This window comes from Sinohyriopsis cumingii, chromosome 1, assembly GCF_028554795.1.
Source record: "Sinohyriopsis cumingii isolate HCF-2022 chromosome 1, ASM2855479v2, whole genome shotgun sequence".
NCBI classification, from domain to species: Eukaryota; Metazoa; Mollusca; class Bivalvia; order Unionida; family Unionidae; genus Sinohyriopsis; species Sinohyriopsis cumingii.
In genome coordinates this window covers 112,979,042-113,123,220 of record NC_142961.1, presented here as the reverse complement: position 1 = coordinate 113,123,220, position 144,179 = coordinate 112,979,042, and the positions used below count along the sequence as shown (strand labels likewise).

Below are 144,179 nucleotides of genomic sequence, written 5' to 3'. Positions count from 1 at the left end.
CACAATAAACTAATCATCAGTACAACAGTTTAATGTACTACATGATAAAGGATATTGACTATATAATATAGAATATATATGTTAGATATTCAGAGTATATTTCATAGGCGTTACGCCAGATTAAATGTCTTGATACGATTCTCACTTGAATCGTACCAGATATGATTAGATTATATCTGGACCGATTTTGTCACATAGCTGAATAAGACATATTTTATTTTATGTGATACTTTTAATACAATATTATTCAAGAATTTGGTTGTGAAATTTATCTTACTTTGCGATCATTATCCCCAGTACGATATTTGGTATGAAACAAGATCGTCAAAAAATAAAAAACAAATACTCGATACTTGCCAGTCTGTGTAGCGCACGACTATTATAATAATAAGTATTTAAATTTAACAACCTTACGTAAATACATATATGCATTTGTTTTCAAGAAATGAATACCACGGACTGTTGATTCGAATGATGCTTACTTTTAATGATGGTCCTTTGTTCATTTACTCAACAGATTATCTCATTGTTTGATGGATGATATTGTTTTCGTTTGAGAATTGCTAAGTCTCCATGATTATTAATGAAACTGAAACGATCTCGCTTGCATCTTGTCATAACCATACATGCATTTGTATCACACAATTAATCCATTTTCAGTGGGAAAAGATTTCGTTCTTACTTCTGATGTCTTTGGAAACCATTGTTCCTAAATTATTGGGTGGAGAATAGTTTCACATTAGGAAAAATTGACAATTTCGGCTTGCAAAAATATATCCCTATGTACACTTTCGAGATACTGTCCAAATATGACAATTACCTCACTAATTGGTTTGGTATTTTGTGAGCACATGAGTGAGTAATCAGGCAATTGCTGAATTGCTGCCACCCGAGTCGTTTGATGAAAAGATGACATGCTGCAGTTCAGAGATTTAAGCTGTTCGCACTACAGCTGTTCGCGGCTGCAGTTATCATCAGATCATTTGTGGCTAGCCGATACTGATTCAGGTTGAACAATCTTTGAGAGTCTTTGAATTGTTTAACTTGACCTTCAGCTTGCTGTTGAAGAACTTCTTTGGAAGTTATTTGTCTGACGCTCTGGTACAGTGGTCTACCCATATCAGCTGTTTTATTAAGCGAGTATGGATGTTTGGATTGTCCGCGTGAGAACTTCGGTGTTTGGAATCTTGTCCGCCGTGCATCTTACGTTAACCAGTTTCCTCACGCAGCCATTGTAAAAATATAAACTCCATCCTGTGTACGACTTAAGTCATCCGGACCATACCCACTGACACAGTAAATGGTTGGGGCCGATGGAAGATCATCATAAAATCATGCTTGAGCGGGAACGGGTCTAATTTGTAGAAAACATTTCTAAATTGAAAATAAAAGTGGGTCATCAATGATTAACAAATGAATAAATACAGATGAATTTTAAAAATATGTGTTTGAATTGGAAATCACAGCGGTGACATTGACTAACTTTGATTTACATTTATCTCAGAAAGGAAAAGTGAATGAGATTGGTTTCGTTTCAAAAGATTTATCCTGAACCTGTTGCAAAGGTTTTTATATTAATAGTTGTTTTTTAAAAAATATATTTTGTTATGGATGAATTGGAATTGAAATATTGCTGCTAGATGCATCAGCCCCAGAGTTACCATTTCATATTGAATCATTATCATCTTATTATTGACAGGCAAGCAGCCACAGAACTGTAAAGAACTTCTCTCTTCAGGACATAATATTACAGGACTTTACACCATATATCCCGCTGATGATTCGAATGGCGTGAGTGTTCGATGCGATATGGAGACAGACGGAGGGGGTTGGACAGTATTCCAACGCAGAGTGGACGGGTCAGTTGATTTCTATCGTACGTGGGCTGATTACAAATCTGGCTTTGGGAATGCAAACACAGAGTACTGGCTTGGTCTTGATAATATACATAAACTGACTTCCCAAGGAAACGTGAAACTTCGTGTTGACCTTATTACCCCACAACCTCCAGAACGATCCGCGTATGCCGAGTACTCTTCTTTCCAAGTTGGTGACGAAAATAGTTGCTATATACTCACCATTACTGGATACTCTGGAGATGCTGGAGACTCAATGTATTATCAAAATGGCATGAAGTTTACAACCAAGGACAAGGACAATGATCTTAGGGAAGGATCTAATTGTGCTATTGAATTCTTTGGCGGCTGGTGGTATAACGACTGTCACTCGAGTAACTTAAATGGCATGTATGGGTCTGTAACGTATGGGGGAGGACTTAATTGGGCTGGACTTTCCGGACTTGGTGTTTCCATGATTTTCGTGGAAATGAAGCTAAAGTAGATTTAAGTGAACACAAATAAACTGTTGTTGTTGTTGTTGTTGTTGTTGGGTTTAACGTCATTTTTCAGCACAAGATAGGCTTTACATGGCGGCCAGTATTGACGGAAGGAAGAACCAGGGAAAACCCCAGAAAGAACCACCGACCCACGAGAAGCTACTGGCAAGCTTTCTCATATACCTGTATTGGCCGAACCCGAGACTCGAACCCACGCAGACAGAGATGAGATGGGAAAGATCCGTAACGGTGACTACTCGCCCACTCGGGGCCCCCAAATAACCTGTATTAGAGCCAGCAGTTACACACACACACACACACACACACATATATATATATATATATATATATATATATATATATATATATATATATATATATTAAATCGTGGATTGGGTATATCTTGATAACGAATAACTGTTGTGACATTTCCTCACTAACCTTATGTATCGCGAGAGGTAATAGGCATTTTAAATTTAATTTTAAATGGAAAAAATGTCAGGATATTAATAATATAATTTTCATAGGACGCTGAATGAATTTCACCTCGTGGCAAAAGTCTGAGGACTTTTTAAGAATCAACACTCATCCCTTAGACCATGATGGTCCTGAATGATATTCAAGTACAACGCAATGAATTGAGTGCTGCCTTCACATTTGTCGACCGCAAAAACGTTATCAGTGAGCTCAGTGTACCATTTTCGGCTGACCAGTTATATGTCAGTATTCCATTCAGCGCGCTGCACATTCAAATAACTTACTGGTACAATCATACCCTCATAATATACTAGGGAGAGGAAATTTTCTCTAATTTTCTCGGCACAGTGTAATCAATAATATGTTGCAAGTGTGAAAACTAATCAACCAAATAACTTTTTCCTTAATGTAAGATTTTGATTTTGTACATTAATGTACGAACAAATAGTATCACGTAGAATTTGAATTATATACTTATTTACTGTGTTCATCATTTTGTTTTCTTTTATATCTATCATAGGCATATGCCTTTGGCAAAGTGCACGATAGTGTATTGGACTAGTTCAACTCTCGTTCTGCATTGCGTTTTATACAAGTTTTATTTTAAGCACTTAATCACTTTCTGATAAAAGTGATCTCTCGAGATCATGTATATCAGCAATTAATCGTAACATGTTTCATTAGAAAACTAAACAAAAATATTTTTAAGAGCAATATCATGCAAATCTCAGCATAGTAAAAGAAATATCACACAAATAGCAGCATAACGCAAGAAGGATATGTTTGAAATGGCTGGAACAGTTGTAGTAAGGTATATTTGATACATTTTAAATTATATACAAATATCCACCACAATACTATTATGGAATTAAATAGTTAACACCGACGTTTATACATTGTTATAGAGTATCTAGGTTTAAAGGGGAGCTGACTTTTTAGAGTAGCAATCGTTGCTGCGTCAACTATTTTCGATCACAAGAAAGAGATGTTAATGCAATTTCCAGAAATATGCACGTTCAACTATCTACACAATTTTAGACAGTATTTAAAATGAAAAATGGATCAATATAGATTTTACAAATTTATAGGAAATTTATCAAAACATGCTGTTTCTATTTTTAAATCTCGGACTGAAGATATGAACAAAACCTACAACACAGGTATTTGACTAAAGAACGTACATTTATTACATTCATATTCGAGCCTACTGTTAGCCATTTTGGCAGGTTTCCTCTTAAGGAACACGAGTCTGTGATGCGTATTGTTTTGTTTCGAAAACGACAAAGATTAATCGATATACCAAATATTAGCTTTCTTGTGATTTGTTCGTCCGTGTACATGTTTGACCGTAATCAGATGTTACTGACTGATACTATTTTATATTAATAATCATGCTATCACTAGTGAGGTTTAAGGCCTCTCGCTATCTTGGTATTCGAAAGCATGACGTACAAGATTTTTGAAGGCAGATAGCAAAATAAAACCTAATCTAACTAGTCATCTGTATTTGCACTGTCAACACAGAAAGTAACAGTTTGTAAGTCATTTATAATATCGATAATCAGAAAAGGTACTGTCTATGCAGAATGGTTTCAAGATTTAAATAGAAGAGCATCTAAGTATGCAATTGTAGAATGCCCACTCATACGACTCACCATAAATAATGTTTGTTGTTGTTGTGGGTTGTAACGCCATTTTTCAGCACACGATAGGCTATACATGACGGCCAGTATTAATGGTGGAGACGCTGATTGGGACGTTGACTGCATCGCCGAATGGGTCATCGACTGGGTCGTCCTTCTGTGTTGCCAACTGTGAGACGACTGAGTCCCCAGGTTTATCGACCGGATCGCTGACTGGGTCGCTGAATGGGTTGTCAACTGGCTCTTTGACTGTGTCGTCCTTTTGGTCACATTACCATGCAATAAAACAATACGTCACTCGTCTTAAGCGATTTCATTTCCTAGACTTATTTTCTTATCACGTTCGCTTCGATTTGACCTCAGCAGATCTTCACACAGTTACGAAATTAGACGTGTTTTTTCATTTTCTCATCGCTAGGCGATTTTAAGAAAAATATTTTTAGAAAATATAACTAACGCATGAACAAGTTATTATGGGTGATCCAATAGAAACTGTTGCAACCGTATTGCAAAACACATTTCGTTATGTTTGGAGTGATAACTTTACATCCACGTTTTAAATGAAAAAGGATTTTTAGTCGCCTACGTCTTCAGTTCGCTCTTGTGGTATTTTACAATTGTTGATTTTTCCTATGGATGGATTTTCATAGTGGAATGCATGTTTCATTGAAACTTTCTTAAGGAAAATGTAATATACAAATGTAAATGTTGTGATATTTAAAGGTAGAAGTAACATTCTCTGTTCCCGTTTTAAGAAACACCTCCAAATATGGGATTAGTATTCACTATAATTACGTGAACTGTTCCGTTTGTCATGTATTTGTTATCCAAAACTTACACCCCTAAAAATTTTAGACGATTTTATTCTTCCATAAATAAATCTTTGGATGATATGTAATCTTGAGTTCACTTTAGTTTGTGCATTTCAGGTATCTTAGCTCTTTCCTATTTTTTCCTTTAAAATACAGTCCTTAATCCACATCATAATCAGCTTCTTGTTGCACAGACAGTGAAATATAGACTTCACGAGCTTTGCCAATAAGCACACTAATAATCCAAATGTTCTTTTGGCCATTTCAAATATCCTACAACTCTATCAAAATGAGGAAAATATTCTGCAATAGGAGTATTAACCTAATACTTCTGGTAACCGATCTTGTGTGGAAAGCATGTGTGTTTTCTACTTGCCAGGTCTAATTCTCTTAATATGAATTGCAATTCCCTTTCTTCCTTTTCTCATTCTCTCTGCATCAGCATTTCCTTCTCTGACTTTTCTTGTTCTCACTGCATCTGTATTTCCTTCTCTGACTTTTCTTGTTCTCACTGCATCTGTATTTCCTCTCTTCATTATTTTCTTTGCATTTGCATTAGCATGTCTTCTACTTATACGGCATTGAAACGACGGAAAGTTTTGACTACATAAAAATTTTCCGTGCTCCCCAGGCGCGAAATATAAACGTTGGCCTTGAGTGGGTACCACAAGATGTGTTAAGGAAACGAAGCTGCCAGTTTTACATCATCGAATAAAATTCTCTCTCTCTCTTTTATAGGACCTATCATGGTAAAACTAACAGTCAAACAGACCAACACAGACCCACACTCAACATACACACTAGTAATCGAATGTCAGCACTTTCAGATGTTCGAGATAGTAACTGTCCAATGTTTGTACTTTCGTTTATTTAAGGCAACTGTTACGTTTTAAAGCAGTATAAAAAAATCTATAACCAAGGCCAATAACCTTGTATTAACAAGTTTTATCCATTTTGTAAACAAACTAAAAAGTCATCATACAACCCCACGGTTTTCATTTTTTTATAACAAAGATATGGCTTTCCAGTATTTTAAATTAAGAAAAGAAGCATAGGCCACAAATTGATCATTTATCATTTTCATTTTATTTTAAAAGGCAGCATATGACACCCCACAATTTGTTAAAGTTTCAAAATCCCTAGGACACATATGACCTACCACAATTCAAATCTTTTTTCAATTTATAATCTCCACCATTTTTCATTTTGGAAAGGTCATAAGCCACTAACTTGCCTTCCGTGATTTTTATTACATTTGCTACTAGGACACATATGACCCTCCTATGTTTTTAATTTTTCAAAAAGAGTACAAACCACTAATAATGATTATATGAAACTTCCTATATTACAAGTGACCGCTCCGGTGGCCTAGTAGTTAGAGCGTATGCCTCGGATGCGGGAGATCGTGGATTCGATCCCCGGTCGAGTCATACCAAAGACTTACAAAAATGGTGCTAACAGCGGCCTCGCTTGGCGCTCAGCATTAAGAGGTTAGTGTTAGGACTGGTCGGCCTGGTGTCAGGATAATGTGACTGGGTGGGGACATCATGCTAAATGTCTGCGGCATGATGCCCCAGTGCTAGACATCACTATAAACTGTCACACTGCAGAGATCGTAGCGATATGACTGAAAAATTGTTAAAGCGACGTTAAAAATCCAAAACCAAATGACACACTATGTTACAAGTCACATAGCTCATGTACACGCTCTAAGTCACTTTTGCAGCAACAGGTGTCATTTTGGAGAATGTCATTACACATACTTTTAAAAAGCGTTTATTCACCTCATTTCGAGTCGTGTAACTCAAAATTCCATTGAAGATTACTGTATAAATTCTTCTAAAAATGCTTAACGGCAAATTCAGTGATAACGTACTTCAACATTTTGATGCACAGTCAAGCAAGCGGGGTAATCTGGTTTAAACCGGTTTTGTCACGCCCTATGCTGTAAGAGAGAAAGCACTTGCGAATGGGAAGAAGTTGTACTGCAAACATAAACTGAGACTCGTTTATAAACACAGCCTGGGAAAACACAGAAAGAAAAAAAAAGGCAAACAAGTCCAATGAATTGGACGTAATTATTCTTTTAATTCAATTTTCACATAACACTTTTATTTCCCACACAAATATGGTACTTCTTACATATAATAGACGGTAGAAATACGGCTGTAAATTCAGATTTATTTTAGGTAAGTTTTATATTGTGCTAAATTATCATTTTGTAGATTGTAAAAGTTAAGAATTTTTTTTATTGTATATTACTCCTCTATATTGACGTCAAGTTGGTTACTTATTCCTTATTCCCGATTCAATAAGGAATAAGTAACCAGTTACCGATTGAATAAGGAATAAGTAACCAGTTACTTATTCCCGATTCAACTATTTATAAATACATTTGATTACTGATTCCTTATTCACATCCAGCTGGGTATTCATTGTTCTTTTTGTAGTTCCATAACTAATTGGTTATAACTTCTTGAAGATTAAAAGCCTTTCAGGCATGCATTGGTGTTATTCTAACCCAGTTAGAGAAATAAGAGTGTTCTTTGGTGCCAGCTATATATAGCTGACTAGAGACAAATCACGGACTATGTGGAGGAGGAAGGATACTACGACTGAGGATAAGTCTGTCCGCCGTTGTAGCTTCTTTGACCAGTACAAAAGGAATCAATAATCATGTATAGCGGATTTGACCTACATCATAACAGGCTGTGGCGGGGCTCCAAGAGGGACAGATCATATCTGATTCTTTAACAAGACCCCTCAGGACTCCTCCACATCCAACTCAAGCAAAAATATGGTTGAATACAAAATTTCAATTTATCATCTTATATGAAGAATCTAGAAGAGGGATCAAAACAGGAGATCATCATGATCCCCAAAAGGGGCCTGCAGAGAACCCTCTGCTATAATAAATGGAAAAACATTTTCCTGTAATTTAATTTAATTTCAAATTTCTAATTACAAATAAGGGCGGGATGCCATATGAGAGATCATATAAGTGACACCCGAAAGGGACTCATAACTGCTCCCCCTCACTTATATTTTAAATACATAAACACAAATTATTTAATTTTATACCATTGTGACTTGAAGATTTATATATAAATAAAGACGAGGCATGGGATAGAAAATCATACGAGAAATGATATCCGAAAGGGAATTTATCCGTTACCCTCTTCCCTATAATTAAATACAATAAAATTGAATATAACCAAAAATAATGAAAATTTTCATTAAGATACTATTAATTCAACCTTAAAATTATAACTTGATAATGAGATATCACAGTTTAATAGAATTTTCAAATTTGGAAAGTAATTAAAATAGATGAACAATGAATGTGACAGAGAGTTCATCTCAGACGTTTATTAAAGTTTCTGATGATGGAATCTCTGCCACAGTTGTATAACCATCTTATTCCAAATTCAACTCACTAAAACGTTTTCATATAAATGAAGAAGCCTGATGTAATACCAGCGACGTCCAGACGGACTCAGACGGACTTTTTACATCTGGACATAGATTCGAGAACCAGTTATTCCATTACAGAGAATCCCGCTGTTTGTTGGCAGAAAACGCTCGAGTCAACTCTAAATTGATCTGTCGCGCCATGAGGCAATTTTGCCCACGGGTCATCCCATGAAGATGGGTCCGAAGCAAAATTTTCCAAGTGGTATGCAATGAAATCCGTTCTTGAGGAAAATACTACACAATTGAATTAATTTAACATACTAAGACCTATCACATGTATATACGTTATACGAATGTAAACAAATTGACTCTAGTGAAGTAGGAATCTAATGAATATGTAATACTACATAACGTATACATAACGTTTAGCAGTACAAAGTACTACGGTACATCAATCAAAACTTAATACATCTCAACTCCCTGTTTGACAAACGGGGAAGGGAGAATTACCCCGAATTAAGATATACGCACTAAAATGTGCCAATGTCTGAACTATAAAAAAAACAACTCTCCCTTTAAAAAAATCTAATAATATACAGTATGCTATGGCATACCATAAAAACCCCTACACCACATACAAATATACAAACATATATACACACTTATTATTCTTATATACTTACTTAAGAAAAGACTGGAACCATTTGATATAGATAAGCCAATATAAAAATACATACGTGGAAAAAAAAAGGGGAGAAAGGAGAAAAAATAATAAAATAATAATAAATGGGACTAAATGACTCTGGCAAAGTCAACTAAATAAAAAACATAATAAAAGAAAAAAAAAGGGGGAGGAAATTGGCCCATGACATTAACATGTCACTGGGGCAATAGTACGACCCTAAATCGGAAGTCCAACTTATGGAACTCGGACCTCTAAAAGTCCTAATGGAGGTCGGAAAGTACATAAGCTTTCGGCTACATGGGATTTAAAAAAACTTACAAATATGATGATAAAAAAGAAATTAACCCTGCAAAATTTATAATTAACATTATTGTTTTATTGTTTTATACAATGAACATATACAGATGTATTATGGGAGGACAGGGTCAACCCACACTAAATGCACTTTTAGATATAATCAGGGTGTCACTTCTAAGTTCTAACCAGCTCTATGTGCTGGGATGGGGCTAAGATGTGTCAGCAATAGGATATTGATAGGTATACATAAGTACTAATTTGAAATAGGATTAATTAGTTGTGTTAGATGTTGGGGTCGCGTCCTGTTTTGCATGGCGCTAAATATTAGTATTTGTGTTCGAAAGCTTACTAATGGCTCAAGTAAACGTGAAACTACAAAAAACCATACAAGTGTGAAATTGGAGATTTCTCTTATGTGGTCATAATGTGCTTAGAGACGAATTATTTAAAGTATCTACGGGATTAGGAAGCCCTCAGCTGACATCGAATGTTATCTTGAAGTCCTTGGAACTGGGTAAACAAGCATACGGGTAGGTGTATGAAACACGCTCTGTGTGAGGCAAATCTAATGATACTTAGTGCGAATTAAACCCGTACCTAAACGATTTCGATTGCAACTTCTGGTGAACAGTTTCTATTCAGGAATCTGTTCCAACATAAGCCAAAGTCATTGAAAGAATTTGTTTAACCGATTTCCAGAAATTGGACCTACGTAAAGGGGGTGGGTGGGTACAGCATAGGGGTCGTCCATTAATTATGTCAACAAAATAGGGGGGAGGGGTTTTGAAGAAGTTTGACAATTGTTGACATGGGGGAGGGGGGAATTCAAGATAAAGTGACGTCAACAATGTTATTTTTTTTACAAAAAATCAGCCACTATGCCCATTATAACAATTGAGGAACATTTGGGAAGATGATAGACGCTAGAATATAAACTCTCGATTTTTTCATGAATTCAAAGTGTTATAGTCAATTTGAAATCTGTTAAACAAGTAAAAGAAATGTATTAAAATTTATTTGTAGACCTTTTAATTTCCATAATTCTATTTTTAACATATTTTTTTGCATAAAAGCCAGCCGTATAAAATATTGTTAGTTTGGGGGGGGGTAAAATTTTATTAGGGGGGTCACTGAAAGTTTGACAGTTGTTGACAAGGGGGGGAGGGGGGTAAAAAATTGCCTAAAAATTGTTGACATAATTAATGGACGTCCCCATATGCGGCAAGCATATAATATCTTAATTATACAAGTGGACCAATACGTCTCCTCTTTAAAGAGTTTTGACATGGACTTTTCACTGACATTTTGTCCAGCCACGAAATAAGATCTGATGAATCTAATCGAGAGGAATCAGCAAAAAAAAAGGGGACAACCTATGGGCACCGGGTATGAAAAAGACGCACAATCTGGATCGATTGAAAAGATTGTTATTATTGAATCCCTAACTAGAATATATTGATTTCAACGCCTCTCTGAGAATATCTAGTTAGGGATCTCTTCCAACTGTATGAAAAGTTTAAAGAAAATTCGTCGACCCGATTTCTTGGAATCCGGAGATGAATATATGATGTTTGTAACAAAGTCCATTAACAGATTACCTCTTCAGTCCATATCTGGTTCCTACAGTACACCAATAAAACGACATTGACATTTATTATTGTACAATAGATTCTAAACACACACACACACACACACACACACATATATATATATATATATATATATATATATATATATATATATATATATATATATATATATATATGACTCCCAAAAGCATTTTTGACTGTGTTTGTCTAATGCAAACTGAAAACGTAAGAGGGTCTTTACGGATACCAGACGTTATTAAAACCGTTATAATCTTAGAACCGATTGCAGCCAAACTTTGCGATACTTGAACCCTTACTCGGAGAACTTTGATTTCAACCCCTGTTTGACAGTCGGTAAAGAGTAACCAATCCCAACAGTAGGAAACCTTAGAAGAAAATTAGTCGAGACGATTTCAACGAATTCGTGGTTAAATAAAAGAGATAAAGGACAACACATACGATCAGAATATTATACCTTACGCATATAGTTGGGCGGGCCTCTACGTCTCCTCTTTAGAGAGTTCTGACAATGGACCTTTCTTGATATTTTATCTCTGTGCGAGTCCACCCACGAAGGAAGTCCTGACGAATATCGTCGATAGGAAACAACGATGGGTACCAGGTATAAAAACACTAAAATATTCATAGATAGTATCAAACATTTGCGCTAACTGAACCTCTACTAATAAAATTTTGATTACAACGCCTCTTGGATATTATGTAAATAACAGAAAGAAAAAGTGGAAGAAAACACGTCGAGCCAATTTCGATAAATTCTCGGCTAGATAAAGTTAGTCGAGCACAACACATGACGTAAACCTTTTTATTACGCTTACATTTGAGCTAATACGTCTCCTTCAGATACAGTTTTTACACAGACCTATCCTTGATAATGTAATAAATTGAGCATCAGCAATTTGCTCTAAATGTTAAGGATTTCATAGATTTAAGTGATCACATAGCTGATTTTGGGAAGTCGTTGTCCTCAGCCCGACTACTTAGCCAATTGCTAGGGCATAACATCACAGACTGCAGTGTTGATGAGATTCCAGGATGGATGGTTATATTTCAAAGTGAGTGCAGGCCAGAGTACCATAAGTGTCCTGGAGATGAGTAGTCCCTATTAAAACCTAACCATATCTAACGATTATGTGAGTATATGTACAGTATTCGTGATGGATGACATGCAAATTGTGCAATAGAGTAATTCAGAGGGGACTGTTCCATTGTCTGGAGACGTCTTGTGCTGATGTTAAAATGGTAGACATGGCGGAATGTTATAGGTGAAATGTGGGGTAAAAGATTAATTTGACAGGCATGAGGAGTCGCAGGTAAAATAGTTCCCTCTCTAGGTGATTGAGTTGTATATTTTCAGTGCGTGAAATACTATCGATACTTTGCGGAAATGGAATCAGTAGAAACAGTGCAGCTGTGAAGTTTCCGCGAAAACAGCAAAATAAGGGGCGCCATAGGGGGTACCAGGTATGAAAAACAAGCAAATGTTAACAAACGGTATCAATAGTTTGTACTCATGGGAACCTTACTTAGAGAATTTTGATTTCAATGCCGCTTACACTGTTTTGAAATAAGGCCCTTTTCTAACAGCAGAAAAAATTTAAAGAAAATTCGTTGAGCCGATTTCGAGAAACTCGCGACTAAATAAAGTAAGTCGAGCAGATCACATGCCGTAAGATAATATACATGTGGGTCATTAGTCCCCTCTTTATAATGATGCATTGAATCTCTTCAGAAGGATTATAAGAACATCAGCTGCCTGTACAAGAACCGTCCTTCTGATGTGGGTGGTTTTTGTTCCACACCTTTGGCAGTAACTTTTAAAATATTTATGAAACATAGATTAAAGTCAATTATACCAAAGTAACTATAATTGCAAATAGGCGATGTGCAGCAATAAACCATTGTAAACGAAAGAACATATATAACGTAGTTTATCTTCCATGTAACCGAGTCCTTCCTAACAAAAGAGTTAAAATATCTGCATATGTTGGTTGTCTGTATTTCAGTCATAGCTGGTGCTTTACGTTGGCTAATTCAGTCAATATACAAGTTATCACAAAGCCCCTTCCCATATAATCGATTAAAAGCTACATATATAGAAGCATATAACGAGTTTGGTTTCATACAGTTATATGTAAGCATACTTGATGTATACAACATCAGTAGACACAATAAATGAGAGAGAATTTTATAAATGGATGAAGTCCTAAATTAGGCAATCAACGACTCGTGGAAACTATTGTACAAGAGTACATATGTAAAAACGAATAGGCATAAGATCGTCATGTCATTGCTTAAATGGGTGGATAAATCAAATGTTTAGTACTCCCTATTTATATTAGGTTTATAGGCCTTTAAGTATATTAACTGATTGAAGTAAAGTAAGAGAATATGAAAATTAGTAGCCAAATTAGACGATCTATATACCGACTTAATAGCAGCCATTGCTATATAAAGTTGATAAAATAATTTGACAAATTTCCTCATTTATATGTATAGGGATTTTGCAGATAAATCTGTAATAGTATGCATTTTGCAAACATTCATCATAAATCAAAAACAGTCTCTAGAATTGTTAGAGTACAAATCATAATATCAAACAATACAATTGGTTCTACAGGTTCCTTAACTGAACGAATAAATAGGCAGCGAAGTGCATTGCCTTAGCTTCAAGTTTACCTCTGAATATAAGCATATTCTTTCACCTATAATTCAATCAACGAGTGTTACCAGAAGAGAAGAAACGAATGTCTAGTTTGTTAACTCTAACAAAAGTTACAGAAGAAGTATTCTAGGTTTAAGATTATACGTCTTTGTCGCATCAACCATCGGTGTTAAAAGTCAACAAAACCACTTGACATATGCAGAGTTGGGTTCACATCGACAGTACACGATGCGTAATTCCACAGAGCAGCAGACGTATATTTGTATTGCACCTACTCCAAACATTGACACAGTGAGCTTTCGTCAAAAGACTTGTATCTAAGTATTCCTGTATTTACGAAATTGATGTAGGAAAGAAGGAAGAGATGCGGCCATTTAACTATTTCATCAAAGGAATGAACGCAGTTAAGATCAAACCAAAGGAGGATAATATAACTATTTTTTCCTTTTCTTCTTTTCCGTACTTTTTTCATAGGAGCATTAACTACGAATTAGTTGTAAACAATTTCATACTGTATCAGGGGAAGGGGTGAGAGCTCATACAAGAATCGAAAGAATACGGACGAAAGGTGCAACTTTATAATACTTACACAGATTCGCTGCCAGAGAGTACTTCCTCTTTAAAAAAATTCGTCCAAACACTTTTGAACTGTTGGCTCATATAACTTCATCTCTACCATGAACATATATGCCTTCTCTTCTGACAATTTTCTGTTCTGGATAAAGAAAAATATATCTTATGACAAATGTATAATTTTAATTGATTTTTATCATAATAATAAAAGCATTCTCCAATAATGTGTGAAAACGATACATGATGATACTATTGCTGTGTAAGTGCATATATTATAGGATCCGAATCATATCCTAATTCTCTTTTCTCATATTAGAGTTTTTAAAATGTGAAAACTTGCACAATGCGCAACATAACAAAGACAACGCCATCGCAGTTCCTCAGATTAAAGATATCTTTAAAATGTCTTTGTGTGATTATCTTCTTTACAGTGCAATCACAAAAGTGACTTCTTAAATTTATCTTATGAATTTCTAAAATACAGATTCTCTCCGTATAAAGTATATGGACTTTTAAGAACAATACAGCTAAATCTTAAATTCAAAATTAACTACGAAATACAGCGCACATGGTAAAATCTTTAAGTATGGGAACAGATATAGACTCGACAGTGATAAACCACCTTAAGTAAGTCATGTAGGAAGCGAACATGCTTAGAACTACAAATAAAGTAATACAAAACATCTGTAATATATCAAGGACTTGCAGTATCTAATAAGTTATTAAATGCGATGTATTATTAACATTTATATGTATCGTCACAAGTATATCATATCAATCTTGGAAACTATGCGTATTTGAAGGGGCCATTAGCTGAACATGTCGTAATTATGGGCCTAAGGGAAAAAGAACGTACTATAACTTTGTTGGTTATTTGCCTTATATAATTAAGTGATATTGCTATCACCAGCATTAGATATGCTAGTCACAGCTCTCTATTTCAAGAAATCGTCTTTAGCAGAAAATTACTAAATTGCAGTACAAACTTACCCTATGCTGATGAAGGTTATTACGTAGCAATCTGATTCTGAACCGCAAATTATAAATCGACCGTGAAAGCTATATATAATTTGAAAGGTTTAGTACTTCTCCGCAGGTTATGCATTCATGTTCATAGTATAAAGTAGATGGCTCAAAGGATTTAACGTCGTGCATCCTGGCTAATAGATCTTATTGCTCGCCAACTTCAATATCTCGATACTCTGGCACAGCTTGTATTACATCCTATAAAAGAACAAGAATGGTATTGAAACAATCATATTATTTTCATTATTTTACTTTTTCACACATGCTTTAAGACTTATTTTAAAGTTACAGCATACGATGTGACGTATTTCTATGGAATTTCGTGAATATAATTTCGAAATTCCTATGAAACGTTGTTTATATACATACCAATATGTCGTCCACTGAATGTACGATTTTTTCATCAGTTTCCGTAAGAAGAAGATGCATTTTCTCCTGTAAAATATCCAGAACTGGATCTGTTATCCCTGCGTCTAAAACTGGATAGTAAATAACGAAATATATACGTAAAATTAAAACAATAACAAGAGCAATAATAATAATAATAATAATAATAATAATATCCTATCATAAATCAGATTGTAATCATCATTGAGACATGTTTATGTGCCAAATGTTTTACAATTTCACAGAGAATATACACCTCATAATTGTAACAAATTAAAACTATTGAAAATAATAATGATAATAACGATGATGATGAGCATCATCATCATCATCTCTGATGATGACTTTTTAGACTTTCATCGTCAGGCCGTTCAGCAGTATGTTAACCGCATACAGTTTAGCGGAGATGTCAAAAAAGGGCTTCACACTACAATTGTACACCAAATTATGTTGGGTTTTAAAATAACAATATTTAATGTTTTAAATTATAACTTTTGTTTCAAAGCGGATCATGTCTTTATTAACAAATACGGAGAATGCTAACATTCCAGATAGTTAACTAGCGTGTTGATATGAAGCAGAACACAAACCTTTGTTAAAATAAACTGTTATGCTAACGTAACAGTATTTGTACCAGAATGAAAATAAATCCACGTAGACATAATCAAGCACAGAATAACGACGAAGATAAAAGTCGTTTCAGACATTAAGAATGTAAAGATGTAAGGATTGTAAAGATCTAATAGTATTTCCTTACAATGAAGAATATTATGCAGACCCATGTGCGTGTGTGAGGTGAGTATACGTATGTTTTAATGTATGAAGGCACCGATAAAAAAAAATTAATTGTAAAACGGGTGTCACGCTTTATTGTTGAGAACAAACGCACAAAATCTTCGCAAGCAACGTTTCGACATTCAGCGAGTCCATCAGGAAGTATGGTTATAGGTGTAAAAATGGTCTGATTATGAAAATTATTAAGTACAAAAGGTGAAAATCTAGCAGAATAATTTTCAGGGTGAAAAATAGAGCATATTTGTGGTACCAACAGCCATGGATGATTACCCTAACGGTCTGCATTAATGATATTAATATATAGTCTCTTATGAATTATTTGGCATTGGAATTCTTTTAAAAATGGCTGCTATGGTCCACCACATGGAAACAGGAAGATGAAGTGGGGGGGGGGGGTCAGTAACGACGAGCATGGCTTCGGACGTACTTACATAAGTAGACAAAGAGTCAGAATTAATATACCATGAAAAGAAACATAAAATATATTTAGGATTATATAGTTGCAAGTGTAACATTGCCAAATAATCTTGAACAATTTACATATTACAAGAATAAGAATGTATGTCAGTTTAAATCGGAGAGAATACAAATCTTTAACTAAATTTGATACCTACAAAGTACCGTTAACAGTCGAAACATTTTTGTACAAGCTTGATATGCTGTTACTATAACCAGCATAATCAGTATATGCATGTAAATAATAATTCAGTGACAAAACCTGATACTTACTGAAGGTGGTGATTGTACTGGTTGTTGAATGAAGTAATCCTTCACAATTTTTCATTGCTTGTATCAGGGAATTGAGCCAACAATTGTTGTGTTTATTTTCCAGTCCATGTCCAGGCTGATCAGCCTTGCCTGATCTAACGATTACAGAATTTTGTAGGAAGTTCTCTTTCGTTTCTGATAAAGCCGGGTGGAAGGTTGTAATTCCACTATTCTTTATCATGTTTTCACCTTGTCGCATGACATCAGACGGTTGCTTGGTCTTCTTTACATCTTTGGCATTTCCTTTCTTTGGAGTTGGAATCTTCTTGGGAGGCGAGAAATACATCGGTGTAGTCTCTGAAGTCTTTGCTTCCCTTCTCCACTGTTCCTTTGACACGTCAATATCGTCTTGTTTAACTGTGGGTGTTTCTATCTCAATTTCCTTGACTCTTCTTTGACGCATTGTTGATTTCATGCTATACTCGTATTCCCTGTATCTTCCGATTATGTTTAAATGCAACATCCTGATAAACCTTCCAGCACGCTGTCGGAGTTTCTTCTTTAAGATGTCGTGTTTCACAATCCGGAACCAATATTCTACGAAGCAATTTGTGTCTCTGGTACGGTCTTCTGATGAAGTTTTTGCTTCAAAAGTAAACCACTCCAAAGTGGATAGATATGTAAGTAAGATTCAATTCTACCAAGTGCTTTAACATTGTGGTATGGATTCCTTCGGCATGTTGTTCCAGTACACTTTTTCGTCATTTCGTTGCTTTGCGACCTAATGACTTCAAAGTATTTATGGAAAGGTGATGTAGCCCCTATTGTCGCGCTTGTCTCAATTTCAACGTTAGTTTCTAATTCTGGTGCATGTATACTCGAAACCTCATCCGCATGTGGAAGTAATGCTATTCTTCTCTGAATTTTCTCAACGGACTCCTGTACATTGTTGGTCACAAACTCTGAACCCAGAACTATACATATGGAAGAATATAAGTCGGCGGCTTGACTTAAAGTATAAGAGTTTTGCAGCAATGCAAAGGAAAAAGTGCAGTACTCGGCCAGTCCTTTGTCAGTTGTCACTTTTGAGAGTCTGTCGCGCATTTGTTTGATCAGATGAGCCGAACATAAGTGCACCTTTGTGAATTTAGCTAGCGAAATCGATTTACTTGCCATTTCCCAGGCTCTTTTCAAATAACGTGTTATGTTTTCTTGATTGCAAATCAAAAGAACGGCATTAATCATAGCCCACGAATAATCCAGTTCAATACGGGAAGGCTGCACAACCGTCCATGTCCTATATAAAGTGAGCAATGCCTGCTTAACTCTAGCAAGAAGGAGAGAAATCATGGTTGTCGTGTGCTCGTTTGTTATCATCTCTGCAATCGGGATAGGGGGCTCCTTTGATTTGTGGCCCTTTAAAACCGCAGCATAATAAAATATTTCCTTAGTTGAATCTTTTAATTTGCGAACAACAGAGCCAGTAGCATCAATGTACAACACACCCTCGTCGGTCTTCACCTTATTACGAAGAAGCTGCAGCTGTTTCTCTGTGAACAGTTTAACTGTAAAAGGTGAAAGGGAAAGGAATTGAACATAACCGCGTACATGCGAACTTTCTTTGTCACAATCTTCCAGTACATTTTTCGTTAAAACCAAATCTTTCCAGTCATCATCGTTCAAGTTGTGTTCCTTGTTTCTCTCATATTGCAGATTTCGTAGCACTTGCTTAGTAGAAGCGTCGGTACGATTTCCAGCATCGAATGCAGTTTTGTCCATTCTTCCTAATATCTCATAATGCAACTTAGATGCACCAGACCTTTCTATCTCTTGTTTATACTCTTCTCGTTTTTTACCACCTAAATGCCGCCGCCTTTCTTCAAATTCTTTGTGTCTCACTTCACCTTTTCTTGTCACTTTGATATGTACACCATTCTTGGATACATGTTTTGGCTTCTTCTGTATCTCAAAAATGAATTGAGCACAGTTTTCAAACTGGCAGTTGGCTTTCCCATAGAAATAACGAGCATTTTACTTGCGAGTTCCTTTTTTCTTCACTCTGTTATATGTGAACCTAAGAACACAAGATGGAACCTTTTCCGACACCTTCTGAGTTAAAATGTCTGTCTAATTTCCTCGTAATTTCCTTTGACTTTCGTTTTTATTTGGTTTAATTTGTGTCCACTCGTCTTTTGATAAGCATACTTCAAAAGATTCTGGCGATTCTATTTTGCGGTATGGTTCGTAAATATTTTCTTCCTTCTCCATCATTTCTTTTTCATCAGAGCTACTCCTGTCGTTCTCAACGTTTGCACTTTTACTCAAGCACTTAGATTCTTCTGTGATATCCTGTGAACATGAGACGTCGAAATTCTCAACCGGTATATTGTCTGAACTATCATTTAAAAGGCTCACCTCATCTACATCCTTACATGTGTCACGGTCTTGTACAAATCCTTGTACTACGTAAGCATTTGAGCTAAATAATTCATCTCCTTTAGAAGAGCTTTTGCAATCGTCTGCATCGGAATCGTCAAATTTCCTTTTCTCAGCCAGGGCCGCTTCCTTGTCAGTGATGCTGTGAGTTTCTAAAGTATTGCAAAGACCATGATACAATTTGATATAATCTTTCCCAGTCTTTTCTTCTAGTACTAGCTCTGCACTACTTGTGCGGTCTAAATGTCGTCTTTCATCATTAGTAAAAATATATCCATCTGACGCAAATTTATCCATCTGCATATCATCGGATGTATTATTTGTAAACCCATCCTTGGCATTGTCTTCCACAAAGGATTGTAACACGTCATCTCCTGATCTAACTGCAGCATATATTGCATGCGAAATTTTGCGATGATCTGAATCTGCTGCATATAACGAATCTTCCAAGTTATCTTTCCTGGCCATGACGCCTTGATTGTCATAGGTGCCCGCCATATTTGAATGACTGTGCTCACGATCATACTGTATGGAGTCATTTTGTCTTATTTTGGAAGTTATTTCAAACGGAGAAATAAATCTGAATCTCTTCCGGTACAAACATTGTTTTTTATTCTTTAATGGTAAAATATACTCATCCGAATTGTATCTTCTTGATCTCTGTCGTTTTCGACTGTCTCTCACAAGTGGCTGTCCATCCTGAATAGGTCTGAATACATTTCCAAGCAACTTGCGAGAAACCAGAATTACCTTCCTTCTGTTGACTGCAGAGCTGCCTGTACCAATGTGTTCGCACAAACGTCCGGCTAATGACTCCGTGTTTTTGTACGATCCATCGAGATCGCATAGTCGTTGTACATGAAGGTGATGCAAGCCCTTCTTTAAGAGATTTATACTGATCTTTGATTTTATCCTCATCGCAACTTTTGGGTTGTACAAATCTTCAAAATCTATTAGTTGGTCACCATGAATACCTAATACAAAAATATACACACATATTGATAAATCATGTCATGTGGAAAATTTGTGGTGTTCCCATTTTGAACTATTGTCGTTGATTAATTGCTAGTGCCGACTAAAGTGAAGAAATCAATATAGGACACCTACTATATGATTTGATCAAACTGATCTCCTTAGATTGGGAACATTTATTCTCTTTTGCACGTTACTGTCTATATTAATATAGAGTCCCAAGCAAACATGCATATACCAAAGACTTACAAAAATGATACTAACCTCAGCCTCGCTAGGCGCTCAGCATTAAGAGGTTAGTGTTAGGACTTGTCGGCCTGGTGTCAGGATGATGTGACTGGGTGGGACATCATGATAAGTGTCTACGGCATGATGCGCCAGTGCTAGACATAACTATAAAACTGCCACACTGTAGACATCGTAGCGATATGACTGCAAACTTTTTAAAGCTACGGTAAAAATCCTAATCACACACACACACACACACACAGAGACAAACATGCATACACACAGATCTATAAATATGTTGCCCTATACCTAAGATCCATTTTCAGCGTGAAGGTGTTTGTGATGAGTGGTGGACCTAGACGCTATTTTGTTTTTGGTTTCCTAGTATATCTTAGAAGACGGGACACAAAGTTACTATTCTCCTCATAGGTTGCTAAAGGAAATGTGGTGTATGGGGGACGGCTTTTGGGATGCATGCCTAGTATGTTTCAACTTATTGAGTAATCACTTAGAGTATTTTGGTCGGCGATTCGAGTTGCTTGATAAGCACTACGAGTGGTGTTCTCTTAGCTCTTTTATTGGTTTCATAAGCTAATGGAGAGTTTTGGCAAGATCTTCAAGTCATTAGGTAACAATTTCTGCGACTTTGATAAGCGTTTTTAAGTAATCGCTTAGGCGAAAGGATAGGTGGGAACAATTCAGCTCACTATGCATGTTTTTGTGTCAGCGGTTGTTAGCAGGAGATCGAGTTTGTTGTCCGAATATTGTATAACATGCTGCAAGATCCACCTTCATCGAATATACAAAGGACGGTGTTCATCTCGTTCTTGTTTGAAAGTTCATTCAGTAAAGGAAGCACTTCTGCTCCTTGGGAGGTAGAAATAGTGTACCAAAATTATATACACAAAACGCTCAAAAGATATTTTACTACCGTATTATATTACTTTGTAGTAGTCCAAACTACCATTTAAAAGTTTGACTGAAGAAATATACCCAAAATGATGGAACACTGGCATGATACTATATTTCTCCTTCGAATACATTCTCCTATGACATTAATTATTAATGTTAGAAATATAACCCCTACTACCGCCAAATTCCAGCTTTCACAAAAACGAAAATTAGTCTTTTCTGTCCATTATATATAGACAAAGGGCAATAACTCCTGCCCAATACCTCTTATTACTTCCTACAACTTGTGCTATTATAAACTTTCGCTTGTGAAATGACAACATGACTTCAAGGATCGGTCTATGTCAAAACTCTAAAGTGGGGACGTAATGGTCCAAAGGTATACTTAATATATAGTTTTCTTACGCTATGTGCTGTTCTGGACCTCCTTCATCTAGCTGCAAATTTCTCGAAATCGATTCGACGAATTTTCATCAAAAGTTATCTACTGGAAGAACATGGACCATTTTAGATAATATTGAAGCGGGATTAGATTCAAAGTCCTCTTAGTAAAAACTCAATACAAATCTATTTATACGAATATATTAGCGATTTTTTTCATACACGGGACCTACAGGACACTCCCTATTTCGATGATTCTTCTCGAAGAAATTCATCAGGGCTTCCTTCGTGGATGCGCTATATCCCCAGGAGATAAAATATCAAGGAAGGGTCACTGTCAAAGCTTTTAAGTGGGGACTTAATAGCATAACTGTTTACGTAAGACATCATCTTTAGACGGCATTCATTGAACTCGACTTCCTTTCTCTAGCCGGTAATTTCTCGAAATCGGGTCGACGCATTTCCTTCTAACTTTTCCTTCTGTTAGAACGGGTATCTAATTTCTAGAAATCGGTTAAACGAATTTCTTTCGAATTTTTCATACTGTTAGAAGGAATCGCTAATTAGATACTATCCAAAAGTCCTTGAAATCAAAATCCTCTAAGCTGGACTACCCAGTACAAACTATTCATACAATCTATTAACATTTGGTTGCTTTTGATACTCCGTATATAAAGGGCGACCCATTATTTCGCTTTTTCCTCTCAAATAAATTCGCCAGGACTTCTTTCGTAGGTGTACTCTATCTATCCCCTAGAGATAAGATATTAAAGAAGTGTCCATGTCAAAACTGTACAAATAGGGGACATAATGGCTAAACCGTACGGCATGTGCTCTGCTCGAATTCCTTTTTTAGCAGCGAATTCTCGAAATCGGCTCAATGAATTTTCTTGAGACCTTTCCTACTGTTAAACCTGGACCTAATAAGATAATGTTGAAGAGACGCTGAAATCAAACTCCTCTAACTGAGAGTACGATCAGTACAAACTAGTGATACCATCTATTAACATTTGCGGATTTTCAATACCCGGTACCCATAGCGCGTCCTTTATTTCGCTGATTCCTTTCGATGAAATTCATCAGGACTTCCTTCGAAGGTGGACTCTGTCTTCTAGAGATAGCATGTAAAAGAAAGGTCCATATACAATCTCAAAAGAGGGATGGGAATTGCCCAAATGTATACACAATATAAAATCTTCTTTCGTCAAGTGTTGTACTGGACATAATATATCTAGCTGCGAATTTCTCGAAATCGGCTCAACAAATTTCCTTCCTACTTTTCCTGCTGTTAGAACGGGTCCCTAATTAGATACTGTCTAAGGGACGATGAAATCAAAATCTGTATAAGTAGGAGCACAATTAGTACAAACTAGTCAAACAATCTACTAACATGTGCGTGTTTGTCATAAACGGTACCCATAGTGCGCCCTTAGTTAGCTGATTCCTCTTGACGAAATTCGTCAGGACTCCCTTTGTAGGTGGATTCTATCCCCTAGAGATTAAATATTAAACAATGATCCGTGTCAAAATTCAATGAAAAGAGGATGTTATGGCACAAATGTATACGTAAGATATAATATTATTACGGCATGTGCTGTACTCGACATCCTTTATCTAGCCTGGAATTTCGCAAAAATGCCACCATGAATTTTCTTCAAACGTTATCTACTGCTATGTCTCCAAGAAAGAAGGCTCCATGTAAAAACTTTGAAAAAGGAGACATAATCGTCCAGAATGTAAACTTAAGATACAATCTTACAGCATGTGTTGTGCTCGACTTACTTTATGTAGCCTCGAATGTCTCAAAAGTTGGCTCAACGAATTATTTTCTATTGTTTTATGCTGTTAACTAGATATTATCCAAAAGGCGTTGAAATGAAAATCCTCTAAATATAATTTCAATTGTTACAAACTTTTGATACAATCTATTAAAATTTTCGTGTTTTTCATAACCTTTACCCTTCGGACCCCCTTGTTTCGTTGCGTTCTATTGACGAAATTCGTCAGAACTTCCTTCGTGGGTGGTCTTTATCCAACAGAGACAAAATATTAAAGAAGGTCTATTTTCAAAACTCTTTAAAGAGTGGATATAAAGTCCCAACTGTATACGTAAGGTATAATCTTCCCATCGCATATGTTGTACTTGATCTCTTTTATCTAGCCGCGAATTCCTTGAAATCGTCTAAACATATTTTCTTCTATCGTTTCTTACTGTTAGGACGGGTCCCTCTCTAGGTATTTTGAAACAGGGATTCATATCAGAATTTTCAATGTAAGGATTTAAGCATAGCAAAGATTGGCTGCAATCTGTTCACAGACTTAACGGTTTATAATACTACTGGTATCCATAAAGACATGGGGTGAAACGATAACATGTGCCGCGTATCTATACGATTCACGATACGCTGTCCGTGATACGATACATATCGATACACATATGATCTTGGTGGTTTTTCCATCTTTGGAAGGTAGGAGGTGCCCTTTCATGTAAAACTTTTTCAGTATGCAGATGACAGATAGACATATAGTTATTATATATTTATATGCAATTCACATTTATGAGAAATTAATAACAATATTTTCAAACAGACTACCTGTTGGTTGCAATGAGTTTTATTTAACGTTTTAGGCCATTTAGTTGTGGCTTCATTTAACTCCCTTTGTTTTGTACAACATCAATGATCTAAAAACATCTTAGTATCAATTACGTGCTTCAGTTACACTTGGAAGATATTATAATATTATCTTCAAAACAGAAGAAATAATGCAATTTCTTCGTGCAAAGGAAATCTCATCTGGAACAAATTTGGGCATGAGAATAAGGTTGAATACCAACAACATCTATCACATTTTACTTCCTGTAGATGCGAAATACTGATGCAGCCACATTTACTTGTATTTGTTAGTGAAGAAGGAAAACTATTGACTGCACCCAGTCATATTCTCCATTTTTTAAAACTTCCACAAGGTGATAAATTTGAGCAGTTTGCAATCTGCCCCATAGCTGATTATATGCATATTTCATTTGTTCAGTCAGTGCCTTCATTCACTAGTTAAATATCTCTGCATAAAAAAGAGAAATTACAATTTATTCCCAATGTACAATTTAAGGAGAGATGAAAACAGGGTTTTATCGTAAGGTAGACCTCCCTGTTATGTGTATTTTATTTACTTGTATCTAATTTATTATAAATATATTCAATTAATTGATTTGTCAGTTTTAATTTTTTATTTTTTATTATAGGCTATTGTAATGTAAATTTATTCTCTAGAGATAATACCTTTTTCAAAAAATAGTATGATCTAGACTGTTTGTTTTATAAACACCAGGTGTTGATCTAAATATTGATCTTATTTCAAAATTTGTGGCAACCACGTAAACAAGTTCTATATTTATTTTAAAATGATTGGTTGTTGTCGAGGTCATGATGGGACTTCCTCTTTAAGTTATAAACATTTTTTTCTTTGGGTAGAGTAAAATGATTGGTTTTCGTCAGGGTCACACTGGGTAGACGTGATCTGTAATACGTACTAATTTCTATAAACTTCCAGAACACGATCATGTGACCCCCTGTTTACGTTTAGAAGACATATAAACGATTTTTTAGAAAATTATTCTCAGTAGAAGCTGGGCTGTTAAACTGGAAGTTGTATGTTGTACTGTTTGGAGTTATTTCAAATTACTTGGATTGGAATTATTTCAAATTACTTGGATTCAGAAGGATTAATTCTGCTATTTTTCTGGAAAATACGTGCGCTCATGTGAAATTGATGAATAAGGACATTTAAAAAAAATAAAGTCAGCTATCAAAAGCCGGAGTTATAATTCCTGTTTCTACAAGGAACTGTAATATTCAACACTACAGATTGCATTCTATATTATCGTCTTCCATCTTGTATTCTTCGTCGTGATTCGAACTTGAAGTCAGTAGAACATTTTGTTATAAGGACTTCAAAAAATGTATTCTTGAAATATTCTTGGATTATTTTGGATTTGATTCTATAAAACCGTAAGTTCATATTTTTTTCTCATTTTTACATACTTTTTCCAGGAAATTAAATTATTGTATTTTTTCAAAGCTTGTTGTTTTCACTCTTTCTTGTGTTACTGCTTATTCGAGCCTAAACACGTGACATATGACTAACTCTTTCTCAAAGAGAAAAGGAAGGTGAGGAAGAAACGGTCATATGTCAATATTTATCTAAACTTCAATATCTATCTCTCTTTCTTCCTGCTCCACTTTATTAGAGCTCTACTGAAATCAGCATCTTTGACAGATGTCACCTCTAGTTATATAAGCATTAATCTGTTAATTATCTCTGAGCATACTCTGTTCCTTTTCTTTGTATCAATATTGTATTGTGCTTTTTTCTGAATGGGCATATACATAGCTAGCTTTGTCAGCTTGAATATGTTGAGAAACTGATCTTTGTGACTGTTATGTACAATTTTCCAGAGCTCACAGATATTATCTTTTGGATACATCTGTTATATAACAGGATTTTTCACTTACATAAACTTTCGTGGTTAAATCTGTAGTTTACTGACAAAGGTACTAAAATAAATATATTTACTTATTAATTTCATTTTTACTCTTACTTCATTCAATTTATCATAACCCTGATATGGATACATGTATATGGTTTTGTATCATATGATTCACAGGGCGAAATTAATTAATTTAAAAAAAAAAGAAAATTGCGTTATACTTTTAAATTGTTTGGATTTAAATTTGGCTCAATATTTTGCCCTTTATACATTTAATTTCAAAATACCATTGAAAGGGTCATGCCGTCTATTTTTTGCCCATCCAGCTTGTACCTCTGACTCTTATTTAACACCATTTCGGGTTCAAAATCACTCACTGGTATCTCAATTAACGCTTTCCCAGCTCCAATAATCTGATACACTTCAAAACTTTAAAAGTTATTGTCATCAGCACTTTAATCAGCAAGTATTTGCCGAACGGATCGCAATGAACCACGCCGGGATTCAGTCAGTATGGGTTTTCTAGGCAGCATGTATTTTAAACACGCAGCTGTAAAACTTTCTCCATGAATGGCTCAAACTTAGCCATAATGCTTATTATTGGGCACGTTCTGCTAATCAAATTTAGTTTCACAACCATTCATGTCATGCTTGAAGAACCCAGATGTGGAACAGTTGCTATCCGAAGAACAGATGTCGTGACAAAAACGGTTACATAAAAATGGATACTTCGCCGAGCAAATTTTCATATGTGGGACTTATCGCATTTCACTGTTCTCCAAGCGCGCGAATTCGTACAAATTTTGCACGATTCGCGCAATGGCAAACTCTGACAGCATCTCCGCTTAAGTACTTGACATATCTAAGGACTTTCCCGCGAAGTCTCTCTCTTGCTTCATTTTTGTCAAGCAGAGAATAAGATACACTGATTTCTGATTGGGTGGTTATTGTTTAACCTGGACCGGAAACGCAAAAACCACAAATGAGAATTCAGTGTAACATACTTTACCATGCAACACACCGGTAGGGTAGCTTTCAAATTGACCAAAGGAGTCAATATACAATTCAAAGTAGAAACTTCGCGTGAAAGTGGTTATTTAATGACGAGTAAAGTACTTAATTATACATGTGGAACACGTTTGGAAGGTATAGTATATGCTGATCATACTTCAGGGTTAAGATAATTAGCATGAAAAAGGGGGGGGGGCAGATTACGAACCATGTCACCGTGATAACTTGTACATGTAGTCGGCAAGTGCATATTCTCCAATAGCCTTTTTCCTGTTAACTAATAAACATGAGTGCCTGTGACTTCAAATGCTGTTTCAGATTGATTTTAATTTGACAGAACAAGGTAATTAATAATAATTATTCAAAACTGCTGGAGGCTAAACTATAATGCATGCGGGAGGAGGGGGAAAGTGGCCGAGTGGTCGAAAGCGCTTACCGTTACGGATCACTGCCATCTCACCTCTATCTGCGTAGATTCGAGTCTCGGGTTCGGCCAATGTGGGTATGTGAGAAAGCTTGCAAGTAGCTTCTCGTAGATCAGTGCTTCTTTCCCTGGTTTTCCCGGGTTCTTCCTCCACCATTTATATTTGCTGCCATGTATAGCCTATATTGTGCTGAAAAATGGCGTTAAACCTTACATCAACAACAACAACAAGATGCATACCATAAATATCGTTTTGTATCGATATGTGTGCCGTTTCAGCAAATGTATAGATGCATAGGATATATCGATGAATCGTTTCACCCCTAGAAAAGACCTTCTTAGTTTTCAGCTTGCTTTAGACCAGAGGTGGGCAAACTTTCCAGTGCAAGTGCCGCATACACAAATTTCCACCTTGTCGCGGGCCGCATAGTTCATTAAGTAAAATAATTAATATTTGAAATAGCAAAAACAAAAGTTTTTTCTAAATAACATCATAATTAATTTTCAGTTGTTAATATTTGAAAACTTAAACTTCAAAAGAAGCACAATTATTTGATAAACAGAGTAACATAAACAGAGTCAGTGCGAATGATGACTTGTTCCTAGGCCGTATAAAAACCCTTGACGGGCCGCATGATAGCCCTGGGCGGGCCGCATGCGGCCCTAGGGCCGTAGTTTGCCCACCCCTGCTTTAGACGAACAGTCAATAATGTTTTTGGTAGTGAAATATATCGTTGCGTAGAAGATATCTAACAATGATCAATGTCAAAATCATTTTATAGTTGTGACCGTAGGAACTAGATATGGACTGAAGAGGTAATCTCCTAATGGACTTTGTTATAACTGTCATATATTGATCTCCGGATTCCTAGAAATGGGGCCGATGAATTTTCATTTAAATTTTTCTACAGCTGGAACACATCCAAAGAGGCGTTTAAATCAATATCTACTAAGTAGGGGTTGAATAATTACAATCTATTTTAATCGATCCAAAATGTGCGTGTTTTTCATACCCGGTGCCCGTAGATTGCACTTTTTTCGCTGATTCCTCTCAAAGAAATTCGTCAGGACTAATGTCCCCTAGAGATAATTTGTCAAGAAAGGTCAATGTCAAAACTCTTTAAAGAGGCGACGTAATGACCCACCTGTATAAGTAAGATATAATCTTCTTGCGGCATGTGCTGTACTGAACCCAACCCCTTTATGTAGCAACAATTTCGAGAAATCGGCTCGACGAATTTTTATATATCTAAATTTCGCTTCTGGTGGAACAGATCCCTGAATAGAAACTATCCATGAGACGCCGAAATAAAAATTGTCAAGTTACGGGTTTAATTCGTACTAAAGTGTTGATAGAATTGATCGAAACTGAGCGTGTTTTCAAACCCCTACTCATATGCTTGTTTTCCCCTTTCCAAGGACTTCAAGACAACACTCGATGTCAAGTGAAGGCTTCCTAAACTCGTAAATACTTGAAATCATTCTTCTCTAAGCACATTTTGAGCAAACAAGAGAAATCTCAAATTTCACACTTGTATGTTTTTTTTTGTGTTTTCACGCTTCCTTGAGTCATTAGTAAGCTTTGCGAATCCGAATAGTATTAATTCACGCGATGCAACACAAGACACGACCCAAACACCTAACACAACTAATTAATCATATCTCAAATTACTAAACGTGTATACTTACCAACGTCATAATCTCTTCCTACACATAGTCCGTGATCTTTCTTTATTAGGCCTAGCTACATACAGCTGGTACCAAACGAACACTCCTATTTCTCCAGCTGGGTTAGAATAACAACCAATACATGCCCTGAAGAGCTTTCATCGGTAATAACTAAATGGTAAACAATTACATACTGAATTGGGAATAAGGAATAAATAGTTCACTGGATGTGAATTAGGAATAAGTATCCAAATGGATGTGAAAATGGTTGAATCGGGAATAAGGAATAAGTAACCAACTTGATTTCACTCTCCTCTATCCCATTCATAGTTGAACATCCATAAAGGAGATGAATGATGATATTTGAGTTTTAAAAAATAGATTAACTTATACATCTGGTGATTATAAGATATTTTTGATACCACGTGATATGGTGATGAAAATATATAGCAATATAAAGATGCAACGGAATTTACAAAATTCATCACGTACTTTTATTTTAAGAATGAATACTAATATAAGTACTTACTTTTTAAAGGTTGAGAATACCAATGATGATCAGTTTGAATAAATTAGACAAAAGTTAAGTGAATAATTTTAGTGACTGAAAATATTGATACATGATAGTTTGTACAAAAAGTTTTAAAAGTGTTGAGAATCTGATGAATAATGACACTGGAAACAAAGAGAGCAAAGCTTAACATTTTAAAAGCTATTGACCATTAAACAAATAAGAAAACATTGATAATTCTGACTATAACCTATGATCTGTCCTAATATACGTATTTAAATATGACTAGTTAATTATTATTATTGCTGCAATAAGATAAATAATAATCAGATATCACATGAAATAAATTGTCATTCTGACCACCTTTTATCCTGCCAATAATGAATCCTAATTGTACTTTTTCAAGGAATGGACCGCTCCGGTGGCCTAGTGGTTAGAGTGTCCGCCTCGGATGCGGGAGGTCGTGGGTTCGATTCCCGTCTGAGTCATACCAAAGACTTACAGAAATGGTACTAACAGCTGCCTCGCTTGGCTCTCAGCATTAAGAGGTGTTAAGACTTGTCATATCATATCACATCACAGCACATTAAGGAAAGTCTCTTTAGCACTTCCGCCTTCAGGACATGTTCCACTACCTCTAGGTTGTTCCCCTGCTGTTAAACACCGTGTAAATGTTGCTGTGGGTAAATCAAGAGTTGCTGATCGTAGATAGGTTGTTCCCTGCTGTTAAACACCGTGTAAATGTTGCTGTGGGTAAATCAAGAGTTGCTGATCGTAGATAGGTTGTTCTCCTGCTGTTAAACACCGTGTAAATGTTGCTGTGGGTAAATCAAGAATTGCTGATCGTAGATATAACTGTACAAATAGTAGTAATTACATAGTTTTCTATATACGTTGGTTTTATCCATTCACCAAATGGTAACTTTTCACTAAATCTTTATATTTATATTATTGATATTTCCCATGTAGTTTAATTCTACGTACGTTAAATGGCTATCTCATTGTGCTCTTTCACTTCTTTCAGTAACATTATTAGATCATGTAACTTTGTTTTCTTTAAATCTATTTGCACATCTTGAAATGTCACTTTGTATAATTGTTTTATTTCTCTTTATCATACATATATGTCATGATACATACAATAGAATTCTGATGTGTCTACTTTAACAACAACAACACATTCTGATAAATCCCATCCATACTTCTTCTAAAAAAAAAAACAACAAAAAAAAAACATACAGCAGGTGGTTCACGTCTAATTTTTGTCATGATAATCATTTATTATAGTCACCGTTTCTCTAGTTGACTCGTTTGTTGATTTGTTTGTGTCTAATACTCACCATTCTGTGTTAGTTGGAACTCATCCCGTTTGCCAGCTCTCATATGACGCATGCCATTCATCGACTAAATTGTGTCCAAAACATATTTTAGAAAAGCAAGCTATAATTCTTTATTACAAGACTTAATCAGGATGACCCTTACTTCCATTCTGATCCCAGCCTAACCCCCACCCCCGAAAAAATTGAGGATATAATAATTTTCTTATTTTTTGAAGAGCGGGTCAATTTAATAGAGAATTAATTTTATAAGAGACCTTTCCTTCTTAACAAAGAAAATATATAAATATTAACTGCATTCCTTTCATTGTATTTTTCCTAAGACACAAAATGGAGACTGGGGTATATACATTCAATGTATATAATTTGACTCAATCAATGCCAATTGTACACTAAAGTACACAAAATGGAGAGACCTTGAACTTAAATTTAAATGGAAGAATAAATGTCAAGATCTCTATGATCCCATTGTTCTAACAACGAATAAATTTCTCTTTGTCTCAGTAGTGTAAGGACTTTGTAGTCATAACATGCTGAAAATGACATTAAAACCAAAAACCCCAAAAACTCCACCATAATGAAAGATTTTGGTTTTGTGTAGTCATTTGAGGCCAAATAGTAACATTTAGGAATTTGAGTTCCCTATTTATTTTCGGTGTTCACTTTTTATGTTGCTTAGAGTCTTTTGTGAGAATTTTTCTTGGACAACGTCCCGCAAATCCAAAAGGTACTTCAACACAAGTTCTGCACTACCTGTTGTCGCTTAGTTTTAAGTGGATACTCATATTCTGGCAAGCGGGATCTATGGACATCCAGTACAGCACACTGAAACCCTCGCCCGTCTCATTAGTATACCCCAACATGAATCGTATCCAAGGCATTATCATACAAATTTAAGCATGGTGAGAGAATTGTTGACTTGATTGTAATAATTACATTTGGATACATTTGATAATATTTAACAATATCCATCTACAACACTAAGATAGAATGAGTCAAATTACAGAGGTGCTTTGACGTTTGCTGCGAAAGTAGCAAGGTACAAAGTGCAGGTTACTTAGTAGAGAGGCAAACATTGTTGGGTTAAATATTTTCGACCAAATTAATTTTCCATGACGAGATGGTAACGCAATTTCCAGAAATGTGTACGTTGAGCCGTCTACACAATTAGACGGAATTCCAAATCAAACATTGGATTTAAAAATAAAAACCTCTTTAATGAACACACACCTTTCGCTCTTTTATCGCAGACTGAAGATTGGAACACTGCCATCAATACACGTGCTTTGAATCAAAAATGTAAATTCATTAAAATCGGATTCGCGCTCCCTTTTAGATATGTTAATAGACTTCTCTCTAAGGAACACGAGCCCATAACGTATGTTGGTTGTTTGGGAAATGACATAGATTAAACGATTTACACCAATTAGCGCTGTTAGGATTTGCTCGTTTATATTCTGGATTTGACTTTGTGACACTGTTAATGATTAATAGATATCTTGGTTGGAATCAATCATCCTACAATTAGCGTCAGAGTCGAGCTTGAACGCCCTCGCACTCTTGACTTTTGAACGCAAGTCATAAAAGAGTAATGAAGACATATGCAAAGATATAGCTGAATCTAATTAGTCATCTGAATTTGTAGTGAAAACACAGAGACGAATCAGTCGTGATGACTTGATAAAGAAAACACATGGAGAATATGTGCCCGTTTAGCATTACATGCTGATATGTGATGCTTGCTAATATCTAACCCGTGGAGATTTGTTAATAAAGAGTAAGTATATAATGAAACAAAATCAAAATTATCTTCTTTGTGTAAGACGGGTAAAAGGCTGGATTTGATAATGTAGCTGATGTATACAAAAAACATGACACTATGTGCCGCATATAACTTTTCTCTTTCATGATCAGAAAAGAAACACCAAAAGCGAACGCAATTCCTCGATGTCGTTGGGCAGATTATCCAACATAATAAGGTGGAAAATTTTATTCACAAGACGTTATTAATGCTGTTGAATCAATGTTTAGCATCCAGTTTATCTGTTTAAAAGAAGGCTGTGAACAGTATTTTAAACAATCTAAAAAGCAAAGTACTTCAGAAAATCACTCTAGGGGGCCCTCCAAATATTTCCTTTGAAATCTTTTCGGCTAAAAGTTTTGTTTTGGTAATCTTACAGGAAACATCTTAGGAAGACTTTTCAGAACGATTTCAGCCAACGTCTGCAAGCTAATTCTTTTTTAAACGTTGATAAGCGTTGCCAGTCTAATAGTCTTAAATCAACTGTTTCCTAAGTTTTAGGAGTAACCTATGTACGTAATTCAGTCCTGAAATTACAGTATATAAAATGATTTGTATTATTGGTCAATGTTACATCTGTCAAGGGATCTTATCCAGTTATGTCCTGTCCCCGTTTTAATCTCGTTTTCAACCACACCACATATTTCGTTTAGTTCTCAACATAGGTTAAAACTGGGACAACCAGGCACTACCTCACTCTAGATGGAACATTGTTGGAATGTTTTCTCAATCAAAGATCTTCGGTACAATTGCTTCCTATTTAAATTATCAAGGATATCGAAATATCATGTCAATAAACACTACAGATGCTCTTGAAAAAGTTATCTTTATATAATTGTTGGATACAAATATATTTAATGAGTAATCATTATTGATATTATTTGGATACATTTATATTCTTTGTTACCATATATTTACCACAACCTTCTTAAGTGAAATAAGTCAGGAAAATAAATTATACGGACTCTTTACAAATATTAACCCGTGACACACGATATATCTACAGGTGTTGATCAGCAAACCAAGAATATTTGCTGACGACGAGAAAAGTTAAAGAAAAGCCAATACTTGTTTTATTTCATTGACACACTGGTGTAACGGATTAAAAGTATTTATTGCACTCATGGTACTGACAGTATAAACACCGATGCCTGCTTTCAAGTAAAGGTCCCAAAATGAAAAGGTACTCTGTTCTCTTAATGATATTTTTGGTGTTCCTATAGTTCATTACACAATTGTTAGTAGAATAGACAGGAAGTTCGGTATGATTGTGATCACTGGGCGACAAGCACACGTGCTCCGCTTTCCCTCGCTTTCGTTATTCGGCGATTTAAAGTTGCACGAGCAACATTGACTATGTTGTCAATTTTGTTGGCATTTTGATACTCTTCTGTGTAGAAAATTGCGCATGAAATTACTTTGATTTCTTTGATGCTATATCGTCTTCCAGACGATTAGGAATGTCACAAAAGGAAACCGGCAGCAGTTAAATCTAGCGAAGACACTTAACACAATTACGTCATCAGTCAGTAAACGTGAATCAGTATGCTAAATCGCCATGGTTAATAATAATACACTACAAGGTAACGTTGTACGCGGAAAACGAGACCATTTTACATTTTCAATTATACATAATGCATCATCATTTTTATACTGATAATTCCATTTCAATGAGTCCCGCTGAATCCAAATCCACAAATATTGCTCTTGTGTACATTTTTTACAAACTATTTTACATTGTTTCCCTGAGGAGGGCCATACAAATAATTTGTTTATCTAATTCACCCATGAATGCATTTTTAATAGTGACCAAGTGATAGGTTATAAGAAACACAATGCTAAAATGTTTACATGCAAAGGAACACAATTGCTAATACCACATGGAATGCAGTTCACGGAAAATCAAAATGCTTTTCAACATTTTTCTAAGTTAATATATAAATTAACATTTCTTTATCTCTCCATGCTTCCAAACTTTGTTTTCACTTGCACGTGTGGCAGAACTAATACCCAGATATGAGACTAGAAATCAGTTCCTAATGATTATTGACTATTATGTTGTTTACTATCCTGACCGAACTCGTACACCACATTATTATCGAATATTTAAAGGGCTTCTTCTGCAGCCGGGAGTTTTATGTCGCACCTTTGAATTAGACCAAAAGTTATCTTATTCCCTCGATTAGTCGCTTCTTGTGACTGTGAAAACCGCAAAACACATTACATATATTTACACAATGAGAGAGGGGATGGTCCGATGTTTGATCTTTCAAACATATTATAATACATGAGCAAATCAAAACTTTTATTTGCTAGAAAATGACAAATTTCACGGGATCTTCTTTGTTGTCTTTATACTTTTACTACAGCCGGTATGTATTACGGCGCTTCTTTCAGAATGGCAGGAAATTAAAAACAACTTAAGATTTACACCTAGTTAACGCTTGAAATTAACCTTTAGAGACTATTTTCCTTCAAAGATATTTTAGATAATTAATGAAACAAAGAAAAGAGATCAAAGCTAAGAAACAGATGATGAAACAAATAAGAAATAGTTTATAAGTCTAAGTATAACCATTGGATCTACTATAAATTATGTATTAAAATATAACTAGCCAAGTTTCATTTAATCAATTTTCTTATTGTTTTAAAACGTATCTTTAAGGAACTCAATTATTCCTGCAACAAGATAATTAGCAATAAGATATCGCAAGAAAAAAAATTGTCAAACTGATTTTAAAAGCTACCTTTATTATACTGCCAATGATGCCAGAAAAATAGTGTGCAATATTTTGAATCCTAATTTTGCTTTATCAAGGATTGTATTTAGAGTACTTCCGCTTTCTGTTAAATGCCGTGCAAATGTTGCTATGGATAAATCAAGAGTTGCTGAAATCATATATATATAACTAAGGAGTTATTACATAGCTTTCTTTAAACATTTGTTTAAGCTTTCATCTAATGGTAACTTTTATCTAATTCTTGATATTTCTTTTTATATTTCCCATAAAGGTTCTTTCTAAATCTTTATATTTATATTAATGCTTTTATCCATGAAGTTTCTTTCTAAATCTCTATATTTATGTTATTTATATTTCCCATAACAGTTCTTTCTAAATCTATTAAAATTACCACCTATTTGTGCTATTGTATATTCAGCAGTTCGTAGTACATCCTTTGTTATGCTTTTGCTATATCAATTTGCGTTTTCTGAAATGTAATTTTCTTTGTCTCTTTATCATATATATTTAAATAATTATCCACATGATCTAATTCTGATGTGTCTAGCGTTACAACACCAACATAGTTTGATAAATCTCCTTCTTCTTCTAGAGAAAATAATCTAGTGGGTGGTTTCCGTCTAATTTTTCAGGATATATAAGCATCTATTAAAGTCACTTTTTCTCTAGCCTGCAAGGTTATTAATTAGTTTGTGTTAATTACTTACAATTCTGTATTAGCTGGAAATGAACCCGCTTGCCAGAAATAAGCACATACGTTTAAATTATAATAGAAAAAGACTGAATATGTATATTCAAATGACACATGCAAATCATGGATTATATTGTCACGAATAACATATACTTATTTAAGAAAAGCAAGGAATAATTTGAAATTAGCAGATTCATTTTGTATTATCTTTATGACCCTCACTCCCATTCCTATCCCATCAGAATCCACGCCCCCGAAAAATTTGTTTCTAATTTCATGAAGAGTTGCTCAATATAATAGAGAATGAATTTCATAACAGACACGTCATTCCAAACAAAGAAAACATATATAACCTTTCCTTCCATTCTATTATTGCTTAAGAAAAACAAATAGGGACTGGAGTATATAACTACGATATAAATTGTTTCACTCAGTCAATGCCAATTATAAACTAAAGAACACAAAATGGCGGGATTTTTACTTTAAAATATGAATGAGAAATTAAAACTGTATGATCTTTATCATTCCATGTTCCTCAAACATTGAAGGAATTTCACTTTGAATAGTCTTGGGGCTTTGTAAAGAAACGGTACTCATATCTCAAGCAACAATTTGCATATCGAAATAAATTTTGAACACACACTTTCAGCTTAGATATTCAACTTTTTAAGCCCACACCACATTCGACTTACTATTACAACTTTAATGAATGCCAGCCACTCAATATAGTCATAATCAGGCCCACAAGAGCAAAGTGCTGAAGGGAATCCTGCCCTGAATCAGCATAAATAGGCTGAGATCGGGTACGATCATGGTCTTAAAATGTCCTGGGGAAAGTGAGTTTGCTCTCATTTCCTCGGCATAATGTAATCATAATACGTTGAAAAGCGAACTTAAAATAACCAGCAAAAAACAATCCTCCTTAACGTAGGATTATTGTTTTTATATACTGATTTATGGACAACAAGTGGCAGGTGGAAAGTTTTTTTGTGTGGATATTTGCTGTGTTCAATTTAATGTTGTTTATAAAAAAATTTAAAGATTATATTTGCCCTTAACCTGCAGATCTCGAAAATGTAATGGGTAGTTTAACATTAGTTCTGGATTTATGTACATTAAACTAAAACCCTCGCACGGTTCATTGGTATACCTCAACATGACTAGTATTACGATGATTATCATACAAATAGAAGCATGGTAAGATACTGGTATGTTTTAAAGTTTTAAATGGTTCAATCCGTTGCAGTAAATTGCATTTTGATGTATTCTAAAATATTTAACAGTACGCACCTACAATTTGGATTGAGCCAAATTAATTAGGCGTTTTGACACTGTTGAGAAAGTAACAAGGTCTAAAGGGTAGCTGACTTTGTAGTGAAGCAACCATTGGTTTTCAAATATTTTCGGCTAAAAGAATTTTCCATGCCAAGATGGTAATGAAGTTTCCAGAAATATGTACGTTACGCCGTCTACACAATTAGACAGTATTCCAAATAAAGTATTTAAATTAGAAATACGTAACGCTTCGATCTGTACATACGTTTCTGTTTCATCATGGTTTGAAGGAACTACTTTCAATACAATACAAAACGAATTTGGGTCTACTTTTAACCATTTTAATAGATCTTCCTCTGAGGAACACGTTTTTATCTGGGTTTGTTTGTTTTGGAAATGACTTAAATAAGGCGATTTACTATCGATTAACGCTGTTGGGATTTAATCGTTTATGCATGGGGTACGTCTTTATGAAAATATTAATGATTGATAAATATCTTAATGTGAAAATTTAATTAGCGGTTCCCGGCAGAATTTCTATAATAAAAAAATCTTAAGGCCCAACGTCATCTTATATTTTGAAAGCATGACATGAAGGAATCTTGAAAATAGATACAACAACATAACTTAAACCAATAAGTCATCAGAGAGGAATCAGCCATGACGACATAAGAAGGAAAACACACATCGAATATGTGCCTTTTTAAATATTCTATGCACATATTTGCTACTTTCCGATATCTAACCTGTAGAGTTATGTTAATGAAGAGAAAGCACCTTATTAAACAACATCGAAATTACATAATTTTTTTAACATGGATAAAAATTCTGGACTGATAATTTAGCTAATGTAAAGAAAAATCATGACACGGTGTGCCGCATGTGAATTTTTCCGTTTCATGTTCTGAAATAGAGACAACAAAAGTGAACGAAATTCATCGACCATATATAGTTTATTAATATTTTTGAAGGTGACTTTTATTCACAAGACCATATCAATTATGTTTAACCAATGATGAACATCCAATTTATATGTTTTAAACAAGGCTCTGAATGGTGATCTATACAATTACAAAAGTAATATGCTTCCAACTTTCTCTCAAATTCTATTTCGACATATTTTCGATAGAGCATTTTGTTTGGTAATCTTATAGGAAATATCATAGATCGGTGGGTTTTAGAAGGATTTCAGCCAATATATGATTATTAATTATCGATTAAACCTAAATACGTGTTGCCACCCTAATAGTCTGAAAATAATTGTTTCCTAAGCTTATATAAAAAAACTAGTGTTGTAAGTCAGTAATGAAATTACATAATTTTAAAGGTTTCATTATTGGTCACTGTTTCAACTGCTAAGGCGATCCAGAGATTTCGTCCAGTAATTTGCTGTCTCCCTTTTGGGAATATCTTTTTAATACACGACACAATTTTCTTTTAGTTTAAACGTTCCCTACATAATAATGTCAGTATATTCATTCATCGCACTTATAACATATATCTTGTCTAACCTTATTCAGAACATATATTTTTTGAAAATTGCATTATACACGCAAAACAATTGTTTGAAGTAGCAGTCTTGTTTTAGTGTGTTTTCGAAATATTTGAAATAATACTTTGAACATTACAAAAGTGTATCTTTTACCATTTGACATGTTCTGCGGTCTTAGAAGACTGCATTTAGGCCTATTAGCAATCATAAGAATTTACAAAGGTACCCCTTGCTTAGCAGGCTTGGAAGAATCACAAAGTGTAATCGGATACAATACCAATGCTTATTGTGATATGTTTTATGGCGATAGATTAGAAAGGAGGAAACCAAGCACTCCCTCGCCATAGATGAAACAGTATTTGAATATTTCCTAAATCAAAGTTCGTCAGTGTCAATGTTTCCTGTTTAAATTATTCCATATATCCAAAGGTGTCCATAAGCGGTCCAAGAATATTCTGCAATGTCGCGAAATATTAATGAAGTGCCCCTACTTGTTTTATTTCTGTGGCACACTGTTGCAACGGACTAAAATATTTATTGCACTAATTGATCTGGCGGTTGAAAACCGTTGCCAGCATTGGATTATAGGCCAAAATCTGAGAACATACACTTAAGTTTAATATGTTGGTTTTTCTTCGGCCCATTACAGAGTTTGAAAAATAACAGATTGGAGGTTCAACACAATAAACACTGAGATCAGCCGATAGTAATCCTTGAGCAGCAAGTACGTGTGTTTTGCCTTCCCTTGAGTTCGTTTTAGATGGACTGTTTACAGTTGCACGTGCAACACTGACCCTTTTGTCAGTTTAGTTGACAATACGATATGCATGTGCGGCGAAAATTACATTTGAAATCTAAATGAACTGCTAACTCGTTTGTCAAATGGTTGGGGGTGTCACAAAATGAAATCGGGGGTACTGCTTAGGGAGAGTGGCGGGCGTTCGATCTTGCGAAAACACGCGGATGTCAACGGATGTGAAAAATGTATGAACCTTATGATCATATATCACTGATATATGGATATATCAAAATAAATGATCGATATATGGAACTTATAAACTGATATAATTGATATATTGATGTATCAACATATTCGATCAATGTTTTGTTCCCCAATAAATATAATTAATGCACGTTTTTATTTTCTCTACGTATTGTTCATCAACAATTATGATGCTGTACTCGATTGACTGTCACATATATAGTGACATTGAAGTTTAGTTTAAGATATGTGATGGTATATATCTCACTGCACCCAGACGAAGAACAAAAGTTTCAGAATAAATATCTGACGCAACAAATGATGAAAGAGCGACCTCGCATGGTAAGCTCCAAAAAGCCTACCGATTCATTCAGGAGAATCTCTATTTTCCCCGCAGACCCGTTTTTCAGGACACAATGAGTGAACCAGTATCGTTCCGCGGACAAAGGTCCCCACTACCCACAGTATCTGTATTAGACAAATCCTACATAGTTCCATTTCTAATTTAACAGCTAAAAATTATACAAGTACTGAAAAGTGCAATACATTACCTTCCATTGAGAATGAAATGATATACATTCCGCATGTGAGCACATGAACTGACTCCTGCACATTAAATTCGTTAATAGGAACGACTAAACGAGATCATTATCATAAAATCTATGTTCATATATGAATTTGTCTCGAACAAGAATAATTATACTGGATTATAAGAACTTCAACATTTCTTATCATTTAATGTGTACAACATATGCCTTTTCAGCTATAAAATGTCGAACTTGGAATAGACGATATTTTGTCCCATTTCGTGGCATCATGTGACATAGGTCTGACTTTCTAGAAGAGATTCAGTTAATTCCAGCACATTCAATATATTAAATAATTTCATTACATAGTGTTTATGTATATTTGATTATATTATATCTGATTTAATATATATTTATTTCAATTTAATTGTTTGTCAGTTTTTATTTTTTCATTTTTCATTACATAATATTGTAATGTAAATTTATTCATTAGAGATGATACTTTTTTTTTAGAAAATAGTTTGACCTTGACTGTTTGTTTTATAAACACCAGGTGTTGATCTAATTCCTGACCTTGTTTCAAAAAGTGTTGCATCCGTGTAAACAAGTTCTATTTTATTTTAAAATGACTGGTTGTTGTCGAGGTCATGATGAGACTTAGGGTTTAAGATGTAAACAATTTTTATATATTTTTTATTAGAGTAAAATAATTGGTTTTCGTCAGGGTCACACAGGGTAGACGTGACCTTTAACAAGTATTTAGCGTTTATAAACTTCTAGAAGATGATCACATGATCCCTTGTTTACGTTTTACAAGATCATAAAACCTCTGTTTTGGAGAATTATTCTGAATTGCAGCCGGGCTTTTTCTGTATGTTGTGCTATTTGGAGTTATTTCAAATTATTTGGATTCAAAAGGATTAATTCTGTTATTTTCTGGAAAATACATTTGCGCATGTGAGATTCTTAATCAAAGACAGTTCTTATAAGAAATTTGTTCAGTTATTAAAAACCGGAGTGATGATTCTTGTTACTACAGGGAACTGTAGAATTCAACACTACGGATTTCACCATACGTCATCGTCTTCCATCTTGGATTCGTCGTCGGGATTCTAACTTAAAATCAGTAGAACATTTTGTTATTAGGACAAATAAAATTTTATTCTTGGATTATTCTTAGATTATTTTTGGATTTGATTCTATAAAACCGTAAGTTCATATTATTTTCATTTTTACAGAATGTTTCCAGGGAAATAAATTATTGTATTTTTTCAAAGCTTGTTGTTTTCACTCTTTCTTGTGTTACTGTTTATTCAAACCTAAACACGTGACCTAAGAATAGAAATTAATACTAAAACCAGGATGAGGATGAATTATTCATTGCTAGATCATTTGAACTTGTCAACAAGGTCTGGACCTCAATAATCAATTAGAAATCATGTGACCCATAATTTTTTCTGCTGAAACCAATTACCTGAACTCAAATCATATAAAATTTGTTGAAAATATCACATCTAAACGGTCCAAGGACAAAGACTAAAATACATGTTTATCAAAGAAAATGACATGATCTTAAAGTACAACCCACATTTGATATTACCAATTTATAATCGTTTTTACTACATGACCTTTACAATCTACAATCATAAAAACTAACACACACAATATAGATATGCATAAAAGTAATATATAAATTAACATCGTTAGAACGTTAATGATTTGAAACATTTTCATAAACGTATAAGTAATTCATACAATTAACATTAATTCAGAAGAGTGTCGGTCGATGCAAGATACACCATTAATTTAATAGTCAGTAGTTGCGTAATGACTTATTACTGATAATATAATTTTCATCGAAGTTTCTTACAAAAAAATAAATACAGTCGTCCTATGGGTTACATAAAGTACCAACTATACTTTATATAACCCAGTTAAAAACTGATTGACAATTTATTGAGGCCTCAAAAGATTTAAGCGCAAATTAATATTTTGTGTAGTTTGTATAATACTCTCAGTACAACCGGCGACTATTACGGTACATAATACATATTGATAGGAAATTAAAGACAACGTAAGATTTACACATAACTGAATGCTCGAAATAAAGTATTATATTGCCTGAATTTCCTCAATGATATCTGAAACAAGATTTAGAAAGACTTGCTTTAAGATATAGGGCTGAATTCGTTTTTGCCTACAGACATGTGTCCCTTTCAGAAAGGTCAACGAAGTCAGTTCAAATATTCTTTCTACACACGTTTCATGCTAGTGACAAAGCTTGCTGAGGACTACTACCGCTAATTTCAAACGCAGTTTTCAACAGATTAAAATTAAGAACATCTGATCTTTTCGCAAATTGCATACAATACACATCAGCCAGGTCATATGGTATACATTACGTTAAAATTCCCTTTCAAATGAAGTACATTTTAATTAATGAAAGTGCATGCATAAAGATTATCATAAAAAAGAAATATTGTTACATGTGATGTTCTGTTTCATTGACGATTTCGCATCCGTGGGAGACTTGCAAGATGAATAAGGATTTATTCGTATAATTACGCAAAGCACAAACAGCGATTGTTGTAATTAGAATGTACACCATTATAATGACATTTACAAAAACTTATTCATTTTCATGCCACAAGTTGAAATAAATTACTGTGCTAATACTAAAAACAGTAAGAACATAAAAGAACACTGATGAAATCTTATCAATAATAAAACACATGGATGTATTCAAAGTCGAATTATGGGGAGGCGAGGGAGTACTTATGGGTCAGGGTTCGTAGTATATTTCAAAGTTCTTATGTTTTGAGCATGGTTACTGAATTTAGGTTCATGCGAAAACCTACTCAATTGTTAATGATGATGCTATTGCTTTTAAAGTATCCTATTGATGGCATTCAATTGTATTTCCCTGGATGACATGGGACTGCTCATATTCAAATCGATTGGAATAATAATATATTGACACACCTTCTCCTTGGACTTTTGGGACAGGTTATATTAATAATTTTATTGACTGCTTTTCACACGAGCAAACCATTTGCTCAAATAAACAAATGAAGAGAAAGATTAATATTTTATTGATGGCAGCATATATAAAAGGAATGTGCATTCTAATTCAAAGTTGTGTATACATTTAGCTTACAGAAACATATCAATTAAACAAAATGAGAGTTCACTTCAAGTATTTCATCTTCCTGACATTTGTCTTCACTACCATCTTTTTAGAAGGGACGGCCTTAGAAAGTTACTTCTGTGAAAGCGATAAGTGTACAAATTTAGACAACCGGGTATGTACCAAAAATATGCTATGGACAGTTACTCAGATCCGAAAATCACAGTGCTTCTTGAAATGTTTAAGTCAAGAATGCCAGGCTGTATTCTACAATGATATAACTCAGACATGTCAGGGTCATTCCTCAGTCTTGACCGGCCAAGATGATTGCCGTGATGAGGAGGGAAGCAAGTACTATCAAAAATGCACAGGTGAGATATAGTTCGAGTATGTATAGTTCGAGTATGTATGTATGTATGTATGTATGTATGTATGTATGTATGTATGTATGTATGTATGTATGTATGTATGTATGTATGCATGCATGCATGCATGCATGCATGCATGCATGCATGTATGTATGTATGTATGTATGTATGTATGTATGTATGTGGGGGGTGCGTGGCCTGGGCCTGACGTCCCGCTTGCCAAAGGAAAGTGAAGCGTCTCTCATAGCCTCTCCTTCCCAGGTGTAGTGATCGCCGCAGGACCACTGTCTCGCTCTGCGGGGCAGGAGGTTACTTGCATATGGCCTCTCCTACACTATTGTGTCCACAGCAGCACCTTCACGCGGTGCCCCCTGTTTTTAACAGAGCCTGCTGTGTGGCGCGACCGAGTACCCGGCGGTATAACTGGGTGGGCAGACTGGGCTCATTAGCCTTGGCAGGCAACCAGTCTAAGAGAAGGGAAACTCTGACCCCAAACCCGGGCAGATGAAGCTCGTTAGCCTTGTCAGGCAGTTCATCTAGGAGAAGGAAACTCTGATTCAAAACCAACCAAGTCCCATCCACTGGATTATGGCTCCACTGCCTTGTGGATATCTTCGGGAGAAGGAAAGGCTATGGGAGTAAACCCAGACAGAAAATCAGGAGTGGAGCCCCTAAGGCGGCTGGGGGTCGACTACGACCTCCTTCCGGCAGCTCCTGCATCCAAACTGGTGCCAAATGACATGCTCAGCATTCCTTTGGACCCCACCAGCAAGAACGAGAGGGGGATCCTGACGTCTGGGCAGCCCAGGATCTCCATACTCCACGCCCAGGCTTGCGCCCTGGAGAGGACACTCCAGTCTCGCTACTGAGTGAGGAAAGAACACGGAAGCTGACAGTTTACGGGTTATAAGTCCCACCCGATTGGCGTAGGGAAGGGGCGCCACGGGTCAGCTTTGACGGTCGGAGGCATCATCGTGTCCCACTGGCCAACTATCGCCCGCCTCAAGCCGGGCAGCCCCCGGTCAATAAGGTGTTGACCCGCCATCGTCTGCCTGCTCCAGTGGGTGTCTGGAGCTCAGTGTGTTGTTCAGCATGACAAGCAGACGGTAATTCCACACCAGACAAAAGAAACAAGAAACCAATAAAGAAGACTCCAGCTCTTCGATTTGCAAGCTGGAATGTGCGCACCATGTGTACAGGCATCTCCGACGACCTCAGAAAAGTGGACGACACCAGAAAGACGGCCATCATCGATAGAGAACTCACCAGACTAAATATCAGCATAGCTGCCCTCCAGGAAACCAGGCTCGCCTCTAGTGGCTCCCTCAGAGAGGAAAACTACACCTTCTTCGAGAACCTGAGGAGCCCCGTCAGCACGGAGTGGGCTTTGCCATCAAGAACAATCTCCTGGCCTCGGTTGAACCTCCCACAGGGGGCACTGAGCGTCTCTTGTCCATCCGCCTCACCACTACTTCAGGTCCTGTCAACATCATCAGTGTCTACGCCCCAACCCTCACGTCATCAGAAGACGTGAAGGATCAGTTCTATGGGCAGCTGGACGAACAGATCAAAGGATGCCCCAAAAATGAACCACTATTCCTCCTCGGCGACTTTAATGCCAGAGTAGGTGCGGACCAGGAGTCCTGGCCTACCTGCCTCGGATATCATGGCACTGGAAAGACCAACGAAAACGGCCAGAGACTGCTGGAGCTATGCACCTACCATGGCCTGTGCATCACAAACACCTTCTTCAAGTGTAAGCCGCAACACAAAGTGTCATGGAAACACCCCAGATCTCATCACTGGCACCAACTCGACTTGGTCATCACCAGGCGCTCTGCCCTTAACAGCGTCCTCTCCACCAGAACCTACCACAGTGCAGACTGTGACTCCGACCATGCCCTTGTGAGCAGCAGAGTGCGACTACAGCCACACGCGCTACACCGCTCAAAACCAAAAGGACGTCCTCGCATAAACACTGCACAGATGTCAGTCCCTGCCAAGGTGGAGGAGTATGTGTCTGCCCTGAACAAGGCTCTCCAGGACCTGCCTGAGTATGACGCTACAGCCAAGTGGAACGCCATGAAGGGTGCCATCTACAGTACAGCTATGTCAACGTTTGGCAAGAAGGAACGACCCAGCCAGGACTGGTTCAATGCACACCTATCAAGGATGGAACCACAAATCGAGGAGAAACGAAAAGCCTTCATAGCTTACAAAAAATGCCCTAATGAACAGACGCTTGCTGCTCTCAGAAGTGCCCGAAGTAACACCCAACGCATTGCTAGACAGTGTGCGAACGAGTACTGGCAACAACTGTGTGAAGGAATCCAGCGCAGTGCCGGATCCGGACACATCCAAGGCATGTACAGTGGCATCAAGAAGGCTGTAGGCCCTACAGTGAAAGGGGTCGCTCCCCTGAAATCCCTGACGGGAGAGAAGATCACAGACCGTGGGCAACAGATGGCCAGATGGGTGGAGCACTACTCAGAACTATACTCCCGAGAAACGTCGGTCACTGATGCAGCCCTCAGCAGCATAAAGAATCTGCCCACCATGGAAGAGCTCGACAAAGTGGCAACCTTAGAGGAGCTCAGCAAAGCAATCGACTGCCTTCCAAACGACAAAGCACCAGGTAGTGACAGCATCCCGCCCGAAGCTATCAAACGTGGAAAATCAGCATTGATTAAACCACTGCACGACCTACTTTGCCGCTGCTGGGAGGAAGGAGTAGTCCCCCAAGACATGCGTGATGCCACAATTGTGACCCTTTACAAAAACAAGGGCGACCGCAGTGACTGTAATAATTACAGAGGGATCTCGCTCTTGAGTATTGTTGGTAAAGTGTATGCCCGCATCATACTCAACAGGCTGCAGTTGCTGGCAGACCGTGTGTACCCGGAATCACAGTGCGGCTTCAGAGAAGGCAAGTCGACGACAGACATGATCTTCTCCCTACGACAACTCCAAGAGAAGAGCAGAGAGCAAGGTCAACCACTCTACATGATGTTCATCGACCTCACCAAGGCCTTTGACTTGGTCAGCAGGAAGGGCCTTTTTGAACTTCTGAGTAAGATCGGTTGCCCCCCAAAACTCCTCAGCATGATAATCTCTTTCCATGCAGATATGAAGGGAACAGTCCTGTATGATGGATCATCCTCAACTTCCTTCCCAATTAACAGTGGTGTGAAGCAGGGCTGCGTGCTGGCACCAACACTTCTTGGGATCTTCTTCTCCCTGCTCCTGTCCTACGCCTTCGACACGTCCACGGATGGCATATATCTACACACCAGGTCTGATGGGAGGCTGTTCAACCTGGCACGACTGCGCTCAAAGACCAAAGTGAGAGCTGTGCTCATCAGGGAGATGCTTTTTGCAGATGACGCAGCTCTTGTGGCCCACACCGAGGAAGCCCTCCAGAGACTGGGAGACCGTTTTGCTGTTGCCTGCACGCAGTTTGGTCTCACAATCAGCTTGGAAAAAACAAATGTCAGCGTGCAAGATACCACCATTGCCCCTTCAATCAAAATCAGCGGTGTCATCCTGGAAGCAGTCAACAACTTTACCTACCTAGGGTCAACCATCAGCAACACTCTCTCGATTGATATGGAGCTGGACAGAAGGCTTGGAAAGGCAAACACCATCATGGCTCGATTAACAAAGAGGGTTTGGGAAAACAACGCGCTGACAGAGCACACCAAGGTCCGAGTCTACCAGGCCTGCGTTCTCAGCACCCTTCTATATGGAAGTGAGACGTGGAGTACCTACATGAGGCAAGAACGCCGGCTCAACTCCTTCCATATACGGTGCCTAAAACGCATCCTGAAAATCAGCTGGCAAGACCGTGTTCCACACAGCGAGATCCTGCAGCGTGCAAGTACCCCAGCATGTACTCCCTGCTAATTAAACGCCGCCTTCGATGGCTGGGTCACGTCCGACGCATGGAGGATGGAAGGCTGCCAAAGGACATCTTATATGGACAGCTGGCCACTGGCATGAGAAGAGTCGGACGCCCCTCACTCCGTTTCAAAGATGTGTGCAAGAGGGACATGAAGGCATGCAACATTTCACCCGATGGCTGGGAAGAGCTGGCTGAGGACCGAGGCACCTGGAGACTGATGGTAAACAATGGCATATCAGTCGCTGATGCGAGGAGAGGCCAGTTGGCGGCAGATAAACGTAAGAGAAAGAAGAACGCAACAACAACCACAGTAACGCAGACTTCCCAGTATGTCTGCACCAACTGCAGTAGGGACTGTCACTCACGTATAGGCCTGCACAGCCACAGCAGACGTTGCCAACAGAGACAGACAACACCCCAAGGGCGCTATTCGCATGGTCTTTCGAGACCGAGTCGCCAATGATGATGTATGTATGTATGTATGTATGTATGTATGTATGTATGTATGTATGTATGTATGCATGCATGCAGGCATGCATGCATTCATGTATGTATGTATGTCTGCATGCATGTATGTATGTATGTATGTATGTATGTGTGTCTGCGTGCGTGCGTGCGTGTGTGTGTGTGTACCGACGTACGTATGTATTCATTAATGCTTGACGATATGTGGAGGCATGTGCGAATTTACATATTAAAATTACATGTATTACAAAATATCAAAAGTTCTATCGTTAGTTTACATTCACCATTATACAACTACCGATAGAGAAGAAATTTCCCATATGCCGATCTAAATATTCATATTAGATATTCAGATCATACTTTCATAGGCTTTATGACAGATTAAATGTCATTGATACGATTCATCAAATTCATAAGATCTCATTTGAATCCTACCAGGTATGATTAGGTTATATCTGGACGGATTTTGTCAGATAGATGAATAGAATATATTTTATTTTATGTGATAATTTTAATACAATATTATTCAAGAACTTGGTTGTGAAATTTATCTTACTTTGCGATCTATATCCCCAAACCGTACTTAGCATCAAAGTCAAAAGCCAAATCCTAAATGCAGTGAACACGTTCTTCTAGGATTACAACGGTTTTTATCCCACACGAAGAAATTTACGTTATATAATTTATAACGTAATTATGTCGGTGGTGTCAGCAGTGTTGTTGCGCAAAGCAGGCCGATGGACAAGTGCAGTCTGATTCAAGGATGGTTCTCAGCTGCATAACAAGTATCTACGAATAATGCATCATATACGTCATCACCTTTATAATGCTCATTCTATATGACATATCATTCATGAGTGTTGAGATGTTGTAGGTAAAGAGTTGGTTGCCTTAAGGTGACGAGCAAGGTTTTCCAATTGGCTATTGATGATACATATAACCCTGCATACCAAGCAGTCCGTGTAAAGGTCGTTAAGTTGCTGATACTTAATGTCATTCTCTCATTGATTCTTATAAATTACACTTTATGGTTTAGGTCTTTTCCTGCTTTACAAAAATAGCTGAATGTCACTGGTGATATTTAATGGACTAATAGATACGCGGGAAATGGAACACGTCATGTTTCGTGATATTTAATGGACTAATAGATACGCGGGAAATGGAACGCGTCATGTTGCGTTTGTTTCTGTTAAAGATGAAGAGTTACATTTTAATTCTGGTTTGATTCGTTGCGTTTAGTTGAAAAATAAGAGTAGAATGTGTGGTACCTGTTTGAATATATTGCATTAATATTTTCAATGAAAAAACACAAAACTTATTATTTTAATCAGGAGATTTCAATAAATATTTGCAGCATAATTAAACGTCTACGCACAATGTATCAAGTTTAACAGAAGCAAGAAGAGATACATACAAACGGATGGCTAATGGCATTAAATATTGGAGGAGGGTACTGGTCTAATTTGTAGAACACTTTTCCCAATTGAAAATGGAAGTGGGTCATCAATGATTAAAAATATAAATAAATACAGATGCATTTTAAAAATGTATGTTTTTGAATCCTAAATTTTCAGTATTCCGTTAGGATGATTCATTTCCATCCAAGTTCCCATCTTTCGTGCAATCGGAAAGCACAGCGGTGACATTGATTAACTTTGGTTTACATTTATGTCAAAAAGGAAAAGTGGATGAGATTGATTTAGTTTCAAAGAGAGATCTTGAGCCTGTTGTTAAGGTATTTATATCAACAATTTTTTAATCATTTTGTTGTGGACAAATTGGAATCTAAATATTTGTGTTAGATGCACTAACCCCGGAGTTATTATTTCATCTTGAATCATTATCATCTTATTTTTGACAGGCAAGCGGCCACAGAACTGTAAAGAAATTCTCTGTTCAGGACAAAATACTACAGGAATTTACACCATATATCCCGCTGATGATTCAAATGGCGTGAGTGTTCGATGTGATATGGACACAGACGGCGGGGGTTGGACAGTATTCCAACGCAGAGTGGACGGGTCAGTTGATTTCTATCGTCCATGGGCTGATTACAAATCTGGCTTTGGAAATGCAGACACAGAATACTGGCTTGGTCTTGATAACATACATAAACTGACTTCCCAAGGAAACGTGAAACTTCGTGTTGACCTTATTACCCCAACACCTCTAGAACGATCCGCGTATGCCAAGTACTCTTCTTTCCAAGTAGGTGACGAAAATAGTAGCTATTTACTCACCATTACTGGATACTCTGGAGATGCTGGAAACTCAATGTATTATCAAAATGGCATGAAGTTTACAACCAAGGACAGAGACAATGATCTTAGGGTAGGATCTGATTGTGCTATTGACTTCTTTGGCGGCTGGTGGTATAACGACTGTCATGCGTGTAACTTAAATGGCATTTATGGGTCTGTAACGTATGGGGTAGGACTTAATTGGGTTGGACTTTCCGGACTTAATGTTTCCATGACGTTCGTGGAAATGAAGCTAAAGTAGATTTAAGTGTGCACAAATAAACTGTACTAGATTCTGCAGTTTATATATATATATATATATATATATATATATATATATATATATATATATATATATATATTGGTTAAATGAAAGAAAATGACCGAGTGCTTGTCAAGTTTCATTTTGATTCCCATAAATTACTTCTAAATAATTTCAAAGGATGTACAAAATTGACGTATTATAGTGCATCTTCGGTCATCATTGAACTATAGGTGATTGGGTGTATCTTGATAACGAATAACTGTTGTGACATTTCCTCATTAACCTTATGTATCGCGAGAGGTAACAGGCATTTAAATTTAATTTTAAATGGAGAAAATATGTCATGATATTTATAATATGATTTTCATAGGACGCTGAATGAATTTCACATCGTGACAAACGTCTCAATTGAATGCTGCCCTCACATTTGTCGACCGCAAAAACGTTACCAGTAAGTGCAGTGTATCATTTTCGGCTGACCAGTTATAGGCCAGTATTCCATTCAGCGCTCTGCACATGCAAACCACTTAGGGGTACAATCATGCCCTCATAATATACTAGGGAGTGGAACTTTTCTCTAATTTTCTCGGCACAGTGTAATCAACAATACGTTGCAAGTGTCGTGAAAACTATTCAACCAAAACACCTTTTTCCTTAATGTAAGATTTTGATTTTGTACATTAATGTACGAACAAATAGTATCATGTAGAATTAGAATTATATATGTATTTACTGCGATCATCATTTTGTTTTCCTTCATGTCTTTGGCAAAATGCACGATAGTGTTAAGAGTAGTTCAACACTCGTTCTGCAATGTGATGTTTACAGTTTGTTTTAAGCACATAATCTCACTCTGATAAACGTGATCTCTAGAGATTCTGTACATCAGCAATTAGTCGTAACATGTTTCATTAGTACACCTAAACAAAAATATTATTAAGAGTATTATCATGCAAATCGGAGCATAGTAAAAGAATTATCACACAAATAGCAGCATGGCCCGAGAAGGGAAGGTTTGAAATGGTTGAATCTGTAGCAGTAAGGTAGATTTGATACATTTTAAATTATATAAAAATATCCACCACAATACTCAGATGGAATTAAATAGTTAACACCGACGTTTATACATTGTTGAGAGAGTAGCTAGGTCTAAAGGGGAGCTGAGTTTGTAGAGAAACAATCATTGTTGGGTCAACTATTTTCGACCACAAGAAAGAGATGTTAATGCATTTTCCTGAAATATGCACGTTCAACTATCCACACAATTTTATACAGTATTTAAAATGAAATGGGGCCCCGAGTGGCCGAGTGGTCTAAAGCGCTCTCCGTTACGGATCACTGCCATCTCACCTCTGTCTGCGTGGGTTCGAGTCTAGGATTAAGCCAATGTGGGTATGTGAGAAAGCTTGCCAGTAGTTCTTTCCGGGGTTTTCCCGGGTTCGTCCTCCACCAATACTACCATATCATATGCTAAAATATGACTTTTTAATATGAGACTTAATTTCTAGAATTGTCTCACACAAATAATACTTGGTGGTCATACGGTTTAAGTAAAAACACAAATACCACTTTTTATTGCATTTTATCGATAATTTTGAATTAATATACCTTAAAGTGCACTCCATACACAGGCTAGCTTAAGACATAATTCAATATATAAAATCGTAATGAATTCTCAGAAATCATAATGGTTGGCTGACATATATGCTATCTGGTGCCAATGAAATCTGAGTAAATTGTCTTGCAGTTTTTTTTGAAAATGATTCAATAAGATTATTCTTGATGAAAAATAATGGCTTCATATTAGCGCAGCTCCAATGTTTGTATCCTTTAATCCATGAAACAACGTTCAAAATGTCCTTATTAGAATTTTATGCAAAGTAGCAAGCCTCAACAAATGTTTATTTTCTAAAGCTTATAACTTTTGTATTGAGAACTAAACATAGCTTATATAGTACATATTTTATTTTTTAGACAGTTTTGTTATTGTTTTCTGTGCTTTTCATTTACAATTATTAGTTTCAAATGAATTATTGATCCCACTAATAATAAATATAGGATTTAAAGTGCAAAGATACAAACACACATAAATGAACTGACAATAGACAAATGTGATGCCTGTTGAATGCCACGGTCATAGTTAACTGAAGGCGATGCTTTGAACCAGATGTCAGTCAGTATAGAATTTAAACATCTTACCTGAGTTCAGTACAACAAGCAGAAGACATATTTTTTTTTAAAATATGCGTCTTGAATCTTCGTCAAAGAGAAATTTTTCTTTATAAAGTCAGCCATTTATTACGGTTATATGGTCTTAAACTAAGTAATAGAAAATATCGAAAATCAACAAGTTTTGTAAAATTCACCAAAAATTAATTTCTTTAGAATAAAAAGTTAAATTTTTCAAATAACTTATTGTATTGTGAATTAAATCACGAATATTCCAAAAAGTTCTGTCACCAGTCATAATGAAATTCTACTGATGCTCCAAAGAAGATTCAGCGTTAGATGTGTTGGTGTTACTGTAGTCTTGAATATACTAATGTATGTACCAGTATCCTGAAGTGTGATGATGTGCTAGCAGCTTTTCAATTAATTGCATTAATAAAATCCAAGACGTCATTGTCTGAATTCATTATAAATCCAAATTAGTGTTGATGTCTAAGAATTATATTTAAGAGAATTGTTTTGTATTTCCAGTGAATAAATAATTTGAATAAATAAATTCCGGCCCATATCAAATACTAAACACAGCAAACGAATGATTCTGCATCAGTGTTTTACAGCACGATTGAATACTTTCTAGATAAAAAAGATTATTGAGACCTGTACTTGAACTAAGTCACGATAAGCAATTTCTTGTAAATACAATGACTTAAAAGGATTTTTCATTCTAAAACAGTCGAGATTGTTTACAAGATAAAATCTATCACAAACTTTTTATTAAGGAAAGTCGTGAACAATGGGTAGGCTAGGAATTTGTATGCGGAATACTGATAACATATACCCAGCCCCAAATAAATATGTTTACTTCTACTGATAAAGATCCTCATATTTAACACACACAGTTGTAAAAATATTAGCTATGAATTATTTGTTTAGAAACTACACACAACATCAGTATATATGTCAGTAGCAACTTGAACTTTATTTTGAACAAGGTCAAGACCAAACTACAAGTATCCATGGCACATAAGGAATTAATTAAATCCAACAAATAATGCAAATGAAATAGACATAAAACAATAAAAATGCAAAGCAAATGCATGTTCTGCAATAACAATAGTTAAGACTGTGTTTAAACAAAAGATGCAAAAAAGAAACTGATTAATGAATATAATACAGTATATATGACTAACATACAAAAAACCGTGGAGTCTCTTACGTATGTGAGCTAGGAAGAAATAAATAAGGCACGCCGATAAATAAACAAAACTTTATCATATGGCTAACATACAAGACGTGGATCAATCTGGTGTGTACCCAAGAAATGGAGCTATACAAGACTGATCAATGAGTGACGAAAAAGATATGCAATATGAAATGAGTAACTACCCATTGTGGTGATAGGCACTGAAGTTCTAATATAACTATATCCAGGACCAGATGCTCTACCTACCAAGGTGCACATTTGTTCCAAGAATATATGACTCAAGTAAAGATCTACAGATCTTAATTTATTTCCCATATCTAGACTGTATATATATATATATATATATATATATATATATATATATATATATATATATATATATACCAATATGGCCAGTGAAGTAAAAGGGTATGGAAACATTTGCAACATATCGTCTGATTGCAAAACAAGTGGGGACAAATTACAACCCATTTATTACGTGTTTAACTTGAAAAGAATTCGGACTTTAAATAAGAAATAAAAAATTATTACAAAAATACTTAAAGATTTATCTGGAAATTTAGACGGGCACAGATCCTATGACAATGATGATCAAGATTTGCATTAACTTTGAAATGACGTTTAACCGGATTGTAAGAAAATCGTCTTTCAGAAAATTCAGTTCGGTTCTGTCAAGGTACCGATAGGCTTGATGATAAAACTTGTGCAGCAAAGGCCTGTCAATATATGATGCAAATGAACATTTATTACGCATTTTACATGGCAAATTTGCACAAGACACATCCGAAATACAAGATGAATGTTTGACAGGATTGAATATTGGACATTTTACGTTGATAAATGCAAATCACTCAGAGGAAAGTTATAAACAGATTTGGCTGACTGGGTTATGAGCAAACACAGCTTTATAAATGAATAACCTTGATAGAGTGATGTTTTTTTTCTAATGCAAAATATGCGTTAAAAGCAACAAGTAATCATGTAGATAGTATATCATATTACAATTTGGATATATAAATTTCATGTGTCTGGGGAAAATATTCACTTCATAAGGGAAAGTAGAAAATATATTAAAAAAATTGACAACAGATTTAACATGTCAGTATATATGCTTTAATCCAGGAAAGGAAAGACATTGAACCAGATAGAATAACTGAGATTAAGAAAGCCAGGCACATTGACAAATTCAGCTAAAGTGATGCTCTACAATTGAAATCTGGTAGTACTTGTATTGCAAGGTAACAAGAAAACTGGGTTGGGGTCCGATTATAATGAACACTTTTGATGGTGACAAAAATACAATGTTTATTTATGAATGATTCAATGGAAAAGATTATGTTCAGTTTGTGCGTGTACTAGATCCAAATGTTGGACAATTAACATAATATGCACGAACCTGATAATGTAATGTAATGTAGGAAAAGAACTTTAAATAGCACAGACATTTACGATTCAAAGTGATTTCACACAATGAAATCAAATGATTCACGTAGACGTCGACAATTTTCACACAAATAACAATAATGATATAGTTCAATGAAATATGACATGCTTTTGCTCAAATAGTAAAATGTTGCATTTCACATAAATAGTGAAATGTATGAAATATAATATGCTTTACTCAAATAGTAAAATGTATGAGTTTTCACTCACATAGTGAAATATGATATGAAACATTGGAACAGATATCTTGCGGAGTCAAACACTAATCCGAAAAGTCTTCTCTGCTCCAACGCTCTGTCGAATGGTTGAGGAGCCACAAAGACAATACCCCCCCCCTTAGAAAACAAAAGTGTCAACACTTTTAGAAAATCACGGAATGTGAATAAAAACAATTATTGAAACATTAATTTTCGAATAATGAAAGAAATTGGTATGGTATTTACACCCTGCGTAAAAAAATCAGCACCCACATTTTCCGATCCTCGAATCGCCTCGATTCGGAAACTATACGGCTGTAAAGATAAACGCCCAACGCATCAGTCTTGCGTTGGCGACTTTTGCTTTGTTCAAGTAAAAGAGCGGCTCATGGTCCATTTGTAGGATAAATTCTCTTCTGGAAAGATATGTGTGGAATTTCCCTATCCCCTATACTAAGGATAATCACTCCCTTTCAATCACGGAGTAGATTTGTTCCCGACGGAGCAATTTCCTACTTACAGCAGCATACAGGGTGATTTAAAACCAAGCAATTGGTCATCCCGAACGACCAAACTAGTACACCCTGTGTCTAGTAAAACGGTGACTTCCTGTCCATTGAAGGTACCATTGGCCGTCGGTACCCTTGCCTCGGGAAAACACATGTGCCGATCGAATGGATAGCATCGCGACCAGTCACTGCACTAACCCCCGGCTCGTGTTCTGTATCCAAGTTCCTATGCTGGCATACAGCATGTTTTCCGCCTACAATGCCTTCAATTGCAACCGCGACTCTCTGGAGTAAACCCTATTGCTTAGGACAATCGGGGGAAATATGACAACAATCTTTGCAAGTGGAACATTGCTTGCCCTTGTGATTTCACTTGTTATCCTTACCAAATTTTTCACGGACCCTATGTTTTTTCTTTTTAGCCTGATTCCCACCTTTATTGTCTCGTGAGATGACATTCTGAGAACCTCCCCGAGCTTCAGCGAATAAATCTGCCTGTGTGACCATGTCATATATTCGTAAAGGACTTTTCCCTCAAGAAAAGTTATGTCTTTACCATAATTTGTCAATTGCTGGTCTTGAAGCAAGAAATCGATAAGACCCTCAAATGTCTTAACGACTTTATCACATTCCACCCATCATTGCAAATAATTGCTGGTCCTACTGACGAACTGGGTGAATGTCTCGCCTCTCTCGGGCTTGCTATACTTAACATTCTAGCGAAACCCTTGCTCGGTTAGCTTGTAGCTCTTCAGAAGTACCTTCTTCAATGCGAGGTAGTTTAACTAATCGACCGCTGATAAACAGAATATACATCAAATGATTTACCCTTTAGCAACCCGCTAAGATTGAACAAGCAATCTTCTTTTTCCACTTCTGGACAGTGGCGTACATTTCAAATCTGTTTAGATAGCTATCCATGTTATCCTTGTGGCCTTCAAATGGGGTCAAGTTTGGACCTCGCAGTTTAGAATCATGTTTCCCTCTCCCTTATAGCATGCAATAGCTCAGAATTTCTTTTATACTCTTTTTCTTTATTTCTATCTTCTAGCTCCAAAACTTCAATCCTTACTTTTTTTTCCTTTCTAATTTCCTATCCTCGACTTCTTTTAGTAGCTATATCTTCTCTCTCTCTGTTTGCTTTTCTAACTGTATCTTCTCCTTCTCTGCTTGCTTGTCTAACTCTATCTTCTCCCTCGCTGCTTCCCATTCCCATCCTTTCCTTTCTTTTTCGGCCTGTTTTTCTAACTCTGGCTTCTCCTTCGCGGCCTCCCTTCTTTCCCGCTCTACTTGTCGCTCTATTTCTAATTTCTTCCTGAATATTTCCCTCTCCTTTAACCTCTGATACCAATCCCAAGCCTGTTTTTTTTCTTCCTAAACTAATCTTCTAAGGAACTCCCCCTCGTAACCAAACTGTTTCCACAATTCCACAAATGTTTTCAGGGATGTCATTTTTACAAATCTGACATGAGGACCAACCTAAAGTACACTACTATGCAAATATATGCAATCATTAAATTTTTCAAAAAATCAAACCGTGTTTTCCTTCTCAGAAGACAACAAAAATATATGAACTGTGTACTACAGAAAACTAAACTTAATAAAGTAATGTTAGATGATTTTGTCAAAGTTTTGTCAGGAACGTCACAGTCTGAAACACACAAGAGTACATACAAGACTAATGAAGAAGATAGCTTTAGTGCTCGGTTTAATCCGATCCCACTTCTGACACCACTGTAACAAGATAACCGGGTTGGGTTCTGATTATAATGAAGAACACTTTTGATGGTGACAAAAATATAAAGTTCATTTATGAATGGTTCAGTGGAAAAGACTATGTTCAATTCTTGCGCATACAAGATCCAAATATTGGACAATTAACATAATATGCAAGAACCTGATAATGTAGTGTAATTTAAGGCTTTATATGACATAAAACAATTTAGTAAAATATATTTTTGGATTTCTCTTCTGTATTAATGTTTATTCCTTGTTATGACCAGTTTGATTTATTTATAGCTCTATGCATGTATAGATGGATGGATAGACGGATAGATCGGCTAGAATAATCAGGATGGTGAGGCTATTATCCGTATATCTGTTTCATGATGGGAATTGTTGAATAGGGACGTATAATTCTGGAGGATTAGGAATTATGACGTAAATTCTCAACTCCTGGATAAGGACCATTACGTTGTGTAACGTATACCAGGCACATAGTTGTGAACCATATTTAATTTTCTTTGTAGCACATGGTTATTTGAACCATATTTAATTAACTTTGTGGCATATGATTGTTTGAACCATACTTAACTTTCATTATCATATGGTTGTTTAAACCGTACTTATTTTTCATTTGTATCAAATGGTTGTGTGAACCACTATTTTTTATTTTGTGCATCATACAATTCTTGAATCATACTCGTATTTATTCGTTTATATCGTATGATTCTGTAAATCATATTATTTTCATTGTGCACATTGTGGATATGAGGACCATACTCGTATTCTTGTTATACATATGTGGATCTGTAACATGTTCAGTATAATAGTAGTATATTATATGTAGTGGTTGGTCTGCGAGTCAATTTGCATATGTATTGTAGTGAACAAATATTTATTTATTTTTTGTTTCATAAACTTTAATACCCTCGCATTGTGTTGCGTTATTACTCAGTCCATGCATCCATTCGGTTTCAGTCCTTTTCCACATATCTTGCGGAGTCTAACACTTCTTAGCCCCAATGCTCTGTCGAATGGTTGAGGAGCCACCACGGACGGTCTGCCCCTCCTGGTCTGCCAAAAGATCCGTAAAATCTCTTGTTCTTTGTTGCCCATTGGTCCAGAAACCTTGGTTCTTCACAACATGATGAACTTTATCTTCTTCCGGGGGAACGTCACCCTCAACAGCAGCACACTGGGTATAACACAACCCAAATTAGCACCACGGCTAAACACCTACAGTAGGGTGCACATACGTAGATGCAGCATAACTATCACTCCGTCCCTCCTTCACTCCTTCAGCACTACACTCAGCATTCACCAGTCATTGGCCATCAATCAATCAATCGCCAATTAGTTAACTGAAAATATAATATCCGAACCCGTGTACTTCAAATGACACGGTCATGTATAACGGCACGTAATGACGTTATGTACTGTAATTATAGTAGTTATTTTATACAAATTATATTATCGGGACTACTGTACAAGGTGATAGCCAGGTTCAGAAGTGAACCTATGTCTGACAAGAATCTCATACTACTTAAAGTAACATCTTCTCTTCCATAATTAATACCTTATTATTGCGAATATAATCGTTCCGTTAAATTACATACAGGTAAACTAGGAAACATACTATAACATTGCATTATACGATACAAGTAGGAATTACCTAAAATACAAGATAAACTTGGTAGTAAAACAATTATATCCTATAATACAAATAGGAAAATAATATTTAACTCGCATGCCTCTACAGCTGGAGATTACACTTCATATTGTGGACTGCTCACTGGCAAGACTTCCTGTAATGTGATGTTTAGCTCTACAATCAGGTAATTTATACACAGGCCACGTAATCATACACTACCTGTGCACTCAAGGTGTATTGGTTTTCCCATCTTAAGCACTTTGCTTGTGCAGCATGGGATGAACTGAACTCACCATTTCAAAATAATATACGATATACATAAACCACCCTCGGTTAACACTGTACATATACACCCAGAGGAAATTGTCAGTCAAGGAAACCTGAGAACGAAAAGAAATGGACAGATCAAGGGAGATAACCATGAAAAGATTTACCCATCATCCAATATTATTCCTTTAATTACAACTTCAAACAGAGGAGTATTAATATATGATCGATGCTATGAACCTGTGAATATTTACTTCGACTTATCTGTAAAATGGCAAAAACGGAAAGAATTAAAATTATTCATAGATGGAGACAACTCAAAACTTTGGAACGAATTTTTTACACGTCTAAATTTTCTTCATTGAAAGAGAGGTCCTGGTATCCAAACGTGGTAAGAGTACTGCATACTATACTCTAATATAGTAGAAAGAAACATGATTACATTTAAAAATGAGAAGTTATTTACATTTGAAAAGGACTCGAATTGCCATTTAAAAAATGTGATTTTTGCATTCGTATGTGGAAAACGTGAAGTCTTTTGCATTGATCAAACGAAAAATGAACTAAGAAAGAGAATGACAGTTTTCAACACTTGCACAGACTCTCCACTGTACAAGTGTCAAGAAAGGAGAAAAAAAAATCCTATCCAATTTTTGCCACTTTCGAAAACACGCATACTTGCACCTTGACCAGAAATCTGTACTTCTTTATTTGTGAATTTCCCACAGACCCATCCCAGCAAATGTAGTTAAGAACTTCAGTTTTCAGAAATATAAAGATATTTATTTTTATATTGTCCCTGTTTTACCTTTTTCTAGGTATATTGCCTAAAATACATAGAAACAAATTTGAAAAAATAATTTTGAAGTGAGGTTTCTATCTGTTTATTTTTCTTTCTTCAAGTTGTTGATACATGGCAAATTGCATCCGCATACCTTCTCAAAGTGACAGGCATTTCTACACGTCATTACATTTGTTAGATTAGGCTTTGTTGGTTAGTCATCGGTGATCTTTAATTCTATATTTTGATTCGTTTCTTTCTATAGGAGACTAAAGGCTTATTATTGTTGTAACGATATTGATGTCGTTTAGTCTGTTGTTGTAAAAGAAAATATCAATAGCAAAGAGGTTAAGTTTATTCAGTTTTCTTATTTTAAGCTCTACAAAAGGATGTCAAGTTTGTCTTGAAAAGGGATTGAAACGAGAACGTGAAGGAAAACATCCCCTTTGTTGGTACAGTAAGCGGTCTTTGTGTTCATTCAAATCATGCTTGCCTTAAAACTTTGTTTTAGAGTCATATTGTAGCGGAACTCCCTCGGCTACACTATGCCGAGTCTCGCTATCTCGGGTTCTTTAGGACAAGTCTTTGTATTTGGAGTCATACCCTGATGTATCTGTCTGAGGACTGGCGCTCCAGAGTCAGAGAGATTTCTACTCCAGTGGGATAACGTCATATTCCTGGCTTCTTGGCGCATAATGGGTAGTCGGCTGAGTCAGTGAGTCGTCCTCCTGGGTCGTCGACTGTGTCGTCCTCTGGTCACCGACTGAGTTGTCGACTGTGTCGTCCTTCTTGGTCGCCTATTGGGTTGTCCTTGTGGGTTGCTGATTGGGCCGTTGACTGGATCACCGACTAGGTCATTGACTAAGTCGCTGACTGGGTCGCCAAATGTGTCATCGACTGGGTCGCCAACTGTGCATCGACTGATTTGCCGAGTTGTCGACTGGATAGCTGCAGGGGTCGCTGACTGTGTCATCTTTCTGGTCACTCTACATCGAAACTCTCAGTCGTATTGGAAAACACATCACGGCATGCTTGGAGTGAGAACTTTACATCCACATTTTCAACAAAAAATATTTTTTAGTCACCTATATCTTCAGTTCGCTCTTGTGATATTTTATAAGTGGATTTTTCCTATTGATGGATTGTCAATATTCAATATATGTTTCTTTGAAACTTTCTAAAGGGAAATATAATATACAAACGTAAGTGTCATGATATTTTTAAAGGTAGAAGGAACATTCTCTGTTCCCGTTTTAAGAAACATCTCAAAATATGTGATCAGTAGTCACAGTAATTACGTAAACTGTTCTGTTTGTCATGTAATTTTTTTCAAAAACTTACACCCCTAAAAATTGAAGACGGTTTTTTGTTCTTCCATAAATAAATCGTTGGATGATATGAAATCTTGAGTTGACTTGAATTTGTGCACTTTCTGAAAAGAAACAAACACGTCTTTTTCAAGAATGACAAGAGTACTACTGCACTGTATGGCCATGCCTTTTGTAAACTCTCATTCCAATACCAAAACATGTGCCCAGAAAAAAATGTAACAATGTTTGACCTATTTTCTCTCAGTTTAGACTGTCGATATAACAAGGCGTTTTGGTGCCGTTTTGTTTCTGCCCTTAGTTTTGTGGAAACTTTGTGTTTGCTGCAAAAAACATTACATCTAATAAATTTGGAATATAAAGCAAATGTTACTTGCAGTCAGTCGACAATAAATAAATAAATATAACGTTACTTTTATATGAAATTAGTGAATGAATGAAAACCAACGAACATTTCCCATATATAATTTATGGTTGTCTTTATCCTATAATACCGCAAAAAATGACAGAACCCAAATGGTATCCTACGTTTCTTTCTCTTATTATTCTTTTTTTCTCTCTCTGTGCAATGTAATATTAGTCATTATTTACCCATCTCTCAAAACAGTCATGGTCTATTCGCCAGACTAAATCGATCACATGGATTTGAGCTAACATTTCAGCTCCTGTGTGTGAGTCGATACTGCAAGTTATTGCCTCCTACTTTCTTCAAGTGTCTCATTGGAACCGTTTCATCTTGATTACAAAAATTTTGTTTAACAAGGGTTCAAATACAGCAGGTACCTATATAGGGTTAGTGTTTAAGAGTTAGAGTATTCATTCAGTTCTTAAACGGTCAAGAAGATGTAAGTCAGCACAGATCGTCCTGCTGGTCAGAGATTTGCTAAGAGTCATACGAAAGCATAATTTACAGATTGACCTTTCTGGTCAGAGATTTGATGAGCATCATAAGAAAGTTTAAAAGTGATGATGTTTGCTATATATCGACATTTGTCTCCAGAATGAGAGACAAAAGTCGAGATACCTGCTATCGATGTCAGAAAAAAGGATACTGGGGTTCAGTGAATCCTAAGAAAAAAGAGAAGAAATAGAAAAAAGAGGTGAAAGAGGAGAGGTGAAAGAGGAAGACGAGATGACGATGAGGAAAAACTTGTACCAGTAAAGAGATTCAAATGGAAAAATGGACAATGTCATATTTATTAATGTGAACACGTGTCTCCTGGTCCTGATTTTTATAATAAGGACTACACTCAAGCAATCACACAGAAACATCATTCAATCATCAAAATGAAACAGGGGAATTAAGTTTTCCTTGATTTGGCAAACTTTGAGTAGTCACACTATTCTAGACATGTGTATCCTTGTAAAGGACCATTCAGTGTTTGTTTGTTTTTTAAACAAACTCATGAACTGCAGGCAATAAGCTTTGAACTGTCTTATACCCTTGCCATGACCAAGTTGTACTTCTTCACCTGCTACTGTCAATGATTTGGTAGTAATCAATGCTGCTGCCAATGGCCTCTCAGTGGTAGTCAGCATAGAGGTCTTGATGACTGGGTTGGAATGATTGACTCGGGAAGGTCTTTTCCTCAGACGTCTCAGATTCTTGAGCTCTGTCAAAATGTCTAGTAGCACAGTTACTGTTTGACTTTTACGACCCTTCTTCTCTTCTTCGTACTTTTCTTCTCTTCTTTGTTTTGTTTTCTTCTTTACTCTTCTTGCTTTACCTGTTAAATACAAAGGCTTGTTTTGCTTCGTTCTTCTGTTGTAAAAATTTCTTCAGTTCTTTTTCTGCTTGTGTCTAAAATCCTGTACTTGAGGTATGCAAAGGAAAAGATCGTGAAGGTATTGGTACCAGAATAAATTATTGCAAAGAGGAAAGAAAATTGATTAAATCCCAGTTAAAATCATTCTCTTCTGCAAGTTTCGCTGTGGTTGTTTTGGTAGCCACCATGCCATCACTGACCTCGTCTCCACCGCAGGCACACCCCAATATCGTCTTCTTAGTTTCAGCCATGTTCCAACTTTGTTGCATTGATTCACTGAGGACGGGCGCTAGCGGACCTATATAGGGTATAGCACTCTTCTGTGTGTGCGTGTGTGCTTGTGCATGCGTGTGCCTTATATGACCGTATTTTTAACATTGGGTCATGATATGTTGATTAAAGTTTCATTTGTTCCTCATGAAATTTATTTTATATTTGATGGCAAGATGTAGAGAATTTATGGAGACATAGTTCTCATATTTTTAAAACTAGTGTATTTGTTGCACATGTCAAAGATATATCCCTTCATTTTAACATATAAAAATGCAAGATGTCCTAAGCATGTCATGCAACACTTCAGTATTTATTTGATGATATAGAGACATTACAGGCAGAAAAAATCATTTTGTGACCTAGAACAAAACATGGAACTGCATAATCTGTTAGGCATAGAAAAATAGTTTTATCGCCAAATTTCACATGCATAAGACATTATGGATATATGTTTTGCAATATCTGATCCTATCATAATGTTCCCTATCAATGGATTATGTTATGATTGTACATGTGAATTTACTTTCTCACGCCCATTAAATGTATTCATGTTTAAGAAACGGCATCTAAATAGTTTCCAAATTATGACCCAGAGCATGACCCTTTCTTAATTTACCTTCTCATGCTGTTACGACTCTACGGTCTGTAGCAAAGTAACAGAAAAGAGTGAAAGCCATCATGTTTTGTAAAATTCAACAGATAATTTATTTCTCTTTAATACAAACTGAAAAGGTAAGAACTTACAGTATTGCACATTAAATCATAAATAATTCTACAATTACTAAGACAAACCCTAATGAATAAAGTTCTGAATAAACTTTGGTACTATTCCAAATAATTCGCAATGCTGAAGGTATTTGTATGCCTGTAGTGACCTGTATAGAGGAGATGTCTAAATAGTCTTTTTTTTAATCACAGTAATATAATCCATGGTCTACTTGGACAAATTCACTATAATTACCAGTTATTGTCTCTTTACAAGAATATTATATAAAGCATGCTGTATTTCCAGAGAAGAATAATTTTGGATTAGATAATGTCAGCAAAAATGAAACACTGAATACAACTATGATTCTGCTTCAAGAAGTTACAGCATTAATAAATAATTTTTGCAGTATATAAGATTGTGTACTCCTCTACCTGACCTAGGTCAAAATTAGCATTTTCTAAATATAAACAATTACCTAATAAAAAATTTAATTCAGGAAAATTCCTAAGGTTTACAAGAAAAAATCTGTTACTCAAATTATAATATCGAACGTGGAAAACACAATGTCCTTGACACAAACCAAGATAAATATGTTCACTTCTATTGATAATGATCCTAATATTAAACCCATACTCAAAGACAAACTATTAGCTAGGTATTAGTCGTTTACAGAATTAAAAATTCAACAATTTTTGTCAGATATGCAAAGACTTTGATTTTGGACAAGGTCAGCTACAAGATACAATTTTACATAATCCTCAGCACATAATGACTAAAAACTAACAAACAATGCAAATCAAATATATATAACCAATTCCCATTAAATTTATACAGTTTTAGTCTGGGGATCTTAACTGTTTCCAAGCTCAAAAGCATGTGTTGGATACACCTGGGATTGTATCTCCTCATGCCCAGTAAACATATGCATCATGGTTATAGGTTGAAGACCTTATCTATTTCCAAGCAGTGTCTTAAGGGCTTGTCGCTACCTCAAGGGCATGATCCAGTACCTTTCTTGGATGCATCCATGAATTTATCTTTATGTCTTTTAAAAATATAGACTTGGGATGTTAAACAGTTTGCAAATTACGATTTTGAAGAAATTCCCACTTCCTTTGGGGCATTATTAAAGATCTGTATTGGATGAATGACACTCTGATCTTTTTGTTTTTATATCAGTTAAATTTAAATATGGGTATAGGGTTTGGATTTCGTAAGTTTGCAAGTGGCAAGTCAAGGGCACCATTCCAAAGGCCCTTATATAATGCCCCAATGGTGTAATTATAAAATATGTAACACATATATATAGTATATACTATTAAGACATGGTAAAATGTTGTCGAAACATCAACCCCACCCTCAGGAGTCTTATTAAAATTGGAAAACAGTTTTGCTTTCCCTCCCTGAACACTCAACAGCAAATTATATCCCAGTGCTTCAGGTTTGTTTGTTTAATGTTGGAGGATGGGACAGACTATTTTATAACCTGACTGACGGGACATACAGACAGGCAGGACAATGGTATCCCCACTTGTTTGTTACAAAGTGCTGGTTTGTCGTACAAGAATTTACAAATACTGATATATTAACTAAACTCTTGGCCTTCGCTAAATATTACATTGTTTTCTACCACATAATGAAATATATCCAGCATTAACATACTGCAAAATATTCTCTATGTTGTTTCTGTATCTTTCATAGGCATTTGCCCTTGACAAGGGGATCCTTAGGTCCCACAAGGGCAAAGGACAGTTAGCTAACTGAACAATTTTGTATGCAGTGCGTGTAATCAGAATGTTTTAACAAATGTGATCCTCTGAAATACAGTGCATCATTTTTCAATCCTCACCCATTTTGCAGTACACATCACCTTTGTTCTGGATTATCATATCACTAGCGGATGAGGAAGAAAACGGTGCGGTATGGATGCTTTAATATATTTTCTAAAATATTTGGTTATATCCCCCTACAAGAGTTAGTTATACTGAGCTAGATGACACAGGCATTTTCACATTTTTCATTTTATAAATACTTGAACTCTTAGAATTAATATAGAAATAGAAAGGTACTTCCTAATCAATATCTTTGTGCACACAGTTTATTGTATTTGGCTTTAATGCCGTACATATGGTTAGATTCTATTTTCTTATGTAAGCTTCTGATGCAAGAGTTCTTAAAATGTTTATGTGCTGCACGTTTATATCTTGTTTCAGTCGTTTTTTAATGTTTCACCTAGGATATAAGTATTTAGATTGTTTCTTTTAATGAGATGAATTTTTTATTGTCATTTTTATAATAACCCAGAATATTTTTGGAAAAACGGATATGTAAAATGTGTGCCATGAAAATTTTCCTCAACAATAAGTTTTGATATAGGGTTCAATAATTTATCTTTATCAGGTGGGTTTTTTGAAAACATGTTATATGGTGGCGGGGGTCATTAAGCTAGAACAAAGTTTTATTCTGCAGGTGGTAGTGAACCACAACATTGAATTGGATTTACATTTTTACTAAACATGGACAAAATTATCAGTATGTAAATGAATAAAACAAGAGAGAGATAGAGAGAGAGAGAATGCACTGTGCGGTTCAATATGAAATGATATATATCTTGATTCCCAATAGAAATAACTAACTGCAGAGAATACAATAATAAAATTAAGAGGGAAGAAAAAAAGTGATGAAGTATGCATTATGTTCTAGTACCAAGTCATATAAACTTTTTAAGATACAAAATGAATAAGTCATCTAAAGATACAACTGAATACCAAAAACAAATGTTCTTTAGATAAATCACAATTTCGTATATCAATACATTTATTAGTAGCCAGCAACAGTCTGCCTAACATCTCAAAATGGCGCATGGATTCCTGAAACTACCCACAATAAAGCACATATCACCATCTATTAAAGGTGTGCAGTATTACCAGTATACCGGTGTACCGCAGCATATTTTTCTGGTGGAACTTACCATGGTATGTTTGTTATGAATTTAATGATTATTATCAGCAAGTTGTTATTTTACATGACAAAATATAGCAAAATAGTAATCATTCTTTTTTACAAAATAGTTGTATCTGTTACAAATTAATTTTTCAAACAAGAAATATAATTATATTTATGATCATTTGATAACCAATTTGACATGTGTCATGTATGACAATATAGTAGCCAAATGGGATGCTGTGAAAGATTTTCGATCCAAATCCAAATATCTTGAAAAATTGCGGATAAAAATGAAGAACAAAAAGGTATCAGTTGTTAGCTACTTTCTAGCGTATAATAATGTGCTAAGGACATGTATTCCTTTGAAAAAGTGCAAACCATCCTAAGATTTCCAGGAGGGCATATGCGTTCTGTTTGTACTGTACTTAATTTCTTCAAGTCATCTAAATAATTTATCATTTTAAGGTGTACGAATATATGGGTCAGCATTCTTAGCATCACTTGCAAAAGAATTCTTGGAGATACATGTACAGGTTGTATAATTAGCGATCATAATTTTTACTTTTTCCATCACCACCCCACCAACTACCTTGGTTTATAGCTTCCTATGTTGTAGTTATTTTGTAAATAACTGAAGGCATGTTATATCATATGAACATAACATGTTGAAGCTTCCTATGAAATTCTCAGCTGTGATGCATAAAACTATATTCCATTGGTTGAACGAGTCATGTGACCCCATTCCCAGGTTTGGTTGGTCCCAGAGGGTCTATATTGCTTTGCTGACAATACCCAACAAGACCCATTCACCCCCTCATCACAAATATCCTTGCGCTAGCGCAAATAGTTTTGTGATGAAGTGTGTATGAGAGGATGACAATATTAAGAAGGAAAGTAAGGAGGAAAGTAAGAATTTGAGCATAACGACTAATGCTGGAAAACGACTTGTTGATGCAGGCTACATAATGACAATTGTATTGAAAATAATAATATATTCATATGATCTAACATGCATAAGGTTATTTACAAAATTACTTTAACATAGTATGTGATAAACTACTTAGTTTAAATTCAGACCTGAATGTAAATTTGTAACCATCAAACCAAAAAAACAATCCATTTGGGAGCTGAGACCGCCATAACACAGGAACCATGTAAGTCACCCACTCTGCATGGGGCCTGTGCAGCCCCAAAATGGACTGAGGCCGCATCAACCATGTTCAAATTCTGCTCTCAGACATTTGTGGCTCCCAAGTGAGAAGGATATAAGTGCCAACTGTGAAGATTGCAAATAGTGAAAAAATATCAATGATGTTATATCCGCGTTAGAGTTTATATGTTTCTTGACTTCCCCAAAATTAAGTCATTCAGTGATTTGTGGCTGTTGTAATTATTTGACTGAGGCTCCTCATGTGTACTTTTCCTGTCATATTCATCCGCAGTGAACCCACTTGCCATTCTGAAGAGATTAGACGGTGTGTTCAGGTCTCTGTACCCACTAGACCTGCAATGGAAAGCAACACTTGTGCGAGTATTTATGACAGAACATGAAAATAACGTGATATACTATATCTATATATAATGTAGGGATGAATGGTGGACCTGATATTTACCCAGATTATAATTATGATGGAAAATGCTCTTGGACATGGATTTTAAAAAGTGCAACTAAGAACCCCCGATTCCCCTTTGCATGCGAACTTAAATGAATACAGAAAAGAATTATAGGTTGGAATGATGTTCAGAACGTCTAATATATCATTTGAAAGCATCCGATTTCCATCGCCCTAACTGACGAATCAGACAAGCCCTGCTCCGCAGAAGTTGTTGCTGCTCCGATTCCAAAGCTATGACTCTTGAAGCATTTTGGATAAAACTTGCAGACTTGCAGAGCAAGTATGAGCTATGCATTGAATTCTGCCCGAATTATAGGTGTGTTTGAAAGATACATAAATATTGGGCCTGGACCAGTATCTTGCATCTGGATGTATCAATGGAAATTTGAGACAGGACAACTGCAGCATTATTGTTTTTATTAATTTTTAAAGTGAACTTCTGGCCCTGACTGTGTTTGAAGGTGTTAAATATTAGAGTGATGGAATGGACTGGTCAAGAGCCAACTGATCAATGTGCAACAGATTAGGGTTATGGAGGCTAAGGAACTGCACTGTGATCTCCCCGATTGTCAGGAAGACATGGAATGCCAAGGAAAACATAGCTCGAAATAGGAGCTCTTTGTACCAAGAAGTTATAGTACGAGTTGTAGCATGGTTTAAGTTTTTCTAAAATTCACTTGCCGATTGGCAATCTATCATCTCAAGAAACTTTATTCCTGTTGCATGCTTGCAGCAGTTTCTGTATCATGAAAGAGTTTGTAGGGTCTGCATAATTACTGATTTTGTGTACAAACCCAATGGCAGATACATATGAGGATACTGTTGCTGAGGCATAGTGCTTGTTAACCAGATGAGAGATGAAAAGTGCCAAATTAGCCTGAGAGACTGGGATTGAGGTTTCCAAGGTATATTCTGCAGTGAAAGCTCGAAACATGTTCCAGCTGCGTCTGTATGCTGCTTTCAACATTTGCGTCCAAGTACTATCCAGTAGCATATCAAGTGTATTTGTTAGTGAATCAAGTTGGGAAGTACCGGTATTGACACTGGTTCAGGGTCCGCATGTGGAGCCAAGGTCTGGAATCTGTGCACCTGCAAATGAGAAAGAGCATCAGCCAGAACATTTTTCTTTCCTGGGATGTGACAGGTTTGAAATAGTATGTTGTATCTGAGGCATGCAAGGACCAGGTCTCTAACAACCATATGGATTGGATATGGAATCCACGTATACTTTTACAGAAATATCCATATGGACATTTTTATTCTATAGCTGAACCACTCTTATGGATTTGTGTATTAACACGGAAATGTTATGGATTCCTTACGTACTCCATATGGAAAATCCCATGGAATATGCAAATTAGTCCATGAGATCTGCAGGTTGTCCATATGGAATAAAATTACAATTCCATATGGAATTTGGCAATAATCCATATGGAATCTGTGAATAATCTATATGGAATTTGGCAACAGTCCATATGGAATTTGTAAATAGCCCATATGGAATTGGGAAATAAACCATATGGAAATGGTCCATATGGAATTTGTAAATAGTTCATATGGAATTTAATAATAGTCCTTCCCATACAAAAGTTTCCAGGCGTACTTAAGACGGATTTCAGACGGTTTTTTTAAAGCGCTTTCTGTCTAAACCATAAAAAAATCTGCTTCAGATTTCTATTAAACTGCCTAATGATTCTTAGACATTATTGGGAATCAATGATAAATATACACAGTAATTTTTAAAATGGATCATAAATTTTTTTTTGACAGACATTATCAAATAAGATTTAGGTTTTTCTTGTCCTCATTTTCTTTCTTGCATACAAAACCTAATCCATGATGGCATCACTTAAGTCTTTTTCATTTCACTGAAAAGTTTGGTGAGATTTCACAAATATTTTGACCAAATACTTTCACTGAAATTTGTATAGCCTATCATGTGCTGAAAAATGGCGTTAAACCCAACAACAACAGCAACAACAATTCACTGAAATTGTGGTGAGATCTCACTAAAATTTCACTGAAATATTTGTGAGGTTTTACAAAATATTTGACTAAAACTTTTGTGAGATCACTAAAATTTTGATTATTATATGGTATTTTAATGAAGTTTCTGTAGTTTTTTTCCGACATTTCAGAAGGTTTCAAATTAATAATGGATATGAATTAAACATGCAGGACTTTACTAACCAAGGTGATATTAAGTGTGCATGAAAAAATATAAAGATGTTGTAATTATATGACATCCAAGGCAAGAGATATGTGAGTTAATAATAATAATAATAATAATAATAATAATAATAACAACAATAATAATAATAAATATGATTTTATTTAGAAACAGTAACTCAGTTAGTTACAGAACTAATCTACCTTCAGGCCTTCTATCTGTTATGTACAATATATACAGTATATACAACATGATAAGAAGAATCTGGCTTGACACTAAATAATTAAGTAATTTTAAAATTCAAAGTATCAAGCCTGGAACATGTGCATAAGCATCTGTGAACACATAAACATATATAAAATATAAAATATTAATCTGCATTGAAAAATTCAACTGTGAAAATAATGCAAAATTGCAGAAAAGCATCCATTTGAGACACTGATTATGAAAAGAAGACATGCTAGCTCAGCCTGCCTTATGTCACTTGTACTGCAGACTTGAGTTTTGATTAATGTACAAATTACGCTGCTGCTGTGGTCTCTTGAATTAGTCCTTGTTCCATAAGCAGCCATGACAAATATTTATCATGATATAATTACTCTTATTTTACACTGAATTCTAACATACCTAGAATATTTTGATAATATACACAATAATGTCTCACGATATTGAAAGATGATTCTACTTGTGGGCCAAGAAAATTCCACAAAGATATGACTATCTTTGATAGACATGGGTTTTTGGCAAAAATTCCCACCAGTGATCTATACGTTGTCCCTCCTTAAATTCATTCTGGAAGTTAATCAGTTTTGAGTTATATAACTTTGAAATCATCCTGGTTCAATTCCTTGTCATATTTAGCACATTAGCCATGACTGTAGAGCTCTTTATGGCACAAAAAGCAAAATGCTAGTCCTGGAGTTCAGTTTTTAAACAGACTGACCAATTACGTTCCCATCGACTTTGCATTCAAGCTATTCTCATTGCCGCACATTTTTCAAATGGTCATTAAATCTTGTATCCTGCTTGAAAGTTTGAATTGCCATATTTAACATTAGCATGCTCATTCCAATCAGTTTCTGTTAAACAATCATTCATTGGGCAAGTACAAAATTTCAACCAATTAGAAAGCTCTTTACAGCGATCTTCTTTTAAATAATAATGAGCTCATCGCAGAAAAAGTCTGGATAGAGCATTATTTAAAAATAAAGTTTCGGAGACGATATTAAAAAAGGGTCAGTATCGTGGAAAATCAGATTCAGGTCAGGAGAAAAGCGAAATTCTGTTTTAAAACGGAAAACAAGAAAACTTGTTTGAGGGCAGTTAAATCCAGTTGAAGTTAAACAAAAACACAACAACAACAAATTTGAAAAAGAAATATAACAAGGAAAGATGTGGAAAGAAGTTATTGTGCCCAAAATAAACAATAAAATTACAGCTATCAGAAACAGGAACTAATAAAAATGCTGCTGAAAATCATTAAAACTGTACAAGAAACAATTTTTTAAAATTATATCTTATTGATATTTTTTACTGAAATGTCAGTGATATTACTATCACAAAATATCACTATATTTTTAGAATTTTTGACAAACTCTCAGTGAAATTTCAATCATAAATTCCCACTGATATTTTCAGAAATGTTGGCAGAGTCAGGGAAATTTCAATCACAAAATTTCACTGATATTTTCAGAAATGTTGGTAAAATCTCCTAAAAAATCCCCATAGGATGTGATAAATGGTGAATCATGCAAAAAGTATCAGGTGTTTTCTTTAGAACCAAGCCAAGGGGTGATGTTTGAAATAGTGAGAAAGGGTGACACTTGAAAGGCCCCACAAACCTGCCAGCATAAAGTTCTTTATCTTTTTTGTTTTCAACAATCTCTGGATTTTTTACGGCTGATTTTAGATTATGAGTTTGAATAGATGACAGAGAACCCTCATGCTCCACATTAATTCAAATGTAAATCCATGTATCAAAAAATGTATCTTGGCAGTGTTGTACCCTTTCAACCAATGTTGTAACCTGTCAGCTTTAACAGGAGTAGGAAGCTTACTGTTTTCGCAAGCTGTTTTGTAGAGTTTGCTTTTGGTCCTTGGGACTGAGTAGGTTTGTAGCCACCATGAAAGGGCTGGATGTTGTCAGGTCTAGCCTATTTTGGGGCATATATTGGCAAGAATTTGAACTATACAACCCGCATCTCCAAGAATTCTTTTGCAAGTGATGCTAAACCCATATATTTGTACACACTAAAACTATATTCCATTGGCTGAATGAGTCATGTGACCACATTCCTGGGTTTGGTTGGCCCCAGAGTGTCTATATTGCTTTGTTTACAGTGCCCAATGAAACCCATTCACCCCTCATCACATATATCCTTGTGCTATTGCAAATAGTTTTTACATCAAGATCTGCATACGTGTGAAGATAAAAAAAATGTTAGAGCAGCAGAGAGACTGAGCCCACCAACTATTCCGTCCAACAGAACCCTCTATCGAGAACACTCTTGATAGAGGGTCTTATTTCACAAAATAAACCCTCTATTCAGAAAACTATGATAAATAAGCCTTCTCTGCTGACTAGAAGAGTTATTTCATGAAAAAAAAACTAACAATAAAAATACTTCTTGACGCCGGGGTCTACTAGACGAAACACTTGGTGGCTCAGTCTCTCTGCTGCTAAAAATGTAAACATTTTTAATCCTAGAATTTCTAGTTAAAAATTGTATCTAACCTAACTCGATACCGTGTCCGAGGATCATGTAAATTTATTGTTACAAATCCGTATGGTTTTGCCTGAGCACGACTAAAGAAATTTCTGAATCTATTTATGTCCATGTCACCGCTGCATCAATTTCGATGAATATTTTGTAACGTGTGTGCGTCAACGCCGTTAAATACCGCAAGAACGTTACAGTTATCTCTGATCACTTTCGGAATTTGTGTATACCGTTGAGTTACATAAATCACATCGGTGTTTTTATGCCTGCCGCGTGAAAATATCCTGGCAGGGTTTGATTGTTTGTCCAGCATGATATCATCGTACACGACTAAATTATTAATACTCCCATCAATATCATCGATACTCGGTGCTTCATCAATATCAGTTATAAAATTAACAACATCTTCTTCACTTATCGATTTTGCACTTTCGTTAAAATCTTTTAATACCTGATAACATCGCTGATCGTCCACTGATGGTGCTATCAGATATAATTTATCCCACTTCACCCACTTCATTATTAAATTAAGTAACAACTGTGTCTTACCCGACCCAGATGGGCCTATAATAATCATTCGAATTGAATTTGGTAGCACTGAGTTATGTTTGATTGGCTCTCGTCGCTTTGACGCAGAAAAGTCAGTGATCTCCATTAGATATATCATAAAATAAATATGAATTTATATTGTGTGAAATGCCGAGCACATACCCCAACTGCGGATATGACAACAATTACAACAAAAAATGATCGACAAGTGCTTACAGGCAAGTGTGAACGATGCGGTATAGCGAAGTTTAGATTTATTTTTAAAAAAAAGGGAGGTGATATCGCAGCCAAGTTAGCCAAGTTACCAGGAACACCGTGGGCTAAATACCCAGGAGAAAAACATCTTCCAGGATATAATTACTGTGGTCCTGGAACCCGACTTGATATCAGACTTGATGCTCAGGATCAACCAAAACCAGGTGAGTATCCGATAAATGCTATTGATAAGGCGTGTCATGCGCATGATGTAGCTTACCGAAGCAAGGATTTGCAACAGCGCCATCTCGCGGACGTGAAATTAATTCATGCGTTGGATGCCATCACTGATAAATCTTTCAAGGAGAGGTTAGCATCCTGGTTAATAAAAACTGCAATGAAATCTAAGCTTGTATTAGGCGCTGATAATTAATTATAATGGAGTCGATTTATTATTCCCTAAGAGGATACTGGAGAGGTAACGCAGCAATTAGTAAACTCGCTGAAGCAGCAAAAGTTACAAAAGTTGCTGCTAAAAATTGGTTATCCCGACAGGCAATATGGCAAATTTATCTACCGTGTCCTAAACAAATTCACTTTGCGCATTTTGATGTTAGTGTGCCAAATGAGGTTCATCAGGCTGATATATTATTTCTGCCACATGATACTATCCGAAGACGCACATACAAGTACGCGTTAACTGTAGTTGATGTTGCAAGTAGATACAAAGATGCTGAACCGTTAACGACTAAAACAGCATCCGAGGTTGCTTCTGCGTTTAAACGAATTTATCAACGTGGTCTACGTTGGCCAAATTTATTACAAGTTGATCCTGGCAAAGAACTTCAAGGTGCAGTATCATCGTTGATGAAACAGCATAACGTCACCATCAGACAAGGACATACTGAAATTCACCGTGATCAGGCAATTGTTGAGCGATTTAATCGAACACTTGCTGAGCGGTTATTTGGATATCAATACGCGAAGGAATTCATTCAGGATACGAGATCGCGCGAATGGGTTGCAAGATTACCAAGCGTGATAGCTGCGCTAAATAACGAATTCACACGAACAACCAACATGAAACCTGCCATCGCGATCACAAAAAAAAATATACCCGTACGACGTGATTCTTCAGCACAGCCGATACTGGGTAATGTCACTGTAAGATATTTATATGAACCGGGTGAACTTGAAGGTGGTAAACGAAGAGCAACTGATCCCATTTGGAGTGTTACCACACACAAGATATCCGCTGTGACAAGATCTACTGGCAGACCAGCAATCTACAGGTTGGATTCAACTGCTCCTCAACGTGGATTCACACGTGAGCAACTACAGGTGATTCCTGAGGATACGCAATTACCGCCAAAATCACTTCAGTGATTTCAATCACTTAACTAGCGCTGGCGCCTCTACGTCGATTGCACTCAAGACAGGTCAACATGATATTATCACGTGTATGACCGCGACTGTTATCTTTTCTGTCTACGGTAAATTGTTTTGAATTTTTATTCGAATACTGCCATAGCATTATACAATTACAGCTCGCGCAGTGATTATTCTGCTGTTGTTTCAGCGCTCTGATAAATTCAATATCAAGATCAAAATCGCGATTATTTTTTTTGTCACTCTGTTTGTAACCAGAGAGTTTTTTTCTTATTACATCACCATCGCTGTTGTTTTCATTATTAATTTTATCAGCGTTTGATTCATCCAAGACAATTCTTCGCATTTGAGATATTCTTCTGACTCTGGACACAGCCAAGTAAACTAAGTTTGACCATTCGATTCGATCATCAACAATCCAGACAGTTGTATCTGAAATAGTCAGTCCTTGAGATGAATGAATTGTCATTGCGTATCCTAGCGTCCACGGGGATTTATTTATTTTTAGTGCATCTTTGACAGCATTAATATCAACTAACACAATATCATTCAGTACTAAATTCTGTTTCTCTGTTTTTCCAGGAATATCAACATCTATATTCTGTAACCGCGTATCAGCTGGTCTATAACATAACGGCACTGGCAGCATTGGAAACTTTCCTTGTTGTAATTGAAATAGCTGTTGTTGAAGTGTGTCTCTGACTATCTTTCTACTTGCCACTATCAAATCGTCTGGTTTCCATACGCGTAAAAAGTCACTCATTGAAGTTTCAGAAATCATCTCCCGCATAATTTCACATTGAATTTTATTCGGTTGTAATCTGATTAATGTTTTAAATTCTTTCAACGTTGCATCAAGTGCTCTATGATCATCAGACACTTCTTCGTAATAATCAACAAAATCCCTCAGCCAATCATGCGGAGATGCGCCGACAAACGGAGGTGGTTGACCGTGATCGCCGCGCATAACGACTGCAGTATTTTTCGTTAGCAGCCAATCAAGAAATGTTTTTAATGTTTCCAGCGGTACCGTACATATCTCATCCCAAATTATTTTCTCGGGAATATATTTTGTTCCCATTCGATCTGGCGTCCACACACCGCCGCTATATTTGAAAAAGCTGTGATAAGTACAAGAATTGACTCCTCGTTTTTTCATCTCCCTGGCAAGCCTGTGTGTAGGTGTTAGCACAATCATATCCGATTTTCCAAATAATTCAATCGCTCGAGTTGTTTTACCAGACCCCCCCCGGTCCGTTCAAATAAACGGTTTTGTGTCTAGTGATTGGATCATACACAGATGGTGCGGAAGATATTTCTGACATTTCTGATTTACAATAATCATCCTTAATTGCAACATCAGCGGATTCACAATATTCGTGTAACATCTCCGCTTTTATTCTCCACGAACTCCATGATTCATCGTAAAAGTCTTCGACTTTCCTTGTAAAACGAGCCAGTGATTCTGAATATCTTTTATTGATGTAAAATGAATCCGTTGAAACTCTAACTGCGGTGTCAGGAAATCGGTTTATCATTGATAGTAAATTTATAGAAACATAACCCATCATTGAAGATCTTAGATATTTGTATTGAGGCGACTCTCCGTCGATATAACTTACAATTGTGCCCAACTTTCTTCCGTCGGACAAGAACACATCCTCCCGATTACAAAATATATTTCTCGCAAAAGCGTCAGCAATTATAAAATCCAATTCAGCATCATCGATAATCAGTCGCGAGTGATGCATTTTATGATCAAATGCTGCACCCTGAGTAAATTTACCGATTATTCTTCGTCCAAGATCTTTTGCTGCTTTTTCACTGTTGCTGAGTTTGATCTTGAGAACTTTAGGAGCCTCACTGACAATGACATCCATCGGGGTATTTGGACTCTCTCGTGCATACTCGCCGATAACTTCATCTACACTGACACGCTCCAATGTTGGCAACCAAACTGAGCTCTGCGGTTGATATGATATGATTGCTTCACTGACAGTCAACGATACCAGTATTCGGCTGTCAAGCATATATCGCAATAACACTATTGGTACCCAGCGCTTTTCACTGAAGTGTCTGCCAAACCAAACATAACAGCACGGATGAAGTCCCACGGCGAATTCAAACGAAGTCACACGAGCAAATCCTGTCAGGTCAAAGTCGGGTAAACTGCCGTTTATAGCAACTCGTGTCATCGAGTTCGTGGGATGTCCAAATCGCTTAAAGTATTCGCTGCACTCGCCGTTCCCGAGAAAGCTTCCTGGGTAGCAAGCAATCATATCCACGGAAATCATATCCCGGTAGTCATACCGGGTATTCCACAGCCCGCCATGCCCATACTCAACACAGCTTAATTGTATATCCGAAAGAAACTGACTTCGGGTTGGTCTCCACGAATTTCTTTCTCTGGCGGCGTGAGCGGCAACACTTGGAACTGTAAAAAAATTAACCAATAACTGCTCAATGTTTTCTTTCACATATTTCTCTGCGAGTTTTTTCATTTGTTGTTGCAACGACTCTGTCCGGTATAATTCCCCGTTGGGTTTTACAAATTGATCATACTCGGAATCTTCGGAACTCCTAAATAACCACACTGACACAGGGTCGGTTTTACTCATCGTGTAAATAGCATCAAATATGTTTCCGGAATAAAGTTTAACAACACGATCTCGTGGAAATATTGTAACTGCATCAGTCCAGGCATGAGAGTTATGATCAATAATTTCAATCAGTGATCCTGACTTTTTATAATGTTTGGAATTATATAATATTTCCCCGGTTAGTGTTTTTACTGTTATTGAACATTTTAATTTACTTGATAGCACAGCAGCATCATTTATTGTTGCCCCAGTATCTTTTACTTGCTCAGCCCATGCTGTTATTTTCTCACGTCGCAGATCGGTTAAACCGTTTCCTCGTTTTGCGTTTTTAAAGTGTTCCATTACTCGCACGGCTACACAATTCAGCGTAGAAACGCTTGCGTTTCCAGAAAATCCTTTGGATTTTGATGACGTCTTCATCGGGGTGAGTTTATCAATTTTTGTTTTTTTTACCAGATAGATTCCATAAACGACTGCGGTTACAGGATACGCTCGAGCGTAATATGGTTTATCAATCCCGGTCAGCATTCCTGGTTTGGAATCTTTACTTAACAGAATGGTCTTTCCGTTAGCAAGAACAGGGTCGAGTTTGTCACGGATAATCCATTCATCGGAATCTGTTTGCACAATAAATTTTATTCTGAAAAAATATTTCTTACTGTGTTCATCGCTTTGATGAATATCAAATAGATAATCAATAATTGTTTTTGCTCGGGCATCAGTCATTGTAGCATCGATGACTTCGTCAGTTTCGCGGATAATTTTAAATGACGACCATACATGAGAAGCGCCGTCATCGCGGAATTCTTTTTTACCCTCCCTGATAATATTAAATAGATCAGTTAGATTCTGCCGTCGTAAGTCTCTGTTTAGCCTGTCAAGATCAAATCTCCCAGCGCCAAATAAACTCTTCATATTATATTTAAGACAAATATTTAAATAAGAAATATTATATATAAATGAATAACTGCAAGTGGTTAAAAGTTGGATCTGTAACAGTCTGTGGTAAGCCCTACAGGAAGGAATTCTGCGGTGAACATATACATAGCATCAAACGAGGAAGCACAGGACCTATTCCCTGCCTGCGATGTGGCATTGGTGTCAGGAGTAAAACACAATTATGTGCGGGATGCGGGGGGAAACGATACCGGGAACTCAAGCGATATTACAATAAAAAATAACGGAAATGCGCTGAAATCCGAGAGTGATTATATAGCTAAGTTTTCAGACAAATTATAAATTAGACAAATACATGAAGTATAAATGAATCAAGAATTTGTCCCACATCCTATCATTAAGAATTATGAAGCATCTCGCGAGGGAATAGTGAGATATTGCAGATTGAAAAAGCCAGTTGGTGCTGCCGATAATTTTGGTTATCTAAGATTTACTGCTGGAAAAAAGAGATATTATAATCACAGGTTTGTGTTTGAGGTATTTAACGGAGAGATCAAAGATGGTCTTGTAATCGATCACAAAGATAATAATAAACTTAATAACTCTCTCCAAAATTTACAATCCATTACTCCGAGCGAGAATTCTGCAGGAGGTGGCACTGGTAAATTTGCAAAAATTCCCAGAGCTGTTAGATCTCTCAATAAAAATACTAATAAAGAAAATATATTTCGCTCAATGAGCTCAGCTGCGAGGTATTTTGGTATTAAACCCCGTTCGGTTCAACATGTTGCAGAAAAAATATATAAATCAACTTTTTCACGTAAGTTTGATAGCTGGATTATATTTTCTTATGTAGATAACTCTATAGCGACTGCGTGAAAGTCAATGATACAATTATTTCCCCTTGTCAGGAAGTGTTGCGCAACACTCCTTGACAGGTAAATTTATCCAGTGCGTTTTTTTTTTCATCCAACTGTATACACACTGCGTCACAGCCTCGCGTTTGTCAGTATTTTCATAAATCAGAGCTTAAATTCAGTGTTTAAAATTCAATTCAGAATTTTTTAACTGTCTGTTACCACTACAGAGGTATATTATTTTACAGGTAACACAACGAGCAGACGATTTTCTGCAAATAACCTACCTGTATAAATTTCACAACAGGTAGATCAGTATATAATAATTTTTAAACCCTATATTATCAGATTGAGCAGTGGCACAATGGTAACGCGTTTGACTTTCGTCCCGACGCTATCAAATACCATGTTCGAATCCTCGTTACGGACATATTGTCGACGGGCCCATTTGGTTTTTTTATAATAGTGGGAGCTCCAGCAGGGGCCTTGTGTGCATATCTCCTCCACGTCGAATCGTGGGGGTACGTTTTACCCCTGGGATTCGATTTGGGGGGGGGGGTATGCACACAGGCAGTTCGTTTGGAGCTCCCAAAAATAAACAGCAGTCATTGGATGTATAAGCTCTACGGTCAAAAACAAAATGGTTAAAAGAACCGATCACGAGGATGCCGAGAAGCTATAAGAAAAGCTCTGTAAGACTGAGATAAAAAATCTGAAAAATAAAAATGTCACCTTGACAAAGTGACAAAATCACCTTGACAAAATCAAGGAAGTAAAAAATCTAGTCTGAAAGGACCTGGTGGAGACCCATAAGCCAGTATAAGACTAACCGCTCATCAATGATGAATTAAATATATAAAAATATATATAAATGTGAATTACGAAAATATCAATAATGTGATTGATGCTATTAAAAAATTAGAAAAACAAGGATTTAATATATTACTAAATCCTGAAACAATTCTGTCAGATTTTGAATCATTATATGAAGCTAAATGCGCATTGCGTTATATTCTTCCTGCTCAATATCGATTCATAAAGATGATTCAAAATAATTTGTATAAATCGCTGGCCAGCGTAGCGGAGGCACAAGTAAATGAATTTGTTCCACTGTCTCGTGCAATCGAAAAGATCAGGCTGGCACTGGCAGCCGAGTATGAAACAAAAAAGATAATAAATAATCGTGTTCGAAAATTAAAGCATTGTATGTCCGCTGACGAAGTCATCGCTGACTTTGTCACTGACGAGGAAGTAAATACCTCACCTTGATTTTGTCATTGAAGTCAAATACTTGGAAGTGAAATCGAAAGTAAAAAATATTACTTTTTTTTTACTGTGTAAATTATGCAATTGTCCGATTTCGTTGGTTGCTACTAGCAAATACCCTGTCAGGATCAGTGAAATGGTCAGTGGTGTAAAAATCATATATGATAAAATTATGCAATTGTCCGATTTCGTTGGTTTTTACTAGCAATTACCCTGTCAGGATTAGTGAAATGGTCAGTGGTGTAAAAATCATATATAATAAAATCAGCAACTTGGACATTTTCGTTGGTTTTTACTAGCAATTACCCTGTCAGGATCAGTGAAATGGTCAGTGGTGTAAAAATCATATATAATAAAATCAGCAACTTGGACATTTTCGTTGGTTTTTACTAGCTGATACCCTATCAGGATCAGCAACTTGGACAATTTCCCTGATTTTTACTAGCAAATACCCTGTCAGGATCAGTGAAATGGTCAGTGGTGTAAAAATCATATATATAAAGTAAAAATTCTTTACAAATATTTTTACTGCACAAAAAAATAAAATTATCGTCCGATTTCTGTGATTTTTCCCCTTGACTTTCACTGCAGTATCTTATCAAGATGATCCCGTGAAATGTACGAGTGAGCATAATTCATGATTTGGTCTGGAAAACATGTGATCGCTATGATATGATTTTCTTGTAGTTGTTTCAACTGCGATTCTGTCAGTAAAAAATTATCATTACCGTATTTATCAATAACTATTTTAACTTCACCTATAAAATGATTTTCACCGCTGAATATTTTCCTGATATATTCTTCAAGTGTTTGTTTGTCATATATTAAACATTTTACGTGCTGATACGTGCTATATTTTTTTATCATTTAATATAATTTATTGTGACAGTGCTGTCATTGATGGTGATGTTACCAACAGTGCCATCATCGTCGTCGCTGTCACTTAAAATAAAATCACTGTCAGAGACATCTTCATCACTAACAATAAAATCACTGTCAGTGGAAACACTTTGTGTTTCACTGTCACTAACAATAAAATCACTGTCAAAGAGATTTTTATCATCATCATCATACTTCTGGTAATTCTTCGAATTTCTCGGAAACGCTTTGCATTTCTTGTAAGTCGACGGTTTTTGGGACATTATTATGATATGATATTATTAATTGAAAGTCTACGATTTTACCAGTAAATTGATACTAATAGTGTCATTTCTCAAGTCCAAAAGTCTACCCTGTTGGTCAGTGACTTTAAAATTTATCCTTGTCAGCGTTGGACTCAAAAACTGCAGAAATACTGGATTGATTGGCTCTTGTACAATCAAAAACCCAGGTGGTTCTTCAGGAGTAAATGAGTATAGTATAAACCCTTGCTGGGCTTGATTTGATACTGTTGTGTCTCTGTTGTAACTGCCATCGATTACGTCACACACAAGATTGACCGCGACGACATCAGTGATATTTACGATTCCCGGAGAAATATGTCCGCCATCGCCCGCTGTGGAATTATCGTGTCTGAGGATAGTTGGTGATGGCAGTATTCGCTTGTGCTGTTCAAGTATGTCATCGAAGTATTCATCGATGACATCAGTAACAAATTTTTTTCAAGATGACCGGGGAAATATATCCTGGTAGTTTATAATTTGCAAGTTTATCCTCGCTGATTTTAAGTCTATCTAATGCGGCTCGGAGATCACGCAGTTTATCTTCTTCGTTTTTTCTTCTTTCCACAGCTTCTCGTAATCCTTCGTGTGGAATATCATGGTCTCTAAAAAAAGCCTTGTTGTATTCCTCACTTTCCACAGCATTCCTTACTAATCCTTTTTGCTGCTCGATCGCTTCGACTATAGCAGCAACTGCTCTGTTGTTCAAAGTGTCCATGTAACTCGCGACTTTGTTTGATACTTTGATCTCGCTGATGATATTGTCACGGGAACCTGTTATATCGCCGATATGTGATTGAAAGTGCTAACGTAAATTCTTTAGTCGTCGATTATGCAATTCACGATAATAATTAAATAGATCAGTAAGATCCTCCAGCGAATATTCATATGTTTTATGGTATCTTACCGCCCAGTTGCCGCTGTCTGGTGGTACGTAGTAAAACCAAAATTCTGGATCTTGAACAGGAATATCCGTTAGTATCGGGACAATATATTTTTCAACATCTTTGGTAATTGTGAAATGATATTCCTGTTCGTCAGTGATATAATCAGACTTTTTAGGTTCAGGTGGTATCGGTGGTGTCGATGGTTTTGATTCAGGCCATCCTAATACTGTTCTGATTGAACTGTTATAAATGTCTACGGCGTAACCCGGTGAAGCGACTTCGATGGTCGCTGACAACGTTGGCTCGTGGGCGGCCATTGATATTTTTGCTTCTTTTCCGGTGATACGCTTTATTTGACGCTGTATTTCGTTGTTGATTTCTTCTATCTGATAAGACCCTGTTGGTAAATGAATGACATTCCAATCTGGTGTGCCGTCAGGTTTATTCTGATACGAAAATACAAATGAATTATCTGGCAACTGTCCGTGAAATGATGTCGACCTGATGTTGGGCCAACTGTGATATACCCGTAATTGTGCCAACTCGATTTCGCTTGCTGGAATCGCAGTTGGAAAATTAATATTAAACTCTGGTTGCGTTGAAGATATTGTTATCATTGATGTTTTTGCCGGAGCTGTGTTTGCGGCTATCTGCTGAAGTAATTCCGTCATTATTTATCTTCATCGTTTTCAAATCAAAGTACTTTGTGCTTTTGTAATCGTTGTATGCGCTGGACATCAACGTGAATTCGGAATCGGATATTGTTGTATCGTCAATGCTGGATGATATCAACGAGGACAATTTCGAGTAGGTGCTTGTGGCCGCGCTGTTTAACTTTTCGTATTCGTGTAATTTTGTTAGCGCGCACGAGGATATTTTTTTTTGCAATTATATTAGCAACTCCTGCAATTGTCGTTGATGTTGAAATTGTGATTGTAATCGCGATTGCAGTTGTCACTGGTGTCAGCGCTGATAATAGGACACCCGTGGATGCAACTACCCCGGATACCGAATACACTATTGTGTCTAATACAGTTACACGCCGTTTGTATTTTTTTTTATCTTTGTTGCACAATTGTCAATAGTGGTTTTTAACTCTGACTGCCATTCGTGTACTTGATCATACCTATATTGCTGAGCATTTAGTGTTGTCGTTGATGCCGAAACACTTTGCATTTATTATTTTACGCGGTAACCAATTGAGGCGTTTCAGCTACAAATTCCAAACACCACCAGTACGATGTTGCGGTTAATTTCTTGTCTGCGGCTTCAAGTATAAAATCCTCTTCGGTTCCCTTGTTTAATATGATAGTCACAACCCCGGAATATTTATCGGTGGAATATCTCCAGGGATATGTTGTGAAGATTTCAAACTTAGCGGCACTGAACACAGACAGTCTATACACGCCAGTGGCTGTTGCTGTATATTTGATAGCATTATTTTGTCGGGACCATGTTGCGAATCCCGATGATACCGTGTATACGATGTTGGTGATATGCCCGGGGGTAACTCCAGTGGGGACTTTAATCAGACTGGCTTTGTTAACGATGCCAGGAATACCCGATACGACATCCTGCTGTGTTTGTTTGATCGTGTTAATGCTATTTTCTATTATCTGGATTTGATCTGAAAAACTTCTATCTGTTCTGACTTACACCTAACCAGGTATTAATCTTGTTGATATCGTTGGCGTTATTAGTAAGATTTGGTATGATTTCAGAAAGTTTCATGTCGATGACTGGAGGAACCCCAAAGAACTTATCAATGGACTCATCAGCTTTTGCGAAGTTTCTTCGAAGTCTTGTAAACGCGTTCACGTGAACATCATACTCTGCCCGCAACGTGGCTAGTTTACCGTCAATGGCGCTAGTGACTGTTTGGACACTCGTGTCTACATATTGTTTGTTTGCGGCATCTTCCGGGGATGTTGGATCTTTTAAAACGGTTATTTTGTTACCGTTCATGCTGAGTTCACCTGTCATTGTATCACCGGTCTTCGCTACACGTTCCCCTGCGGATTTTCGTGCATCATCTCGCAGCATCGCAATTTATATCAACGAATCTCTGATTCTGCCACTGTCAGTGAATACAACGATGTTGTCCGCGGTAGCTCCAAGGACCCTGCGAATTATGTCATTCCACCTAATGTTACTGGTTTTTAGCTTGCCATGTCGATCTTGAAAAATTACAACCTCATCTGGGTCTATTCCGGTTAACGTTAAAAGATTATCAATTTCATCTTTGGTCGCATACTTTGATAAATCGATATCTTTTTTTTCTTCCTTTGTTCTGCTTGATATTCCGTAAATATCAACCATTATTAGTTATGGGGTTGTTTAAATTTGGAAATCACATCTGTGATTGGAAAAAATCATCGATTTTTCAACGTGTATTCATGCACGACTTTGTGAGGAGAATTCGCTGATTTCGAGATCGCATCAAGAACATTTAATACTTCACGGCCACATATCGGAGGATCGGTTAGTGTTTGTGTTGGTAACGTTGAATACCAAACCGCTGCTGACGAAGTCAGCGGGGATACATATCGAAGAAACTCAATTGGCGGTCCTAGCCCGTACGAATCAAAATAGATAATTCCACGTGGATCGATCGCGTAAGCAACCCAGTGAGTTCCTGGACCATCGCTGTTATCAAGATTAATAATTCCTGTTTCTGGATTGCGCGGTTGTTTCGGTAATTGATCTCGCATAAAGACACCTCTGAAATGTTTTACACGTAATCGTTTAGCGGCTTCAAGTAAATCAAAGTTGGACGCTGGAAGTGAGACAGAAACACCTTGTGGCTTCAAAACCTTTTTGGGTACCATGATGGCGGAGTTCCTGGAAGTCTTAGCCCTCGGCCCGTTTTTTTTCTGTATCCGGATCCTGTTTGAGCTCTTTGTAATCCTGAAGAGCAAGGGGTGGCACTCTTGCCGCTAATGCAGGATTGGAAAGTAATTTTTGTACCACTGGCAGAGCTAAAGCGCCATGAGTGCTGCTGCTGGTATATTTCCTGCTTGTTTCTTATATTTTCCTCCAGTTGCTTTCTTTAGTGCCATTCCAGCTGCGGTTCCAACTGCGCCTAACGCTGCAGCTTTCGCTACTGCTGGTGCTGCTGCGGCAATCATCGCTGATATTGCTGAAAGAAGCGGAAATATTCCACCGGATTTGATCATATCATGAACAGCTGCGGCACTAAAATCAAGTCTGATTCCTCTTCCTGTCGATTGAGCGTGGTTGATTTGATTAAGCTGTGTTTGAGTAACTGATATCTTATTTTGACCACCACTTAATTGTCCATGTTTGAGTGTTATTGATATCCCTGAGGCATTTGCTTGCTTTGATTTTAATTTCTTGATCTGACCAGGAGTCAGAGTAACATTAACATGACTGTATGACATTCTATTTAATATGAGATTGATCTAATTGTTACGTATCTTCGGAAAATATTACATATTTTCCACTGGGGCATCAACGAGTATCATTCGGCCGCCAGCACCTTCAAGCAACATTGCTTTATCGGAAAGTATGACCACGATTGCTCTGTAATTAGCTATAACTCCTGCGTCTCTATTTACGGTAGCCCGAAAGTGAATATCAACGACAGACTGTCTGGTTAAATCAAGATGCTCCAGCGAGAAGTAATAGATTGGATAATGAGATATAAAATCCAATTGTGATATTTGCAAACCAGTGTCGATATTTAGATCACGCGCTAGATATTTTGTCAATCGTTGATATGCACGTGCAACATGATTATTACCAAAATTTAGTATTATATTCTCGGATGGTTCTTGATGTCCGTTTATTCTCAGAGAAACGTCAGTGATACCAAGTTGATCAAATATCATATGCGAACGTGTTTCGTTACCCACCCGTGCAGCATCCTGAAGAGCAATGAAAATATGTCGCGGCGCGGCAACCCCCTGCTGTGATGCTATATGCCATGTGAATAAACCATTGATGGCACTTTGAATACTATCTGTGGTTGTTGTAAGCCACGATAGCAGCGTTTTGCCACCTTGATCCATAAAAGAAAGCAGTTGCTGTTCTTCAGTAATTGCAGGAGTCATTACCGGCATCCACAGTGATAGTTTTGTTATGTTTACCTTACCAGCGTCACCTAGAGGTCGCCATAGTGCATCATTGTCGTCGGCTTTTCTAACAAGCACGACTGTATGTTTTGCTCCAAAAATCACCTTTCTGACATCTCTGCAAAATCCAAAGATGTGCGACAGCGGAATGGCACATGAAAAATTTCTACGATTACCTTTTAGCATTTGTCTACTGGCAGCGAAACCTAAATTAAATTCTGCATTAGCACAATGAACCACCGGCCACACATCAGCGTCAGCGTTATCGGCAAAGTTTCTTGGTCGTCTAATATCGTACTGATCAGTGTTAGGAAAATTAGAAGTGTCCTTGGCAAACATCATTGATGGACCGGCTGATCTTGTATAATCATCAGAATATCTCGCTAGACCAATTATTGTTGTAGCAACATCGACATCCTTCTGAATTGATTCAATATTTTTTCCATCGATCATGTAGATAGCACTATCAAACAAGGCCATAATTCCGTTATTGACAAAACCGATTTTAACATTGGGTCCGTATTCTGTGTCATCGGTTTTTATAATTTCACCTTCTACCTCAATAAATGCTTCAGCGGGCAGGAAATATCTACTGGTATCCTGAACCTGAAGTTCAATTCGTCCTCGTTTATTTGGTTCTCGTGCGTCATAAGAATAATACTGATAATCACGCACTGATTCATTTTTGAGAACCGGTTCGTCTATGTCGAATGGTGGGTCGGATTCCTGTTTAAACATTTTATTATAGAAGTTATCGTCTAAAACGAAGACCACTTCCCGCAATCAAACTTGTATTTATTTGTTCAGGATTTATCAGCGCCGCTAGTTTTTGATTTGCGGCTTCATTTATTACTTTACTAACATTTGCTGGCATGTCCGCGGTGGCTGGTAATTTTACCGGCGGAAGTTTTCTACGTATCAGTCGTGCTAGTCTATCCTTGACTGATTGAAATGCTTTACTGGCAGCGCTTCCAACAGCGCCAATAGCGTTATCTTTAATAACATCAATGGCTTTCATCGATAATTGTTTTGCGATTGGTATTGCTTTAGGTGCCATCCTCGCAAATAAACCCTTGACAACATCGCCTAATCCGTTTCCATAAGTCATCCTGTATACAGGTACTCGTGAATTTACCACCGTGACCATGACTGGTCTACGATGAGAATTGTGTACAATCATTTTATTTAATTGTTATTTCTCGAATCGCTGTCCACGAGTTCATCAATAAGTTCCCGATAGATGTGAGCATCCATGATGCCGCCTTGAAATAATCGCTGACAGATATCAGCTGCTTCATTAATTATTTCTGGTGAGTTATTTCCAGTTCGTTTTCCTCCCAAGAGAACTTCTAGCCGTGATACATCATTGATGATATTATCAGGACAAGTAATGTGACCACCAAGACCACTACCCGTTACGCCCGGGTCAGGCGATGGTTGTCTTCGTGGTCTTCATTAACTTGCTCAACAAACTCATCATAATCGCGCTTATATTTTTTACTGATCTGTGAAATACCTCTCCACTCACGAAATACACTCGCGTTCCACTCATGTTCTGGAGTGTTATGAAATTCTGGTCTTAGAAGCTGCTTACGTGCTTGATATTTCGTTGCAGCAGTGGCATGAGGATCAGACATAACTTGCATGTAACCCTGCTGAGTAAAATATTTAGTTTTAAATTCTGGTTTAGGCAGATCCTCGACGATATTTTTAACGTCTTCGATTTCAGCACGTGTTTTGTCAGCAGACTCTATTGCTTCGCTGATCTGTTTTGGTAATCCAGTGATAACTTGCTGTGTTGCTGTTGTGGCTTCAGCGATCTTTTTGGTTGGCTCAGTGATTGGTTTAAATAATTCTTCTGCACCTGTTTCAAATTCAATTTGTGCTTGTTGCCGCGCTTGTAATTTTTGTCTTACACTGTCTCGCACAGGAATAAATTTTTTTATTGCTTCTAGTCGCTCTCGAGCTAGTTTAGCGGAATGTGCTTCTCCAATGTTGGCCATTATTGTTAACTTAAATTTTTAATTCACAGCAGAAATCCTAGAATATTTACATTTTTAGCAGCAGAGAGACTGAGCCACCAAGTGTTTCGTCTAGTAGACCCCGGAGTCAAGAAGTATTTTTATAGTTAGTTATTTTTCATGAAATAACTCTTCTAGTCAGCAGAGAAGGCTTATTTATCATAGTTTTCTGAATAGATGGTTTATTTTGTGAAATAAGACCCTCTATCAAGAGTGTTCTCGATAGAGGGTTCTGTTGGACGGAATAGTTGGTGGGCTCAGTCTCTCTGCTGCTGTTAGTGCTAGGTAGACATTAGAGAATCAAACATGAGTCATTACATGCACTGAATGACACAGCCGAGAATACAGCCTTGCCAGAATATTACGGTATAGATAATCTTGCACCAGCGTCAACTGGGCTATCGGTCCATGATCCATTTGTAAGTCATAAATTTTGTTACCTCAATCGTGGCAGATCATTTGATTTGTTTTGTACCTATGTACAATTGTAATTTAATTGTCTTAAATTTCAATTCACAGACTTACTTCGGAATTGAGTCTAAGACGTGTTACCGCAAAAACATATAACAGATTATATAGATGGAACAGTGCTGACACGTGGACATCAGTTCGCATGGGACAAAAATATTTTGCGTGTAATAATCTGTGATGTAATTTGTAATGTTCCAAAATGAACACTAGACATTTGTATCATGTGGTTATTAAAGAATAATGATCACGTTATCACATGTTGAAATCAAGGATAGCCTCTGCCAATCACAGATGATTTCCCTCGTCATTCACTGCATATCCTGATTGTTACGAAGAATCCCACAATGATTATCAAGCTAAAGATGAAACGTTAAAACAATTAAAAACTCTTACGTGTCTGCGGTCAGATGAGGTTCGGTGGAAAGAAATGCATAAATACATCCCATATATATAGATGAAACATTTCCTTTCCAGATGATTTCATCATAGTTTCACAAAAAGAAGTACAAAATAATCCTCAGCAAGATTTTTTTAAATTACATCAAGAAAATGTCCAATATGTCTTGTGCTGTTGTTATATCATCCAGAAGATAGTCACCAATGAAGTATATCCATAACAATTCCAGACATAACAACTGTGAAATAAATTCTTATGCTAAAACAATATCGTATAAGTTGATGTGCTCAAATTCACATTAGACAGTACACCTTTAAACTGACGTTTTGGCTATGCAGTTAAGAATTAACAATCCTCATCACAAGTGTGTCTGGATTGTTGAAGATCGCATCGAGTGGTCAAGGTAACGTATCGCCCGTGTATTACTGCAACGAGTTGCATGTAATATTTTGTGTGTACTTAAACTCCAAACAAGATCAGTAGCTCTCCTAGTTCTATCCTCAATTTTACCAGGTGCTTATAAATATCTTACAACAACATTGTGATCACAATATACACATAAGCAACTCATTATGGCTAGACTAGAAGTAACGAATATGTTATTTTTTATTGCATGAATGGGTTTTCATATAGTTGTACATGTAGTTTCATGATTTAATGTGGCCATGACTGCGGGAAGCCTTGTTACCCATTTGTGATAACTAGCATCAAGGGTGCTAATACTCCGTGTGTCAATACTCAGCGTTAATATGTCCTATGTCTATTCATGTCCAAATGATCGGTCCACAAGTATAATGATTAAATCGTTCCTTCAAGAGCTTGATATCAATGAATTCCAGCATGTCCACGATGAATCTGTATCTGGTACTGTTTCATCAACATTTACACATTCTGGCCACATAAATGGGCCGTGCATATAAATTCGTTGCAATGCTTCTGCTATATTTATTGAATTTTCTTATTGTTTTAATAGATAGTAATGTCCTCTTCTTGTTATATCCCGTTATAGAGCTGATGATAGGACAAGTAATATGCTGCTTAATGGTATTATGAGGGTCATCTCAAAGTGTTAGATTACTCGTTTATCTCTGTGTCGTACAATGTGAACAGTAAACAGATGAGCCCTCTATCTGTTTATTTACAGGGTAAACACACACTAATCCTAAACTTAGCAACTTTAAAGGTAATAATGGAAGCTAGATATGAGTTTAGCATTGACATGGAAGACAGATGGATCAACAAACATAAATGGACAAAGTAAATCCCATGTACCGCCAACTTAATGGCATTAAAGTATAAAAAGATATCTGAACATGCCCCAATTCTTGATGCTTTTCAAAAAACTGAAGTAAATTTTATATGGGTAAATGAAACATGTTTTTGGCTCAGTAGGCTTACATTTAAATAACAGTTCTTGTTGTTGTTGTGAGCTTAACGCTATTTTCCAGTACATGATAGGCTATACATAGCAGCCAGTATATCTGAAGGAGGAAGAAAAGGGAAAAACCCTGGAAGAACCAGATACTCACACTGGCCAAGCCCAAGACTCAAACCCACTCACAGATGTGATGTCTGAGTCATCTATAAAGGCAAGCACCACCGATCACTAAACCACCAAGTGATCCTGAAATAACAGTATAAATATAATAGTAATTTGACTTCAAACTGGGTTCATTAATTTTTCTCCTGGCTACATTATACTTGTGGACTGCCAATTTAATTTTCATGGTTGGGGTGTGTGTGAAATATTTTAGCCCCAAAATTACACATTAATCCAGTCTTCAGACAGCTTGAAATTAAATCTTGCTTTGTGGAAAGAGAACTTGTATAATCTTATTTATATTTGTTTAAAAGAATTACCTTTCATGAGGTAACAGAGGGGAAAAAATCTGGTCTGAAAGAAAATCAAAGGTGTCCCCCTCCCCCTGTCAAAATAAATGGTTTGTCCCTTAGCAGACAGTTACAAGTTCTCCATAGAAACAACTATTGTAAAGTTTGAATTAAATTGCCATAAAAGTTTTAAAAATATTAAAATAGGTTGCCATCTGGTTGATATCAAAGATACATAGCTGCTATGACACTGTATGAAACAACATTAACTAGAACATGTCACACAGAGGTCATTCTTAAAAGTTTGGTAGCATTAAATGAAGTGCTTTTGAAGAAGGTGTGAAAATTATGATTTTCTTCTGTCTGTAAGTACAAGATACACAGATTTCTTTGTAGATCATAACATGATAAATACTTCCTCCAGATTGTTGATTACAATTTTACCCATGTAATTTTTGAGGGAGTCTGAAAAATGAATTTTCTACTGGTTGCTATTGGAATTTCAATGGCTGCCATCAAAGATGTAAAAAAAATAACCTGCCTAAAATACTCCTGGAAAGTTACACGTCAAAGGGTATTTTTGTTTATCTGGTAGTTATGGAAATTAAAATTTTGTCACTTCACAAGTTCATGCAGGATAGATGATATGTGAATAATGTGTGACATTGTCTATGTCATGTCTCACTTTCTATGAAAAAAAACCCATTCATGTGAAGAGTTCACCAATGTTTGTGTCATACTGAAATTAATGGAAAGTTATTTTAAGAAAGAATATTGCTTTACAAAAGTAGTGTGTCTGCATGATCTTCCCTATAATGCATTATTTAACCCTATACTGATATAATCACATGCGCAGAAAATTCATGAAACTTCATGACACAGGTGGCTAAGTTACACATATTCAAAGCACCAGAAATCCTAACAGTGTCACATGGGTTGATGGCAAAAGCATGCACAAGAACACATTCAAAGTCTACAACTTTGGTCTTGAAGATGGCACCAAAACAATGAAATAAGACTTGGTCTTGAAGATGGCACCAAAACAATGAAATAAGACTTGATCTTGAAGATGGCACCAAAACAATGAAATGTGACCTAACCTTGTGGCTTTAAGTAACAAGAGTACCAAACAGTACATTATATGCCCAAATCATGCTCTTTTCCCTACCAATGACCTTGACCTTCAAGCTACAAAATGCTGCATGATAAAGTGTGGATTCAGATAAAATTTCATCAAAATATATGAAACAATTAAAAGGTGAAAGCCTCCATCAAGAATTTTAATTTTTAGCTTAACCTCAGGGGCAGAGGGTATGACTATGAATACATGAGACACCAACAAGTCCAGCTATAAAGAATGCAGGCTAAAGTTTACAATAAAATACTTTCATTAGTTCAAATGTAACATACATGGATAAAGGTCACCAATTTATATTGTTATTGACTGTGACCTTAGACTTGAGATTGAAGTCATGGCCATGGTATCTCAAATTATGATTTATAACTAATTAAAGTTTCATAATAATATCTTCAGTAGTTTAAAAGTTATTCTGCAGAAAATGAGCAAAAATCACATAAATATATATCCCTTGCCATGCTGTGAACTTAACCTAAAGGAAGGGATCTTATATATGGTATGTGACACAGCCTAATCATGATATATAGATGTACAGACTTGAATGAAATCTCGGCAACTTTCACAAGCCATGGGCTAAAGAAGCAAATATTAAAAGAAGGCTGGACAGACATAATATATCTGATTTTAAACACTTGTAAAAAATACAACATTTCATAGTTAAATATGACACCAAAAGCATTCTGATGACTTTAACCTTACAGAATGAAATGATAAAAAACATGCCCTGTATTAGTGTACAAACATGCCCTGTATTAGTGTACATACACGCCCTGTATTAGTGTACAAACATGCCGTGTATTAGTGTACAAACATGCCCTGTATTAATGTACAAACATGCCCTGTATTAGTGTAAAAACATGCCCTGTATTAGTGTACATACATGCCCTGTATTAGTGTACATACATGCCCTGTATTAGTGTACAAACATGCCCTGTATTAGTGTACAAACATGCCCTGTATTAGTGTACATACATGCCCTGTATTAGTGTACATACATGCTCTGTATTAGTGTACAAACATGCCCTGTATTAGTGTACATACACTCCCTGTATTAGTGTACGTACATGCCCTGTATTAGTGTACAAACATGCCCTGTATTAGTCTACATACATGCCCTGTATTAGTGTACAAACACGCCCTGTATTAGTGTACATACACAACCTGTATTAGTGTACAAACATGCCCTATATTAGTGTAAAAACATGCCCTGTATAAGTGTACATACACGCCCTGTATTAGTGTACAAACATGCCCTGTATTAGTGTACAAACATGCCCTGTATTAGTCTACATACATGCCCTGTATTAGTGTACAAACACGCCCTGTATTAGTGTACATACACACCCTGTATTAGTGTACAAACATGCCCTATATTAGTGTAAAAACATGCCCTGTATAAGTGTACATACACGCCCTGTATTAGTGTACAAACATGCCCTGTATTAGTGTACAAACATGCCCTGTATTAGTGTACATACACGTCCTGTATTAGTGTACAAACACGCCCTATATCAGTGTAAAAACATGCCCTGTATAAGTGTACATACATGCCCTGTATTAGTGTACAAACACACCCTGTATTAATGTACAAACACGTCCTGTATTAGTGTACAAACATGCCCTGTATTAGTGTACATACACGCCCTGTATTAGTGTACATACACATGCCCTGTATTAGTGTACATGCACTCTTCTAATATCTTAAACAGCTTCAAAGCTACAGCCTGGATACAGTAATTAAATATATTAACAGGTAAGATTCAACCATGAAGGTTGTATATAAAACACTATCAGATTATCGTATTTAGTTTAATCTCTCTAAATATGGATTTTTCATTCAAGAATTTACAAGAAAGATATGCTTATTCATGTTACCATTACTTTGTGCCAAAGATTATAAAAGTCACCAAAAAAAATGTCAAGATGTAAAATTATAATGCAGGATAATACTAATTTTAATGGCTTTAAGTTATAGGTGACATGACAAGCAACTTTGCAATAACTGTGACCTTAACTTTGCAGACAAGATTTTTTTATTTTTTTTTAAATTTTTTATATAGACATATAACCCGGGGTCTGTGCTGGATATATATGTATGTCTCCTAGTGCCTTTCAAACCTATATACAGTTATAAGCTGAGGTTTTCAACAGTTTCCAAGTGATGACCCAAGAGCAAGTCTCTTTCATCAGAATGTCCTTGAAAATTATCTGATTTCTTCTCAAGTCCTTCAACTAATACACATGTATGGTGAAAAGTTATGGATCTCAACTGTTTCCAAGCTACAACCTGTGGGCAAATCCATGATATAAGGGGCATAACCCATGGTCTGTATTGAATAGACAGGTACATCTGATTCAATCTCCTGTCCTTCAAGGCTAATAACTGTTTAATGAGTGGGTATCTCAGCAGTTTCCAGTTGAGACCCAGGGGCATCACACCAACAGGGATCATCCCTGAGGCAAGACCAGAGTGTGTAATCCTAGAGTCATAGTTCAAATTTTTAAATGACTGTGTATATCTTAAGACCACACACAATCATATCACAAAGTTTCAAGTCTGTATATTTAATGGTGTAGAAGCAGGGCTGGATTTAGTTATGGTGAGGCCCTAAGCTATGGGAAGCTGTAGAGGTCCTATTTGGTAAGTGTTAACAGAGAATAAGGCTGTGTAACAACTGAATTTGACAATGTTTTGCTAATTATTACAATGTACATTATGTAATTAATACAAAATATATTGCATAGATAATAATAGTGAACATATTATGCAAAAAGCAGAAGTTAAATTATTACTTAAATATAAAATATAATAAAACTGTAACAAATTAAAAGAAATTATGACATTTGAGAAGCCCTTTCAGACTGTGAGGCCCTAAGGAAGATATACTCCACACAATTTTTTTAAAAAATGGATGGGAATAAAAATCATTGCTTTTTTGATATATGTATTTAAACATTATAAATGTCAATGATAATTATGAAAAGATTTAAAACACCATTGAAACTTTGAGAAAAATCTTTGATTGGTTGAAAAGTACACTATTTATAAAATAACTTTTCATGAATACATTTATACTTGAATAAGAAATTTACATACATTTTAACATAAAACCAAACACATTACCATATCTGATGAGGCTGACTTTTATTATAATTTCTAACCTTTATTACACCTATACACAACAGAACCGTAAGCTATATGATAGTTTTCCATGTACCCTATTAATGTGATGTTCCAATTTTCTTCCACTTTTTCATAAAATAACATTTGTCCATTAAATTGTACTGACCATAGAAGGATTCTATGTTGTGGGTTGCATACAAATAATGAAAGAAAAAAAATAAAATAACAAATAAGCTATGCACACTGCAGCTGATTACTATTACTATTATTATTATTACCTCAAGGTTTACAATACTAACAAATGCCTTTACAGTTTGTTATTTTGTGTAAAGATGTCAGATTACTAGGCATTAAATGTCTACAATAGTTTTGGAAACAAGAAAATTTAATTTCTTCCCCTCAGATGATAATTTTAAGATACTAAACTAAATCACATGACATAAAGGACATATTTTGTATTTAAATGTCCTTTATGTCATGTGATTTAAATGTCTTTTATGTCATGTGATTTAAATGCCATTTATGTCATGTGATTTAAATGTCTTTTATGTCATGCGATTTGAATGTCCTTTATGTCATGTGATTTAAATGTCCTTTATATCATGTGATTTAAATGTCCTTTATGTCATGTGATTTATATGCCCTTTATGTCATGTGATTTAAATGTCCTTTATGTCATGTGATTTAAATGCCATTTGTCATGTGATTTAAATGTCCTTTATGTCATGCGATTTAAATGTCCTTTATGTCATGTGATTTAAATGCCCTTTCTGTCATGTGATTTATATGCCCTTTATGTCATGTGATTTAAATGTCCTTTATGTCATGTGATTTAAATGCCATTTGTCATGTGATTTAAATGTCCTTTATGTCATGTGATTTATATGCCCTTTCTGTCATGTGATTTATATGCCCTTTATGTCACGTATGTAATTGTCCTTTATGTCATGCGAATTAAAGGTCCTTTGTGTCACACTATATTATGGTACTGGACAGAAACAATGGTTTATATGCAAACATTCATTTAAAACACACTTTTCTTCTTTACTGAACACAAATTTTAATGTATTTTGTAAACAGAAACTTAACCCATTCTTTGGATTGTACTGTAGGTAAAGTATAGATATGATCAAGATAAAAATAGACCTAGAATCCTTCACCATAAAAGTTACATTTCTCACAGTGTAAGTCATGTTCACACAAAGTCTACATAGATAAAATGGTTTTGGAATCTACTATAGGAGAGTGACTGTCAGCCTTATGCTAACCTGGCTTGAATAATTCTGTTAAACAATGGTTTTATGAGTCCTTTACATGTCCCAGTTTAAAAGTATTATTATGATGTGATTTAAATGTCCATTATGTCATGTGATTTAAATGTCCTTTATGCCATGTGATTTAAATGTCCTTTATGCCATGTGATTTAAATGTCCTTTATGTCATGTGATTTATATGTCCTTTATGCCATGTGATTTATATGCCCTTTATGTCATGTGATTTAAATGTCCTTTATGCCATGTGATTTATATGCCCTTTATGGCATGTGATTTAAATGTCCTTTATGTCATGTGATTTATATGTCCTTTATGCCATGTGATTTATATGCCCTTTATGTCATGTGATTTAAATGTCCTTTATGTCATGTGATTTATAGGTCCTTTATGTCATACTAGTTAGAGACCCTTTATATCATGGGATTTAAATGCCATTTATGTCATGTGATTTAAATGTCCCTTATGTCATGTAATTTAAATGTCCTTTATGTCATGTGATTTATATGCCCTTTATGTCATATGATTTATAGGTCCTTTATGTCATGTGAATTAAAGGTCCTTTATGTCATGTGATTAATAGGTCCTTTATGTCATGTGATTTAAATGTCCTTAATGTCATGTGATTTATAGTGATGGTCCTTTATGTCATGTGATTTATATACCCTTTATGTCATGTGATTTATAGGTCCTTAATGTAATGTGAGTTTTAGACCCTTTATCTCATGTGATTTAAATGTCCTTTACGTCATGCGATTTATATGCCCTTTATGTCATGTGATTTAGCAGTCCTTTATATCATGTGATTTATATGCCCTTTATATCATGTGATACCTATAAAAAAAATGAATCAGGAATATAAGCTAACAAATAATCATGAAGTATGATACCCTGCTGAATGTATCTACAGTCCATAAAATGTATAATACTGTGAATGTGTCTACAGTCCATAAAATGTATAATAATGTGAAATCTACACTCAATTAAATGTAGAATAATGTGAATGTGTCTACAGTCCATAAAATGTATAATAATGTGAAATCTACACTCAATTAAATGTATAATAATGTGAATGTGTCTACAGTCCATTAAATGTATAATAATGTGAAATCTACACTCAATTAAATGTATAATACTGTGAATGTGTCTACAGTCCATAAAATGTATAATAATGTGAAATCTACACTCAATTAAATATAGAATAATGTGAATGTGTCTACAGTCCATAAAATGTATAATAATGTGAATATGTCTACAGTCCATAAAATGTATAATAATGTGAATGTGTCTACAGTCCATAAAATGTATAATAATGTGAAATCTACACTCAATTAAATGTATAATAATGTGAATATGTCTACAGTCCATAAAATGTATAATAATGTGAATGTGTCTACAGTCCATAAAATGTATAACAATGTGAAATCTACAGTCAATTAAATGTATAATAATGTGAATGTGTCTACAGTCCATAAAATGTATAATAATGTGAATATGTCTACAGTCCATAAAATGCATAATAATGTGAAATCTACACTCAATTAAATGTAGAATAATGTGAATATGTCTACAGTCCATAAAATGTATAATAATGTGAATGTGTCTACAGTCCATAAAATGTATAATAATGTGAATATGTCTACAGTCCATAAAATGTATAATAATGTGAAATCTACACTCAATTAAATGTATAATAATGTGAATATGTCTACAGTCCATAAAATGTATAATAATGTGAATATGTCTACAGTCCATAAAATGTACAATAATGTGAAATCTACAGTCAATTAAATGTAGAATAATGTGAATGTGTCTACAGTCCATAAAATGTATAATAATGTGAATATGTCTACAGTCCATAAAATGTATAATAATGTGATATCTACAGTCAATTAAATGTATAATAATGTGAATATGTCTACAGTCCATAAAATGCATAATAATGTGAATATGGCTACAGTCCATAAAATGTATAATAATGTGATATCTACAGTCAATTAAATGTATAATAATGTGAATGTATCTAGTCCATAAAATCTATAATAATGAAATGTTGTTGTTGTTGTGGGATTTAATGGCATTTTTCAGCACATGATAGGCTAAATAAAATGTTGAGTAACATAATTGAATTATGGTTCAACAGTTACAGTTTCTGAATTAAACAATATTAATGACATTAGAAAAAGTTCCTGCTTATGCAAATTGAATGCAATCATTAAGTCAATTAAAAGTCAAAAGGATGAAAGTATATATCTTCTCCTTTATTCTCCAAGTTAATTTTCAGTAATTTCAAGTAATATACCTTACCATTATGCTGAATGTATATCCATTGTTCTATCACTCATGTAAAATATCATTGTGATTTAAATTTGCTGCAACCATTGATTCCAAATTATGGTACCACATAGATAACTACTTATCCAGTGTTTTTATAAATAGTCTCCTCTTTCTCTCATATCAACTTAATTTAAACCACTCTCCATTAGCTGGAAGCATCTAGCTCTTCTTTTTCTATCTTCTTGAAGTTATCCCATATGTACAGGTGTTTTTTCAACTAACACGTTTCTTCTTCTGGAATATGGGTCTTCCCTACTCAGCTGCTACAGTAACAGCCACAGTTGTTTGAATAATGTATACGTTATTCCTGTGCAATATGTATAGAATTCAAAACCAATATCAACACTGTTCAATTTGAAAGTTTGACTTTATCTATGTAAGCCAAAAAATTTCACAGGTGGGTCAATTTTCTGGAATTTTATTCATATTATGCAGTAGTGCTCCTTTAAAGGATTTGTTTTTCTGAGTTTACCCGAGTGTATCCATATTTAATTTCCCCCAAATATCAATAGATCAAATTCATCCCACTGATAAAGTTTTTCTCTTGCCTTGAGATAAAAAAAATTGTATAAGTGTTTATAATTGGGTTCATAGTATGATTAAAGACACATGTTACAATTATAGCATGTACATGAGTGATGTCCCTTGCTAACTCTTACACTTGTGTGTCCTTGTTTGGACGATACATATTTGTTGAATTTGTTTTGTAGTCCTGAATACAATAACTAAAATAAACATTTTACCCTGATTATAACTTTTAATGCTGTGTACTATGAATTCAAAACAAAATTATTATTTAGTAAATTAGCAATACCCTTAACAATTGATGCATCTGAGCACAAAAAAACCCAATTCATATTGCCATATGGAACTAATATATTTTTTTCAAATTCCAAACAAAATTTAAATCTTATAAAAAAAAGTATATGGAAAATTATTTTGTGTTAAGAAAAACATCTCTTCTTAGGGTCCTCTAGTCACAAACAATTTGTTGGGCAGATCTGATTATCTTCTATTTTCCTACTTTAACAAAAAATTTATTGTGGATGTACCTAATGCCAGCTCTAATTGTGCAGAGATTTTGTAACACAATTAAAAGGAAAATTCTATATCAGTACTAGGTAATTTTGCAGTTTCAAAAGTGACTATGTACACAAATATATATATATATATATATATATATATATATATATATATATATATATATATATATAAATCAGTACAGAGATCAGCACAAAGCAAAATGCCAATATCAAAGAAGAAACGATAAAATGCATAACCATCCTTCTGCTTTATTCTTTGTAATGTTTCTGCCTGACATATAAAAATCAAAGCAATTAAAGCTTAAATCAAGTTGGTCCAGTAATTAATGTCCAGTAATTCCTAATGAATAGCCATTAAAGGAACAGTATAGTGAAAAACAATTGTATAAGTAAGAGAGGTAACTCGTTACAATAGCTATGTACAACTACATGTATATTCCAAAGAATAATATTTGAAAGTGTTAAAGCTTCTAACTGATCCTTCAATAAACTATATTCTTTACAAATAATAATAATAATGATGAGGACTTTGTATAGCGCCTAATCTTTAGAAGCTCTAAGTGCTTTACAACATTAGACAACACCTATAAGATAAAAAACATATAATGATATGATTACAAAAACAAACACCATGAAATTAGAAAAAAAAAACAGAAGAAAAAAACATGCTGAGAATATTTAAGGTAGGAAACATTATTAGGTCTTTAAGTTTGTTCTTGCAGTCGAAATAAATGAGTTTTGAGAGCACTCTTGAATGGGATCACTGTGTCTTTGTGTCTAGGTTCAGTGGGCAATTCATTCCACCTTGCTGGGCCCTGGTATGCAAAAGAATGCTGTCCATATGACTTTGTTTTCATAGTGGGAATAATGAGTATACGATTGTCAGAAGAGGAGTGTAAGTATCTTGCTGGTGTGTACACAAGGGTGAGGTCGGATAGGTATGTTAGACTAGAGTCGGACAGTGAAACGTAGCACAGAGAACAAATTTTGTGTTTGATTCTGGATAGAATAGATAGCCAGTGTAGGGTACAGAGCAGCGGGGAGGTGTGCTCTGATTGTGGTACTCTAAGTATGATCTGAGCAGCAGTGTTTTGACCTTTCTGAAGTTTCTGGAGTAGATATTGAGATGAACCAGACAGAAATGAGTTACAATTGTCCAGTCTTGAAAGTACTAATGAACACACAAGTGTTTTAGTGGCATCATCTGAAAGATATTTGCGAATTGAGGTGATACGTCTCAGCTCAAGATATGCAGCCTTGCATATGTTCATGACATGTTGGTGGAATGTGAGAGTACTGTCCAGAGTAACACCTAGGTTTCATACTGATTGTGAGAATTTAATGTTGGTGTTGCTGATATTTATTGTTTGAGGTAAAGGATGTGAATGAGAAAGTCTTTGTGTTGTGATCAGAATAGCCTCAGTTTTATCATCATTCATCTGCAGCTTGTTACATGACATCCATGATTTGACATCAGAAATGCACCTCTCTACACCTTGGATGGTAGCATCAACTTCAGTTGGGTGGCTAGATTTGTATATTTGGGTGTCATCAGCGTACAAATGGTGAGACACTGGATGATGATCTATGGCACTTAGAGCGACTGAGTATATAGAATGAAGAGAACAGGTCCAAAAACAGACCCCTGTGGAACACCACAACATAGATCAACTGGGCTGGAGTGTATATATTTCATTTGCAGATACAATTTGTGTCCTGTTGACCAAGTAGGACTCGAACCACAGTAAGGCTATATCATGAATGCCAAATACATGCTGGAGACGGTGACGTAATATATCATGGTCTATTGTGTCAAATGCTGCAGACAAATCAAGGAGGGTGAGGACTGCAATCTTTCCGCTATCCAATGCAGAGAGAATGTCATTAACTACTTTTAGAAGAGTAGTTTCAGTACTGTGGCAAGGGCGATATGCAGATTGTACATTGCTAAAAAGACTTTGAATTCAGAAGAGATACAAGCTGGGATTTGAACAACCTTTTCTAAGATTTTTATATGAATGGGAGATTAGAAACTGGGTGGTAGTTCTTTACATCGTTATGGTCTAGTGTTGGTTTCTTCAGCAGAGGTTTTACAATGGCATTTTTGAAAAATGATGGGAATTCCCCTGATGAGAGAGAGGTATTAATAACATCAGTTAGTGAAGGCAATACTGGATCTAAGTACAAATAACATTTATATATATTACTAACTTGCAAACCTTATACAATATTTAAAAAATCCTCACATGCCAAACATGAAAAAGCAAACTATGCATTAATCATGTAAAAATGTAAAGATGGATGCTATAAATTTACTTACCCATTCAAGCAACCAAATTTAATTGATCACACAATTCTTAATAACAATTCATTTGTCTATTACAATTGATATTCACATGAAAGACAAAAATAAAGAATCAGTATGATTTCACTGAGTACTTTTCTATGTACATTATATGGTGCTGAAATAAAACAAAAAATTAGCATTCGTTTTGTTAATAAACCAAAGCTGCCAATGCTAAATGCAAGCATAAGTTGAATAAAACCACACTAAAGTATCAGACACAGCATGGTGGAAAAAGAAATTTAAATAAAAATTGTAATGGAGTAATGGACATAACTCCCTAGAGTACCAATGTACAAATATATTCCTATGTATGATATTTAAAGGTATTAAAGAATTTTAAGGGATACTTTAATAAAGCAACTTCTTTAGAGAGTTCATTCATATATATTAGCAATTCGTAAACTAAATACAAAAATACAAAAAGAATCATTGCATGCGCAAAAGGCAATAGCAAATTCTGCTTCAGACTACTGCACACGTGGCATGTTAAGATGGATGTCATATATATATAAGATATATAAAAGGAATTATCTGTTAAAGCAACCAATTAATTAGTCACACAATTATTTATTACAATTGGGTTTCACAAAGAAGACAAAAATACTGAACAAAGATACATATTATTATGTACTTTTCTATGCATGTTTTGTGACGCTGAAACAAGAAAGAAACGAAAAACATCACAGCAACAAATCACCACTGAATTTGTTTATAAAGCAAAGCTGCCATTGCAAAACAGCAAGCATAAACTGAAGTAAAAACAAGTTGAATCATTCTGAAGTAACTGAAAAAATAAAATGCCATGCATTAATGTACATTATTATCAATAGCAAACAAAAATACTGAAAAAAATATATACATATAATAAAATTTTGCCTGCTACAAGCAGACATTAATCTAAAAACACCAGAAAATAAGAAACAAGAATTAAAAAAATATGGTGATGAGATATTAACCAAATTTATGACATTTTAAACAAAAATTAAACATAGTGTTTATAATGGAGGTAATTCGTATCTGAATCGATTGTATATATAAAGATATATATAGCCCTTAAATCTTACCATAGGATCCAAAGAAAAGTACATATCAGTTTACTGCATTGAATAAGGCTTCAAATGGCACTTAAATGTAACTATATTCAAATATTTATCTATTTATATCATTAGTGTATAAATGCCTTGTTCTGAATTGTATGCAATGCCTTCCATGAAAATTAGCAGTACACACCTGAATTTGTTTTACATAACTTGAAATCTAGAAGACTTAAAATTTCATACCTTATGGTTTGCATGATGTTGTGTTGAGAGGTTGGATTCACTATCCAAAATGTTATCAAACCAAGATGGTCAATGATAAGTCAAAGTAGGGCATTTTTACTCAAGGAAACAAAATCAATTTCATGTACAAAAAAGATGACCAAAAACATGGGTTGCACTCCACAAAATAAACAGAAGTGTAGACTGATACATACAGGTAGCAAACATCATATCAAAGAGAACATATCAAGAAGAAAATGAAGGTAAACAAATTATGCAGAAAAAATAACTCAATACAAAAGACTCTCACATAAGAATAAACCAATCTTGAACTGTAATCATCATTTAATCAGCAATTTTGATTATATGTGCTACTCTCACCTTTAAAAAATAAGGGGTGGGAACTTCTCTGAATCTGTACGGAAAGGGAAAATATGCTTATAAAGACTGAACCTTCCACAAAAAGTATATCTTATTAGTGTGTATGGCTTATACTCTATATTATTTTGCCACTTCTGATTTCTCTTTTTGTTAAGAAATGAAAAGCACCGACTATAAGCAAACTCTTCTCATGGATGTGCAATTTGAACATTCATGCTTTTGTTCTGTATTAAAAAAAAACGCAAAAAAAATAAAAAGTACTTAAAAATGACAGCTTTATTTACTCCTTTGAATATAAGTCCTACCTTCACGTATTGGATTCATTTCTCCCATGTTCTGAATCTCCCTTGTCTCTTATTTCTATAAGATGCCCTGTACAGGCAGGGATTGTCCTGGGCTTCGCCAATGTCGCAAATTGCTATTTTTTTCCTTATTGGCGACAAAAATATCCCATCTGGCGATTTTTTTGGCGACAGACTTTTTGGTTATTTAATTTGTACATACAATCATGGATTTGGACTGGAAAAATTAAAAGGGAGAACGAAAGGAAGCCACAAACTTGACTAAGCAATGTACTGGAATCAATCTGTTACACAAACGATCCTTTGTTCGTATTGACAACCCCATCTTTACAGTGCATTGCTACATCATAATCTGCTGACATCTGGGCTGAGTACTGTATGCTGTGATACAGTCAATCATGCTACCGAACTATACCTACAACTGACCGACGTCTGAAGACGCGAATAGAACAGATACAATTAATTTAATGGCTAATCCTTCTGTCGTTTTTTTTATATATACCAATACAATAGTTTTGCTGAACCTTCATAGAAAACTGATAACCTTTGAAGTACCGACTACTGTGTATAAATACAAAGCAAATGGAAAAAATCTCAATCACAATTATATCTGTCGCCAGTGCAACATTATCATGAGCAAACGGAAGTTAGACGTTGCGTGTTCATCATCTCATCCTAAGTTACAAACATTAACAGCGTTTGGATTTAATGCAAATTCATCAGACAATACAGTCACTGAACCCGATGATAAACCTTGCAGTCCAACATCATCTACATGTAGTGCTTCAAGTGCAACACCACATTATGATGAACGGGGCACAAATTCACGAAAATTTCTAGACAGTTGGAAACTTGGGCGTCCGTGGCTGAGATATGATAAAAAGTTAAAACAGATGTTCTGTGATGTATGTATCAAGGCAAAGTTCGTCTATTCATTTACAACTGGCTGTGATATTTTGAAGGAGTGTGTCACCAAACATGAATCCAGGCGGGGTAAGTAACATTTGTGCATTTTACGGGTAACAACAGTCATACATGTGCACAAACGGTGAAACTTTGAAACTGCATTCAACAAGTGGGCAGCCCTAAAATCGCGACGGATCTTTATGTAACACTTTGTAACATTTTGTTAATGCTTGTTGTAATTAAACTATGTGGAGGAAGAGGTTAGGATATTGATGCACGGACACTGTCTCAACGACTGACGGGAAATGAGAGGTAAATCAGATTATATTACTTTTTTATAGTACAAACCATGCAAAGCAACTCAATCGTAAGGTTCTTGAATTCATATGCTTCATTGTGTAGTAAAAGGCCAAATCATTAGTTGATAACAGAATATGTATAATTCAGGTTTCATTATGGTTTGACGACCGCATTCATAGAGGCCTTGGGTATAATACATTGGCCGAGCAAGGGGTTGGACGTGGAAAAGGAGGAAAGGGTTTAGCACCGGACAGTGGAACTTCAAAGGAGAGGTATCTCTCTCATAATGATCACAATTTTCATTACAATTTACAACTTCACTACATTTTTCATAACATTGTTATAATTTATGCACGCTTAACATTTGTTTCACTTTAATTTCGCATTGTATTATACCTTTTCGCGCTAAATTTTTGCGCCAGTAATTTGTACACGCTTACAAGTAATTCGGTACCATTTGAAATAAAAATACATGTGTGACGTTCTGTCGTATTGGGGTGGGGTTCTCCCAATATAATTTAATTAAATTAAATTGAAAGTTCCACCCTGGCTCGTTAGGTTAGGAAGTTAAATTAGTGATGATGCAGATTTACAGCTCTGAGCCCCCAGTCAGCAATGCCGACGGTTAAATTATAAAGAACAAGAAGATGAAATTCAACCAATAACAATTTAATAAATGTGATAATTTAAAAACGATAACTCCCAATCACTCGTCTTTCCCTCGACCAAGTGACAGCCTAATTCATCCCGTGATTTACAGTGTGAGTTCGATTTTCCACATGTCCTTGCATCTACTCATCTATTTCTTCCCGCTGATTCTTCCTTCTTTCCGCTCCTCTAACTCCTTCTTTGTCTCTGTTTCCTCTCTACTATCTCCTCCTACAATTTCGCTCCCAGACTTCAACTTCTCCTGACTTCTCACCTTTCTTCTCCTTTCCTCCGTCTCTACTATCTCCTCCTCCAATTCGCTCCTAGACTTCAACTTGTCCTGAGTTCTCTCCTTTCTTCTCTTTTCCTCCGCCTCTCTATCTGAGACTACGGGACCAAACTATAACTGGTCTGTCCCTCAAAGCTTCCTGTGAAAAACCACAAGGCGTTAACAAATGTTTTATCGAACCTCACCTCACACTATAACGACAATTAACCATCAGATAGCTGTCACTGTTTCGGCCACGCATGCATACACATCGAAATTCCCACACACTTCTTGCAGGGTAAACAATGGCGTAATAACACAGTATCAGCGAATTGTTATACAGACATCAATACATTGCGTCACGTCAGTATATACACATATATATGTAATCTCATCGTACTACAATCTGACAAAATCAGACGCATGTCTGTACATTACAAATATTCAACAATGGCAAAATCTATAATCATATGAACATATGTGTTAGTCTACTATAAAATACCCACATAGTAAATTACAATATTAACTCTTACGACGGCTGGCAAGCTATATAATTCTTTACAAATATCAAGTCATTTCTTCAAAATATGCAAACATATTAACAAAACAAAGTAATTCTTCGTACTACGATTCTAGTACTAATAAAGTATACATACGACCTACAATTAAAATGCAGTCGCATTCCACAAAGACCGAACAAATATCTACTGACCTTTGAAGCTTTCTGTACTTAGACCTTCCCGCTCTAAGATTTTCCCGCCAATAACGAATGGCTATTCGGAGTTACGCTAACCTCTTCTCTGGGTAATTTCTCTCAGCGAACTAACTTTTGCCGGAAAACGCATGGATGTCATTCTACCTAAATCAAGGTCTCCCCCCCATCTCGATTCTGATTGGGTGGCGCTGTGCCCCTGTCCAATCGTCTTAGCGGCCAGTTCAACCTGTCTGTCTGTTTGCTGGGGAAAGAAGTTAGGACACTCCCACTTCTTCAGGCAATTTATTTTGATCTTGGAAACATTTCGACACCTAGGTGATAATTGGCTGTCTGTGACTTCGCAACTCCGATGTCCGGTTCTTCTATTCTAGCCACAACAGTCTTACGTAACGGATTAGTGCTAGCCTTCGGCAATGTTCGACATCAAACAATGACCCGTCAGAATTACCTTGATTATACATGTTTCAAACTGACTACTCTGGGTCGGGGTAAACATGACAACATGTATTTTTAAAACATTCTTGTTAGCTATAATATCTCAACCTTATGATGACCCAAGCTGCGCCTCAGGGAGAGATATTATCACAATACTTTAAAACATCCCATGAAGATGTGGAGAAAGGGAAACTAATTAAAGTACATAGAGCCCCGTGGGTCCAGGCCATTGATCTCTCCGAGGTCAACCAAAATGAACGACCAACCAACGTTCAAATAATAGCCGCTCTTGCAGCAAGAGGGCTACAGGACAAAATTGAGAGTTTCCAAAATGTTGGCATGGGGATTTTCCTTGTCTTTCCGAAAGGCAAAGAGAAACTCTTGCCAAACAAGAATATTATTATATGTGACAAAGTGGCGAAGATCATTGATCCCCCACCAATTACCAAATTCGTACAAAGGAAATACACCGACATCCACATAGCAAATTCCCGCATGAAATTCCTCTGGAGGTTTGCAAGGAGGGATTCGAACAAAGGCTAACAATTAAAGCCAATAACATCAAAAGGGACACATACAAAGCTTTTCCGGAACTTACAAACGGAAAAATTATTGTCCAAATAGACTCCAAGGACGCGACACAAGTACCCGAATTCTTTAAAATTTACGGAATAACGGTATCCACTTGGTTTTATAATTGTCACCTAACCAGACCTTGTGCTACCCGTAAACAAACAGGACACAATATGTGGAAATGTCCACAAAAAATTAATCAACCAGGCACAAGTGACACACATGCAACACCAACATACGCACAAGCTGTGCAGAGAAAAAAACAAACAAACACTCAAGAAGGAACAGGCACAGAAGATTACACACAGACAGAATCGGAGGAGGAGGAGATGGAGATCACTCCCCTACTTAGAAACAGCACACCATCCACCTCGCCAGCAACCTCACCTATACATACAGATACAGAGACTCTAGAAAACACACAAACCTTCACAAATTCAACAATTAACACAATGGAACTTGAAGAAACTTTACCCAAACAACTAGTACATGACATAACACAGACTACATCAGCTGTAGAAACAAAATATGCACAACCAAGCTTAGCAACACCTGCTAAAAAAAACAAGAAAAGAAAAGCCAACACTCTTAGAGCAAACTTGTCAAAGAAAAAATAACTTGACACCCTAAATAAGGATAAGCTTAGTACCAAGATTGTTAAAAACATCTTCCAGGATTTATCAATCCAACCGTTAACTTCACTGGAATCTCAACTTCCATGTGAACATAATATAGTGACTCAAACACCAGCTATCACTACGACCCAACCACAGAAAGAACTGGGACTAGAAATACCAGAAGGTGCCAAAACAACTCAAACGAGGTGGACAAGATCTAACAAATCTAGTCAATAAACAACAAGCTAATATAATTTCAAGATTGAACATGTTAGATTCCCAACCATTTTTTTATTGGCAGGGCCTATATATATACTGGTTCGGAAAACAAATAAAACTACAACAAAATAGAAATTTAAATTTTTCTATTAAACCACCACCTAGATGTACATATAAAATTAATATGACAATTAGGAAATTTAAAGACCATGCAAATATGTGGCAAATATTTGACAAACCATTAATAGAGAAACAAATAAACAAAATAACAAATTCGGATCCTAATAAAATAGAAATTCAAGTACCTAATGTAGATTGGCTTAAAGTGTGGAAATAAAAGAACCAAATAAATATGGTAATATTTATCTATATCTCCATAATGCATGGTGGACACAAGAACACGCATATAGAAGAAACATAATCCACTCTTTACCTAAATGTTTATTATGTAATACTGCTACGGATAGGAAAGAACACATAATATTAGAATGTATACATTTAAATAATGAGAGAATTGAAGTAATAAATCAAATAACCAACAATTTAGGTATTTTCAATCCACTAAACTTACTATATGCAACATATATTAATGATTAAAAAAACATACCAAATAGTTATTAATTTCATTTACTATGCAATTAATGAAAGAAATAGTAAAATATGGAGCACTGAAGCTGAATAATATCTGGAAAGCCAATTGGCTAGTTAAACACACCAGATACACTGGACAACAAATTTTTACAAAAGTCATGTTACTAAAATAAAATTAGTCAATTCTTATCAATTTTTATGTGCTGAACACGAATATGACAGTCAAATTGCAAAATTGGCTCTAGTTTTTTTGTAATCTGCAAGAAATTAATGTTTACATAACGAAATGCATTCCAATAGTAAAAGGTCAACTGTAACAGCCTACCTATAAAAAATCAAGTCATTGACTACATCTTAGATTTCTTCGCCTGTCTCTTGTACAGCTGTTCGGGAGCATCTCTGAGGAGTGTCCAGCAGTAGTCAGCCAGCATTGTAGTGGACCATTTTCCCTGGTATCTTTGTTCCATTGTTGCGATATCTTGGTGAAAACGTTCGCCGTGTTCATCACTAACAATACCACAGTTGCTAGGAAAGAAATCCAAATGGGAATGAAGGAAGTGAATCTTTAGAGACATATTGCAGCCAAGTTTCTTATACTTCATCATGTCTTCTACTAGTTCCTTATAGTTTTCTGCCCTAACATTTCCGAGGAAGTTTGTAGAAACTAGGCGAAAAGCATTCCATGCTTGTTTCGCGTCACCTTCCAGCAAGTTGTTGAACCGGTCATCTTTGAAAAGCTCTCGAATCTGAGGACCCACAAAAACTCCCTCTTTAATCTTTGCTTCGCTGAGTCGAGGGAATTTTTCATGCAGGTATCGGAATGCTGGCAAAGTCCGGTCAATGGCTTTCACGAAGTTCTTCATCAAACCTAGTTTGATGTGAAGGGGTGGTAGCAAGATTTTCTGAGCCTCAACCAGAGCTGGGTGTTGGATATTCTTCTCTCCAATGGCTACATTCTGCCTGTGAGTCCATTCCTTCCTCATGTAGTGCATTTCCCTTGCTCGGCTATCCCACTCGCATAAGAAACACATGTATTTTGTATATCCTTGCTGCAGTCCCATTAAAAGGGCAACTACCTTCAAATCACCACAGAGGTGCCAGCTGTACTTGTTATACTCAATGGAATTCAGTAGCTGCCTTAAGTTATCGTATGTCTCTTTCATGTGGACAGCATACGCTACTGGAATAGATGGAAGAATGTTTCCATTGTGCAAAAGCACAGCCTTGAGACTCAGTTTCGAAGAGTCCACAAATAGTCTCCATTCTTGTGGGTCATGAGTGATTTTTAAAGCATTCATGAGGCCCTCAATATCGGAACAGAATATCAGATTACTTTCCTTTCTGAAGAAAGGCTCCAATTGCTGGTGGCGCTTTCGATATGCAGTAATTGTGACATCTTCTTCTAGAAGATTCCATTGTTGGAGTCTTGATCCTAGCAATTCTGCCTTGTTCTTTGATAAGTCCAAATCACGAATCAGGTCATTTAGTTCTTCCTGTGTTATTCTGTGTGGGGTTGATGATGCACCACAGTGAAAATCTGGATCACTGCATGCTGATGGACCAGGAGAAGAACAGGTCGACTCACCTTTGTCTTCGTCAGATGAATCAAGAGAATATTCTGCTGGAGGTTCTGGAATAGGAAGTCCCTCACCATGTGGAACTGGTCTCAATGCAGACGGAATGTTTGGGTAGACTATTCTCGACTTCTTTCGCTTCGTTATTCCGCCGGAAAGAGGAGGAACCAAGCAGAAGTAACAGTCATTTAGGTGGTTGCTTGGCTCTCTCCACACCATTGGGACTGCAAACGGCATTGATGACCTTTTGCAATTCAACCACTGTGAAAGCTGTGTTGTACATGTAGCACAGCATATATGCGGAGCCCAAGGCTTGTCTTGGTCACCAACCTTGCATCCGAAGTAAAGATGATATGCCTTCTTCACTTGAGAATTGATACTTTTCTTCTGGTTGGCAAATGTCACTTCCCCACAAATATAGCAAAAATTGTCCGCGGTATTAACACACTTTCGAGGCATTACTGTTCTTTATTGTACGTAAATGGATAAAATAATAAGTTTTATGTAACAGTAGCTTGAACTGTCTCGCACAACGTCTAAAATATTTTAAATGCTGAACCTATCTGATTGGGCTTTATATAGTACACTGCTTACGTCAGCTTCAGCAGCCGCCTGGCATTAGTATAATAGGCCTACACATGTATAGTACACTGCTGACGTCAACTTACTTCAGCAGCCGCATGGCATTAGTATTGCATTGCATCAGAAAATGATGCAATCAACTGTGGATGATGTGAGCATGATGGTATTATGCAATGTTACATCATTATTCCGGATGTTGCTGCAGTCCTACTGGAGAAATTTACACAGTGAAACATAGAAAATGAGGTATATGAATATCTTCAAAACGAGAGCCAATACAAATTTTTCACGGTTATATTCGTGTTCGGCACACCAAAATACTACAGATTAGGGCCTTTTCAAGTCAGTAATGATTTCACTGTTGACCAGTGATATTAACTTCAATTCATCTTTTACAATAAGAAATTTTCCTCCTGGAGAGCCTATAGGCTAGTGAAAACACACCAGGAGAGAGAGAAGGTGTTTGTTTGCAAACACGGAATTAGTATTATAAAACCATGTGGCTACCACGTGACCGCTCTATAATGAGAAACAAACAGACATTCTCTTCTAACATACATGAAGGATACTACGACTGCGGATAAGTCTGTCCGCCGTTGTAGCTTCATTGACCAGTACAAAAGGATTTGACCTACATTATAAAAAGCTGTGGCGGGGCTCCAAGGGGGACAGATCATATCTGATTCTTTAACAAGACCCCTCAGGACTCCTCCACATCCAACTCAAGCAAAACAAATATGATTGAATACAAAATTTCAATTTATCATCTTATATGAAGAATCTAGTAGAGGGATCAAAACAGGAGATCATCATGATCCCCAAAAGGGGCCTGCAGAGATCCCTCTGCTATAAAAAATGGAAAACATTTTCCTGTAATTTAACTTAATTTCAAATTTCAAATTATAAATAAGGGTGGGATGCCATATGAGAGATCATATAAGTGACACCCGAAAGGGACTCATAACTGCTCCCCCTCCCTTATATTTTAAATACATAAATACAAATGATTTAATTTTAGACCATTGTGACTTGAAGATTTATATATAAATAAAGACGAGGCGTGGGATGGAAAATCATACGAGAAATGATACCCGAAAGGGTTTTCATCCGCTACCCTCTTCCTTATAATTAATACAATAAAACTGAATATAACCAAAAATAATGGAAATTTCCATTAAGATACTATTGATTTAACCTTAAAATTATAACTTGATAATGAGATATCACAGTTTAATAGAACTTTCAAATTTGGAAAGTAATTAAAATAGATGAACAATGAATGCGACAGAGAGTTCATCTCAGACGTTTATTAAAGTTTCTGATGATGGAATCTCTGCCACAGTTGTATAACCATCTTATTCCAAATTCAACTCACTAAAACGTCTCCATATAAATGAAGAAGCCTGATGTAATACCAGCGACGTCCAGACGGACTCAGACGGACTTTTCCATCTGGACATAGATTCGAGAACCAATTATTCCATTACAGAGAATCCCGCTGTTTGTTGGCAGAAAACGCTCGATTCAACTCTAAATTGATCTGTCGCGCCATGCGGCAATTTTGCTCACGGGTCATTCCATCAAGATGGGTCCGAAGGAAAATTTTCCCAGTGGTATACACTGAAATCCGTTCTTGAGGAAAATAATACACAATTGAATGCATTTAACATACTAAGACCTATCACATGTATATACGTTCTACGAACGTAAACAATTTGACTCAACCGAAATAGGAACCTAATGAATATGTAATACTACATAACATATGCATAACGATTAGAAGTACAAAGTACTACGGTACATCAATCAAAACTTAATACATCTCAACTCCCTGTTTGACAAACGGGGAAGGATCGAATTACCCGGAATTAAGATTGTCATGTTTACCCCGACCCAGAGTAGCCAGTTTGAAACATGTATAATCAAGGTAATTCTGACGGGTCATTGTTTGATGTCGAACATTGCCGAAGGCTAGCACTAATCCGTTACGTAAGACTGTTGTGGCTAGAATCGAAAAACCGGACATCGGAGTTGCGAGGCGCCCGATAGCCAATTATCACCTAGGTGTCGAAATGTTCCCAGATCAAAAGAAATTGCATGAAGAAGTGGGAGTGTCCTAACTTCTTTCCCCTGCAAACAGACAGACAGGTTGAACTGGCCGCTAAGACGATTGGACAGGGGCACAGCGCCACCCAATCAGAATCGAGATGGGGGGAGACCTTGATTTGGGTAGAATGATATCCCTGCGTTTTCCGGCAAAAGTTAGTTCGCTGAGAGAAATTACCCAGAGAAGAGGTTAGCGTAACTCCGAATAGCCATTCGTTATTGGCGGGAAAATCTTAGAGCGGGAAATTCTAAGTACAGAAAGCTTCAAAAGGTCAGTAGATATTTGTTCGGTCTTTGTGGAATGCGACTGCATTTTAATTGTAGGTCGTATGTATACTTTATTAGTACTAGAATCGTAGTACGAAGAATTACTTTGCTTTGTTAATATGTTTGCATATTTTGAAGAAATGAGTTGATATTTGTAAAGAATTATATAACTTGCTAGCCGTCGTAAGAGTTAATATTGTAATTTACTATGTGGGTATTTTATAGTAGACTAACACATATGTTCATATGATTATAGATTTTGCCATTGTTGAATATTTGTAATGTACAGACATGCGTCTGATTTTGTCAGATTGTAATACGATGAGATTAAATATATATGTGTATATACTGACGTGACGCAATGTATTGATGTCTGTATAACAATTCGCTGATACTGTGTTATTACGCCATTGTTTACCCTGCAAGAAGTGTGTGGGAATTTCGATGTGTATGCATGCGTGGCCGAAACAGTGACAGCTATCTGATGGTTAATTGTCGTTATAGTGTGAGGTGAGGTTCGATAAAACATTTGTTAACGCCTTGTGGTTTTTCACAGGAAGCGTTGAGGGACAGACCAGTTATAGTTTGGTCCTGTAGTCTCGGATAGAGAGACGGAGGAAAGGAGAAGAAAGGAGAAGAAGGTGAAGTTGAAGTCTGGGAGCGGAATTGGAGGAGATAATAGAGAGGGAAAGGAGAAGAAAGGAGAAGTTGAAGTCTGGAGCGAAGCTGGAGGAGATAGTAGAGAGGAAACAGAGACAAAGAAGGAGTTAGAGGAACGGAAAGAAGGAAGAATCAGCGGGAAGAAATAGATGAGTAGATGCAAGGACAGGGGGAAAATCGAACTCACACTGTAAATCACGGGATGAATTAGGCTGTCACTTGGTCGAGGGAAAGACGAGTGATTGGAAGTTATCGTTTTTAAATTATCAAATTTATTAAACTGTTATTGATTGAATTTCATCTTCGTGTTCTCTATAATTTAACCGTCGGCATTGCTGTCTGGGGGCTCAGAGCTGTAAATCTACATCATCACTAATTTAACTTCCTAACCTAACGAGCCAGGGTGGAACTTTCAATTTAATTTAATTAAATTATATTGGGAGAACCCCACCCCAATACGACAGAACGTCACAGTGGGCGCTCCGTCCGGGATTTGAATTAGACATAAATATTATTTTACGACATAAAGTTTATTTGTTAGGAAGTATTAGTGAACAGTGTGAGATATTTTCCATCCTGTGTATTTTGAATTTTTATGATTTTCTCATCTTGTGTTTGTTATATTTGATATTTGCATGTTTGGTAGATCTTTAATTACTTGCAGTAATTGTGAAGCAAATATCGAGCAAATATCTTACCTGAACGAAATTAGTTGCTGTCGACAGGTAAGTATTTGGCTGAGAACTTGTAATATCTGTCCATTGTTAGTAAGGTCGAGACAAGGTATCACTTCCTATTAGTATAACAATATGGCTACAGAAAGGCAAATGATCAAGGAGTACCGTGCCATGGGTTCGGAAGATCTCGGCTACGAGGGAGATCGCCTGGCAGCATTTATTGAAGAAAGAATCAAGGAATGGAAGGCAGAAAAAGCAGCGGAGAAGGCGCTGCCTAAGATGGCGGCGGACCGAGAGCAAGAGCTGGCCAAGATAGCCGTGGACAGAGAGCTGGAGTTGGCCAAGATAGCAGCGGACCGAGAAACCCAGAAAGAGCTGGAGCTGGCCCGGATAGCTGCCGAAAGAGAAACACAGAAAGAGCTGGCCAGGATATCAGCGGCCACAAAGGAACGAGAGTTCGCTCATACTCTTGAAATGGAGAAGGTCAGGTTAGCGGCTAGGGACAATGATAGGGACGACGCCAGCACAAGTTCTGGAGGGACCGGACGACCTTTCATCGACCACCGAATGGTCCAGATAAGTATGCCGCGGTTCAGCGATAAGGAGGAGTCTATCGACGATTTTCTTGTTCAGTTTGAGAAACTCGCTCACGCTCATAAAATTCCTGAACAACATTGGGCGATTAATGTCTCAGCTTTTTTGCAAGGTGCAGCTCGTGAAGTCTACCACGGCTTAGCTGCAGACGATGCCGACGACTACAATGCGCTCAAAAAGGCCCTTCTCTGCCATTATCGGCTGACCGCCGAAACATATCGTAAACTTTTTCGGGACTCGGCGAAAAAGGCAACGGAGGCCCACTCGCAATTCCACACCCGTGTTCGAGGGTTATTTGAGAAGTGGATGAAGATGGCCGAAGTCGAACGATCGTACGACGGGCTACGCGAGGTTATACTCTAGGAACATGTCCTGAGTACTTACCGTCGCGAGTTGACAGTCTTTCTAGCAGAGAGAGAGCACCGGACGCTCGAAGAGATCGCTAGCATGGCGGAGCGATACGAGCAGGCACACTCGAAAAGTGGAGATTCCGGGGGTGCGGATCGACCCCGACCCACTGAGTCGCGCCGTGTGGTTGAGGTAGAGCCGGCTGTCCGTAACCGTCAGGGCGACGGGAGGGTCGGAGGGGGATCTACAGGTAGGGATGCCAACCATAGACCTGGACAGGCCTCACCCACGAAAGCGGGACTTGCAGGTCGGCGAGGGCCGCCGACGTGTTACAACTGCAAGCGCCCGGGGCATATTGCCAGGGACTGTCCCAAGGGCAGGCAGACCCAGGTGAATGCCGTCGCTAGGAAGGAGCGCGAGCCGGAGGCAAGCTGTAACCCAGCCAACCTCGCGTCTGCTACTGTCAACGGAGAAGGTGCCACCATCTTGTATGACACTGGGCGTAGCGTCCCAGCCCTTATGGACAAGAAGTACGTAAAGCCCGAGGATTACACAGGGGAGGTAATCGAAGTTCAGTACGCGAACAGCGCGCGTGACTCATTGCCAGTGGCTGTCATTGACCTCGATTCACCGTACGTGAAGGGGAAAATTGAAGCTGCATGCTTGGATGGTTTGTCGCATGACGTCATACTGGGATGTTGTTATGTGTTGCCACAACCGAACCCCGAAACCTGCACACCGATGCCGGTGAGTGCTGTGGAAACCAGGTCCAAGAGTCGACAGACGAAAGCGAAGCCGGTGGAAGTTACATCGACACCGGTGAGTAACGTTCTTCCGGCCGAGCTGAGGAAGCTGCAACAGGAAGACGCAACTCTGGCGCAGTTGCACCAACACGCTGCAGCAGGGACGGAGAGCGAAACTCCGAATGGCGGGGTGAAGTTCGCATACAAGAAGGGGATCTTGTATCGCTACGCCAGGAATGGTAACGAACACTTTAAGCAAGTCGTCGTACCAAAAGAGAAGCGAGGGGAAGTGTTGAAACTCGCGCACGAGAGTCTCATGGGTGGACACATGGGAATTGCCAAGACGCGTGACCGTCTTGTCAAAGGATTCTACTGGCCAGGGGTCCAGGGAGACGTCAAACGGTTCTGTCTCTCCTGTGACAAGTGTCAGAGAATGGCAGCGAAAACGGCTCATCGACCCGTCCCCTTGGGGAGTACACCCCTTATCGATGAACCGTTTAGACGCGTCGCGATGGACTTGATCGGACCGATAAAACCCGTGTCGTCGCAAGGAAATCGGTATATCTTAACGGTCGTAGATTACGCTACACGCTATCCGGAGGCCGTTGCGCTGCGTAATATTGATTCGGAAACCGTCGCGGAAGCGCTGTTTGGGATTTGGTCAAGAGTTGGAGTGCCCGACGAGATCCTGACCGACCAAGGGACACAATTTATGAGTCGCGTGATGGCAGAGGTAAACCGACTGATGTCAATTAAGCACCTCACGACTACACCGTATCACCCTCAATGTAACCGACTGGTCGAACGGTTGAAAGGGACTCTAAAGAACACCCTCAAGAAGCTGTGCGAAGGCCACCCCAAGGATTGGGATCGGTATATTCCTGCAATGCTTTTCGCCTACCGGGAAGTACCTCAAGCGAGTTTAGGGTTCTCTCCCTTTGAACTCCTGTACGGGAGGACCGTACGCGGCCCAATCGCCATACTGAGACAACTGTGGACGGACGATCACGCTGTGGAGGAGGTACGCACCACCTACCAATACGTTGCGGGCTTGCGCAACAAACTGAAGGAAGTTTGTTCCCTCGCACAGGAGAACCTCAAGCGAGCGAAGACGCGTCAGGCGAAGAATTACAACAAGCGCGCAAAACCACGCCAGTTTGAAGTAGGGGACAAGGTGTTGTTACTGCTGCCCAAAGAACACAACAAGTTGCAAGTTTCCTGGAGGGGTCCATACGTTGTCACCGAGAAGGTCGGAGGTCAAACATATCGGATACGGCTACCAACGAAGGAGAAATTGTACCATGCCAATCTCCTTAAGAGATACCGGGAAAAAGAGACCGCCAGCGATTTTGTTATCGCCACGATAGTCACCGAGGACGCCGAAGGCGATACGGAAGGTGCCAACACTGTTCCGAGCTGTCCGTTAACGAGGGCTGAGACACCCTCGGATGTGGAGTGCAACCCCATGTTGACTGCGGTACAGCGGGAAGAGATTGATACGTTGCTGGCCGGGTATTCCGATGTGCTTACGGAAATACCCGGGAGAACGTCGCTTGTCGAGTTCGGGTTAAAGCTGGTGGATAACCGGCCAGTCCAGCGGAAACCCTACCCCTTGCCCCATGCAAAACGATAAGTCGTAAGGGAGGAGATCGAGCAGATGATTGCTCTGGAAGTGATCGAACCCGCCGACTCTCCGTACAGCTCTCCGGTAGTCCTAGTGCAGAAGAAGGACGGCACCCATCGGTTTTGTGTCGACTACCGGAAGTTAAATCAGGTGACAGAATTTCAAGTCGAAATGCTACCTGACCCGGAACATATTTTCGCTTCTGTCTCGAAAGCGAAATATTTCTCCAAGATGGATTTGTCCAAGGGCTATTGGCAAATTCCGGTAAGGGAGGAGGATAGGGCAAAGCTAGCTTTTGCTACTCCCGACGGGACCTACCAATGGTTGGTCATGCCGTTCGGGGTACAGAACGCGCCCAGCGTCTTTACTAGGATGATGCGGAAGTTGTTGGAACCCTTGCGCGATAGGGGTGTCCACATTTTCATGGATGACCTCTTGTTAGCCACAGCGACGTGGGGTGAACACCTCACTCTGTTAGCTGACGTTTTGGAGCGGCTGCGTCAGGCGGGATTGACAGCTCGTCCTTCCAAATGTCACCTAGGGTTCCGGACATTGGACTATTTGGGACATACCCTGAGCCAAGGTACGCTGTCCCCAGAGAAGTCGAAGGTGGAGCAGCTGAGAAACGCCGCACGGCCCACCACGAAAACTGAGGTGAGGTCATTTCTGGGATTGGCCGGGTATTACCGGAGGTATGTGGCCAATTTCAGCGGGATTGCGGGACCGTTGTCTGACCTAACCAAGAAACGTGTCCCGACTAAGGTTATTTGGACAGATGCGTGTGAGCATGCTTTCCAAACGCTGAAGGATAGATTTACATCCGACGCAGTTGTCCGTCTACCGGATCTGGCAAAAGACTTCGTTCTTCGCACCGACGCATGTGACACGGGACTGGGAGCAGTACTACTACAGGCATACGATGAGACGCTTTTTCCTGTCGCGTACGGCAGTCGGAAGTTGTCAGCTGCCGAGAAGAACTACTCCGTATCGGAGAGAGAATGCCTCGGAATCGTGTTCGGTATATCACGGTTCGAGCGGTACTTATACGGGCGGAAGTTCATATTGGAGACCGACCACCAACCACTCGCGTATCTCGCGCAGCCGAAATTGTCGAATGGACGATTGATGCGATGGTCGCTGTTCTTACAGCAATACCAGATGCAGATCAGGTACGTGAAAGGAACTGAGAACGTAGGCGCCGATTTCATGAGCAGGAGCGCTGGAATGGTATAGATCGCTGTGTATATATATATATATATATATATATATATATATATATATATATATATATATATATATATATATATATATATATTCATGTTCGCACTCAGTGTGTAGTGTCGCGATGATTTTGTTCTTTATTTAGTGTATTAATACCATTGCATTTGAAGTAATTTTGAGGGAATAAAATCCCGATTTTATTCTCAAGCGTGGGGGGGGTGTCATGTTTACCCCGACCCAGAGTAGCCAGTTTGAAACATGTATAATCAAGGTAATTCTGACGGGTCATTGTTTGATGTCGAACATTGCCGAAGGCTAGCACTAATCCGTTACGTAAGACTGTTGTGGCTAGAATCGAAAAACCGGACATCGGAGTTGCGAGGCGCCCGATAGCCAATTATCACCTAGGTGTCGAAATGTTCCCAGATCAAAAGAAATTGCATGAAGAAGTGGGAGTGTCCTAACTTCTTTCCCCTGCAAACAGACAGACAGGTTGAACTGGCCGCTAAGACGATTGGACAGGGGCACAGCGCCACCCAATCAGAATCGAGATGGGGGGAGACCTTGATTTGGATAGAATGATATCCCTGCGTTTTCCGGCAAAAGTTAGTTCGCTGAGAGAAATTACCCAGAGAAGAGGTTAGCGTAACTCCGAATAGCCATTCGTTATTGGCGGGAAAATCTTAGAGCGGGAAATTCTAAGTACAGAAAGCTTCAAAAGGTCAGTAGATATTTGTTTGGTCTTTGTGGAATGCGACTGCATTTTAATTGTAGGTCGTATGTATACTTTATTAGTACTAGAATCGCAGTACGAAGAATTACTTTGTTTTGTTAATATGTTTGCATATTTTGAAGAAATGAGTTGATATTTGTAAAGAATTATATAACTTGCTAGCCGTCGTAAGAGTTAATATTGTAATTTACTATGTGGGTATTTTATAGTAGACTAACACATATGTTCATATGATTATAGATTTTGCCATTGTTGAATATTTATAATGTACAGACATGCGTCTGATTTTGTCAGATTGTAATACGATGAAATTAAATATATATGTGTATATACTGACGTGACGCAATGTATTGATGTCTGTATAACAATTCGCTGATACTGTGTTATTACGCCATTGTTTACCCTGCAAGAAGTGTGTGGGAATTTCGATGTGTATGCATGCGTGGCCGAAACAGTGACAGCTATCTGATGGTTAATTGTCGTTATAGTGTGAGGTAAGGTTCGATAAAACATTTATTAACGCCTTGTGGTTTTTCACAGGAAGCTTTGAGGGACAGACCAGTTATAGTTTGGTCCTGTAGTCTCGGATAGAGAGACGGAGGAAAGGAGAAGAAAGGAGAAGAAGGTGAAGTTGAAGTCTGGGAGCGGAATTGGAGGAGATAATAGAGAGGGAAAGGAGAAGAAAGGAGAAGTTGAAGTCTGGAGCGAAGCTGGAGGAGATAGTAGAGAGGAAACAGAGACAAAGAAGGAGTTAGAGGAACGGAAAGAAGGAAGAATCAGCGGGAAGAAATAGATGAGTAGATGCAAGGACAGGGGGAAAATCGAACTCGCACTGTAAATCACGGGATGAATTAGGCTGTCACTTGGTCGAGGGAAAGACGAGTGACTGGAAGTTATCGTTTTTAAATTATCACATTTATTAAATTGTTATTGATTGAATTTCGTCTTCGTGTTCTCTATAATTTAACCGTCGGCATTGCTGACTGGGGGCTCAGAGCTGTAAATCTACATCATCACTAATTTAACTTTCTAACCTAACGAGCCAGGGTGGAACTTTCAATTTAATTTAATTAAATTATATTGGGAGAACCCCACCCCAATACGACAGAACGTCACAAAGATATACGCACTAAAATGTGCCAATGTTTTGAACTATAAAAAAACCCTCACCCTTTAAAAAATCCAATAATATACAGTATGCTATGGCATACTATAAAACCCCCTACACCACATACAAACATACAAACATATATACACACTTATTATTCTTATATACTTACTTAAGAAAAGACTGGAACCATTTGATATAGATAAGCCAATATAAAAAATACATACGTGGAAAAAATAAACATATATAATAATAAAAAAAAGAGAAAGGAGAACAAGATAATAAAATAATAATAAATGGGACTAAATTACTCTGGCAAAGTCAACTAAATAAAAAACATAATAAAAGGAAAAAAGGTGGAGGAAATTGGCCCATGACATTAACATGTCGTTGGGACAATAGTACGACCCTAAATCGGAAGTCCAAACTTATGGAACTCGGATCTCTAAAAGTCCTAATGGAGGTCGGAAAGTACATAAGATTTTGGCTTCATGGGATTTAAAAAAAACTTACAAATATGATGATAAAAAAGAAATTAACCCTGCAAAATTTATAATTGACATTATTGTTTTATACAATGCACATATACAGATGTATTATGGGAGGACAGGGTCAACCCACACTAAATACACTTTTATATTTAATCAGGGTGTCACTTCTAAGTTCTAACCAGCTCTATGTGCTGGGATGGGGCTAAGATGTGTCAACAATAGGTTGGCGATTCTACTAAATAAATTTTCATCCACTGTTGAAACGGACAATAGTCAGGGCATATGCACTAATGGTACATGCTCCACGACGGGAACTATACTATGGGTTAAATACTGCACCCAGGCTTATGTAATTATAGTCGATAACCACGACTTTTTCCGCTATTCCTTTCGAGCCTCGATTTGATTTTGAGCGACAACAGATACGAAGAAGAAAAGGATCGACTCTTGCGTTAACTATTTGGTCAGGACATTTTTGGGGGGCAGAAGTGGGGTATGTACGTTATTGAAGAGCTTAAAATGCTTTTAAAATAGTAATTAAATCATTCTCTTTAAACATAATAATAAATAATTTACTTTGGCTGGGGCTACGTGAAAGTATAATCTACTTTCGATTTCGATTAGTCCTACATGTAGGACTAGGTTTCGAGAATCGATGTGATATTGGTTATTTTACTTTTCAAAAGTTGATCGCTATTTAATTAAATAATTCTGGAATCATTGGCCAAAATATTATAAAGGTCTCGTAAATTATTATCACGGCCTGCTGTAGACACCAGCCATAGTGATCAATTCATGACCGTTCACAGTTCTTGGAATGCACAGTGCGTTTCAATAAAGATAATTCCACATGCTGTCAATGTTGATAATAATAATAATAATAATAAGGACATGTATCTCATTCAAATATCTCTTGGACCACGCGCTAGTAATTAATAAATTTATTTAGATTAACCTTTGTATCCTGACGGTAAGTATAATCCCTCTTCTAATGATCCACTGCGTTAAATCCTTTAGAACACTCACTTTTTTAGTATAAATCCCTGTCAGAACAGAACACCTGTGTATAAATCGGCTGTTGACCTCAGAGCTGAATTACCCACGCATGCGTGTAAAGCAGCATCACCACATGGAAAGAGTAACGCGTGGAAACCGTCTAGCGAGGCATATATCACTGAGAACTGACTAATGCATGGGTGGGAGCTGTGCCGTTACGGCAGAAATTTAGGAGAGAGAGAGACACGTCAGGTCAGAAACGTGAGATAGAGAGAATGATAAATAAATTGTAGAAAGACTACAAACTGATATTATGATGAACATTATTAATAAAATTTGCAATGGTAATTATGAATACATACATACATACATACATACATACATGTTAATACTTAACATTACTTATAACATGATAAGTATGATGAACATTATTAATAACATTTACAATGGTCTAACTACTATAATCAAAATCAAACCAAACCTTAGGTTTCTTATTTAACATCTATCAGCAGGAGTACACGTATAATTGAAGGAAAGCAGATTCAAAATGGCGTCTGGGAAAGACACATACGAAATAGTATTCTCATTCGATACTACTGGTTCAATGTACAGCTGCCTGGAAGAAGTTCGATCTAGCCTTGGGGAAATTGTCAATCACTTGAGAAACAATATCCCCGGGATACGTATTGCCCTCTTTGCTCATGGCGACTACTGTGACAAGAACAGTACATATGTGACAAAATATGTAGACTTTTCCAACGATGCCAGCACACTTTGCAACTTTGTTAAAACTGTAGACGCCACTGGAGGGGGTGATGCACCTGAATGTTATGAGCTGGTGATGAGAGAAGTGCAGGAAAAACTGTCATGGAGTCCAAACTCTCAGAAAGCCTTGGTCATCATCGGGGATGCACCACCTCATGAAGCATCAGAGGAACAGAACTACCGTCATCTAGATTGGAGAGAAGAAGCAGTCAGACTCAGAAATATGGTAAGACGTTTATTATTTTCAACTGTATTTCATGCTTGTTAAAGTTCTGGATATGACTACATTGACACATAATACTATAACCAGTTGTATGCAGTTGAATACATGGTTTATCCTGGATAGTATGATCATATTATATTCACATCTGTCATGAGAAAGTGATGAGAATTTATCTTTTAAAGGTGCAGTAATTTAGTGGCCTCATATTTATTTTAGTTTGGAACGTATCGGATTGGAGAGGTCAATGATGCCACAAATTGACACACATGCAAACAAACATATACACTAATACACACAGCAATACAAACAACTCTTAGATATACATTTGCTGAATTAGCGGCTGAGGTTGCATTTATGCAGTTATGTGTATTTTCTTCTGAAAATGACATGACTGTGATGGAAATGTTCGAAAAGCAAATGATACCAAAATGAAAATAATTTCACGGATCTTTGACATATATTGGGTCCCAGGTGTTTAGGGACAGAACATATTCTTGAGTTGGTTAACATTCAGAGTCATCTGTAAGGTAAACAATATAAGAATTAATACCCTTGGCCTTGTGTATTTTGGTAGAGTATGCGTTTCACCGGCTGGCTGGTTTGTTGAGACATTTGTGTTTATATAACTGGGGAGTAAACAGGCAACTATTTCGTTGTTGTTGTGGATGGAATTTTACTTTATGCCCGTATGTTACTGGGAATGAGAGTTAATGTATTGATAGACAGTGTGACGTATCAAATAGTCAGATAGATGACTAATAAATAAGGTGTCTGTAAAAGAAAGTGCAATAAAATATATGCTTTAAACCGCTCTAGTGGTACAGTCGTAGGTAAATCTGAGCGATCTAGCGTGATGATTGTTATATATATATATATATATATATATATATATATATATATATATCACTTCAGGAAAATGTAAAGTATTTTTTCAACCATAGGGAGTGAAGATATATGCAGTGGAATGTCATGGTCTTTCAACAGAATTCTACCACAGAATTTCTTCTCAGACATTTGGCTACTTCTTTCAACTGTGTGATATAAAAGGGATTAAGGAACTGATGATGAAGATTTGTTTTCGCGAAGCAGGTCTTTCACATGTAAGTTTTTGTAGTTTTAATTTGCACATTATTTTGCCACATGTGGTTCATAATTCTACTCTTATTCAATGCAACACATTAGAATGTTTGGCACACCACTTAAAAAAGGTGTTTTACTATTGTTTGGAACCACAAGTTTGTAACCTGTCTACACCTTAGAGTTTCTTAATTGCATTTAAATCCATGTTGAGACTGCTTTATGAAGACTTTCTCATATTGATTAATGTAAAGTATGCGTTTTCTGAACAAAATTTTAGTATAAAGGAATGTTTACTATTTGTTAACTTTCACACAGCAGTGTGCTTCATTTACAGTTGTCTACAGGAGCAGTTTCATCTAGCACAGCAACTGCAGTTGCTAAAACTGGAACTCCATCCAACAAAACTGTGTTGTCGAAGGTGACACCTCTTGAACCAACATCATTTGTTGTAAAAGCTGAAGGTTCGTCGATGCCTTTTGTTTGGTCTTAATTTATTCCATTCAACATTTGAGAATTGAGCCAACTCACCTGACTCTTGGCCCCCCTTCCCCCGTATATGGTAATATTCTAAGAATGAAAACAAAGAGAAACCTGAAATCTGTAATCATTAATGTAAACTGCTTTAAAAAATACTATTCTTTATCTCAATCTCTTTAAAGTTTATGTGATTATTCAATGCCACCTTTAATATCTCATACATAAATGCTACCAATACAATCCATCTGAAATGTCCACTATGATTGTATCAATTCTTATCCCCTTTAAGGTATCCAGATAAACTTAAAGATAATGATTATCGTCAATTTTAACTTTCCAGCGACAATGCTAACAGTTTTGTTCGAAATATTATCTTATTATAGTTTGTCAATGGTTGTTTCAATGCCAGTGCATATAGTGATATGATTACTTCTTAACAATTATATAACTCAGATAGTCTTCTTCTAAAAAGTTCTTAGTAATCATTCTGAATCAGTGGTCCTTAAATTCTTCAGCTTTGCAATGTGACATGTGTAATGTTGGGAAACTGTCCGAAGAATTCCCTCCAGATACGCTGACGGAGGAATGTGAACATCCAACCACCATCTGTCTCAGGGTAAGTGTATCAGAAAACATTAGCTCAAAGGTAACTTAGCCTAACCATCATAGAGGACTAACTATATAAGACTGGATCACATAATTAAAATAAAAATTGAATGAGGTACCACAGTTAATTTTGTTTTGCCCCTGTACACTCATTGTGGAAAAAGTTCACGCTTGAATATCAAGTAAATATGAAAACTTGTCCACATCAAACTTGGAATACCAGGGTCTTATTATTCAGTTTTGTCAGAGGAATAATGGATGTGATAAATGAAGTAGAAACCGTCACCATCATCATCGTCATCATCATCATCATCTTTGCAATGTATATCTTTCCTAACAACTTTTGACAATTCCGTACTTAAGTCAGTTTAGTTAAGTTAATCCATTCATCATTTTTGCAAAACCAGTGACAGATTAAGTGTTTTGCTTATACCACAGAGTAATGAGTACTGGTAAGAATTGATTTTCGAGTAAGAAAACAATAACAGTGTAGCAGATCTTACGCAATATCAAGCACAGAATAGTTCCCTAAAGCAGTATACATACTACCATGTAATCTCGCTTTCTTTGGAAAGTATCAGAGCATCAAATACATGTAGTACATATTAGCTCCCATTTCAGTGCGTGGTTACATATGCCACAGAGAAAGGCTGCTGTCCACACAATGGATGCGGAAAAGAAGTTCATCCTAGCAACATGCATCTAAAGTGGTTCAGAGCGATACTGGACGAGATGTTTCTGGATTATAATGAGGTTTTAGCTGAAAATCAGAAGAAAGCCTTCAGCGGTGACAAGGATATGCTTTGCGTCTCCACCATGAATGGAGATACCATGTGGATTGAATTCAAAGAAGAAATGACAATCCAGAGCTTGAAAGAGAAAGTCAAGCAGCATTTTTCAGTGGAGGCTAAACAACAGAGATTGCTTTTTAATGGCTTGAGATTAAAGGTGAAAATATAAATTACGATGCATTGATCGTTTAGAAAATTTGAGATTTGCATACATTTTTATTTATCCCAGCTACATTGGTAGATTGGCAGACCTAAGTATCACATTTACTACGGGGATGGTGGCGTTGTCAACGTAAAAGTCCTGCACTAATGCCATTTTGGATAGTTGTTGGATGTCAGATACAGTGGACATGCGTCAGTATATGTTGCCCATTCAATACACCGCGTTCCACAAACACTTGCATTACATCAATCAGCTTAATGTCCTTAAACTTATGAAAATTTAAGTTTCAGTGTGACAACGTATACTTTGTGATCATTACATGAGCACTGAATACATTTTTTCAAACACTGCTTCCATACGCTGACCATAGTAACGGTAACTATGCTATTTCTGAACAGTGTGTCTTCATCTTTTTGTTGAAATCTTTATTTAAATTATAATTAGTCAATCGCTTTTTCTATATAATCGAGATTGTTGCAGCTTGAGCTTTGCTCAGGAATATTTTCTGTAATACATTGTAAAACTTATGTTCTGCAGCCTGTGTATGAATGCTCTATGCAAAAACACATCATTCATTACATCTTTATTGAGACTGTTGATAAACAAATTATCAGTTATAAACCCCAGACATGTTCATCGATAACTTTTGCATTTTTAGACAGCAGTGTTTGAATATTGTTCAGATGCTTTAAACCATTCTCAGGAGGTCTTGTTAAATATTATTTATTGGTTTAGCATTGTATTGTTGATGGTGTCATCTTCATTGTAAACAATAATTTGTTTGATTTAATTCTACATGTTTAAACTATTTTAACTAGTATTGTTCATGTCTGAAATTGTGTGTTTGTGTGTGTTTTTTTTCTTACATTCGATTAAAAATGTGTACAATTACTAAATTCACCAGTCGTGCAGTTGCAGTAAATATATTTTTCACCAAAGTTTTCTTGATTACCATGGTGCTCTTGCAGCAACCAAGGTGGCAGTACCTTTCCACCATCGGCTTTGCAATATACTTATGTATAGTTGTTGGTGTAGCTGCTCAACAGTTTTCAACCACGCATGTTTTAGGTGGATCTGCAGGTCCCAACTGCGGTTTGCAGGAATATTTACATGTGCATTCTGACATCTTCTGGTAGAAAAAAAACAGCCACATACAGACAATACATTATTAATTTCAACCAGGGTGCTCACCATTACCGCTATCACAGGTGCGTGTGCTGTGTGTTTCCAAACAAAATATTGATTCATTGGCCATCAAACCAATGGCAACATCACGTTGTCAATGGGCAAGTTGCAAGGGTCACTTTGGGTCAAATATCCTTGTGAAAAGCATTTACGCGGATACACTTAGAGTGGACCTGACACAGTTTGACATATTCGACTGGACGCACAAGTGAAGCCACCCACTGATGAAATGGTTGTAAACCATATTGATATTGCATGTTATCAGCATGCAGATTACTGCAGAGACATATCATCTACATGAAATTGATCTACCAGCAGAGAGCGATCAAGGGCTCTTGAATATGCGAACCATGTCTGATGGCTGATAACAATGGTGATGAAAACCAGGATATTGGTGTTTTACGGTATTGTATTGGAACCAATTTAATACAGACCCAGTGGTTATTAGGAAGGCACCAACATGACTGACAAATTACCTAACGCAGCACGCATTCATAAAAGGTTTGCATGCAAGTGGTTATCTAGAAAGGAAATATCGCTGAGGTACATGCCGGCACCAAACTAAATTCCATGAAGATGGTTCAGTTTTAGAAAACCCAGTGAAATTCATCAGGCTAATATTTTGTATTCACCATATGGCATGGTACATTGATGTGATGTTGCTCAGGTCGATTACAAAAAGCTAAGACACTGACATCCGAAACAGAAGTCTATGTCGTATATGCATTCGTGCACACCTACGCATGTTGACCACTAACAGCATGAATGGAATGCAACCAAGTAAGGATTCGCCGTGGACATTTTGGCATTCATCACCATGAAGCCATCACTGAGCGATTTAACCGTTCACTTGTGGGATGATAATTTGGACATCAGCATGCATACGAAATATTGATGTAACACACGGGTGTGCGATCTCTGAATGGGTAGTAAGACTTCCCAATGTGGTTGCCGCTTTAAACAACGACTTGCAGAGAAACTCACACTAAAAAAAGAAATTAAAAAGAAAATCTGTAAAATCTATCAGGTATGCTGTTGGAGGAGTGATCTGTCTGCGTGAACCTGGGGCGCAGTGTCATCATGAGATGTTTGTATGTGCCTGGAGAACTAGAAGATGCAATAAAGAGAGCTACTGGTCCTATTTCGAGTTTGACCACACAAATGATTTCTCACGTTACCCGTTGCAGCAACGCACCAGCGATATATGCCATACCCTATCATCCTAGCATGGTTTTGTCTTTATGGAATTGCAGGTGAAACTGGAGATATGCAATTCCAACCCACGTGGGTATTAACATGGTCTAATTAGCTAATCGGCAGTGCTGGGGGAAATGAAAGCACCTTTATCGTGGTTACACTCAATGCGTGATAGCATGACCATACGGTAACAGGCTGATTCAGACCATGGCTGATTTGGACCAGGCTTATTCGGTCCAAATTACTGGCTGATTCGGACCAGATTTCTGGCTGATTCAGACCAGATTTTTGGCTGATTCAGACCATGTGAAATATCAATAAGTTTCGTCCGAGATTTAAATGTGACACTTACATTTGACTAAGACACACTATGTCTCATTATTTCCCAGGTACGTTGAGCAGTTCAAATATGCATTTAAGGAATCAATCATTAAATTGTATGCAGATTGTTGGGGACAACAATCGCTAAAACAGTGTCCATGCAGCAACATTTATTCATACATATTGATCTGAGTTTACATTATTTGTGTAAACACATACAGGTCTGGGTAGGTTTATGCCTTTGCTAGATTTATGTAGAATTAATTTATACTATTTTTTTATATACTAATAGTACTACATAAAACTTATATCTTAAAGGAGAAAGTGAGGTGCTGTACAATATTTTATTTAGTTCGATAAAATATCACACATCAGTATCATACGTTTATATTCTTCTAATTTTGTGGACCTCGTAAGACGAATTATATTTTAATAATATTTGTTTTAAGCAACGTCTGTTAATGTTTTACTGAATTCATAGTCTATCTGTAAAGTGTCGAATTTTGAATAAGTATTGAACCTTAAAGTTGAATGCATTGAGCATTAAAATTTTATCACGTTTAAGCCAGAAAAGTCTTTTTATATTCTCTTAGTATGTCTGCAAAAACAGTAATAACTGCTAAACTAAATAATGTGTGTTTCACATGGTTTTTCTTATAATAGTTCACATGGTCCGAATCAGCCCATCATCTGGTCCGAATCAGCCCCTAATTTCGGCTGAATAAGCCGGTCATTTGGGCCGAATCAGCCACGGTCCGAATCAGCCAGCATTCGACCATACCACATCGATGGCCTAGCTGAATGTTAATGTGAACCGTCTAGAACCATAAGTGTAATAAACCAATAATATTTTGATGCTGCATTTGTGACAGTGATTGTTTTGCTGTTTTGCCTTCATGAGTATGTAATCAACGGTGAGGTTGAATCTGTGTTGCTGACATTCTCGGTTGCTGCATTGGTACGATGCTAAGTTTTCCACAATCAAAACACATGAATGACTTACTATTGAGTTGATGGGTGTTGTGGTCTGAGAACTGATGATCCAATTGAAAACCATTCTCATCCAGTGGGATATATAATCAAGCAAGGTTTGGCCATTCAATGTAAATCAAGACTTGTTTTCGATGCGATATTGTCAAACCTTGTTTGCTGTAGACATTTATCACATAACCGAGACACCAGTGGGACGATTTATCATCAGCAGTTGGCCTTAGTCCCGGCCCATCTTCGCTCACAGGCATGTACACGATGTCATTGAGGACAATTGTGGGGGTCTCATCATTGCCAAGTATGTTCACAAGTATATTCTGATGTTGCGTATCCTATGGATGATACGACAGCAGCACTGGCGAATCCGTGATTTGTACTTGATGAAGTTTAGTTTAAACAGTTCTTGCTTAAGTTCTTTGCATACGTGCATTGTGCGAAATCATAGTAATGTCGTCGGGAGTCCACACACAGAGAACTATTTCCATGGACATTTCTGGAATAATTGCATGTATCTCTGCTCACTGAGCTTGACCAGATTTCCAATGTATTCTGTTTTAGTTGTTTTAAAATATAGATCATCCTTGATGCAACAAAATTCATCATGGATCTCTTAGTAATATGTGTAACTACTGGCCAGTCATGGGTAGATCCCCCCCCCATTGGGAATGAATGTCCACAATCTCTGCTGCATGGAACCACACAGGATGGTTCATGTAACAGACATGTAAGAATTGTTTCTAAAGTTTTTCTTGGGAGAGTGTAGATTTCACACCATATGATCATGCATGGGATGTATTTTGTTCTGATGCGGGCTGGATCCCTCACGTCATAGCACCAACAAAAGAAACTGGCACGTCTGTGATTTTAAACTATGTCTCATACCTCATACGAGTTTTTAACACAGTCAAGTCCTGGTTGCAAAACAGGTTGATGGCAGTCATGGTCTTATGGGAACCTCCATCATTGTTAAGTTAAAAGAGCATATGACACAATTGGATTGTTCACCGATGGTGTTGTTGACATCGTTGCGGTGTTACTTTTCTGACGACATTCTTCCCTGGCAGTATAATCTGGCAAGCGTGTAGTTGCCCTTGCTTGATATTTCAATGGCCATAGGGCACTTCTGGAGCCGACATCAGTGTATTCTTGCATACATGCTCGAGTGGCTCAACTTGGTTGAATAATGAACAACAAAAGAGCACCGTATTACCAACGCATGTACGTGTGTGTGTTCAAATTGTTGAGGGTGTTTTCCATCTCTGTACAATGGACTAGTGGCATCTCTGACAGCATACTGGGAAAATCATTAGTATTAATCATCGACAACAAATTCACTCTCACATAAGCGAGTATGAAAGATCACAAATGAGTGTATTGGGGAGATTCTCTGTTGTTGTACCTGATAATCTACCCGATGATGATGTGGTTTGTTTGATCGATTTGCAAGTTTTCTGAACACGAATGTGCCTTTGCTGGTTGTGACCTTGATAAGGAATTCAAATTTGGCAGGATCAATGACTAGTCGGTGGCACAGATGTGCGCACTCCGCTGATGCCCCTATGGCGAGTGTCCCAATTTTCTTTCGGCCAGTATCTTTCACATATGAAATTTCATCGTGGTTTGCATCCGGTGATGATGCAAAAAACCAAACCTGTTTTGGTAATCTATATGCAATGATTTCTTCCGCCAAGGTTAACTTGTTGATAAGTTCTGGTCGAGCATTAAACATCAATTATACAATATTATCTCATCCACTCATGTTTCAACCTCTTGGTTGCGTTGTGGATTGGAGTAGCATCCAAACCAAGCAGGGATACTGGACTGACACTTGGTTGTAGCTCAAAATGGTTGACCTCTGCAAACACAGATCAATGTTGATTGTTCTTGACTGGAGTATTCATGCTTTCGTCGCTGGACAGGTTTGCTGATTGTTTTCAAAGTTCATCCACATCTTTGAGACAAGTTGAGAAGTTCATCGATGGGTTAAATTTAACATACTCAAATGAAGCAAGACCTTGTTGTCTTAGCAACACGGTCAAAACTGCTCTTTCATTGTCATTATATACATAGGAATTGTTATTTTTATTTAAAATATCAGGATTGTTCCGCGTGCAGTTTGGAGGATTTGTAGCTTTAACAATTTTAGTCAATTGCTTCAATGTCTGCAGTGTGGCAGTTTATTGTGATGTCTAACACTGGGGCATCATGCCGCTGACACGTAGCATCATGTCCCACCCAATCACATTTTTCAGAGACTAAGTCGACAAGTAATAATACTAACCTCTTATGCTGAGCACCAAGTGAGGCAGCTGCTAGTACCATTTTTATAAGTCTTTGGTATGACTCGACCGGGTTTCAAAACCGTTACCTCCCACATTCAAGTAGCACTCTCTAACAACTTAGGCCACCGGAGCACTCAGATTCAGAGAGCACTGTGAATTTTTTTATCTGGGTGAGTGTGACACCGCCATCTCATAAGTGGACAGGTTTCTTTCTCTGTTGAAAAAAAACACAATTTGATCCAAATACAATGTATATAATGTGACATCCACTCACAAAAATTTGGTACAATCTGCCATCACCAGTATTGTGGACTTAATGGTCCAGTTCCCTCTGCTGTCTCGCCAGATCAACATCCATTAACAGAACTTATTAGATGATATTTGGTGAAGGCGTGGTCCTAATAGGCAATCACCTTGTTATCTTATGAATAGCCATCAACTGACCTTAATGAAGAATTCCTGCAAGATAATATATATTATCTATAAAAATGAATGTCACACATATATATATATATGTTTATGTGTGTTGAAGAAGAAGTTTCAGAAAGACTTTCAATTCTTGGTTTGTAGGTGTGTCAGATGATAATTTTTCTCACATTATTATTAGCTCATTTCTAAACTATAAATTATTTACAATTATAGGGCAAGGATGCACGCCTGAAGGACCTTTCTGTAACAAAAAATTCAACAATCTATCTCCTCATCCCGCTGTACTGTGTGCCTGAGGATCTAAACCATGTCGTCTTTGACCTGTCCTGGGACTTTCCAGAATCCAACCCGGACTTTCTGGATGCTTCCTGTTTTGCCTTTAAGAAGACAGAGTTTGTGCAGCTAATCGATTGGAACCACTCAAGTGAGGAGTACTACCTGAAGAATTCCGTCAAGCATTCAGAAGAGAATGTTAAAAGCTCAGGTGGAAAGAAAGGACACCAAAAAATAAACGTCTACCTGAAGCAAGTACCATACAACATAACACACATCTACTTCACACTGAGCTCATGGAAATCTCCCAACTTGTCTGCCTTCTCCAATCCCAGCCTCCAGTTTTACGAGGCATCTGAGCCAGATACTGACCTCTGTGAGACAACATTCATTCACGGGCTGAAATCGCAGGCAGTCATAATGTGTTGCCTTGTCAGACATGGAAGTCAATGGGAAATACATGAATGTCAGGAATCTGAAGCCCTAGTAAATGGAAATGCGAAAAACTATGAACCAATCAGAGCAAGAATATCCAAATGTATTGCTGAAGCTGATGAGGACTAGACCAGATATGGTAAGTTGAGGTAAAAGTATTCCCAAAAGTTCATTTTAAGGCAAAATCTTTTATATTCACATTGTTGCTATGAATAAAGGCCAACAGCAATTATTTCTGACTGTGCAAAAATAGGTACTTTGAGGAGAATATTAAAAACACTAGACTAATCGATAAATTTCTCCTAAAATATAAAACCAAGAAAATCTAAGGCATGTCCACTTAATGGTTACTTTCCACTCCAGTTTCCAAAAATTGCAACAGATTATTCATAGACATTGGCATCAGATGGAATCTTTTGAACACTGAAATGGTATATTTCAGGAATTTCCTATAGTTGCGTACCATACACCTAAAAGTCTCAAAGACCATCTGAAACGTCAAAGGATAATTTCAAACAAGACTAAAGATTCAGAAACTGCTGCAAACATAACAGCTGCCTAATTTGCAAACATATGCTTGAGACCAAACCGTTCATCACTCAGATGTTAGGATGTCTACTCAAAAATGTAACCTATCGTCTGACATGCAGTATAGGAGCCACTCAACATGTTGGTGAAACCGTTGAATTAATAAATGGAATGAATAAATGCAAGAGTAACACTCGAAAAAAATAATCAAAGCGAAACACGCCAACCATTATAATTAGACTGGGTATTCAGTAGCACACAATACACATGTAGTTTACCCATTTTAAGACAGTTTGTCAATTATTTCTTATTTCTTCTAGTTTTATATATATATCTTGCTTGTAAATTTTCCCCATTAATTCATACATGCAATAAAATTTCTCTTGGTTACTGCGTTTAGTGTTAGCTTCCTGGAGGCAAGTTGTTTTTTACCATGACAAAGAGCTTGTTTAGCTAGAAACGTTGGGAAACTTATATATTTGCACCGGTATCAATTTTATCATATAATTATATTCAGCTAATCCGGTGTCCTAACATAACATGGTTGACATACTATACTAAGGATCAATGAGCACAACTTCTCGAGAAGTTATGCCACCAACACACCCATTCCCATGTCGAATGGCCCGTTGAAGACGATATTTGCCACTAATGTATCATATATTTAATGGAATGACAAAAGTGAACCATACCTTTTCTTTGACTATTTCATTTATAATAAACCTAGTCAAATGGGTACTTTTTTTAAGGTCCATTTACTCCACATCACATCTTATCTTGTGCAAAATTTCGGCTGGCTATAATCAACCCAGATATTAGTTTTGTTATGCTTATTACAATTGGTCATTCCAGGACATATCTCCAATAATGCTAGCAGATTCATTGTCAAGGTATTCAGCAAGGACAAATCAGAATGTCGAAAAGAAAAGCATGACAGGGTTAATTGTCGCAAGTGGAAATTAGAATTACATTGCTGGCCTGCACCACCTCCCCATTTTTTGATTAGATTAAAGTATGCCTTTCCAGCATCATTACGGTTCAGTTTCAGAAACATTAGGTGCTAATATTGTTTTCAAGGAGCCATTCTAAGTAGACAGAAGTATGTTCTGGACACAAGTAATGTAGCGGAAAGTTGCATTCCTATGTCATTTTATATGTACTGTACCTTTATATAATATAGATACTATTATATAGTATAGTTTCTTTGAAGGGGACTGGAGTATCTAATTTGATATTTTTACAGAAGTTGTTTATACTTACAAGTGAATGTTTACGACAATATTCTATCAATTACTCTCAGCAAACAGTGAAGATGTGAAAAGAAGTTTGGAGGTTATTGACGAAACTGGAACGCATAAAAAGAATGCCTTTTGAAGTAAGAAAGGAGACAGTCACACTGACGTCCTTTAATGTTAATAAATACATATATTTTTCAGTGAATACATGGAATGAGAAGTCGATTGATAATTGTATCTTCACGAAGACCATTAGAATTATCCAGTTTGGAGATTGGGTAAAAACACAAGAGTTGTCCAGTTTTGCTACAGTTTTTAAACTTTGTACATTAGTAGTATTAAACTTACTGACTTTTTTATGCAGTGCAAGTTGTTTAATGCCATCTGGTGATATAACAGCAAAAGCTAGCAGTTTAACAGATTTGTCTTTATTACAATGAGTGATATTCAGACTTAAAATACTTATCGCATTCAAACAATTCTGCACAATTTGACAGATGATACTTTATGTACATCTGTAATCGTGGGATATATTCTAATGCTCAAGAACAAGATATGATTTTGATTCCCTCAAAAGTAATAAGTAACAATTAACAGGACTACACACATTTTGAAAACCATCTATGACTTTCTTAGCTTTTGTGCCATGTGCTAATAAAAGGAAATACTTATTATCAGTGCCAGTACAATACTGATGGATTGTTTTCGAATTAGATTTGACCATTTAAGAATATATAATATGAGAAAGTATATTTATATCTAGCACAATCTGTGCCATTATTTCTGTACTGGATCAGTAAGATATTTCCAGTGGTCAGCTGGACATATACAGGGCATTTTTGAACTCCCAACTGAACACGTTTAAACTGTAAAAGCGTTTGAATTTGGGAAATTCTTTTTCAAATGTACTGCAAGTTGAGCTTGTGGTAGAGATCGCATAAATTATGTAACTTATGCACCTCGAAATCAGCTGCTCTTGAAATCAACTTGGTCTTATATTTCACTCTTGGGTAAGTTTTTGAAAAGTAAGCGACACTATATTAATCACATCTGATCACCAATTAAATGGCCTTGTTGAATATTTAACCACTGGTTCAACTAATAGTGAACTAACTAGAAAAACACACTTTTATAGGTACAGGCAATATATTATTGTACTTCCTATGGAATGAAAGCAATGTATGAAATTTGTACAACTGCTCAAAATTAAAATAAAGATAACTGGATGATTAGATCTGCTTTCAAGCTTGATAGATGAAGAACTTCAGTTTGGTGCTTGCTGTTGTGATTGGTGTTTGCCATGTGATACTTTCATTCATTAAATAAAACATTTCAGGCCACCATGTGCTACATTGGGACAATAGTTGTGGAAATTATGGCCCACCACAAGGATTGGCGACATCATAGATCTATTAAATTTTTGGGCGATGGGTGGTACAGATAAAGTCACTAGATCAGAAAACATCCATATATTTGTGTGTAACAAGTAATGTTTCACAATTGTAGAATAAAATGCACTTTTACCTATTATATATGCTTAGTCACACTTTAAAAGTTTATCTATCTATCTATCTATCTATCTATCTCTCTCTCGCTCTCTCACTCTCTCTCTCTCTATATATATATATATTAGGATGTTTTCTCTGCATGTATAAGAATATGCTTTTTGTTAATTCATAATTATTTTAAGGATAAATATAAATTTTTATTGGTTTGTAGTATGTACTGGGAAAATCCCTTATTTACAGCTTTTTGGGATTCATTTATCTATGATAAAATGTTTAGTGACAAACTCTTAGTCTAACAAAATCAACAAGGCTTTCAAAATGAACTGCGTAGAATAGCAGCATCAGTCTCTTTACTCAAGACTGTTTTTTTCCACCTTAGAACTAGCATCAAGAGTTTTTGCTACTTTCGTAGATATTCAAAATGCCTTTGACAGTGTTAATTAGTATAAAACTCAGTAAAAATTTAGCAGTCAAGAAAAGATTGTACATGTAATAAAGGGATCATACTCAGATATTCAGAGCAATGTTCTGATAAGCGAATCCAAATCCAAATTTATTTCCAATTCTGCAAGGAGGTATTTTGTTAACATGTTTACAATTTGTTGATATCGGTGCCCTTGTTCTAGACCCTACACAAATCAAAATGACAGCTACATGTTGGGTCCACTCCATCCGGACTTCCAGTGTTAGCCGATCGTAAAACTCTGCTCACAAGAACACAGCTCCTTTGGCAAGTTTAACTGGAAACTAGGCAGTCATACAATACACATTTAAAATGTAACTGAACATGTTGGATTTAATATGTATTACCATTTGAAATGTTTGTCAAAAGTAAAAAGGCGTGTACTGAGGGTAGAAAGTCATTTTATTTTCTTAAAGAGATTAGCACCAACAAAAGTATATTCTGTTTTTTTACCTGCGTCAGCTTGTAATATCTTAAGTCCTTTATGATTCAGAAGTTCGGTCGAACATTAGACTCAAACATTTAACATATATTAATATTTAAGAATTTATTTCAATTTTTGTTACAGAAGAAATATTTATAGGGAAAATACAATGGAAACAAATGATAAAGCATGCTGCTCATTATAAAGTATGGCAATTAGCACTTTGTGCCATTCTGACATGTCTTACAAAAGATTAAGAAAATGTTCATGCTTTTATAAAACCCCTCAATTTTGTGGAAATTTCCAAAGACAACAAGAGGGTTGCAGTTAATGTTTCCAAGCATTTATTTGCAGTCTGAGCACTATGGGAGAGAACGAAATATTTTGGACACATGCTATAAATAATTTTGACGTTAGTACTGGTGTGATCTTCGCAAAATATCAGATGAAGAAATTATTTGACATATTCTGGGTAGGAAACTACCCAACAGAGCTGACTTCGATGAGCCCAAAATACTAAGAATTTATAATTTATGCTTCATTGTTTTCTGCATCTCTAATACATTGATTATTTTCTTTGTAATATGACTGAATTTTTTATTCTCTAAATTTGGAAGACATATAGTAGCATAAATGTTCATAGTCGATTTTCGTGCTTGTTAATTGTGAAAAATAATAATGATCATTAAAATGATTTAGTATTGGAGGACTTTGCAGCTTTAAGTATATCACAGCATTGTAATGTGTGACAGGACTGATGGAAGGAAAATTCAAAAATTATTTTAGCAAGATGCATATGATTTGTGGCTTCACGAAAGCTTTGATTCTCCGGAAATCAGTCATTTATTTAATGAGTTCTTTCCTTACTATGTTACTTTCGAGAAGAAAAGCAAGGCTACCTCATGGCGTACTGCTATTAGGCTTCACTTGTCTCTCAGCTATTGCAAAAACTATTGCCTCAACAGTCGTTATCTTTAACATCTGACTTTAGTGTGGTATTCTGGTTGGTTTCTAATATAACATGTCATTATACATGCATATCATGGAACCGCTGACAGAGGCCTAATTTGGAAAGTTTTTAATATTTTTTTGCCAACTTAGTTTAGTGCTACCTTTCAGCGACTTACTACCCGATCTTTTTGAATCCAGTCAATAATCATGAAATTTCGTAGAATTGACAAAAATTCCAAACCTATTCATTCCAGATCAGATGGAAAACTTGTTGCAATGCTCATTCATTCAAAATATGACTCCAAATTTCAATTTTAAGGAGACAAAAATGCCATTTTCTTTTGAAACTTATGTCTAGCACGCGACAAGTGCAAATATATCTGGCCGGAGTTATGTGCTCATTAATAATGTTGTTGTGTAATGATGAATCTGTGCTTGTGTATTTAGTTCAGAATACGGCATATTCATTTACCTTGTTTCTTGTAGTGCATCTTTGTTCACATAATTAAGCCTTAGGTAGAATAAGATAATGAGCATATAATAAAAAAGTTACTGCATTAGTATGGGAAAATATGAACTCGTTTTGTCCGATGGATATACAGCACTCCCAAGGGCATGCAGTATTCCATCCGAAAACTCATTCATATTTCCCCATACAAATGCAGTAAACCTATAAATAGGATGCAATCCTAGAATAACAGAGGGATAATATTACTGCTGTTGCTACAGTGTTTATATTTACACTCTGAGACCATATAGCTCGCCAACTTAGCTCCAAAACTTAGAGGTTTCGATCTTGTGCTGCATGTACTGGTCCCAAAGTGTATTTCATGATTTTTAACGTCTGTAGCTTCGTTTCTCATGTCCTAGTTCATTACAATGGATGGCTAGGCACACCAGATCAGCCTCCCTCCACAGCAGTGGCACTGACTGGTAGAAGCATAGTCCCATGTATGTATAATACCCTTGAATTTAGACGATGGTGCCTGCCTGAAAATGTATAACAGATAATGAACAATTGAATTGTAAACATAATGATTATTTATATATATCAACATGTATAAATATTAATATGATACTGAGAATTATGTCATGCATATTAATAGACTAATGTCTTTATACTGATATGCTTTATTTTTGCTTTGCTTACCTTCAACGTTGTTGTTCGTTTGTACTTTCTGGCGCTATACTGACCAGGCCTCAGTTGGAAACACTGGGTTGTCCAGCTACTGCCTGCAGAGGTACCCGATAAGTGTCTGTGTAGCATCGGTTGTAGCCTTCATTTGTAGCATCTGCACTGCTTGACGTATGTGAGCGCTGGGCAGGGACTGAAAAGCCAGCACTTGACGCATGAAGGAGTGAAGGCCCTCTCGCCGCATGTACATTTAAGCCAATCGAATAGACTGAGCGTATCGCCACACAACCTGGGTCCAGTGGAAAGCACATCCCTTAAGTTCAACATAGGGAAAAGCCTCTCTGATGGCGAGCCATGCAGCTGAAAATATGCAAATAAAAATCCTTTACTTATATTGTTTGTGTATGAAGCCATTCTATGTTTAAAGTAATACAGTTGTCCTTATGATATTGCGTGATGTGATTAATTTTTGCATAAAAAAATCAGTTTAAATTTTACAGTAAATTTATATCCAACTGTATATTTGTCTGAGTTCTATATAAATCATTAACTTCAAAGTACAACGTTCTTGGCTCTTCTGAACACAGATTTGCTCTGGTTCTACGGGCATCTCTTTTCAAAAGCGCCTTCTTTGGGAGAGAGACTGTACCTGGTCCCGAACTCTCCAGAATAGTGTGTTCTGCATTTTCAAGGCTGGTGTGAAAAGTTGCTCTCTAGCAGCACATCTTACCTTTGAGAAAGAGGAAATCTGGTCATGTCAAAGAAGGT

The 144,179-nt window shown here is 36.7% G+C and overlaps 2 protein-coding genes, 1 long non-coding RNA gene and 1 pseudogene across 4 annotated transcripts; 3 read left to right on the top strand and 1 right to left on the bottom strand.

The window, feature by feature from the left end:
* The first annotated feature begins 1,710 nt into the window (after window positions 1-1,710).
* LOC149807641 (ficolin-2-like) lies at window positions 1,711-2,340 on the top strand. The gene has a single exon (XM_089958738.1). The coding sequence runs from the start codon at window positions 1,810-1,812 to the stop codon at window positions 2,338-2,340; it is 531 nt and encodes a 176-aa protein (XP_089814864.1). The 5' UTR covers window positions 1,711-1,809.
* A 42,141-nt stretch (window positions 2,341-44,481) lies between these two features.
* LOC149807640 (fibrinogen-like protein A pseudogene) lies at window positions 44,482-51,665 on the top strand (annotated as a pseudogene).
* Window positions 51,666-65,695: 14,030 nt separating this feature from the next.
* On the bottom strand, window positions 65,696-126,042 carry LOC149807639 (uncharacterized). Its single transcript, XR_016423066.1, has 4 exons — window positions 125,910-126,042; window positions 93,452-93,546; window positions 71,282-71,338; window positions 65,696-70,137 (listed from the first exon to the last, which is right to left on the bottom strand). It is a non-coding gene; the product is annotated as an uncharacterized LOC149807639 (long non-coding RNA).
* Window positions 125,351-143,929, top strand: LOC149807638 (uncharacterized). Of its 2 annotated transcripts, none has more exons than XM_089969028.1 (8): window positions 125,351-125,447; window positions 126,463-126,941; window positions 127,880-128,038; window positions 128,353-128,479; window positions 129,011-129,111; window positions 129,723-130,049; window positions 136,673-137,306; window positions 139,132-143,929. In XM_089969028.1, the coding sequence occupies exons 2-7, from the start codon at window positions 126,498-126,500 to the stop codon at window positions 137,294-137,296; spliced, it is 1,782 nt and encodes a 593-aa protein (XP_089825154.1). In that variant the 5' UTR covers window positions 125,351-125,447; window positions 126,463-126,497; the 3' UTR covers window positions 137,297-137,306; window positions 139,132-143,929. The 2 variants fall into 2 exon arrangements, with proteins under 2 accessions (XP_089825154.1, XP_089825148.1); XM_089969022.1 differs by having other exon boundaries at window positions 126,460-126,941.
* The last annotated feature ends 250 nt before the right edge of the window (window positions 143,930-144,179 follow it).

Coding starts and splice junctions, on each gene's coding strand:
- LOC149807638 (XM_089969028.1), top strand. CDS start 126,498: ATGGCGTCTGGGAAAGACACATACGAAATAGTATTCTCATTCGATACT. Junction 128,039..128,352: donor GCGAAGCAGGTCTTTCACAT/GTAAGTTTTTGT, acceptor CTTCATTTACAG/TTGTCTACAGGAGCAGTTTC. Junction 129,112..129,722: donor CAACCACCATCTGTCTCAGG/GTAAGTGTATCA, acceptor CTCCCATTTCAG/TGCGTGGTTACATATGCCAC.
- LOC149807641 (XM_089958738.1), top strand. CDS start 1,810: ATGGAGACAGACGGAGGGGGTTGGACAGTATTCCAACGCAGAGTGGAC.